Source organism: Myotis daubentonii, chromosome 2, assembly GCF_963259705.1.
Source record: "Myotis daubentonii chromosome 2, mMyoDau2.1, whole genome shotgun sequence".
Classification (NCBI taxonomy): domain Eukaryota; kingdom Metazoa; phylum Chordata; class Mammalia; order Chiroptera; family Vespertilionidae; genus Myotis; species Myotis daubentonii.
Window position 1 is genome coordinate 33,088,094 of NC_081841.1, and position 144,179 is coordinate 33,232,272.

The following is a 144,179-nucleotide window of genomic DNA, read 5'->3' on the forward strand; positions in this document are numbered from 1 at the left end:
ATGAGGAAGGACATACTTTATTCCTGGAATGTACAGGATAATTTTGTTTTGTCCTTCTGGATTGTTTCTCTGCTTTCCCCTGTCAGCAGAGATAATTTCCCTTCTAGTATCTGTGTTGTTATAGGGAAGGAAAGCATACCCTTATAGCACTAGGTGTTGGGCAGAAACGATGAGATTAGAACATGTTTCCCATCCAGGCTGGATGAATTTCTCAACACAGCAATAGAGTGACATATTGTGGAAACTTCATCCCCTACGTTAGACCCCATGGCAGCTCATGTAATCTATCTTCTTCAATGTATTAATAAGAAACCTTTATGCTGCAAAGATTCAACTGGGTTAAGAGGGAAAGAAAGGGGTTCTGAGATCACTGTGATTGACTGAATGTGGCAGCAGCTCTGGGAGTAAGAGGAGATGCTCACCAGCATCACAGATATGTAGCAGTGGCTCCAACCACCCAGCAGCTGCCAGACTCAGATCATGAAAACTCAAATGCATACAGGGGCTAAAGAGAAGAAAAAGGCGATGAATTATAGAAGAGTAATAGGGATTGGTGGGAAGTATAGTAAAATGGAGCTTGTGTATTTACTCTGCCCAGTTGTTATCATGTGAAAATAGGGACTCAATTATAACTGAGCTTCCATTTTTTAAAGAGAAATCAGAAATCCAGATTTTTATGTGAAATAGGCTGGTTTTAAAGGTGGTATCACTAGTGTTGATGATGATAATTTTAATACTATACACTGTACACCAAGCATGTCAAACTCGCGGCCCATGGGCTGCATGTGGCCCACATCGAATATTTTTGTGGCCCAGCCAATATAATGGTATGTAAGAAATGCTTTAATAAAAATTTTGCAACTTAATTTTTACAATATCCTGTTAGCATAATTATTAATAACAAATTACAACATTTGCTAATGCCTGATTATTATAATCGTGTCATATTCATTTTCCTTACTTGTCTTACATGCAGGCACACCATTTCTCTCCACTAATACTAGAAGTGAATATTTTAGCAGCCAACTGCCACGTCATTAGTCTTGTACTGACTTGTTTGGTGTGTGCAACAGGAAATATTTTGCTTTTGGAGAACAAGAAAGATAGGTTTAGTTGCGTTACACTTATTAATTTGTGTAGTTATTCAGTGTCTGGTAAGTTAATGTTCAAGAAAAAATATTAATTTTTATTAAAATGTTCTATTATTTTATGTTAACGATTACTCATTTATTTTAGCCCATTGTATTCAGCATGTCTCTATCAAAATAAACCTACATGTCTATGAATATTGAAGCTTTTGTTTTTTTGCAGCCCACATAAACTTAAACCTTGTTTATTTGGCCCGTGTTAGCCTTTGGATATAATATGCTTGCTGTGCATGTAAAACAAGACATAACTATGGGCTGAATTTGTCTGTGAATGGCCAGTTTGTGGCTTCTGCTGGATCCTCCTTCCCAGAGCAGCTTGGAAGCCCCTAAACCTCAGTCTATGCCTCAATAGGGACAAGTGGCTTGAGGATGGGGCCACATTGCGTTATTTCAAATGTGCTGTTGGTGGCCCAGTATTTGTTGGTTAGTTTGTTTTGCCATTAAACAGCTGCTTTACTGCTTTGTCCTTTCCCAGGTAAATAGCCAGAAAAACAGATGTTATACCTATGAAAATGAAGGCACTAACTCTGTGTATTATTTTTTGATACATCTGGTGCTAATCCTAAAGAGATAAACTAGATCAGTTACTTGAATAGGAGTTTGGAGAATAAAATAGTGTTACCTCTCTTACTCCCAATGTTTTTGGATATGCTGTAGTAAGTATTTCTTTCAAGTCCATGTTTTCCTTCTCTAAATTAAAAAATATGGTCAAGTAATGTTTCATGTCAAACATGTACACTGTGACTGGACATTTTAGCCATGTGGTTTAAATGAGGTTGACTCCCTCCCTGTTCCAGAAGTGACCCCCAATTAGGCTAAGCCAGTTAGAGTGAAAAGTACTGCCTCTGTGGTTCTGGGAAAGGTACTAGATTTGGCAACATATGTTCAGGTTCTAGTAACTGGAAGCCTAATTCAAACAAGCTTACAATTAGGACATTTGTTAGTTTCTATAGCTGAAAGTCCAGAGTGGAAGCGTAGGCTGAAGGCACGAAATGGTCAGGGCCTTCAGGTCTAATTCTGTATCATGCTCCACTCTCCCCATGTGACTTACTTTGGGCTGGCTGCTCTGAGTCACAAGGTGACTGCTAGTAGAAGCAAGAGCACATGTTTCCTTGTTCATGTTCATATATACCTATATATATAAAGGCTAATATGCTAAGTGTCCGACCATCTGATTGGTGGCTATGACATGCACTCACCACCAGGGGGCAGATGCTCAACACAGGAGCTGCTGTGATGCGCACTGGCCATTTACAGAGAAACGGCACCACTGACCTGGCACTGACAAAGCAACACTTGGCTTCCCCCAAGTGGGACACAGGCCCCGGCACCACCCTGAAGCGACAGCCCATCAAATCACAGCCAACGTTGCCGAGACCCATTGGAACAAAATGCGGCCCACAGCCCAGCCCAGCCCCGAAAAGATGTCTGTGGGTACTGGGTAATGACGTCACATAGCAATGCCCGGCTTCCTCTCCCTAGTGACTATCCTCCTTGGAGTTTTTTCAGCTCAAGAACATGACTTGCTTTATAGCCAGGTGGAAACATTTCACCCTTTAACCAAATGTCTGTGAAGCTTTTTCCTGTGCCTCATCTCATTTGATGCTCACAGAAGTCCTGGAGTAAGGAGATAGGAGACTCAGTGGAATCCTATTTTCTCTTTTTATTGGCTGGAAAATGGAGATTTAGAAAGCTTAGAAACTTGACCCAACTGAAAAGAAGTAAGAAATGGTGGAACTTGAAAATGATTTCAGGTTTTCTCACTGCGCAGAATATAGTCAAACACTGCTGCAGTTAAATATTTTACCCTTTGTTCTCCCTGCATGATCTGCAATAATAATCTGCTTCATGTTGATATTTACTGCTGTGTTGCTGACAATTACCTGAAAGAGAAGTAGGGGTGCTTCACTGGGCTGGAAAAAGTTTAGCTAAGTCAGAAGGCAGATCTTATTAGGCAAGTTTATCTATATATATAAAGCTCTCACTGGTGCCAATCGCATGCATGTGTTTTGATCTGTCATTGTTGATTGTGAATTTGGTTGACACTTCTATTATAGAGAAAGGGCGAATAGCGATATTAAAATATTTTTCTAATTAATTTCCTTTCAGTGTGCATGAATTCATACACCAGGCCACTAATATACTAGAGGTCCAGTGCACGAATTTATGCACCAGAGGGGCCCCTTGGCCTGACCTGCGGGTATTGGGCCGAAACCGGCTCTTTGACATCCCCCAAGGGGTCCTGTATTGCGAGAGGGCACAGGCCAGGTCGAGGGACCCCACCGGTGCACAATCAGGGCCAGGGAGGGACCGTGGGAGGACTCCAGGGCATGTCTGGCCCATCTTGCCCAGTCCCGATTGGGCCTGATTGGGGCCAGCTGGCCAGGGAGAGACCGCGGGAGGTTGGCCAGCTGGGGAGGGACTGCAGGAGGGCTCCAGGGCATGTCTGGCCCATCTCACCCAGTTCCGATTGACCAGACCCTAGCAGCAAGTTAACCTACTGGTCAGAGCATCTGCCCAGCAGCAAGTTAACCTATTGGTCAGAGCACCTGCCCACTGGTGGTCAGTGTGCATCATAGCGACTGGTCGAACAGTCGGACGAATGGTTGGACACCTAGCATATTAGGCTTTTACTATATAGGAGAAAGAGAGGGAGGAGAGAGAGAGAGAGAGAGAGAGAGAGAGAGAGAGAGAGAGAGAGAGAGAGAAAGGGAGGACAGGAGGAGAGGAGGAGAGGAAGAGAGGAGAGGAGAGGACAGTGCATCTCACTAGCCCACTGGGATGCTGATGTTTCAGAAGATGCATATGAGCACAAGCAACACTGAGGGTCACAACCCCCTCTTAAGACCTAACACGAGACTTTAGACATAACCCTGAGTTGACTTTTAAGAATTGGGAACCCAAACTCAAAAACAAATGATTATGGAATAATAAAGTTGCATTTTGCACACCTGTGTTTGTGGCCTGCATTTCATATCTTGTATAGAATATTTGTTTTCTTTTTCTTATTGACTGAATTCCCATGGAGTTACAAGAGGACATAACTTCTAGGTGTATAAAGAATCTTTATAGTTATAATGGCAGTCCACAAAGTGTTCATTGTTGAATAAGCAGGCTTCAGCACACCTGGTAATTAAGTAAATCTACAAATCTTGGCCAAGACCAGGTTTTCCAAAACAAGATGTGGAGAGCCTATTTTGTTATTATGAAAGCAATTTGAGTAAAAACAAACCAAATACTCTATCAGCACTAGACCTGCTAATATTTTCGGTTTCTTTATTCAGTGGAAAGTATGGAGATAAAACAGTGTGTTAGTAAAATTTCTGGTCAGAAGTAAATCCTGCCCAATCCAGTCAAAACTGATTTGGGGAGCTGGGAACATATTTTATTTAATAAGTAACTTTTAGGCCCCTTGTTGCTGCCACAAAGGGGAGGGAATTAGAAGTTGAAGATTATCCCACATTGGTGTGTTGCCTACTTGGAACTGGTAGAGATCTTCAACACACACCATTGCTTTACAGTTCAGAGTTTCATTAATACATCTGACTGACATAAACAATATCAGACTATTTTTAGGTGATTATCACAGGAAGTTGGAAAATCCTTCATTCCCTAACCACCAATTACTGATCTGGCTGGTTCTGTGGTTCCCTCTTACACTACTTCTCCAATAATTCTCTAACACCAACTGGGTGTCCAACAAGTCAATTCAGTTTTGACACTACCTACTTGAAGTTAGCATCAGATCCCTAAGTCTTGCAAGACTGTGCTCACTTTAGATGACAGTTGCAAGTCCTGGGCCACCAATAATTTTGAAAACAAATGGCTATAAACAGGGTGTTTGATAATTTGCTAGAACAACTCATAGAAGAAAAGAAGATAATTTTCTTATGTTTTCTGGTTTATTATAAAGGATGCAACTCAGGAACAACCAAATGGAAGAGATGCATAGGGCAATATATTTGAGCTCACCATGCTCTTTCCAGCACATCAATGTATTTAGTAACTCTCCAAATCTCATCATGTAGGGATATTTTGGTCAAGGTTTCAATATGTGGATAAAATTGACTAAATTGATGGCCATTTGTGATTGAACTCAATTCTCTCCTTTCCAGAAGTTGAAGGGGGTGAGAGCAGAGGTGGCGGGGGTTGGGGGAAGGCTGAAAGGTCCAAAGTCTTCATTGATGGCTTGGTTTTTCTGGTGACCAGTCCCCATTCTCAAGCTCTCTAAAGTCCTGCTCAGGAGTCATTTCATTGCCATACAAAATACACTTATATTCAGGAGATTCCAAGGGTTGTAGAATGTTTTGCTGAGAATCAGGGAAGACCAAATCTTTATGTTTTTCTGGTATCACATCAGTTTTATCATCTAGGTTACCATGGCCAGTATGTATCTTTCAACTACCAGGTTGGGGCAAGGGAGATTTGGATCTTGCATTGCTGTTTATTGTTTGGGATTTGTAAACTGTCCTCAGTCTCTAAATGGAGTCTTCTGGGCAGGGTCAACTTGTCTTCTTAATTTAAATCCATGGATCAGATGCAGAGCCACAAGTAGGCTCTGTGTTAACCAGGAAGGTGGATGAACACATTGCCATCTCTCCCCACACTCCTACATGTCTCCTACTTTACTGCTCCTCATCTCCACCTCTCTACCTTCCCCCTAAAGCAGTGGTTCTCAACCTTCCTAATGCTGCGACCCTTTAATACAGTTCCTCATGTTGTGGTGACCCCCAATTTCATTGTTACAAATTGAACATAATTAAAGCATAGTGATTAATCACAAAAACAATATGTAATTATATATGTGTTTTCCGATGGTTTTAGGTGACCCCTGTGAAAGGGTCTTTCGACCCCCAAAGGGGTCACGACCCACAGGTTGAGAACCGCTGCCCTAAAGGCATCAGTGTAATGTGTTTGATATATAAGAGCCTAAGTGACTTAGCCATATATATATATATATATATATATATATATATATATATATAATCTCCTGAAATATACATAGTATTTGGTTTTGTGAATGTTTTAAAATTTACTTAAATGCTATATATCTGGTTCCCTTTCTTACATGTTTCTTTCAACAATATATATTTTTTAATCATCAGTCCATGTTATTGTATACATTTCTAGTTCATTACTTCATAGTATTCACCCACCACATATTACTTACACATAACAGTGGAGATGGGTCCATGAGTGATATTCAAGAACTTCTGTCCACAAAGGGGCTGCATGGAGGATTCTTGTACGTGCAGTGTTGCAGAATGATGCCTGGGTTCCTTAGGGGAGTATATGTATTCAGCAGGGGGCTTGCTGGATCTTAGGCTATGCATACTTAATTTCAGAAAGCACTGCCAAATTTCTTTCCTGAATAACTTCACCAACCTATACTCCCAGCACTGAAAGTTCCCTTTTCCCCACGTGTGTTCACATGTGGCAATTTATGACTTTCTCTCTTTTTAACAATTTGAAGAGTATAAAGTGGGCAATTTCTTTTTTGTTTTATGTATTTCTTCTTCCTAGTAAGTTCAAGCATTCATTTGGTTTCTCTCCTGTGGATTATCAATTCATTTCCTTTGCCTTTTTTTTCTTTGGACTGTTTTATTTTTTTTCTTTTTCTTATTTAGCATTGCTTTTTTATTGCTCTAAATAGTATTTCCTCATTGATTTTGTCATTTTTCATTTTGTCTTCTCTTAATCTGTCACAGTCATTTTGTTGTCTAAAGTGAGCTCTTTTAAACTTAAGTTTAAGTTTTTTATATTTCTAGTGACATTTTAGCATGGTTTTTCAGAGATTATCCCTTGTGTTTAGGTTTTCTTAATTCATTACCACATTGTTGTTAACATTATATTTCTTAAATATCTAGTGTCTGAGTTTCCTCCTTTCATTCTGCATTTTGCTTATTTTCTTCTTTTTTCTAGTTTTATCAGAACTTGACTGATCTTATTAATTTTTTCAAAAGACCAGATTTTTTTTCTATTTTTTTTAATTTTTATTTTTTTATTGCTTAAAGTATTACAAAGGGTATTACATATGTGTCCATTTTATCCCCCCGCCCTAGACAGTCCCCTAGCCTCCCCTATTCCCCAGTGTCTTATGTCCATTGGTTATGCTTATATGCATGCATACAAGTCCTTTAGTTGATCTCTTACCCCCCTACCTCCTGCTCCCCAACCCTCCCCGGCCTTCCCGCTGCAGTTTGACAATCTGTTTGAGGCAGCTCTGCCTCTGTATCTATTATTGTTCAAAAGTTTATAATGGTCTCTACTGTCCATGAATGAGTGAGATCATGTGGTATTTTTCCTTTATTGACTGGCTTATTTCACTTAGCATAATGCTCTCCAGTTCCATCCATGACGTTGCAAATGGTAAGAGTTCCTTCCTTTTTACAGCAGCATAGTATTCCATCGTGTAGATGTACCACAGTTTTCTAATCCATTCATCTACTGATGGGCACTTAGGCTGTTTCCAGATCTTAGCTATGGTGAATTGTGCTGCTATGAACATAAGGGTGCATATATCCTTTCTGATTGGTGTTTCTGGTTTCTTGGGATATATTCCTAGAAGGGGGATCACAGGGTCAAATGGGAGTTCCATTTTCAGTTTTTTAAGGAAACTCCATACTGTCTTCCATAGTGGCTGCACCAGTCTGCATTCCCACCAGCAGTGCACAAGTGTTCCTTTTTCTCCACATCCTCTCCAGCACTTGTCGTTTGATGATTTGTTGATGATAGCCAGTCTGACAGGTGTGAGATGGTACCTCATTGTTGTTTTGATTTGCATCTCTCGGATGATTAGTGACTTTGAGCATGTTTTCATATGAAAAGACCAGCTTTTGATTTATTGAACTTCACTACTTGGTTTTCTAATGACTCATTTCATTGATTTTTTGTCCTTATCTTTATTAATTTCTTTCTACATAACTCTTTGTTTACTTATTGCTCTTTTTTTCTGGTTTTATTTCTATTGGAATGCTTTGCTCACTTGTTTTCATGCTTTCAAAGAAATGTATTAAACATGTAACTTTTCTTTCAAGTACTGCTTTAGTTGTATACCAAACTTTTGATGTTTTATTACTACTTAGTTCTATATATTTCATAATTTTTCCTATAATTTCCTCTTTAATATGATTGTTCAATAGTATGATATTTTGTTTTTCGACTTATGAGGTTTAATAATTTCCTTTCGGTTGATTTTACATCTTATTATATTACTAGAGGCTCGATGCACAAAATTCGTGCAAGAGTAGGCCTTCCTTCCCCTGGCTGCTGGCACCGGCTTCCCTCTGGCACTTGGAACCCGGGCTTTCCTCCGGCACCCAGGACCTGGGCTTTCCTTGCAGCCCCTGCTTCGTCCGGAAAGTCATCTGGAAGGACATCTGGAAGGATGTCCGGTCTAATTGGCATGTTACCATCTTATTATAGATGATTAGATAACATAATCTCCATGATGTTGATTCTGTGGAATTTTTTGAGACTTTATTTGTTACCAAACACATACTTAATTTTGTGAATATTCACATGTGTGTTAAAAAGAATGTGTGTTATTTTGGGGTTATAAAGTTTTATATATTAATACACTGAAAATTAACAATGTGTTACTTAGCTTTTCCATTCAGTTACTTGTTTTGGAGTCTGATCTATCAGTTTCTGAGGGGCTTAAAATAATAAAGTGCAAAGATTGAGATCTACTCAGATTTCTGATTGGTCTACATATTTTGTAGACATATTGTTTGGTTGATATATGTTCATGGTGATTATTTCTCCTGGACCTAATTTTTTTCTCTCAACAGTATATTACTTTGTGTTCATTCTGCAATTAAACATATTTTATCTTAAATGTTATATTTTGCATATCTAGTACATCCATTTGGTTTTTCTTTATGTCTTCTTTTTGTAGCTCCTGGTTTGCATTATCTTTCTTATAGCCCTGAGACTATTTATTAAGGTTATTTAAAATTATTCTTTGGTTTTGTCCATGCATTTTGCTTTCTTTGGAATGGCTTGCTATTTTTGTTGCCTTCCTTTCATGTTATTATTTTAGCTGTTATTCTTCTAAGGTGGAGTCATAATTTTCTTTGGAGCTCATATTTCTTAGAGGTGTTAGCTTCTGATGATCTATGTGTTGGGGCTAGGGCCAATGCCTAATGTTAGCTGTGTCCTGCCTGTGGGTTGGGGCAGAATTTCTTTAAGATCAAGTGCCTGTGACCTGGAATTTCTCTTCTTTTTTAAAAAAAATATGTTTTCCGGAGAGGAAGGGAGAGTGAGAGAGAGAGATAGAAACATGAATGATCAGAGAGAATCATTGACCAGGAATTGAACTGTGACCTCCTGGTTCAGAGAACTATGCTCAACCACTGAGCCATGTTGGACAGGCATGGCATTTCTCTTTCTAAAAGACACCTTGTTCAGTTGCAATCACCTGGCTCTGTGGGAAAGGAAAGCCTCAGAGCTTGGCAAATCCATTCATTTTTTAAAAAAATGATTTACTTTCCCCTACATTCCCTTTTCCTTTTCCCTAATGAGATGGTATTTAACCCTGAATTCTATGCTACCTTGGGGGAGTTACTTATTTTTCCCTGGGGATCTCCCATGTATATATGAGGTATACATGTTAATAAATTCCTGTTTGTTTTTCCCATGTTAATCTGTTTTGTGTTTCAAGGATCTAAGCTAAGAACCCAGAAATATAGAGGAAAAATTCCTCCCTTTCATCACCACAGAGAAAGACTTTCTCAGTCCCTTCAATGATTTTGCACCATTTCCTCTAAGGTGCTTCTTATAGAGACAACCCACTGAAGTGTTTCTCTTTTGCTGCAAATATGTGAGTAGTCTAACTCAGGTCCTGGCACAAGAGTAGGTATGCAGCCTGGCCAGTGTTGCTCAGTGGTTGAACATGGACCCATGAACCAGGAGGTCATGGTTCAATTCCCAGTCAGGGCACATGCCCTGGTTGGGGGCTCAATCCTCAGTAGGGAGGGTGCAGGAGGCAGCTGATTGACATTTCTCTCTCATTTATATTTCTATCTCTCTCCCTTTCTCTCTGTCTAAAATCAATAAAAACATATTTTAGAAAACAAGTAGGCATGCAGTACAATTAATCTGTTATTATTTTAATGTTACTATTTCTTTTTTAAAATATATTTTTATTGATTTCAGAGGGTAAGGGAGAGGGAGAGAGATAAAAACATCAGTGATGAGAGAGAATTATTGATCGGCTGCCTTCTGCATGCCCCCTACTGGGGATTGAGCCCGCAACCAGGGCATGTGTGCCCTGACTGGGAATTGAACCATGACCTCCTGGTTCATGGGTCCACACTCAACCACTAAGCAACACTGGCCAGGCTGCATACCTACTCTTGTGCCAGGAACACCAGGGCATGTGTCCTTGATCAGAATTGAACCTGAGACTGTTCAGTCTGCAGGCCAATGCTCTAGCCACTGAGCCAAACCAGCTAGGGCTAATTTCTTTAAAGCCATCATAAGGTAGTAATTTATAGATACCAATCAATAGATAGTAATTGCAACATTCCTAATTGATTATTTGATTTGAAAGACTATATATATATATATATATATATATATATAAATTTATATTTGTATGTTGACAATTGATTTGTCTTTGTATATGAAAATGAGTCAGCAGGACATGCGATTTGAATATTTTTGTAACATTATTGAGGGGCTTATGTTATTTAAAATGCACCCTGGAGTTTATCAGTGATGGCTGTGTAAGAACATGAGCTCCTCCCTGTGTTAATGGACTCAGCCAAAGACACTGGCTTAGCTGTGGGTAGAAGTCTTAGCTTAGTTCTCAATAATATTGTAGGATGATTTAAGAATATCTTAATGTTGCAGTCTTTGTATGGTTACTTTTTATTATTTAAATGTTTTATTGTCTTTTAAAATGGAAGAAGAGAAGAACATTAATATTCATGGAATGCATACTTGGTGCCTAGTACTCTACTTACTGTTTTCCACATATGCTCTCATTTAATTGTCACAACAAACATATAAGCCAGCTATTACAATTTCCATTTATAAAATGAGGAAATTGGAGCTTCAAGAGGTTACATAATTTGCTCATTCACAAAGTTAAGTGCCAGAGCTAGGATTTCAACATGGATCTGTTTGCTTTTCGTGTTCACGTTCTATTCCAATGGTCCTCAAACTTTAATGTCTAAGTCACCTCCTAAGGACCTTGTTAAAATGTGAATTTTAATTTCATAGTCTGAGGTGGGCACTGGGATTCTACATTTCTATGTGTTCCCAGATATTTCTGATACTGCTGATCATAGACCACATTTTGTTTGTTTGGTTTGCAGTGTTTTATCCTCAAAACGTACTTTAATTTTATTTTTGTATTACAGTTTACATTCAGTATTATCTTGTATTGGTTTTGGTATACGGCATAGTGCTTAGATTTTCAGTACACCTGGCACCATACATAGTTCTATAATATTATTGACTATATTCCCTATGCTATACTTTATATCCCCATGGCTATTTTGTAATTACCAATTTGTACTTTTTAATCCATTCCCCTTTTCTCCCACTCTCTTAACCCTTCTCCCCTCTGGCAACCATCAATCTGTCCTCTATATCTCTGAGTCTGTTTTAACTTTGTTGGTTTTTTCTTCTTTAGATTCCACATATCAGTGAAATCATATGGTATTTGTCTTTCTCTGACTGACTTATTTAACTTAGTATAATACTCTCCAGGTTCATCCATGCTGTTGCAAAAGGTAAGATTTCTTTTTTACAGCTAAGGAGTATTCTATTGTGTAAACGTACCACAGCTTTTTTATCCACTCATCTGTTGATGGGCGCTTGGGCTGCTTCCATATCTTGGCTATTGTAAATAGTGCTGCAATGAAGAGAGGGGCGCATATATTCTTTTGAATCAGTGTTTTGGGTTTCTTTGGTTATATACCCAGAAGTGGAATTGGTGGGTCAAAGGCAGTTCCATATTTCATTGTTTGAGAAACTTGAATACTGTTTTCCAGAGCAGCTGCACCAATCTGCAGTCCCACCAATAGTGCACGAGGGTTCCTTTTTCTCCACATCCTTGCCAGTACTTGTTGTTTGTTGCTATATTGATGATAGCCATTCTGACAGGTGTAATGTGATATCTCATTGTGGTTTTAATTTTCATGTCTCTGATGATTAATGACATCGGGAATCTTTTCATATGTCTATTGGCCATCTGTATATCCTCTTTGGAGAAGTGTCTATTCAGGTATAGACAACACTTTGAATAGCAAGAATCTATACCAGGTAGTGACAAAATCATATTTAGTTTTTAAATTTATCTATGATTCATAGTAGCTATTTATATAGTAGGATAGGGCTGCAATACCAGTGTTGGGCAAAATCCAGTTATATTAACTAGCTTCATATGAAGTTCTACTACATCTCTTGTAGAGTGGTTTGATCTTCTTCTTCTTCTTTTTTTTTTCCAATTTATTTATTTATTTATTTATTTTTTATTATTAGTTAAGGAATTACAAATGTGTCCTCCCCCCCCCCCATTAGCCCCCAACCTCCCCCCCACCCTGCCCAGCACACTCATGCTCCCATTCCCCTGTTGTCCATGTCCATTGGTTTGGCTTATATACATGTATACAAGTCCTTCGGTTGATCTCTTCCCCTTACCCCTGCCCTCCCCTACTTTCCTTCTGGGGATTGATAGCCTGATTGCTGTTTCTTAGTCTTTGGGTCTGTCCCTTTTCATCAGTCTATGTTGTTCTCTATAATCCACAAATGAGTGAGATCATGTGGTATTTACCTTTCTCTGACTGGCTTATTTCACTTAGCATAATGCTCTCCAGTTCCATCCATGCTGTTGCAAAAGGCAAGAGTTCCTTTTTTTTTTTTTTACCGCAGCATAGTATTCCATTGTGTATATGTACCACAGTTTTCTAATCCATTCATCTGCTGATGGGCACTTAGGCTGTTTCCAGATCTTAGCTATGGTGAATTGTGCTGCTATGAACATAGGGGTGCATATATCCTTTCTGATTGGCGTTTCTGGTTTCTTGGGATATATTCCTAGTAGTGGGATCACTGGGTCAAATGGGAGTTCCATTTTTAGTTTTTTGAGGTAGCTCCATACTATTCTCCACAGTGGCTGCACCAGTCTGCATTCCCACCAGCAGTGCAGAAGGGTTCCTTTTTCTCCACATCCTCTCCAACACTTGTTGTTTGTTGATTTGTTGATGATAGCCATTCTGACAGGTGTGAGATGATAACGCATTGTCGTTTTGATTTGCATTGATCTTCTTCTTATTCATCTGAGTTTTAAGTAGCTTTTAATACAAATAAGGCTCAAGAGGCATTTTTGAATAGGCTTTCTTTACTGGCCTCCTGCCCCATTCACCAGCCCCTAAAGTTTTGCTTAAAGAATATTTAGCCCATGAATGGGGCCAGAATACAATCACTCAGTAGGTTTGGCTCTATTTTATGCATTCATTCATTAACAGAAATGGAAGCTTCTTCAACTTGGTATACCTGTTCCACAGAACTTAGCTAGGACAGTAGTGTTATTGGTCTCTAACAGTTTTCATTTTACCAGGTTCATGCCTAATGCTAGGCTTCTTATGTCTCATGTACATTATACTCACATATCAAAAAAGAGCTATTTGTTTGTTGATTTAGTGGCCATTTAGTAGTTTCTATCTATTCATATTTTTCTGCAATTGTAGGGAATGTCATTTTATAAAGAACAGAGTATCTTGAAGTTATGCTGCTTATGACTTGGTACAGCTGCTCAGCTCTTCAATTAACATTTGAAAACATTTAAAGAATCAAAAAGCCTTGTAGGGCCATGCTCACAAATGAAAGTGAAAATGTAGATTTTTCACTGATTCATTTTCTAAGCAGGAGACTGATCAGAGCATGGTCTTCAGTGACGACCACATTTCAGAATGCTGTGATGTGAAAATGAAAGTTGCCATTGGAGCCGTTGAAATGTCTAGAACAGCAATTCTCAACCTGTGGGTTGCGACCCCTTTGGCAGTAGAACGACCCTGTCACAGGGGTCGCCTAAGACCATCCTGCATATCAGATATTTACATTATGATTCATAACAGTAGCAACATTACAGTTATGAAGTATCAATGAAAATAATTTTATGGTTGGGTCACAACATGAGGAACTGTATTTAAAGGGGTAGAAGGTTGAGAACCACTGCTCTAGAAACATCTCAAGTTTTAATTCAAGCATCACTATCTTTCTAAGGAGATGTTGAGTTAGGCTGTAAGTTACTCTAGGAAACAAACAAAAACAAACAAACTAACAAAAATCCCTTTACCAAATTGGGAGAAAAAAATGATTCTTAAGGAAAAATGATATAGCCAGTTCAACTTTTTTGAACACTTAGGAGCCCAATAGTTGATGTTTTCTGTTAATAGTAAAAATATATTCTATTGGGAATTATTTTAAAAACTTTTTAATCTTTACTGAAGTTATTTAAATTTAAAAAGTATATATGTTTATGACAAACAATATTTTTAGGCCCTGGCTGGGTAGCTCAGTTGGTTAGTGTCATTCCCAGTATGCCAAGGTTGCGGGTTCGATCCCTAGTCAGGGCACACACAAGAAGCAACCAGTGAATGCATAAATAAGTGCAACAACAAATCAGCGTTTCTCGCTCTCTTTTTCAAAATCAATAAGTAAATATAAAAAAAAAGAAAATATTTTTCCTATTCTTGTTTTATTCTGCACCTTATTCACTCTGGGGAAAATAATTTAAAAAAAACTTTATTTATATTTTATTTAAAACTAGAGGCCTGGTGCATGAAATTCATGCACTCAGGGGGGTGTCCCTGAGCCTGGCCTGCGCCCTCTCACAGTTCAGGAGCCCTCAAGGGATGTGGGCCTAAGCTGGCAGTCGGACATCCTGCCACGGAGGTCGGAGAGGCTCCCACCACCGCTGCTGCGCTCACCAGCCCAGCTTGTGGCTGAGTGGTGACCCCCCCCCCCCCCCGTGGGAGCACACTGACCACCAGGGGGCAGCTCCTATGTTGAGTGTCTTCCCCCTCGTGGTCAGTGCACATCATAGCGACCTAGATACCCACTTCTCTTCCTGAAGGGCAATAAATGTTGGCATTTTCTTGTGTATTTTACAAATATGTCTTAGTCTTATATAAGTACATATTTGAAATTTCTCCTAACTTTTTACATACATGGTCATATATAGCATTCACTCCTGCACCTTGCTCCTTTCACTATTGACAACAGATCTCAGACTCTGTTTCATCTCTGTATGCAAAGAGCTTCTCATTCCTCCCATGGGCTGTGGTGCTGCATGGCTGAACCATGATTTAGGAACAGTTCCCTACTGATGGACATTTTCATTGATTCACATCTTTTGCTATTAAAAACAATGCTGCAATAAATAACTTTATAAATAGGCCACTTTGTACCCGTGTAAGTAAATCTGAAGGATAAATTCTTAGGAGTGGATTGCTGGGTCAAATGGTACATAAATTGTAAATTTGATAGATGTTGCAAAATTGCCCTCCCTAGGGGGTCGGATGAATTTATGCTCCCACCATCAATACATGAGAGTGATTTTCCTCTGCAACTTTGCCAATACTTTTGGTTAAAATTGACTTTGTCCATTTTTAATTTGCCTTTGTCCATGACTGAGGAGGAGGGTTTGTTTGGAGATTTAAGAGTCATGCTTATTTCCTTTTTCGGTGAATTGTTCGTACATGCAAGATGTAGAGACTAGTAGACTAGGAATCTTTTGAATTATAGAACTGGATTTTTACTGGAAAAATTTCTATAATTTTCCAAGGGAAAAAAGTTTCCTGGGTTCTTCTTGTTTGTATCCTGTATATTTTATTACATCTTTTTTTCTTATCAAAGTGGTTTGGGGTTAGATCATGAGCCTGTGGAGAAGGGATAAATACCTTTATTCTAAGAGTATGGGTGAATACACAAGGGTCTGACATTGTCACTTAGGATGGTGAAGGTTGTGGTGAGAGGTGGTTTGGCATTCACAGGGAAAATGACTAAATTAAACTGCTGCTTCTCTTATTTCAGTGCCTGGGTCACAGGCAGCTTATCAGGCTCACCAAGAGCTAGTCATGAATAGCATGTCAAATGGACAACTCCCACTAACATTATTTTTAGCCAGGCGTGTTAACTGTTTGCTGTGGTTATTTTCATGCTCACCACGAGAATAAAACGGATTGAATCTTGGCTCTGTCACGAACTAACCGTGTGACCTTGAACAATGAGTGTCTTCGAGTTTTTCACCTCACCTATAAAATAGACACACTGAGCAGGGTGTTTGTGAGAAGGAAAGAAGACGATGTATACCCAGCACTTACTGCAGCCTTGGATGCCTAAAGCATGCTATTATGATTCCAGGCGAATGTGCACAGACTCAAAGTTAGGCAGGCCCAGGTTCATACCCGCGCTCTATCCCTTAAGAGCTGTGTGTCCTTGGGCAACCTCTTCAGTCTCTCCATGCCTCAGTTTCCTCCTCACGAAATGGGGATAATAACTATACTTCATCAGGTTGATATGTAAAGTGTGTAGCACAGTGCCAGACACATCAGTGCTCAATAAATGGTAGCTATTTGTTTTTATTATTGTCATTATCATCCTCTTCAGCAATTTTCTTAAGCTTCCTTATCCTGAGCCCTTCTGTTGAAAATTGGCCGCATGCTTCCACTATTATTCTTTCTCTATAGTCATGCTGTGACATTTGAGTCACTGTATGATTGAATCTGCCAGGCACTTCTCTTGCATCCGCATGTGGAGATGCGGGGATTCCTGCTGACAGGAGCCCCCGGGGACACTTCTTGGACCTGGCCCAGTGCCCCTTTCTTCTTTCAAGAGTTACAGGGATTGGTCCACCCACTCTCTTCTGACTGCCACCACATGTTCTCCCCCACATGTTTTTCTTCTCTTAGGCTCTGGAATGGGACAAAATAAACAAATCCCTAGTGGAGGCAGGGAAGAAGGAGAAAGAATGCAGATCATGGGATCAGGAGATGGGAGTTTTAGGCCTGATTCTTACCATGTAGCTTTGCTTCAGAATTCACTTGTGCAAAAGGAGAAATTTCTGTTTAGTTTCACAATTCCTACCAGCGCTAACATTCCTCGATGCTCTCCTGTGTTCAGAACATTATGCTGTGTGTTTGGGAGGCAGCATAGGAATGCAGATGGCATGGTGCTTGGTGCATGCTGCTGAGAGGCAGCGTGGCCTTGTGGAAGGAGCACAGGCTAAGGATAAACTTACTGGTGGTGTTGCGCTAGGCCAGTCATTGAAATCTTCTCAGCTCTAGTTTCACAGTCTGTGAAATGGACATTGGATATAACATAGGTTTCAGTGTCGGACTATCCTAGGTTAAAATCTTGGCTCTACCACTTCCATACCGTGTGATTTGGGCAAGTTACATAACCTCAATAGCTTCAGTTTTTCCATTACAGACAAATAGCACACACAGTAAAAGTTCAGTGGGTACTTAATATCAGCTGTGAGGAGAACGACAGTTGATGATGATGTTGTGCTGATGATTGTAACTTTGGAACTTGCCCTTTCTCTTATAGTTCTGTGTTCTTTATAGCAAATATTTTAGAAATGTGAAAAGAGCCAAAAAGTTATGGAAGGTGATCCAAAACCTAGGGACCGTCTCATGCTCTTAACCACCCTGATCTAGATAGAGCCTGTTAGAAAAGTCTTAGATATAATGGGATTAGTATGTCATTTTTTGTTTTTTTTAAAGAATGTTCTGGAGCATTTAAGATCTTGTTTCCTGGCACATCATCAATTTGGCTCAAATAAATTTAAATAAATTTATACTAGTTCTCTCTCTCTCTCTCTTTCTAAAAAAAGCATGTTCACATGTTCTCTATATAAAACTTTTCTCCTAATCAACCCTTCATCTGCCTGGGGGTGGGTGTGGGTACAGGGTGGGTGGGAGCAAATAGGGTATATGTTACAAGAACAAAAAAAGAGAGTTGAAATTCAGCTTCTGAAACTCAAAACAGGATTTTGCATCAAGATAATGGACTTGAAACTTGGGCTTTGTTGAACAATAATAACAAAAAGAAAGGATTTCTTTTGACTCTGATTGAATATATAAAGAATTTAAGTCAAGTGAGCCAAATTTCAGAATTTTTTTTACCAGAATTTCGGCAAGATAATACTTTCACCTTTAATGCTAAAGACATGAAGATTGCCCTTCTCTGACATAGGAAGTTAAAAAGAAAAGGCAACTACTGGTTTTAGGGGATCCTGAGAATAGAAAGAAAGATAGAAGAAGTAAAAGTACATATCAATTCAAGTAACTCCTCCTAGATTTTGGTCAGGAGGGAGAGATTAAATGAATGGGAGGAGGTTTCAAGGACAGATGCCATGGGACTCATTTCACATGTGGGACTTTTCAGGAGATCACTGTGCACTGTGGAGTTAAGATGGCAGAGTAGCATGATGAAGCAGTTGCATCAAGAAACATGGTGGTGCCCTAGCTGGTTTGGCTCAGTGGATAGAGAGTTGGCCTGCGGACTGACGGGCCCCAGGTTTGGTTCCGTTCAAGGGCACATGCCTGGGTTGCGGGCTCGATCCCCAGTAGGGGGCATGCAGGAGGTAGGCAATCAATGATTCTCTCTCATCACTGATATTTCTTTCTTTCTCTCTCTCTCTCTCTCTCTCTCTCTTCTTTCCTCTCTGAAATCAATAAAAATATATTTTAAAAAAAGAAACATAGTGGTTTGTTCAGCTGAGCCTTCTTTGGTTTCCCAATGACATGGACATCGAGTCAAGGTCCACTGGGCCTCCCCTGGGGCTTGTGGTTGACTAGTGAACTGGAATGGAGGACTTGTCAGAGACTCAGCAGGCTACATAGCCAGCAGGAGCTGAGAGAGACCATTCAGTCTCGATGAAGTTAATTAAGAATGACTTGTAAAACAAATGTATAAGCACAGACAACAGATTGGTGGTTGACATAGAGGAAGACAGTGGAGGAGGGCGAAATGGGTAAAGGGGGTCAAATATCTGATGATGGAGAGAAACTACACTTCTGGTGGTGAGCATGCTATCATATATACAAATATCAAATGATAGTGTTGTACACCTGAAACGTACTTAAATTTATTAACCAGTGTTACCTTAAAAAACAACAGCAATGACTTTTACACTTATTGGCCACAGTAGTCAGCAGACACCTCATCCACAGAACTTGGTCAATAGGCCCCAACACCTGGGTTATGCCAAACCAGCCCAACCCTCCCCCATAAGTGGGACCAAGAAGAGACCAAAGGGACAACTCCCAGATCTGAAGTCTCTTCACTTAGCTGTTAAGATATCATGTGATCGTTCTCCCTAAAACACCTAAATGTTACCCTATACAAGAAAATAATAATAAAAAAATAGGCAGAAATAAATGGATTGTGTAATTATCCCCAAATATTACTTACATAAAAGAACAGTTTAAATGATCAGGTCAGGCTAGTTTTAAAATAACATGACTAGAAGTAGGTTTTTTTTTTTTCTTCTCACTTCCAATCAATCAGAAAACCACAAGGAAGACCATGTTAGTTAAGTACAAAATTAGAGAGCTGTTTCCAGTTTATGTCTGTGTTACAGTGTCAGTAAGTTTTTGATCCCTCTAAAATATAGACAAAACCTAAACATGATCTTTCTTAGTTTCTTGGTCTTGGTTCTTCTCTAGGTTCAAGAATTCCAGTCCAGTTACAGCCAGTTCTCCTATTTTCCTCTCCTGTGGGTTAATGTCCCTGCCCTTCAAATAGTTTCTTCCATACTTTTTCTTGATACTTTGTGAAGAAGCCTCTTTCAAACTTTCTGTCAAGAAACCCCAACAGCAGAGGAATGCAAACCAGTATCCCTGCAGATGTGAGCTCATGGCCCAAAGCAGTACTAAGCAGAACCCATCCTATCAATAAAGAGGGAATATGTTAATTGACCCTCACACCCTCACAAGCTGGCAGCGCCCACAGCCACAAGATGGTGGACCCCAGTCCCCTCAGCCCTGCCTCATCCAGCCTCAGTCCCCCAGTCCCCTCAGCCCCACCTCACCCAGTCCCTGAAGCATCTAGCCTCATCCAGCCAGAGTCCCCCAGTCCCCTCATCCCTGCCTCATCCAGCCAGAGTCCTCCAGTCCCCTCAGCCCCGCAGGGGAGGGCAGTTGGAGGCGATTGGGCCAGCAGGGGAGGGCAGTTGGGGATGATCATGCCAGCAGGGGAGCAGTTAGACGTCAATCAAGCCAGCAGGGGAGCGGTTAGGAGGCTATCAGGCTGGCATGTAGAGTGGTTAGGGGCAATCAGGCAGGCAGGCAAGTGGTTAGGAGCCTGCAGTCCCGGATTGTGAGAGGGATGTCTGTCTGCCGGTTTGGGATTGGGCCTAAACCAGCAGTCGGACATCCCCTGAGGGGTCCCAGATTGGAGAGGGTGCAGGCTGGGCTGAGGGATACCCCTCTCCCCCATGCACAAATTTCATGCACTGGTCCTCTAGTATATCCAGAATAGTCAGACTGCCCATTACATTTGCATAGTTCTTTAAGGTGTTATTATTTATTAATAGTGCTATTTCCTGGTGTGGGTTTTTTAAATCACTTCCTCTATCCCTCGAGGGGTAAAAGGGAATTTTATTTAGTAACACAGCACTTTCAGTACCTGTGTATACAAAGCATCATACAAATGAATGCGCTTTACCTTAATCTTTATATTAAACCATAAAACAGAAACATAGAGAAGAGTTTTACTGAAGCTCAATGATATTTTTTAAACTTATGTGTATACCCATAAAACTACCACTGAAATTAAGATCCACATTTCTATCACTGAATAATATCACCTCATACTCCTTTCCAATCTGTGCCCCATCTCCCAAGGGGTAACCATTATTCTGACACCCATCATCACTGGTTAGTTTTTTGTGTTCTAGGAATTTATATAAATTGAATTACACAGTGTGTTTCTTTGTATCTAGATTATTTTGCAGAGCATAATATCTGTGAGTTTTATCCATATTGTTGCACATGCCAATAGTTCATTTTTGTTTATTGCTGTGTAGTATTCCACTGGATGAGTATATCATAATTTATTTATCCATCCTACTGTTGATGGATATTTGGATTGTTTCTAGTTTGGAGATATTATGATGATTGCTGCTATAAACTTTTTATGGACAGATTTACTCATTTCTTTTAGGAATAAACCTAGGAGTAGAATTGCTGGGTCACCGTGTAGGCATATGTTTACCTTTAGTGAAAATTGCCAAAGAGTTTTTCATAGTTGTTGTACCATTTAAATCCCCACCTGCAATGCACAAAGGTGCCAGTTGTTTTATTCCTCCCTAATATTTAGTATTTCTATCCTTATCATTTTAGCCATTCTGATGTATACATCGGCATTTTGGAGAAAAGTTATCCTTCATTTTCTTCAAAATGGTATGCTCAGTCACAAAACTCGCCTAAGTGTCATAGAAATAAAATGAAACATGAATGTACTCCTCTGAAATTTGTTAGAAACCACAAACAGAAATATCTATCAGGCAAGTTAAAACACACTTCTAGTAGCCCAAGGAGAAAAGGAGATTGAAAAGATTATTAGGCCATGTTTTAGAGTCATATGAATCATTCAGATCTTTAGAACTATATGTACAGTACAGAGATATATGAAGGGATATTTCCTAATGCAGAAAATCCACACAAAGGGATAAATAGTTCTGTTTAAACTATCTTTATTATTGACTTAGAGATATCAAATACATCATCTGTACATAATGGGATTACAGCTTTTAGACTTATAGAATCAGCTTCTACAACTGTATTTACACATGACTCAACAATATCTGTTGAATTTTAAAGGGCCACACCAAAATCATAATGTAAAATTATTTTAACTCAAACTAATCTGAGATGTGGATAAAATAAAACTTAGCTTAATGGTAGTTCATTTCATACTGAGCATTGGGCCTGCCTCCTCAAATTGATTTTGGAAATAGGTGGAATGTATTTTATAAAGATCAATAACGATGCAGTCTGCTAAAAACTGTGTGCTAAACACTTCTATGCATGTTACACGTGCAGCATAATTAGCCTCCACGGTTTGTTTTATGCAGCTCTTGTTTAGGATATTTACTTAACTGAAGCTACTCTACTCTGTACACCATAGTTTGTTTACTTGTTTGTTTGTTGTTTGTTTGAACATTGCTGCCCTTCAGGAATAAAAGTTACTTTTACTTTGAATCAGTGTTCAGAAACAGTGTGGATAAACGCTCTTAGAAAATAAAACATTGGAAAAGTGTGTATTGTTTTTTTTTACAATGCTTTTAATATTGTATACAGGCTGTCAGCTAATGGAAATAATGACCTCAGGGATGTATTTATTTTGCTTTTTGCCCACTGACTTAAAAGACATCTAGTCTTTAGCTTTTCCTTAGGCCCAAACCACATCAAATGGGCCACACACATAGATTCCTGAGGGCATTATCACTTTACGGTGATTTTGAAGAAGAAAAGGAAAGCTAACTGTCTCTTACATTACTTTTTAGGCCTGGAATTCCCACAGGAAGAGTGTTCATTTGTTTCTCTTTTCATTCTGGGTTACCTGGCAGGCCCACTTTTCCTAAAGGTAGATTTTTAAGCCGACACAATGAATCCTTAAAGCCAGTTTGAAGTGTACTTTACTCAAGAAAAGCTTTAGAATCCCATATTATCTCACCGGAAAGCCATATCCTCAGAAAATGCAGAGAATTCCATTGGCTGTCACTCTTTTAACGTTAAGGTTTCAAGTTAGCTCATGAACTTACTTATCTCTGAGAACCTTTTACAAGTCACAGTGTTCTGTAATCATCTCAAACTAAGTACTGTATCTATGCCTCACTTCACATCTCCAACCTCAAATACTAAATATTGGAGCAGTACTTGTGATAGTATACAGAGGCCGGGGAGTAGGGAATGAATAATACAGTGGTTGAACCCAGCAATGATGGATGAGGCAGTAGGATAATTTCCATTTGGACAGCTCAGATGATCAGGGGCTGTTTTCTCTTTACTGAGAAGGTGCATGTGTGTTTGCAAACACCATATGTTGAAACACTCCGTTCTTACTCAGGAAAAGGTGTGCTACCATTTTTCAAAGGCTCCCAACAGCAGCTCCTGGACCAACCTGCTCATTCTCCTGGATATCGCCCATTCAGAATGCATCTTTTGCCTGCCTCTTTTCAAATTTAATGAATTCACAGCCTGAGATGATGAGCTGCAGCCAGAGTCATTTAAATACTGCCAATCCTACATCAGGCATCACAATAGAATCTTAAAAACATTTACTACATTTTTAGTATATGCATGGCATAGAAGCTGCACTGCTAACTAATACAATTTAGAATTTAAAATTTTATTAAGTAATATAAAATACTAGAGGCCTGGTGCATGGAATTCATGCACTGGGGTGGGGGGTGTCCCTCAGCCCAGCCTGCACCCTCTCCAATCTGGGATCCCTCGGACATTCCTCTCACAATCCCGGTCTGCTGGCTCTCAACTGCTCACCTGCCTGCCTGCCTGATTGCCCCTAACCGCTTCTGCCTGCCAGCCTGATTAGCCCAAGTGCCCTCCCCTGCAGGCCTGGTCACCCCCAACTGCCCTCCACTGCCAGCGTGGTCCTCCCAATTGCCCTCCCTTTCCTGCAGGCTGGTCCCCCTCAACTACCCTCCCTTGCAGGCCTGATCACCCACAACTGCCCTGCCCTGCCAGCCATCTTGTGACCACATGGGAGTGGCCATCGTGTGTGAGGGCATGACGGTCAATTTGCATATCACATCTTTATTATATAGCATATTTTACATATAATATAAAATATGATGAACCACATATTTTTTAAAAAGAAAATAATTTTAGAACTAAACAATTTATTTTCTTTATTTTTTTCCATTTGATTTTCTCATTGCCCTTTACCTTGAAGTCAAAATAATTCTTTTTCTAAGGACACTTAGCTTTTTATTCTAATAACATTTTCAGCTTCCTTCCAAATCTATGCCCATACCCTGTTGTTTGACCTAGGTGAGGCAGGATAGTGAGAAGCTAGAAAAGTTCCTTGGCCATTGGAATGGGGAAACTTGAGACAATAGCTAATTCAAAGGGGCCTTATCCAGCATCCTTGCTACTGGTCTCCCCTCCTTTGCATGACCGCTCCCTTAAGCACTAAGTTTTCAGGACAATGAGGTTCTGATCAGCACCAAATAATCTTAGGAACAAAGCCTCGGGTTTGTTGAGCACAGAGACAGAATTTTGGTCAAATTAGAGATAACATCAAGGCCTCAGTTGTGTTTCAGCTCCGGCCCAGGAAAGCAGCAAAACCAGATGAAACAACACTGTTGCTGACATCAGGATGAGCTGCATTGACTAATGACCTCTTCCCCCAGCGCTGACCAATCAGTAGAGACCAGAGCCCTCACCCTATCTGCTCATTTTGATGAATCAGCATATTAAAGGACACACCCGGAGAGTCCGGCCAGTGTAGTTCAGTGATTGCATGCTGACTCAAACACCAGAAGTCACAGGTTCGATTCCTGGTCAGGACACATGCTATGATTTCAGGCTCTATCCCCAGTAAGGGGCATGCAGGAGGTAGCCCATCAAGATTTCTCTCTCTCTCCTTCCTTTCCTCTCTCTGAAATCAATTTAAAAAAATTTTTAAAGGACACTCCTGAAAAGCTAATGAATATTCTATTGAGAATCTCCCCTGAAACCTCTCTTAAAATTCCCGCCTTTAGAAAATAGATAAGAAAACTCATAAGACAGAGGATCCAGTGAGCACGCTCTCAAGCATGTCAAACTCACAGCCCATGGGCCACATGCCTCATTTATTTGGCCCGTGTTAGCCTTTGAGTTTGATATGCTTGCTCTAGAGCAGTGATGGCGAACCTATGACACGCATGTCGGAGGCGACACGCGAACTCTTTTTTGGTTGATTTTTCTTTGTTAAATGGCATTTAAATATATAAAATAAATATCAAAAATATAAGTCTTTGTTTTACAATGGTTGCAAATATCAAAAAATTTCTATATGTGACACGGCACCAGAGTTAAGTTAGGGTTTTTCAAAATGCTGACACGCCGAGCTCAAAAGGTTCGCCATCACTGCTCTAGAGCATGACTTCTTTCTTCAGTGTGTATCTGCTTTCTTTCTCTTAAGCTCTACGGGTCCCCATGAGACTTGCAAATAGACTTACAAATCGTGGGCAATGGCAGCTCACCCTGAGATAACTCTCTGAACCTGACTCTAAGGGCCTTTCCTTTCTCTCCATGACTTGTTTCCTGAGTCTATGCCACCCAGTCGACTCACTTCTTCCTCTCTGGCTCTCTTTCTAAAAGGCCAAGGCTCAGCCTGCTCGATTTCTCTTGTTGAGTGTACTTTTACTTTGCTTGCTAAATAAACTTCGCTTTGCAGTAGAGTTCTTGACTCTGAATTCTTTCTTTGCCTAACTCAAGAATTGAGTCACAGAAGAGGAGTTAAATATCTAACCCAAATTTACTTGAACAGAAGGAAGAGGCTACTCATTGTAATTCTGCTAATAGTTTTCTTCTGTCTGTATTTCAAAGAGAAGTTTAAATGTTTATTGTATAGAAGTACAGGACGTCCAGGAAAGATGATGAGTAAGAGGATACATTTCTTAGTATGAAAACTTTATCACTGGAAAAATTCTTTTTATAACTAAAAATTGAGAAAGCCAAATTTTGATATGCTCTCAAAAAACAAAGACACACTGTTGGAGAGGAATAAAATTATAGCAATTACTAGTTCAAGGGTTTGAATGGATGAAAGTAGGAGGGCATTCCAGTTGGTATTATCAGCAGACATGTGTATACAATGCTTGGAGAGAGCATTTTGAGTAGTAAGAATGTAAATCACATAGTATAAAGCTCACCCATTTACTCTCCACTTGTGAGCGCTATACTTTTGTGCAAATTACTTATCTCTTGTACCTCAGTTACCAGATTTATAAAATGGAATTATTTATTAAACCTGAAGATTAAATGAATTGAAACAAGCAACATGATCTGGCCTGGAGTATGTGTGCAATATATTTTACCTGTTATTATATGAGCAAGGATGATGCAGTGTAGGAGTAAAAAAAAGAGATAATTCACATCTTAGCAAAAAACAAAACAAAAATATTGGACTTATCCAGTAGTTCATTGGAAAAATGGGAAATTTTTGGTAGAGCGGAGGGAGGAAGTAGCTTTCATGCCTTTCTGGCTCTGTTACATCTCAAGTAGTTATCACTAAGCCTCATATGTGGTAGGCACTCAATAAATATTTATTGAATTAATAGAATAATTTAATAGTTGCTTATTAAACATAATGATATTTAAAGGATTTTTGGGATTTTATGACATTTTGAAATGTCAATATGATTTGGTCCTTGTCCTCAACTTAAATCTAGTGAACAAGATAGGTATTTTTCAAATAACTCTATTACTATGCAGAACGTACAAAGTGCTAAGACAGAGATATAAAGAAAGCACCATGGTAACAGGTATGGTGAGGTAGGGAGGAGATGAATTAATTTCAACTGGGGTGATGAGGGAAGACTTGGTATTTTAATTAGACCTTGAAACCCAGGAAGGATTTAAACAGATTCAATCAGATACGGGGGTAGGGGTGGGGTGATGAGAAGAATCTTGTTTCAGAGAAAATAGCCTTAGTAGTGGTGGAAAGAGTTGTAGATGAGCAAAAAGATGAACCTAAAAATACCCCACTCATAATGCTATTCCCTTACAGATTCAGTTCACATTTGTGGCTTCCTACAGCCAGCTCTTTGCTTTGGGGCTTTCTCTGGTCACAGGGATAGAATGACAAAGCTGGGAAATTTATGCATTTCCTTTCTCTTCATGCAACTCTCAGCTAATGAATGGCAGAACCCTTGCTTCTTGGGTGAGAATACTCTGAGGCGTATATTCTAGACCAATTTTAAGATTCCCCATGGGATTAGGCTGTACTGTTCACAGTTGGAATTGCTTAAAAATACACACTTCCTTTTTTTCTTGACGTACATCCCTATTCTGCTCACATATCTTAGGATCACTCCACAGATAAATTACTTGTACTGAATCCTTCTATCAATGTCTGCTTCTGGGGGAACACCAACCAAGACAGTTGAAACTGGGAGTGGGGTTCTATAATTGGATAACTATTGACCAAATGGCATCCATAACTCACATTTCTGTTAGTGTGGTGATGCTAGTGCTTGGTGTGCTGCAAAATCACAATGACCAAGACTCTCACCTATGGTTAATTGTTTTGGGAATAGCTGGAGGAGATGTTCTGTTTGTACAATTTCTCTAGTATTTGAGAGATATGAGGGTGATAGTAATTATAAAAATTGTGAATTTGGTTGCTTGTTGTTAAATGCCAAAAAAAAGAAAATGATTCAGGTCAGCCAGTTATCAACTTAAGATACAGTGTGAGACAGAAGGCCACTAGGGCAGCATTTAAAGAGAATCTCACGTTCTAAAACAAAAGAGCAGCTGGCTGGTGTGGCTCAGTGGTTGCGCATTGATCTATGAACTAGGAGGTCATGGTTTGATTCCCTGTCAGGGCACATGCCTGGGTTGTGGGCTTGATCCTCAGTTGGGGAGGAGGATGCCAGAAGGCAGCTGATCAATGATTCTCTCTCATCATTGATGTTTCTGTCTCTCTCTCCCTCTCTCTTCCTCTCTGAAATCAACAAAAATATATTTAAAAAAATCAAGCAAGAAGGCAGATAATACTGAAAATTAAGCACAGGTCCTACTTGTGAGAGCAGTTAAATTAGAAAAAAGGTGCAGTCATAGCTTCAATAAAGTCTTCTATGGTAAAGGGAAGACCATTAAGGAAGGGGTGAGATGGTAGAGAAGTAAGATAGAGATATTGGGCTTCATGTACTTGAAAACCTTAAACTCTAAGATCCCCCCTTTGGACCAACAGAATAGATTCACTTCAGCATTTCTAGAAGATAGACATTTCTCTTTGCTTAGATATCATGTTCTAAGTAGCAATAGCCTCATAAGATGATACTTGTTCTCCATTTATCTGTCCTTACAGCTCATTATTCTAAACTAATTACTAAGATCAGGCCTTAGCATTGCCCAATTGGAAATTATTGTTCCTGTCATGGGAGGAAAGGGCTCAGTCATCCAAAAATCTGCAGGACCTGGCTAATACATACTGGCAGGAACCAAGGTAAAATACCTTGGAATGGACTTCAAAATGCCAAATCTGAGAGAAAGAATATACAACGGGATAAGTGAGAGTAGATTGAAATGGGGCATCCTTCCATGACTCAGGACTTAATGTTGTGACAAGTATACCTGGAACCAATTCTAATGCATTGCTGGGATGGTTACTTGAAGCTTGGGGAACACAACAGCCTATAATAAATGAAATTGAGATGCTGGAATTATCTTGGCTAAGAATTGAGAAAGAGGTAAAATAAGTGGGTATAATTCAATGGATTAATTATATAAAACCAGAAAACTCATCAGTTGACTGTTTCCCAAGTGGGTCTAGAGGACACTTAGCTAAAGTGAAAAGGAATTAAATAGTTATGGTGTTACACTGGATTTCCTCTGTAGGGAAGGATTGATGCTGGATGCCGTTTTGAGGGTAGAGTTAATAAATAAATGTATATTTTAAGACAAAATATGTCATGAACTCATATTATTTTTTTTCAACTGAACTAGGCTTCATTTTTTTTAACTCTCATGTAGCTTACATCTTTATCTACTTCCCCAGTTATGTACTTACCTAAGAATCCCAGTTCTCAACAACACCACCACAATTGTTTTAATCAATACACATAGAAAGTAGTCTCAGAGCAACAATATCAGTACTACCACCAATAATATGATAACTGACAACAGCTTAATATGTTTTTGTAGTTTTGAATATGATTGAAGAATTTCACACTATGTTTTTGTTTTGTTAATCCTGATCCGAGGATATTTATTCCATTGATTTTTAGAGAGAGAGTGGAAGGGGATGAGAGAGAGAGAGAGAAAGAGAGAGAGAAACATCAATGTGAGAGAGACACATCGATTGGTTGCCTCCCACAGGAGCCCTGACCGGGTCCAAGGATTGAACCTGCAACCCAGGTATGTGCCCTTGATGTTTTACCACTGAGCAACACCAGCCAGGACCACATTAGTTTTTAATTCTTGTGATTAAAATCTGTGTGATTATACCACAAAATCAATATGCAATTAAGTTCATTTGCTTCATTTAGCTTTCTATTTTTTGAGATTGCTTTCAAAATTGTCTTATAATTATGTAAAATATGTATAAGATTCATAAGTCAAAAGCTGAAAAACAAGGTATATTTAGAAAACCCTAGGTTTATCTCAGACCCCCTTCTCCATTACCTTCTTATTCCTATAGGTAAATATTAGAAATAATTTTATAGTTTCTCTTTCCATTTTTAAATATAAGAGAGGCATATTTATATTCATATTTATGCCTCCTTTGGTTAATAAACTTTATATACTTTTTCTTCCTACCTTACTTACTTAGCAACACATACTATAGAGACCATCTCATGGGAGGATATAGAGAGATTCCTCACAACTGTTAACAGCTGCATGACTCTTTGAATGTATCATTTGTTAATTCCCAGGGTTTGTGGACTATTTTAAATTTTTGAAAGAAACACAATAGTGTTTTATATTTGTTAGACTTCACAAACAACTAGCTGGAGGTAAATTTCTGTTTCAACGTTAGATTATGCTATATTCCTTTTGGTGATGTTCTATTTTTGTAAAGTTAGGTTTCTGGTGATTGCTGCAACAGAAAGCAAATACCACGTGAAAGTCAATGAGAAATATGAAATGATGGAAGTAAATTTTAATCTGATTTCAAGGTTTGAGAAGTTGTGCAGTGCCTAATAGGTATACATATCTTCTTGCTAAATAATTATGGTTATTTAAAAATAAAGTAAAAATATTAATTTATTTTTATCTCAACTGATGTGTTATTATTTATTTTCCAATGTCTGTTAAGATGTTAGAGCATATATACTTAAAAGTTGTTTGGTTCTAGCTACTTAAGAAACAGAACCGTTAGGGATTTCTTTTGGTTTCGGCATGCCATAAAAAAAATGACTGAGTCATTAAAGGTGCTGTGAATCAAGAAAGTTTGGATTTCTGGTTTCACATGTGAAGAGCTTGGAAGGTACCATTCCATCTAACAAGTTAAAAGCTGAAGAGACTGAAAAAATCAGCAGCTCTTAGATCTGTAAGAGAAGTGAGGATACAGGTTAAATCACTGCTCCAAAAATTGCAAAGGCAAACAGACAAGTCCAGAAGGCATTGCTCATGAGAGCAGAAACTCACCAGTAGAATCAACTAGAGGAACTAATTCTGAAATAGGACAACTTTATTTTTTTTTTGGTGTTTTTTATTTATTTATTTATTTATTTATTTATTTATTTATTTATTTATTTATTTATTTATTTATTTTTATTGCTTAAAGTATTACAAAGGGTATTACATATGTGTCCATTTTTTCCCCCCCGCCCTAGACAGTCCCCTAGCCTCCCCTATCCCCCAGTGTCTTATGTAGGACAACTTTAATTGTACTTGATGAATTGCTGGGAGTTCAGTGTGGACAAGTCTGAGAGAGAAAAACTTCAGGGAAATCCAGTCTTCAAGGGCCACCCACACTTTTGTGAGTTTATCTCCAAGAGCTCAACCAGGGTCTCACAGTAAATATTGGAGAAAAATCTCCTTGTGCTTCCATCAGGAGGCGGGGAAAAGGAACCATCTAGTAATATGGCTGAGCACTGTTAACAAGGCCTGCCCTTAAGAGAAGCTAATTAACCAGGCCCCAGTCTGCTAGAGTATTATCAGAGTTTTACTGAACTAGGAGAAGGAAAAGACCCAGCAAGCTGAAGCCATCCTGTCCCACCTAAGGTGGGAGAGAAAAATATCGTTCACCGTCCAGAGGCATAAGCTCACTATAAGACTGAGGCCTAATCATAGGACTATAGAATGCTTCCTCTTCTCATGCCTTACCATCACATTACTAACGGTCTATTTATAGCAGTTTCTTTTACCTAGTACATAATGTTCAACTACCAAAATAAAGTTACTATGCATGCTAAAAGGCAAAAAACACAATTTGAAGAGACAAAACAAGCATCAGGACCAGACACAGCAGGGATATTAGAATTATCAGACCAGGAATTTATTTTATATTTTTTATCAGCCCGGGAATTTAAAACAACTTGATTAATATGCTAAGGGTTCTATGGATAAAGTAGACAGCATGTAAGAAGAGATGCACAATGTAAGCAGACATGAAACTTTTTAAAAAAAGAGAGCAATAAAGAAATGCTAGAGATAAAAAACACTGTAATAGAAATGAAAAATGCCTTTGATAAGATCATTAGTAGACTCGGAAATTTTTGATCTTGAGGTTGTATCAATAGAAGCCTCCAAAACTGAAAATCAAAGAGAACAAAGATTTGGGGTGGGAGGGGGGGGGGCGGAACAGAATATCCAAGGACTGGGAGACTACAAAAGGTATAACATACCCATCCAGAAAATTACCAGAATGAGAAAAAAAAGAGAGAAAGGAACAGATAAAATATGTGAAACAATAGTGACTGAGAATTTTCCCCAAATTAATGTCAGAGACCAAACCACAGATCTAAGAAATCTAGAGAACACTAAGAAGAATAAATGCCACCCCACCAAAAGAACCCCACAAACCACACCTAGGCATATCATTTTCCAATAACAAAAAAATCAAAAATAAAGAAAAAATCCTGAAAAAGAAAGCCAACAGCAAAAGTACCTTACTTATAGAAGAACAAAGACAAGGATTGTAGCTTCTCCTAAGAAATTATGCAAGCAAGAAGAGGGTGGAGTAAAATATGTAAAGTGTTGAAAGAAAAAGAATCCCACCAATCTAATTAACTTATGAAATTATCCTTTAAAAGTGACTTTGTATGAATATACCATAAAATAAATGCCAAACTTAATCTCTTTTGCTATCTGTGACATTTTCCATAGTCATTATGTTTGCAAGTGACAGAAACCCCAGGTATGTAAAAGCAGAACTTGAAGTCCATATCCAGCTGGAGCACAGCTGGACAAGGTGGTGAGCTGATATCATTGGGGCATGGCTCTTTCTGTCTCTGCCTTTGTTTTTTTCCAGGTTGGCTTCCTTCTCAGACAGGCTGTCTCCATGCATTGATAAAGATGGTACCTGCATGTCTGGTCTAGGATCACTTGGTCTTTAGTACCTTTTATTTCAGAGAGAGAAAAGAGAGAAGAGAGAGGGGAGAGGGGAGAAGAGAGAAGAAGAGAGAAGAGAGAAGAAGAGAGAAGAAGAGAGAAGGGAATATGTCTCATTCCTAGCATTCCAGTAAAAATCTCTTTGGTTGGCCTTGATGAGTCATATGCCCAACTTTAAGAGTCTCATGCTCTACCAACTGAGCTATATATGCCCAACTTTAAACCAGTCAGGCAACAGGGTGGACCATGGAAACTGACTAAAGCCTGTGGATAGAGAAGGATAGTACTTCAAAGTTTCCACGTGGTATAACAGTATTTATAGTGGAAACTTAATAATAGAATGTGGAAAGAAGAATATTCATTAGTTTCAACAATCTAGCTTGTGTGTGTAAATAGTATTATGGCTTTTCATGCCCCTTTCCTAACCCTACAAAAAGACATTAGAGACTGGCATACTAATGTTTCTTAGATTTAAAACCTTTCAGATTTCTAAAAGGACATTTGGGTTCACTGGTAAAATAAATTAGCTAACTGTATACTGAAGACATGAAATCTGTTTATTTCAGGCAAGACATGTTGCCAACAGCTGTGGTGAGATGTGATGTGATCTCAGTGAACAATCTAAGAGCCATAGAATAAGCTAAGCCTGTAGTTAGTGTGTTGACAAAGAAACAAAAGGGAACTGTAGGGTAAACACAGGGCAAGATTATACGAAGGGATTAGTTAAAAATAATAAAAACACTGTGCAACAAAAGGACTCCTGTAATATAACAGACACTGTTAAGTGCTTTTCCAATTAAATCTCTGTTTTTCCAGATTGGAGACACTGAAATTGGTTAAATCAATTCCAAAGTGCTGAACTCAAATCACCTTGAAAATGTGTCCTACAGTTGTTAATTCAAGATTTTTTTCAAGGTAGCTCCCAAGTTCTGACCCACCCATGGGCCTCCAATGAGCTTTCTTAACACCTTCATTGGAACAGCTTCATGATTGGTATTATTGTATCACTGGAGCAGCTCATTTTTTAAAGAAGCGGTTCAACTTTATACTTGATAAATCTTACAGAGATGCAGCTTTGCCAGGGCTGGCAATGCAAAAAGCTCCCAGGGTGGATGACTGCTGTGTGTGAGTTTTCCAGCAACATTAGACACTGGTAAAAGGAAAACATATGTACTTCCCTGTGTTTTTTATCTGGAACCTGTGCTTGTTGTTAACTTTCTACTATTATTCCATTTAAATAGAAGCTTATTTTGTTATCACCATTTATTTTATCTAGGATCTGAAAGATGTATATGAGTAATAGGAGATAGTCTATGTTTTTACAGGAAATAAATTTGTCTCTAAAAACAGTTAAGCCTTGTCTTCTAATCTTCGGTGCTTCTGTAATTGTAACAGATAGGCATACACCTGGTTGTAAGATAGGCACACAATGGTGGGTGACTTTTAATTTCCTGGGGGAATATTTCCCATGATACCAAAGAGAATGAAGGCATGATTTTAAACAAAGGCAAGAGTTTTTTCGACTAGCCTTTTCATTTTCATGTTTTATTGTTGAAAACCAGACCTCTGTTAACTTGATAATTAGTACAAAGACATCAGTTTTAAGCCTGCAGGCTAGTCCCACATAAATTAAGTAGCAAGGAAGGATGAGAACTTATTGTTTTAAATGGTCTCAGTGATAAGCTATCTTACTTTATATGTATACAGATACATATATATTAATATTAGCCATTTGTCCAAAAGACGATTAGCCTTTACTTGCCTCCCATATACTTCTCCCCACTCCTTTGGCTTCCAACCAGAATCATTTTTTCCCCTTTGTGTTATATTTCTTTCATTTTGAATCTCCCAGAAATGTGGTTGATAGAATTCAGTAGATCTCATTTTACATTTGGTTTTTGGTGATAGAGACACAGTTAAGAGTACTGATCTGGAGGCAGAACAACTACCAATTACAGGTGTGCTGCTCATTGACTCTGTGACAAGTTACTTAATGTATTTTAATCTTAATTTCTTAAGCTATTTAATGCGATTAATACATTTCTCTGCTTAAATCAGTGGGCTGGGCGTGTTGCATAGGAAAGAAGTGGGAGTCAGCATTCAGAAGAGTATAAAGTATTTTATAAATGCAGGGTGGCTGCATTATTATGATGGTGAATATGAGCTATCTCATAGCCTGTAAAAACTGTTGTGACCACTACCTTCAACTTGCAAAGCAGGAGAAGAGAAAGAATATTAAGGACTTAAATCATTCAATAAAAATCTTACTCACTTCAAATTGTTCTCTGCTAGGGTTGTAAAATCAAATTAACTAGTTGCTACCAGTAAAAACAATAATAGAATAGGCTAGAAAATATCAGGGTTTCTTTCTCATAAGTAAGGGCAAGTACCTGTAAGTGAGGATGAGTATTGTTTCATTAGATTTTTGTGTGCATTGTGTAAATGCTGGGTTCTGGTGCAATGTGTATGCTATAGACTGAATGTTTGTGTTCCCTAAAATTCATATATTGAAGCCCTAATAAGTGTTTGTTAAGTCACTCAGTCTCTGGCATTTGTTGTAACAGTCTGAAGTGATTAAGACAATATATGTCTTTCAGTGCATCACAGCCCAAAAGTTTTAAGAAGCCGCTGCTCTAGTATCTGGCTGCTTTGGATCAACTTTAGAATTTTTCGCTCTCTGTAGTCCCCAGTCTTTCACATGCCTTGTACTTTCCTTTGGGTCAGTTGTGGAGGAAGGACATAGGCATAACAAAGGAGATTAAGCTGGTTCCTTTAGGATAACTCATGTTATCCCACGGTAGCTTGGGACTGTGGGAAACTAATTGGTTTAAAAATCAGAAGACTGAGTTCTAGACTGGCTATGTTTATTTTTGCCTCGTAGACCTTAGAAAACTTCTGTAACCATTCTGGATTTCATTGTTTATTTTTTAGATTGGAATTAATTAACCCACTAAACATAGTTATTAAGCATGTACTATGGCCTCCTACTTTGCTAAGAGCCAGGAGTATGCTTCCGGAGACCCCTAAGAGTGTAGGTCTCTAATTTATTAAGTTGCTATGAAAGTCAAATTCAATAAAATACATGAAGTGGCTCAAAAATCTTCATTGTTGGATGTCAGATATGACATCCTGGCTTCTTATCATAGTTATTTTTGGTTTCAAGCTTGGTGTTGTATATGAAATAGGTTTGAACAAATGTATAACAACAGATATCCATCATTATGGGATCAGACAGAATATTTTAAAAATTATCTGTGCTCTGACTTGTCATCTCTTCACAACCACCCCCAGCAACCACTGATCTTTTTATTGTATCCAAGTTGTGCATTTTCTAGAACATCATATAATTTGGAGTGATACAGTATGTAGCCTTCTCAGATTAGTCACCCTTATTTTTGAAGGTTATTTTTGTGACAAAGAATTCTGAAATGACAATTAAGTTTTCCAGATTATCTCCTCACCTACAATTGAGAATGCTCATACCTGTCTATGTTACTTAATAAGGATCAGATAACATATGGGTGGAGATACATTTGTAAAATGATTAGAATTGTAAAATCATAACTGACTATAGGAGAGTCACATCAAGCCTACAAATGACTAGACTCTACGAACTTTATTTAATGCTCACCAAAAAAATGTCTGTTGACATGTATTAAGGTTATAGAGGTTAAGTATTAACAGAGAACAGAATGACGATGCAAGCAAATGAAAGATTTATGAGTCTCTACCTTTTCCTATTTTAAATGCCCAGAGAGCTATGTAGGTTTTTCCTTTTATTCCTTCCATTAATCCAGCATTGAAGTTCCCGCAATTTAGCATGAATAAAGGTTACTGTATAATGTTATATATACAAACATATATATGTATACTCTATAGATAATTTGAGGATTTTGAAGGATAACTTTGACTATGCAATTTTCACTTTACATGCTGAATTTAGAGTTTAACTCCACATAAGTTTGACTCCCCTATGCTCCCATCATCCTGTGCTCTAAAGGTGGCAAAAAGGAGAATATTTATATTATGCAGGAAAATCCCTTGAAGAGAGCAAATATATTTTAAAAAAACGCAGGCTATAGTGGTTTTGTAAGGCTGATACGTTCAAGGAATGCAGCACATTGTCATCACTTACATTTTCGTTTTCTGAGAATAGAGGTATAGTTTTAGGACCCCAGAGAGCATCACTTTTACATAAGCAGCGGATTTCTTTATGTAAGGCCTGAAATTTAACCACACCTCGTAGCTGTGCTTTCCAGGTTAGCTCTCAGAGTGTAGGTCACAAAAGCTTAAACATGCTTCCAAAGGCCAAAGCAAGCGCTCTCCTATTGGCAATGAAACACTCTGTTTTGAATTCTTTCATTTTTTTGAACGGCCCAGCGGGCTGTCATTGTTTTGTGAGAGTGGGTCGTTCACTTTTCTTGTGCTTGGAAATTATGCCACCCATTTCTGTGTTCTCATAGCAGGTTTTGAAACGGGTAAGAAAAGACCAGCCCTGGCTATTTTGGTAGAAAATTGAGAGTAGCCCCGAGGAGGGAAGAAAGGATCAAAGCTGTTAAGGGGCTGGATGTCCCTCCCCTTGCTAAGCCTTGCTTCTTGGTGACTCCACTTCTCTGGAACCCGGAGACGGCTCACTCATGCCTAATTCATAGGTGACAAGACAAAGCCTCCACCCTCTACAGTTGGGATTCCCACTCTTTGCGTGTGTGCCCGGAGTGGTGAATGCAGAAAAGAAATGGTTGGAGTTCATCTGAGAGAGGGGAGAGAGAAAAAACAGAGGGCATGTGCCTTTATACCTGGTAAGGTATCTCCTCCCCACCTTCCTGACTGTGTCGGATGCCCTCGTGCCTCTTTACACGGAAGGTTTGTGAGTCTGGATCTCGCTTCACTCAATATCACTGAGAATAGATCTGGTCACAAAGAAAGCCGTCCATTCTGTCTCAGAATGTCCATTTGAGGGAAGACCGCCCTGCATAGAAAAGTCGTAGGGTCCCCAAGCTGCCCAGAGGGTGGAGTTCCTTTGCTGCCAGTGGCAGTTCCCTATTCAGGGGACTCGGCATCCTGCACTCTGGGCTCCTACAGGCAGAGGTGACCCAGACTCTGAGGAAGAAAGGTGGCACCTGCGCTGCCTTGGGGCCGTTTCCGAGAGCCACAGTTTAACAGTTTGCAAAATTCGGGAAGGAGCCCTCCAGAGTGAGGTCCGAGGACTGTAAGTGAAAGGGTTAAGGACACATTTCTAGATTCTTGCTGTGATCTTTGTCCTAGCAAACCCGAACACATTGGAGTCTTCATTCTCTGCTTAGTGGGGTAAAAATAAACCGTTTAACCTTTTAAATGCGGGTAATGTGGAGGGCTTTGCCATTTTTAGTTCTCTCGAACACACGAGCTTCTGAAAAGCTAAGAGGATAGAAATGGCTAACTGACTAAATTTGGAACCTTAAAAAGGTCAGAGTAAATCTGGTGCTAGCCCGTCTTTTTTTCTCTCTCTTCCACAGAATGCATGTTACATTCCTTAAAATTGTGAAAAAGCTTGTAAAAAGGACAAGTAAAGACAAACTTGAACTGTGAAATATTGTTGTAGGAGGAGATTAAAAAAAGGAGTAAAATATCTCAGGCTGGTGGTTTTTGTAGATCTGGAAACTGGACTTCATGATCCATTGTTTCTAGTTTGAGTTGGTGGTTAGAATGGGCAGTTTCTTAACCTTTTAATATTTTCCCTCTTTTCTGATAATCAAGGAATCATGAATGTTATAATCTTCCAGGCCTCCTTCTGTTTTACAAAAATTGGGTTCCTCTACCTGCCCCTATTTTGGTAACTAGTGATACTACTAAGGATGTTCACTCCTCTCCAGACGCCTTCCCTTGTGCAGAAAAATGCCCGGAAAACCATGGGCTCCGGAGGGGTGAGCCAGTGTAACATAGAATCACTAAGAAGTGGGGACTGCTTTTTGCATACAATGCTTGTTATTATTTGGAGTACACAAAAACACACAAAAGACATTTTACCCCCTTAAGGATTTATAATCGAATAAAAACATACTAAGCATGAAGAGATGAGCTGACTGAAAAATCTTCTCCTGGCAATAGATGTAAGATAAACATTTTTAAAGAGTGAGGGGTATCACAATTGGTGATCAGTGCTGTTAGAGGGCACGAGTCAGCTTTCCAGCCTCCTCGCTGACCGCATTCCACCACCCCTTCCATGCACAACTCGCTTTCATTTCCTTGAATACACGCACTCTATTTGCTTGTGCTCATGTTGTCACAGTTGCTTCGCGTGCCTCCCCTCACATTCTGCCTGTTGAAACTCTACTCCTCAGTCATTTCTCTCTCCATGTCTAGCTCGAACTGATCCGAGTCCAACTTGTGTTGTCACTTGCATCTGTGTCTTTTCTTCACACCACACTCTGAGCCTCTTGAAGGTAGGATTGTTCTTTTATTTAGCTTTACAGCTCATGCACTTATTAGGGTCCGATATATATATTCACTGCAATAGCGGAATTAAATTCTGCATGAGGAAGAGGAGCAGTAGCTCCAAATGATTCTAAGGGTAAAAGCATAAGAACCTGGAGATCTGTTGTGCCCTGATGGGAAAACTGAAGAGGTTACGGATTCAGTGTAAATTCTAGTGCTGAAGAGATATCTCTGTGGCCATATCTCATGGTAAATTGTACACATGGGGCTCAATAAAGAGAGAGTGCGATTGGGGCTGAGACACAATATAGGAACTCATGATTAGGGAATATGATCGTGGTTTTTGATGGACACTTTAAAAGTTTAACTTCACGAAAAATGCTTATATTTGTGATTTGGTGAGTACAGAGGGAAACGGAATATCATTATGCTATTTCCCTCAAGTCAGTATATTTTTTTTCCTAGTCAGGGTGATAGGTTTTTAAATAAAATTACTGAGAGAGATGAAGGCAGCTTTTTCTCATGAGACTTGGGCTATGTCCTTTGGATGCAGTGAAAATGGAGGAACAAGAAAAGGACCGTGTTTGCAATGAGTATAAAATTTAAGTACTAGTACAGGTCTGCTGTATCCCTTCCCAAAGAATTCCTTTCTTGCTTTCTCTGCTTTATCCATTTTCATATTCTATATTGCTGGTTTTGCTAGTCACGAGTGGCCTGATGAGGGAATTGGAGGAGCTACTAAAACACCCATGAAAACTTTTTTTTAGGTCCTTCCTTGATGACTCTATTATTATTACAAGATGAGTGACATTAAATAACTGAAAACTTGCTTTCTCTGGAACTAGTGACGACAACATTACAATTCTTTAAGTTTCTTTTCCTTCTACTATGAAAACCCCCAGTTCTTTTTTTTTTTAAAATATATTTTATTGATTTTTTACAGAGAGGAAGGGAGAGAGATAGTTAGAAACATCGATGAGAGAGAAACATCGATCAGCTGCCTCCTGCACATCTCCTACTGGGGATGTGCCCGCAACCCAGGTACATGCCCTTGACCGGAATCGAACCTGGGACCTTTCAGTCAGCAGGCCGACGCTCTATCCACTGAGCCAAACCGGTTTTGGCATTCCTTTTACTATGAAAACCCCCAGTTCTTGCTGTCACCTGCTTCTTCTTCTATGAGCCAAGGAGTTACTCTCAAAAGACCGTTTTTAGCTAAATAAAAAGGAGGCTAGGAAGACAGGCTATCTCTCAGGTAGAGATGATATTCTCCAAGCGGGGCGGGAGGGGCATGTACCAGACCAGTCTTCGTGTATTGATTGGTTCATTCCCTTACCCTGGGCTTCAAGGAAGCTGAGATAATTCTGACCACTTTTATGTATTTTATCTAATGAACTGGCAAACTGGTTTCATCTTAGTGGGTTTTCCTTGGACTAACTAAAAAAAGGATGATTTAATTACCTTTTTTTTTTTTTTTCAAATGAGAGATCCACATACTTATTCTTGCACATGAGTGCTTTTTAATTTCCAACACAGGTCATTTAAATAACTTCAGTTTCTTATGCATTTGGTGAAAAATCCACTCGGATTCATCTTTTGAAAAAAATGCAATCTTTGGCAGTACTGAGTTTTTCCACATTTGAAATCAAAGTAAGAAAATGCCTTAGGGATTCCTGGCTTCAGAGAACTGCGGGCACATCCATGCGAGAGCCAACATTTCAGTAATGCTAATGAATTTCCCTGACTAGAAATTATTTTCATGGCAGTAAATATAACTCTCTCATACCTTGTTTCAAGGCCTATACCTATTATCAGTTTGGAAGACTTTTTATCAAAGAAAAAGATTTATTTTGTAACAAAATTGAGTCAGGACACAATTGAGGCAATTAAATGACTCCTGGATTATACTGAGCTGTTATCTAAATGTCTCTTATAATTCTCCACAATACACACCATTGGAGACATTGTTTAACAGAACATTAGCTACAGTCTTGCTACTGCCAAGTGTTCTAGATGCATCCAGGTAGTCTATAATTAATGCACCTGCCGAGCTGCACAAAGGACTTCACACGCTGGCCATTTCAGGGAAGAGTGGCTGGAATAGCATCTGCACAACAGGTGCAGCTCAGGGCAAGCACAAAAAGGCCAAGTTCTAACTAGATTACTAGAAAGCTAATCCCTTTCAGCATGGACTGACTAGCTTGAGATTTCTTTAGAAACAGTTATTTTTTATGCTATGAAAGATAAGGAGTGGGACATGGTGAGATTTAAAAAGAAGATAGGGAATCTAGTGACTGAGTATTGGTTCTATTAGTTGGAGAATTAATAGTGATGTGCAGGGGGCACCGAGACAAGAGGATTAAGAAACAGGTAAAGGACACCAGGCCTGGGATGCCAGAGGAGTTTCCTGAAATGATAAGTGACATCTCCATCTTCATTCTATATTCAGATTGAACACATACATGAATTTTCAATGACCATCAGGGAAATTAAACACACACACACACACACGCACACAGAAAACTTAAAGATAATATTAGTTTTAATTTTTATGTCCAGTTTTTGGGTTAATAGGTTACAAATACAGCTACTTCTGAATCTCAAAGCAATTTTGTAACTCGATCTCATGCCCTATTTATATGGCATCTACTATTTGTAGGACCCTTCTTGTGTAATCTTCATGCACATCAGTTCTAAAAAGTTGGCTCAGAGAGTATAAATAACATGCCTGGGTCATGCCACCAGGATAAGGAGAGTCAGCAACTCTAATGTGGGTCTGTCTGACCTCACAGCCAGCACTCTCCAATCATAGCTGTACCGCTCTCCCTTTGCTTACTAGGCTCTGGCCCTATGACCCTCCATTCCCCAATGTGCTGACAACTCATCCTCCTTCAGGCCTTTGTATCTACTGCTCTCTATGCTTTGAGCACCTTCCCCAGCCCTTCCTATGCCTGGGCTTTTCATTCATTAAGACTTTGGCTTACATCTCCTCTCTCTAGACCAGTGATGGTGAACCTTTTGAGCTTGGCGTGTCAGCATTTTGAAAAACCCTAACTTAACTCTGGTGCTGTGTCACATATAGAAATTTTTTGATATTTGCAACCATAGTAAAACAAAGATTTATATTTTTGATATTTATTTTATATATTTAAATGCCATTTAACAAAGAAAAATCAGCCCCAAAAAAATGAGTTCGCGTGTCACCTCTGACACACGTGTCATAGGTTCGCCATCACTGCTCTAGACTGTCTTTTTGAAACTCACATCATTGGTTACCAAATCTTCCTATTTTACATTCTTCACAGAACTTACCACAACCTGAGATTATAATACTTGTATATATACTGTCTGTCTAACTTCCCAAGAATGTAAGGTCTCTGAGGACAGGAATTTTGCTTATCTTGGTCACTGCTGCCTAGCCCATGTGAGACAGAGCTTGCCATGTAGTGGGCACTAAACAATTCTATTTGGAATTAATAAAATGTAACTCTAATTCCTGGGAGGTAGCTTGACATTAAGAGTAGTGATAATATAATAATGAAAGGGTCAGTTTGCTATTAGAGATGAGATAGAATTTGAGTTCTTTATTAAAGACAAAATTAGGTGACAGGAAATAAAGACAAAATTAGGAGACAGTGAGGGAAAGATGGAATAAGAGAGAATGACAAGAGTAATAATGAGAAAGGAGCAAAAATAAATAATAAAAGTGTCACATAAATAATATTTTACATTGAACACATGTTTATTGAGTATCTACTAGGGTAGGATGAACACACATCCTTTTTACATCTGTTGGTCTATAACATAATTATTTTCAAAAGTACCCTTTCACTCTTGGAAGTGTTCCTGCTTGGATGATAAAGCATATGGTTTTCTTAACTGTGGGCTCAACACAGTCCCTGATATCATGGAACGTACAGCACAGTAGAAGAGACATACATGAGTTCAATAACCAACCCATAGCAAGTTCCAAAAGTGAGAAGCACCTTGCTTTTCAGTTTTCAAAGTAACTTCATGTGCATAATCTCCTGATCCGCCCATCGATTGCACGATGGAAAATAATAATATACACTTTCAAGGAAGAGGAAAATGTTGCCCAGAGGTGACATGACTTGATCAAGTCAAATTAGCAGAGCTGGGACAAGTAATCAAGAAAATGCCTGCATTCTAGGGAGACTCCACTTTGTTTTAAAGAGTAAGGAAGTGATAATCTAAGGAAAAAGAAAAATGGGAATTTTTATCTTACCTAATGAGGCTTAGAACCTTTCCATGAATTTTTTGGAATTCCTCTCACTGATATCATCTTGAGGCAGCACGTTGCCATCTCTGCAGATTTCTCTGGTAGAAGAAGACAATGATTTTGGAAAGGATTTCCCATGTGCTCATATTCAGTAGCATTGTTTCTCCTCCTTCAAACTGGACCCAAATCTCTGGCTCTGCAGTTTACAATATAAGCAACAAATCATTGTAAGTAGGAGCGATAATACTGGTCTCCAAAGGTGGGGCTCCCATGGATATCTACACTGCGGTGTAATCCCCTCGTTTGAATGTGGTGGGCCCTGGGCCCTGAGACTTGCTTTTGACCAATAGGATGTGGAAGAGTGATGCTGCATGACCTTCAGGGCTAGGTCAAGAGAAAATCTCCAGCTACTTCTTGGGTCTCTTGGATTGCTCACACAGGGGAAAGCTAGATGTGACTGTCATCTTGAGACCATGAAGCTGTGAGGAAGCACAAGCTACCCACACTGATAGACAGTGGAGACAAAGAGAGAGAGGACAGCTAGCCCCCAGCAATTCTAGCCATGCCTGCTGAGGTGCCAATTGTCTGAGTAAAAAACCATTTTACCTGTCCAGCCCAGTTATGTCTTCTTTTGACTCCAGCACCAATTGTTGTCTCTTTGTAGCTGCTTGTGAGACCCCCCAGTGAGAGCACTTCCTGAGCCCAGTTGTCCCACAGAATTGAGAGAAATAATATTAAATTGTTGGGGTCAGCCACTAATTTTTGAGGGCAGCAATAGATACCAGAGCAATAGCATAAACTCAAGAGACAGTTGTCATGGGTTAAGTCCTGCCTTAGCTACTTGCTAGCATTGTGGTCTCAGGCAGGTTACTTACATTTGGGCCTTCGTTTCCTCATTTGCAAATGGGTGTTAAACCTTATGGGTTTGTTGCAAGATTCAATATAATTTATTATGTGAATATCAGAGTTTGGCAATAAAAGATATTCAGTAAATGTTAGCTATTATTACTGTTATCTATATGTCTAGATAAATCATAACCTCTTGTTTTTTAAAAGAATCTATGTTTTTTTTTTTAATGCTTCATGGATAAACGAAAGAAACTCAGAATCACATTTGCACACTTCGGATTCACATGGGAACAAAAACAAGCATTGGATCTTGAGAGATCAAAAATTAAAAACCAACATCAAGAAAAACATTTACATCCCAGGGATTTCTCCTGCGAAATTCTTCATCTGCAAAATGTGGATAATAATAATACCACACCACCTGACCTGTGGGGATTGAATAAATTAGTGAATGTAAAAATCTTAAAGCAGTGTCTGGCTGTGAGCAAGCACTCTGTGTATTTTGTCTGCTAGTACTATTATTATCCTCTATCTTATACGTTTCACCCCAAGAACTGCCTCAGGATTTTCCCACCACTCATTAGCGACCAAATGGTCTAATCAAATGCTCAGGCTACTGACTCCTGGTTTTATATGGACTGCAAAGCGGCTCCTCATGCTGTTTTTAAGTTCCTTGACCTCCGTAAGCTCTTTTTAGTGATGCTCAGAAGCTGGAACAGTTGAGTTTCGGATATAGATTGGAGAGCTTCCTTACTAACTCCAATAAAATAGCTCAGAGTTTGGCTCTCACTTTTAAATACTATGCAGATGGCGCTGAACCCCAGCCAAACTGGCGGCAACTTGATTTCCTCTGGTGAGTGCTGGTGGGGTGTCTACAGGATGGCATTCATTCTCATTCCTTGTCCCCTTTCTCTTCTCTCTCCCTTTCTCATTCACACACACACACACACACACACACACACACACACACACACACACACACATTCTGTATTTTTCCTTTTGGCCTGAGTATTTTTGTATAATGACACGACCAGCAATAATTAATAAAATCATTGGTTTCCTGCCTGAACTTGTACTTATGTTAGCTATCTCATCGTGTGGAAGTTTTTGCTTCAGCGCCAGATCAATAGCTTCCCCTTTGTGACTCCCCACTGCCAGGAGAGAAAATGTTCGCCAAAGGAGATCTAAGGAGCTTCCTACCGATTTAGAAGAGACAGAAGAAAGGGCACTCTATGCCCAGCTGTGAGAGAAGCTCTTCTCTGCTGACGGGAATGTTATGAAATTTCTGTAAATTTGGAGCTTGTTTTTAAGAGCTGTAAAACCTCACCACATTGAGTGGATTTTTGAACACTCTTAAAATAAACATAAACTAAGCTTCGATAAAGGGGCTTTTTTAAAAAAAAATTTTTGGTTTGATTTACTGTTATGCTGCAACAGTGTAATATTTTTATATGCAGAAATGTAGGTTCAGGAAAATGTTAATGGAATAAAATGTGTATAATGTGATACAGACACACCCGGTGTAGGAAGAGCCTGCAAGGGTAAATCCGTGCCCCCGTGCTAGATAACTAACTTTGTGGGCCCTACACACACACACCCTGGAGATAAAAACTTACCTAGTTATCCACATTCTTTGGATGCCTGCATGGATATTTAGGTTGACATGGGAAATTGCGTAGACGTTGGTTTTGTTCTGCTTGTGGAATCAGAGACTGTTAGACTTGATATATACCGAGAGGGAGGCTCTAACATGACCTCTTTCATTATGTTTTTAAATTTTATTTTGGCTTTGGAGTTGGTTTGGCTATACCATTCAATCCCTTTGTTTCCTTGGACCAGTTACTTAAATTCCCTGAAGCTCAGTTTTTACATCTGTGAAATGAACATTATGATTTCTCCCTTCTGATCTTTGGAAACAAGCAACTCAGCATCCTGTCTTGCACAGAGGAGGTGCTCAGGACATAGTAGGTGTGATCACATTCTCTAGCAGATGGACCAGTCCAGAATTATATTGTCTTGACTGTTCCTTTTTTATAGCTAAGTGAGATTTTAATCATTTTAAATTTGGAAAAAAAAAGAGTTTTAGCAAATTAACATATGAACATTGCAACAAATAGTACAGGGGACATACCATTCAAAGCGACAGTCATAGCCATTCCCAGGTCCAATCCACAGAGCCAAAGTCAACCATGTGCATTTTTAGATTTTCTATTGATTATTATCTTTGTATTCCTGGATAATATTTCTTGATTTATCAACTTTATTTCATATCCATTGAACACCTCCTGATAAAGCCACATATTTAGATCACTGCATGTTGACTGCTTTTCTCTCATTCCTATTCTCAATTAAGTATTAAGTATCTATTATTATACATTTATATAATTTTACTGGTTACATATATAACATTAATGACACACTAAAACGTATTTTTTTGTTCTACCAACTTTTTACAATATTTTCTCATTCCCAATACTGAAAGATAAGGGTAATTATCTTGTCCTGTCTGCCATGTGCAATGGCCTATCAGCTACATTTTTACTTTTACACTGTCAGGGTTGTTAATGTTTACCTTTTATCCTGCAATCATAATCAAGAATTCTGGGCTTTTTCTATATTCACCTAAAACTTTAGAACCAATAATTATATATATATATATATATATATATATATATATATATATATATATATATATATACATACATACATAAAACAATTATGTATATACTAGAGGCCCGGTGCACGACATTTGTGCACTGGGCGGGTGGAGGACGGAGTCCCTCAGTCCGCCTGCACCCTGTCGCAGTCTGGGACCCCTTGGGGGATGTCCCCCTGCCAGCCTAGGCTTGATCCCCTGGAGGATGGTGCCTAAGTTGGCAGACAGACATCCCTTTTCTCAGTCTAGGGCTCTCGCAGTCCAGGACCCCCTGATCCTTACTGCCCAACTGCAGCAGAGGTAGGAGAGGCTCCTGCCACTGCAGCTGTGCTTGCCAGCCATGAGCCTGGCTTCTGGCTGAGTGGTGCTCGCCCTGTGGGAGCGCACTGACCACCAGGGGGCAGCTCCTGCATTGAGTGTCTGCCCCCTGGTGGTCAGTGTGCATCATAGTGACAGGTCGTTCCATTGTTTGGTTGATTTGTGTATTAGGGTTTTATTATATAGGATTATTGTGATTTTGTATATATTGTTTTCCACTGGGCCAGTTAGCTCAGGTTACATTTACATCTCTTCAGGTCCAGTGTCCCAAGCCAATAGAACAACATTGCTTAGCATCAAGATAAAGTGAATTTTCTTTTTATATATCTAATTAATGACCACATTTTGGTTTGTTTAATAATTAGTATGAGGGTTCCTTATAAAATTTTTTTTACCATATGTTCAATGAAGTTTTTGACTTACCTCTTCGACAGCATTTACTTTTATCAAATCCTAAAGGTTATCTATGCTGTTAATTATTTTTATCCTAGAGCTGTTCTTCACAATTTACGAAGCCCACCCTCCCTCCTCTACTCTGGGCGGTTCCTCTCTAAGGCCAGCTGTATTGCCATTTTCCAGGACTGCGGTACTCTTCCAGCTAGATCCATAGTTTACTTCCTCATTTTTAAGATTTTTTAAAAATTGTTTAAAGTATTACATGAGTCTCCTCCCCCCCCCATTGACCTCTCTCCTACCACCCCCTCCCCCTAGCTTATGCCCTCACCTGCCTTTACTTCCTCATTTTACTGGTGTGTATCTTCAGCTAACTTTCTAAGAAATATAAGGGGGGTTGTATTTTCTGAGCTCTTCCATTTATGCAAGGCTTAATTTTCCACCCTCATATTTGATTAATTATTGAGCAGGGCATGGAATTCTAGGTTGGAAATAATTTTCCTTTGGACTTTTAAGGCATTGTTCTATTGCCTTTTAGCCTCCAGTGTTGCAGATAAAAAGTCTAAATTTTATCTGATTTTTCTTCTTTTATAGTTACTTATTATTGTCTCAGAGAGCTTTTAGGATTTTATTTTTCATTGAGGTGTGCGGATTTCTCAATAATGTTTTTAGGTATAGGCCTTTTATCATTTTATGTTCTGAACACTTAGTATACAAGTTAAAACTGCAGACTTATGACTATATTTAAGTCTGGAAAAGACTGTTCTATTATTTCTTTGATAATTTTCTTCCCTCTACCTTCTTCATTCTTTCTAGGATGCCTATATTGGTATGTATGTATATGTGTGTGTGTATTATATTTTCACTAGAGGCCCAGTGCATGAAATCTGTGCATGGGTAGGGTCCCTAGCGGCTGCCGGCTGCTGGCCGGGGCCTCCCTTCCCCAGCTGCTGGCTTCCAGCCAGGGCCTTCCTTCCCTGGCTTGCTGGCTGCCGGCAGGGGACTTCCTTCATTCCACACCACCCCCTGGTGGTCAGCGCACATCATAGCGAGAGATCAAACTCCTGAGGGTACACTTTGCACATTAGGCTTTTATATATATAGATTATTTTTCTCCTTTAGCTTTTCCTTTCATTTCTCTGCTCCATATTCTGTAATATTTCCTTGACATTCTTATTTAGTTTCCTTATTGAATTTTAAAAATTTCCAATGCATTTTCATTTTTGAGAGTTCTTTCTTGGTCTTGAGAGTTCTGGATTGAGCCTTTTTCATTGTAACCCATTTTTGATTCATAGATATAATATCTGTCTAAATCTCTGAATATTTATTAGATTTTATAAATGTTCTTCTATTTCCTGAATGATCTCTATGGAGGTTTCCTGTTCATCTTTATCTTTTTCTTCTATGCTACTGATTCTCTTAATATACCTTATTTTGCCCTCTCATATTTTAAGAAGAAAAACTATATATGGAACAGTATAGGTTTTCTCTTCAGTTATATAAGATAGTTTTTCTCATGGAGTTTCTCCTATAACTGGCAATCTTATGCGGAGTGGAGTGGAGTGGGATGAGCTATGTCCTTTAAAAGGCTTCACTTTAGAATAAGTGGGTAAAATGTTTTTTGGGTTTTTAATACATTTCTTTATTGATTTCAGAGAGGAAGGAAGAAGAGGGAGAGAGAGATAGAAACATCAATGATAAGAGAGAATCATTGATTGGCTGCCTCCTCCACACCCCCTACTGGGGATCGAGCCCAGAGCCCAGAATCGAGCCTGGGACCCTTCAGTCCGCAGGCTGACACTCTATCCACTGAGCCAAACCAGCTAGGGCTGGGCAAAATGTTTTATTGGTAGGATGAGGGCTTTCCAAATCCAGAAGAAATGCAAATACTCTGTGGGACCAGTATCCTCATTTGAATCCTGAGCTTTTTTCCAATATCTTCTGTCACTTATTTATAGGAAACATCCCCATCTCTCACCTTTTTTTTTTTTTTTTTTTTTTTTGCCTGGAGGTAAATGCTGGCTGCCTAATGCATAAAGAGACCTTCAGCCCTAACCAGTTTGGCTCAGTGGATAGAGCATTGGCCTGTGGACTGAAAGGTCCCAGGTTCGATTCCGGCCAAGGGCATGTACCTTGGTTGTGGGCACATCCCCAGTGGGAGGTGTGCAAGAGGCAGCTGATCGATGTTTCTAACTCTCTATCCCATCTCCCTTCCTCTCTGTAAAAAAATCAATAAAATATATTAAAAAATAAAAAGAGACCTTCAGTTAATTTTCTGGTTTCAGTCATATTTAGAATTCCTTTCCTCCAAAGGATATCTCAGTTCTGAACCTGAAGCCTGCCCAGTGGAACACTGGGCAGATCAGCATTCACTTCCTCTGCAGCTCTGAAGATAGCATATTTTCAACTGTAATTGTCCCTATTATTTCATTAAAAAATTATTTCTGTGTTATATTAACATTGTTTTCTCTGGGAATATGGTTTTCTACAGTGTCTTCAATGTATCTCCTTGAACTAGAACTAGACATAGGGGTTTAAAGTTTTAACACTTATTTGATTTTTTTTTAAAGGATGGATCAATAGTCACCTAAATAATCTTTTTTTACTGGTTAAACAACTTTAATTTCTTTGCTATATTATTTACAAGACATATGATCTAAGCTTAATTTTTTATTTTCTCTCACTTTTTGAAGAATTATTTAAAAAGCACAATGTACCAATATGGAGCTTTAAAACAAGTTGAACTCTTTACAAGGAAAAAAATGATTACATTTCTAACACTATGTGTAAATAATTAAGGACATGAGCACTTATCTGAATCTATATCTAAATAGTTTATTTTCATAAGAATACTCAAATAAAAATTGTACTGTTTGACAAAATTACCGCCAACCAGTAAAGTCATAATGGTAGGTTATAGTGAATTTAAAACTGCATAAGTACTGAAAGAAAAAAAAAATACTTTATTAACTAAATCCATATGTCTGAATCAGGCAAAATACCTATTAAACAGATGTATGGAAGAATATAAAAACCAATATAAGTTTGTCATCTCCCACTTATTGTTCCCATTACTGATAGAAGCAAATTTTAAAATTGACTTATGACAGTGTTAGATTTAAGCATTCTTTGGAAATCTCAGTATTTCATGAGATAAAATTTTTCTGATATCTGAATTAACTTTTCCTAGCAATAGAGGTTCTGAAAACTATCTGACTTAACTGTGTACTCCTTCATGATGATAGGAGATAAAAGGGACAAAAGCAAAAGTGTTATAAAATTTTTTTAATTAGCATGATGCTTTAGATTTTAATCACTTAGGTAATTAATTAAAACTCTCCAAACCTGAACTATTGGTGACTCTGTTTTCCACAGAAAGTTTTCATGGATAAGAGTTTTCCGAAAACGGCACCTAAGATTACCTGGATCTAGTTCATGCTGCTCATTTTACGGATAGCCAAGGGAGAAATTCAGTGCAACTTATTGCCCCTCTGTTACACAATAATTCAGCAAGCCTGGAAATCTGTTATTTAGGAAATAATTTTTGTTTGCCGCTGAGGTTACAGAGCAATAAATGGCTCCTTTCTGTATCCTTAATGTTTACCCAGCGCATTTATGTGGCCATTTTTTTTTGCCCTGTGTACTTATGTATGAGTTAAATCATCATGACTGTATCACATTTACATTAAACTTCTTTTCTTATTTCCTTATCTGTAAAAGTACTTTTTCTTCCTCTCTTTTATGATCTCTGTTTCTGTTTTCATTTCTCTGTGTCTCCTATTTCCCTTTAGCTGCCACCTATGTTGGAGACAGCTTAAATCTTTCTGTGTAAGTTTTTTCAGTAAGAAAGGCAAAAAAATAAAAAAATAAAAATTTCAGGGTCAAATCTTTGCTTTTATTTTCAATTAAAAAAAACATACAACAGCTTCCTTTGAGATTGGTACTTTGTAAATGATAAAGTAGCATGAGAATGTCACATATTTGTGTTAAGGCTTAAACAATATAGTCCATTCAAGTTGGTATCAGAAAATATTTTTATGTTTAGCCTTAGAGTCTTGAAAATTATGTAGCTTTTAATTAGTTTACTCAAAAAAAATTAACAAGCATACCTTAATATCTTTAGTTTGATTTTATGATTTAAATATTACTATAGATTTCAAATATCTCTAAAGGATAAAAAATCTAAGTACAAGGAACATAATAGTTATGCTAGATACAACACCCAACAGTTCTAACATCTATAAAAATAAAAGCTTAATATGCTAATTAGACCGGACAGCCGAACGACCTTCCAGATGTCCTTCTGGTTGAAGCTGGGGCTGTGTGGGCCAAGGCAAGCTGCCACAGCTGCGGGGGCTGAAGCAAGCCGCTGTAGCTGCGAGGGCTGAGCCCCTTGCATGAATTTTGTGCATGGGGCCTCTAGTATATAATAACATGCTAGATAAGAAATACTACATACTTTAATTCCATGTTATTATGTATGTTAGAACTGTTGAGCAGTTCTACATGTGTAAACAAAAATGTTCTTAACAAAAATATATTTTTTCTTTTTCAGTGTGGAAAGGTTTTAATCTTTTAATCCAATTTATTTGATAATTTAGACTATACTTTGGCCATTTTGGCTTAATATTTTGATGACCTATAAAAACCATTGGTTTTATGGAAAGAATAATATTTTTAGAATTAAATGTTAAGGGCATTTTATAAATTTTTTTTATTTTTCACATATTAATTTAAAAAATAACACACTAAAATGAATTATAGTATGTAGTTTCCAAATATATTTTTAGGTATTTTTTCAGATTTCCATTTTGTAAATCTTTTCTACAGTAATGAAGATGGAGAGTTCATTCTTTTCATATATTTATTTTATCTTTCAGACTTGTTGACCTATTCAGGTTCCAGAAAAATCATAAAATATTGAAGTGAAAATACATTATTCTCTCATAGTTTACATTTTAAATTTGACATGTCACAAATGTGTTTCTCTTTTTTTTTTTTACAAAAGTCTCCATACTGAGCATTCCAAATACAACTTATTTATAAAAGAGTGGAGAAACAGATTGTAATAAATACATATAGATAGTAAAAACAAACAAAACCAGAACCAATGTATATGAAAACATCCTCCATAGACAACACCCATAGGCAAACATTGCCTAGCTCTGTTACATGAAGCAGTGCTAAGGCTATGTTAAGGGAAAGCACCAGAAAGCAGAGGAGAAGCTTGGTGTAGGAGAAAAAGCTGAGATCTAGCCTGAATGTGGGCCCCGTGACCACTGTTCCCCCTATAGGTATGGCGAAATCACTAAAACCTGTTTGGTAAATGACCTATCTTACAGCTCTGTGTGTATTCCAAAATTGTTTGGATAACTATACAGGACAAAATATATTGAAAGTATTATTAGAAAAACATATTAATTATACTAATGGAGTTAGAGACAAAGGTAAATAAAAATTGTAATTAAAAAATGAAATTAGAGCCAGGCTGGTGTGGCTCAGTGGCTGAGTGTTGACCTATGAACCAGCAGGCCATGGTTCAATTCCCAGTCAGGATACATGCCAGAGTTATGGGCTCAATCCCCAGTAGAGGGTATGCAGGAGGCGCCGATCAATGATTCTCTCTCATCATTGATGTTTCTATCTCTCTCTCCCCCTTCCTTCCTCTCTGAAATCAATAAAAATATATTTAAAAAAAGAAATTAAAGAAGGTAAAATCTTTTAACATTAAAGTAATTTTAAAAGTAATTTTGGTCTGTAGATAAAAGTATGTGTGGATTTAGTTTTGCTGTTCTGGAATCAGTATAGTAGTACAGTTTATTATGGATTTTGATTCATAGTTTGACTTAATAAATTGGCTTGAGTAAAGTCATCAAAATATTTTTTGCAGATAAAAGGAACTTTCTGAAAATATTTTGCCACTTTTTTGTAAAGGTTTAAAGAGTTAGACCAGTGTTTTCAACTGGTGTGCTGTAAGAATTTTTTAAAACATGCAATACCCGACTATTTAGTCAGGGGCACTGACCTCTTTTCACTTAGATTGTCAAATAAAAAAATGACCAATAGCCAATACAATAATAGCCATCTGGTGTGAATGAATCAAAATTATACCTATGTTTTTTTGTCAGATGGGCAAAAAATATAAACGATTTGTTGGTGTGCTGCAGAATTTTGGTAATTAGGTTATGTGTGCCGTGAGATGAAAAAGGTTCAAAATCACTGAGTTAGATGAACACAGTAATAGAGATGTGATTACCAAGATACTGTGTTTTGAATAGTAACTTTTTTTTTTTCAATTTCACTTGAGAATTCCTAAACTAAATGCCACTCATTTGCTGTGCTGAGATAATCTAACCATGCCCTTTAACTGGTTTTTGGCTGTTGTGGCCCAGCTTGCTTGGACATGAAGAAGTCCAACAAAATTTGGTGGCATGAAATGATTTAGTTGTTCCACCTTCAGAATGACAATGCCTCACTTTATCTTGCTCTTGTGCTGTGGTTCAGGACACAGTGCAGGTTCTGTTCTACCCAGAAGTTTTATTTCATCTTTCTCCATGATTACGAGGTAGACATGGCCAGTTAAGCAAAGAAGAAGGCATCATGTAAGGAAAAGGTTACAATTTTCACTCCTATGACAGAATGGAGCTGCTACACTGTCTAAAATTGTATACTGTGGTGTTGCTGATGAAATAGTGTGTTGAGGGCAGCATCTACTTTGAGAGGACTGGCTATTTCTCCTCTCCTTGCTGCATGGCCCATTTCTACTATACAGCGCTGTGCCATGTGGACCACATTTGTTGACATGGCTGGCCAGACGCCTGCTGTTGAAGCGTGTCCAGCCATGTGGCTCATCTTCACCCACCACTTTATTTTTGTTGCACTTTCAACCAGATTTTTGTGGCTAATGATGATATAAACACTATGGCAGGGGAGATGCCAGTGGACTACTGTGCTTTTCCCAGTTGGAATAAAAAAAAAGTCAGTGTGTTTTACATAGTTTTCTATCTATGCTGAAGCTTCATGATATTTAGAATAAACCTAAGAGGAAGTATAAGAAAATAATAAACATAAACATAAAATATTAGGTAAATAATAACATAAGGAATTAGAAGGAAAGACATCAGGAAGGAGAATGACAGGAGATATAAAGTAAAGGCATGAAATTTGTTGATATTGATTCTTATGGCTCTTTGCAGATTTTTAATTTTCCTTTCAACCATCCTTTCCTCAGTCCCAGTACCTGTAGTTATACATTAATGGACTCAGCACATTTCCTATTCTCGACACTCAATTTCACATGAGTCTATTAAGCTCCCTTTATAAGCTGTAACTACCTTTTAAAAATCAACTGTGTTTTTCATATAAATTAACTCTGTAATACTTGTATTGTCCAACAAATATATTCACACAAATAGACTAGACTAGAATAGAAGTCCATTTAGTGAACAGGTAACTGATAACATCTTTATTAATTTGATAGAAGGCTGGAAAAGAATAAACATTCAATAAATATTTGGTGAATTGAGTTGAATTGAATTGGTAGCATCTCAGATACTAAGAAAGGTACAATGCAGGATGAGTAGAATAGTCTGGGAAGCTGAAGAAACAGGCAGGATTAGAAACATGAGCAAAAATATAATCAAACCTTAAGAGAAGAAATGGCCTAGCTGGTGTTACTCAGTGGTTGACCGTTGACCCATGAACCAGGAGGTCATGATTTGATTCCAAGTCAGGGCACATGGTCGGGTTGTGGGCTTGATCCCTGGGAAAAAGCATGCATGAGGCAGCCGATCAGTGATTATCTCTCATCATTGATGTTTCTATCTCTCTATTCATCTCCCTTCCTCTCTGAAATCAATAAAAACATATATCAAAAATAAAGCAGAGAGATCTTTTATCTCATTAAAAAGAGAGAGAGAAGAAATGGTAGCTGTGACAGTTTGCTGCCATATCAATTCTCTCTTCCTACTTTACAACCCACACCAAAATGAAGTAGCTTAAACAATGACCATTTTATGTGCTCACAAATCTATGGATCAAATAACTTTGGCTGAGTTCAGTTGGGTAGTTTTTCTGTAACTCTTGCTGGAGTCACTCATGTGACTGCAATCATCTGGCAGCTCAACTGGGTTTGGAAGGTCCAAGATGTCATCACTCCCATGCCAAGCAATTGTTGCTGCCTGATGGCTAACCCATGTGTCTTTTTAAAAAAATATATATTTTATTGATTTTTTACAGAGAGGAAGGGACAGGGATAGAGAGTTAGAAACATCGATGAGAGAGAAACATCAATCAGCTACCTCCTGCACACCTCCTACTGGGGATGTGCCCACAACCAAGGTACATGCCCTTGACCAGAATCGAACCTGGGACCTTTCAGTCCTCAGGCCGATGCTCTATCCACTGAGCCAAACCGGTTAGGGCCCATGTGTCTTTAGGAGACTAATTCAGACTTTTTTTTACATGGCAGTTGCATTCCAAGAGAATAAGTAAGGCCTGAAGCACAAGCACTTTTCAAGTTCTTGTTAAGTCATTGGCCAATGTTCCATTGACCAAAGTAAGTCACATGGCCAAGCTCAGAATCAGTGTGGGAGGGAACAATACAAAGATTGTAATAAAGGAGGAATGACTTATTAAGGCATATTACTATACCCATTTTCCACAGCTCTTGTATTGTATGATAAAGTAGTGTTTGTTGTTGCTCCTACTTTCCATAAAGAGAGTGACTAGAACTTGGGATTGATATAACTAAAATTCGAGTCCAAGAAATTACCCCTTATTTAGTAGTACCTTAAACTTTCTTCCCAGTAAAGGTTCTGAAAGTTCAATTTTACCAGTCATAAAATTGACTATGAACCTGAAATTACAGTGGCAGCTTTCCTTTATGATATATATTTTATTAAATTGGGTTCACTATATTATAGTGCATTATAGATAGGGAAAAAACAGTGGTGGCAGTGTTTGAAAGACTTAAATTGGCTGCCCACACTTGTTGGTGTACACTGTTCCAAGCATGTACTGGGATGATAACTAATAAATGAACAAATAAATGAAGAACAAATATTTAAAGAGCACCATTTTATGGAGGTAAAAGAGTATCTTGTCAGGGGAAGGCAGAAAGTACTCACATATCAGCGTCAGACTCCAGCCCCATGATAGAGGGGTAAATAATTCTGTCCATCAGTCAAAAGTGGTTGAATATATACAGTTTGTGCAGAGTTAATGGATCCCCTAAATGCCACCAACTGAGGGAGCCTGGATGCCATGGATAGTCTATCCTGGCCCATAGTGTTTGGCAAACATGTTCACAAGCTGCACTAAGTCATGGTCACCTCCGAGCTTGTTCAGCATACACACTTAAAAAGGGTCACCAGATCTTTTCAGGGAGCTGTAATTTGTTGGAGCTAGAAAGAGCTGGATTTGAAAAGTACGGCTTCCCTGCTGTAGAGATCAAATCCATTGTCCAGGCTGTGTTTTGTTAACTTTGTACATAGGATCTCCTTTAGCTACTCAGGAGACACAGCTGCTCTTCACATCTAGCAGTGAAAGAAATGAGTCTGAATGGAATATGTGGGCTCTGCTGAAAATGAAACATTTGCTTTACTGAGGGACTTGGGGCTGCACCCGGCATGTGAAACTTCTGCCGCAGCTCAAAGTGGAGGGACAAAAAAGGCCGGAAGCTATATAATTTGTTTGAAGTCATCAAGCTACACAAAAACCGACCAACAGATGTGAGAAACACGAAAAAATGATATTTAATTTCTCTATCTAGATGATTAGTTAGTTGACTGAAACAAAAGAATATGAAAGAGGAGATTGCCAGTGCTCTCCAAATCACCCCTATTTTTGGTCGCTGTTAGGGTGTTGTAGTTGCTTCTGTGTTGCCATCAAGGAAAGATGAGGAAATCGGGGTGTTTGATCTGCATGTGCTTCTTTTTGGCCCATAGGGAAACTATTGTTCTAATAGATTTAGAACCTGTATTTGATATTTTCGCATCCTTTGGGGAAGCATAAACAAAAGGGCAGGAATCACAGAGCACTGCCTAAGGAAAGGATTCTCTTTGTGTTACATGTAGTGCCTCTTAATTCTGTCTGCACACGAGTCTGTGAACTCTCTGTGAACATGCTGGTTTGTCTCTAAGAGCAACTGAAAAGAAGAGAGACATGAAAACAAGGGAACAATTTCATAAAAAATAATCAGCCAAACGAATCCATTGGCTTGACCTTTTTCCTTCTTTGCCTCCCATGTTTTCACTTTATTCTTACTTTGATGACATGTTTGACTCAATACTGACCAAATGTGAAATGCTGGCTGTTATTATTATGAAAGTCTAGCTTGGGACATAATTTTTGTACCTAATTACTCATATGTTAGGATCAAAGGTAAATGATCATAATTTTATTTTATAAATAAAAATAAACACGAGACTACTTGGCTGAGAAGCTTTTCCAGACATTTTAAAAAGCTATCTGCACACAAGAAATGATTTTAGTAAGGATATTGCATTAATAAATGGGAAATTTTACCAAAAGGGTAGCTTCAGAATGTTTTCTTCATTTATTAGTGAACTGAAACCAATATTTAGAAATAATTCCTATTTTACAAAAAAAACTTGTGTATTCTCCTTGAGCCATTACTTATGCTACCATTCTCCCAGTCATCACCCCTCCCCTCTCCTAATGTCTTATCTTTACTGACCTTCTTCTGCCACCACTGTTTTTTTTTAAAAAACATTTGTTTTATTTCAGGAGAAAATGTTTCATTTTTAAGATACTTGGTTAGTTACTTACACTAGAGTAAAGGGTATATAATAATATGCAGGACACAAATAGAATTTTTTTTGGGGGTGGGGAAGAATGTTTCCAGGTTTTCCTCCCAATTAAATGCAAAGCCATCAGCACCACTCATTGCAAATATGAAATCTAATCACTTAGCACATTATAAGAGCAAAAACAAGCTTCCCCATATTTCATAATTTGACTCACACTCTTCATATTTTATCCTCAATAATGTATGCATTTTCCAGCTGGCTGAGGCTGCAATCTTCTTGCATTTTGGACATTTGTCACTCTATTCAGCCAGGCAGGAGAAGCCCCTGTGAGGCAAGCTCTTCGCACTGCAGGCAGAGCATCTGTGAAGGAGTCACTGACATCTGATGATGCAAATGGCAGAAATGATCCAGGACAAATTATGAGCGTCTGGGTAGTGCCCAGAGATTTTGAGCTGAAATGACTTTGCCCTTGGAGCCTTGCGGATTTGGTGAACTCTTGGGGCCACACGCTTTCCCGGGCGCAGCCTCCACAGGACTTTGCCTCACAGGTTCTATCCTCCGTGTCAGTGATCATCCTGGCCAGCAGAGTGCCAATTTAGCCTTCCTGGGTCTGCAATGAAAAGGAAGTGGCTTGAGTTTTAGCCTACAAACCCGCAAGGCAATCGGAGCTCCCTTTGAAATGTAAAGCAACCCTCTCTCAAGCACTGCTTAAGGCATCATCCGACTATCAAAGTCAAAGATGATTTGATAGACCCTTACAAATCCCCTTAATCTACGGTAAGTAGTAGTAGCTAGGGCTTTGGCTCCGTGTTTGCACGTAGGGCAGAAGCAGGAGGATAACTTATCCAACTTTAGGGTAATGAAGTGTTAACAAAAACCACATGAAGCTATTATTACAACCACAGGCCACAGACTGCTAAGAGGGTGAACTCTCTAGGGATGTACCTCTTTTCAAGGAATCTTGCATCTCCACTTACCTGAAGGCATTTGCTAAACACAAGGTGATGCGGCTGAAGGGCCATGATTCATTAGCCCTAATGAACAATGCTGAGAGTATTGTCTCTAAAATATAACCCGCTGACATTGACACATATGTACTTTAACTCATTCGTCCCAACTTTATTAGGTACATATGTCTGCAGCAGACACAAATGAAACATTCCACAACTAGGCTCCAAGCCAAAAACTAATTTATTCTTTAATGTGCTAGTGATTACTTGGTGGTTCCTTGAGCAGAGATGACAGGTCTGAGCTAATGGAGTTGTGCTGTAAGTTAATATAAATCATGACAGAGCAATTAATTACAGAAACCACTGCAAATCCCTTTGTTAGTTTTCCCCATCACCAGAAGGATTTAATAATATTCATTTTGCTAAGTTCCAGTGACATTTACAAGTCCTAAACCAGTTTTAATCAAATCAATATCACTGGCTGCTAAATTTAGTTGTGCTTTGCTTGCAAGTCCTGGAATACATCGATACTAATGTTTCCTATCTCCTGTTCCAATGAGTCAAGCTGAATACCCATACTTGCTCTTCATTTGTTTACATTGAATAATTGGGATGGGAAAAAAAAGTTAAGACCCAGAGAACACTGGCTACCAGCAAGAATGAATTAGCAGGTAGAGGAGGAAATCCATAAATCAGTGATTACACATGCATCCTTGTATCTAATGTCCTTCATCAGTTTCCCCTAACTAGTCTTAAAAAAAAACACAAAAAACAAACCCCCCAAAACACCACACTACTTTGCGATCACGGAATTAGATTCACATTTCTGTAGACTTTTTCAAGTGTGGCAGGTTAAAAAAAGCAAGATGAGACTTAGGCACTGAAGCAATATGCTTTTCATATCTAAAGAGCATAACACCCTTTCAAACACCAGCTCGGCGTAATCTCTGTGTGTTCTTTGTTCTTTGACATCTATAGTTGCCATTGCCTTTTAAAATTGAATAAGTGGAAATTAGTTGGCCGTACGGATGCACAGACGCGAAATCATCTCTGTAAAGAATAATAAACAATTCTTAATCAGGAATTGATTGCATTATAGATTTTTGGAACAAAACAACCTGCTGTTCCTGATGGCAGTGTTGCTAGATCAATATCAAGCCCTTTTTTGTTTCCACTCCCCCCCTGGAAAAGCCCTATCTCTGGAAAGAGTACAGCTCCCGCAGCAATGTGCCTTGCACATATTCAGTGGACTTTCTGGGCGCGTTTTACCTTTTACATTTGCCATGCTCCAGCGGTACTCAGCACTTGGGACTTTCTGCTGTGATCATTTCTGTTCCTCTTTATTTTCTTAGCAGATTGTAAGTGCCCGTAGGACAGGGACCTTGCTTTATCCATTTTCCCTCTCTACCTTAGATACCTAGCAAAGATATTTTCACATGGTATTGCTCAATAAATGTTCAGTAGCCAGATGAACATATGCTACCCAGATGGGAGAGTGAGGAGGGTGTAAAACTCAAATTAGTTCATCAAATAACTTGCAAGAGCTGTGGAAGAATAGGTTGGATGCAGGAAAATGTTGTTAACCTCGGAGGGGTATTTTAGGCCTAAAGTTTATGATGAAAATCAACTTACCGAAGGCTAGCAAGGAAACCAGCACTTGGGGGTAGCTTGATGACCGGGGCGTAAGAGCTGGTGGTATCCGAACTTTTGTTCATCCTTGTCTTATGCTTCTAGCCCTGGTAACTTTGAGGTGGTGCAAAGAAGCCTAAATTGAGAGTCAGGGTTTGAACCCCATGGGACTTTTGAACTTTGTGACTTTACTAGGGGTGGGGAACATTCTGGGTGCCCTTGTCATCATTTGGTCTGGCCCTGCCAAGGCATTAGGGGTGAATATAGCAGGCTAGTTTTTAAGTTGATACTTTTGTATGGCCCGTGAATAATGTTATAAATATCTAAATGGCCCTTCGCAGAAAAAAGTTTCCCCACCCCTGCTTTAGATGAACCCAGTTATGGCTTTTGACCTTGGGAAAGGCACTAAAGCCTTTCTCAGACCCAATTTCCTCAACTTTATAGTAGGATAAGCAATGCCTATGTTCCACAGTTGTGAGGATTAACAGTTAGCATGGCCCGGGCAGCATGGCACAGTAGTTGAGTGTCGACCCTATGAACTAGGAGGTCACAGTTCAATTCCCTGTCAGGGCACATGCCTGGGTTGCAGGCTTGATCCCCAGTGTGGGGCGTGCAGGAGGCAGCTGATTGATGATTCTCTCTCATCACTGATGTTTCTACCTCTCTCTCCCTCTCTCTTCCTCTCTGAAATCAATAAAAATATTTTAAAAAAAGAGTTCGCATATATGAAACTGGCTGGCTGAACCCCCCTCCCAGAAGGCCTGTGAAATGGCAGCCATGGCAAGGAGGAGATTGTTTAAACCTTTTTAAGCTGCAGGACACGAATGGAAGGGATGGACGAGTAACAGCTTCCTCTTCCTGTTATTTCCTGTTGTGGGAGTCTGACCCAGTGTGAGCCTTTCATTAGCTGTAGGCTTGGTTTCCAACAAGGGGACCAAATTCCCCCTTTCTTTTTAAGGGGGAAATTAGTATAAATGGTATTACTTTCCATGTGTGTCAAGATCAAGAATTAGGAACATCATCTCATTCAGGAAAGCAGGATGGGAAGTTATTTTTCATATAACCAAGCCCTGGAGCCACTCAAGTCCCCTTTCAAGATAGAATTTTTCAAAAATATATCTTAATGATTTTTTAGAGAGAGGAAGGGAGAGGGATAGAGAGATAGAAACACTGATGAGAGAGAAACATCAGTCGCTGCCTCCTGCACGCCTCACACTGGGGATTGAGCCCGCAACCTGGGCATGTGCCCTGATGGGAAATCGAACTGTGACCTCCTAATTCATGGTCTGATGTTCAACCTCTGAGCCACACTGGCTGGGGTACGCTAGAAATTTTAGAAGACTCTTTTCTTTGTTTACTTGAGACTGTATTCTGATATAATGGCTAAGGAGCTTACCTATACCTTTAATTTTAGAAGGGAAATGAACTGTTATTAAAAATTATAATGTGTCTCTAATAAGCTTAAGTATATACTGTTCCCATGTAGAAGGAGCCATAATCAAGTTTGTAAATTTTATTTTCCAGCAAAATACAAGGCTTGGGGCAAAATGATTTCTACTAATATTACTACTACCACCATTTCTGCTACTATTACTATTATTATTATTACTACTAGTACTGCTGCTGATAATACCTACATTTATTGAGTACTTACTATGACTGTTGTAAAATTGTCTCATATATTAACCTATTTATCCTCACATCCACCCTCTGACATAGGAATCATTAGGGAAGCTGAGACATGTTTTGTAAGTAGCAGGGCTGTGATTTGAACGTAAGTAGTTTGACTCCAGAGTCTGTGCTCTTAGTGAAAAAGGGTCCAAGGTCATGAGTTTGGAGATCCAGGTTCCAAATGGAAACCTTTGCTTAAGTAGCGGGATAGCCCTACAAATTCTTCCATTTCTTAGTGCCTCAGTGATTTCAATTGAAAACTGAGAATAAGAACTACTAACTTGAAAAGCTTTGCTTCTCTCATGTCACAGTGAAAATACAAGTAGAATTAGACTCCACTTGTTTCTTGCATCTCTGGAATCGTGCTAAGGAGAATCCAAGCCATAACCAGGGTGGTATTTTTAAACCTCATCTTCATTTTCTCCTCCACACCTTTGCCATCCTGGCTGTGTCCCAGAGCATGGCTAGCTCATCCCTCCACTCATTTTGTTTTAAAGGCAGATAAAGTTTTGTTTCATGGAAGGACTAACCTATGTTACTGCCAAGGCCTCTATGTAAAGACAGGAGAGGGAGAACTTTGATTCTCAGTCTCTCCCTTCTTGGACAGAGTCTTGATGATTTCCCCCTTCTTGGCTGGAGGGGTCTTCATAGCGCCTGTGTGCTTCCTTGATGTTAGAACTGTGGGCCTCAGCTGGTCATTGGGGAGCTTTTTGTGAGCCTTGTCTGCCTTCAGCTTGTGGATGTGTTCCATGAGAATCTGCTTGTTTTTGAAAACGTTCTCCTTCATTTTCATGTACAGGCTGTGATCCACAGTGTGTCCTGTGAAGCCAGCACCGAATTCTCATCCTCCCCATCCAGGCTGCCTCGTCGGGCATGTGGGCACTGGCAGCACTCCTTCACTTACCCATGCCAACCTGCCTGCCCTTTGGCAGGCCCAGGCGTTTTGCCAGCATCCAGCCTGGACAGTCACAGGCTCCTGGATGATCGACCTGTTTTGATCAGTTTCTGGAGCTGCTAACAGGAGCTGGCATTGCCTATTTCATTGGTCTCATTGGGGTCCAGCCAGACCTTCTTTTTGCCACAGTGAAGGGCACTGAAGGCGAGCCTCTTGGGAAGCCTGAGCATGCTCGTGGCTGCGGCTGCAGCGGTGAAAGAAAAGCTCGTAACATGGCTCTGGAATCTGCCCCCAAACTCATCCTTTAACTTGGGGGGAGGGCACTATCTTTGTTCTTCTCTCCGTCACTCTTTCCTTGACTACCCTTTGCCCCAATCGCTTTCTACACATCCTCCTAGTTCTTTTTCACAAAAGTACCTGAACAAGCCCTGGCCAGTGTAACTCAGTGGTTAGAGTGTCGGCCCACACATTGAAGGGTCACGGGTTCCATTCCTGGTCAAGGGCATGTACCTGGGTTGCAGGTTCAATCCTGGGCTCCAGTTGGGGTGCGTGTGGGAAACAACAAATAGATGTGTCACTCTCACAGCTCTCTCATTCTCTTTCTCCCTCCCTCCTTTTTCCCCTCCCTCCTTCCTTCTCTCTCTTCTTTCCTTCCACTCTCTCTAAATATCAATGGAAATAATATCCTTGGGTGAGGATTAACAAGAAAACAAAAAGAATACGTGAACAAGAAACCTGACCTATACCTTGGGTGGGAGAGAGGGAGAAGCTAAGTGCACAAGTGAAAGCTTCCTGAACATGTGGTAGTGGGAGGTGGGCAGTGGACATTGATTGGGGGGCTGATTTTACCTCCTGGTCCCATGGAGGATAAAGAAAGTGGTTGATGAAGAAACAGCAGAACGTATTAAAAGTTAAGGCTCAGGACTTATTATGTGTTTTTGATAAGCATGATTTCTTCTTTGCTCTGTGACACACTGCAGTTAAAGTGACAAGGATGTGGTCGGCAGTGATACCCGACTGGATTGTCATCTTCTTGAGGGCAGGATCTGTTCCTCCTTGTTTCTGTATCTATAAGGCCAAGTACAGTGTTGGCAGATAGCATTTGAAAGAATAAGTGAAGAAATATAGAAACTCGGAGACGGGCCTGCTGAATTTGAATTTTCATTCTAACAACTGACCTTTCCATTCCATGAAGTGAGCTATTTAGCAATTCGCTAGCATATGGATTATCTCTGTCTATGGCATCTATTCTTCCTCCATCTGTTGAGGAATTTCATCCCTTTTCAAAGTCACAGAGGCCTTTGGTATATTCTACACATGGTACAAACGGGACTTTATTTTATTTTTTTTAAAGGATGTAACAATATCACCTAGATTTGGCAAACATAATAAAAAACTTAATTTGGAAATTGCTTCCTGTTTTTTTTATTTTCCCTTTTGACAAATACATTTAATAGACAATATCAATCCGGTTTCCTAATGCACATAAAACCTAGCGGTATTCAATTTCTGGCTTGTTTGCTTTTATTCTTAAAGAATCTGAAGGGAGTTGACATTTTGTTTCATTCATTCACAGTCTCTTTTTTCATATCTAATGAACACACTCCACAACAATGGTCCTCAGATCTCCACCATCTGCAGGGGACAGCACACAGGTCATAGGCTAAGAACAACACCACATCAGTATTGAATAAAAAAGTGGAACTTCAAAGGCAGCGCTGGCCATGAGGTCTCTGCTTTCAAGACCTTGGAGCTCGCTCCTCCTGTTTATTTTTTTTGTTTGATTGGATGATAATGTAGTATGTCATTCCATGGTCCATGACCTGTGGTCAGTTCCCTATGGAGGAGCCAGAGTGGGAAGTATTTTTGTGAGCATATCTGTCCTAGTCAGGAAATACTAAAAACAAGAAGGGTGGGCACAAAAGATGTCTGAGGAGAGGAAACAAAATCCTTTATTATTGAGGGAGACGATCTTGGGGGCTCAGCCAAGAGTCTTTTTATCTGGATGGTGATAATGATAATGATTCTCTCTATAAATAACGTAGGCGAGGGGGAGATTTTTGTTAGTTTGCTTCTCTCTCCCTCGTCAATTGCCCTCTATTTTCCCTCACCGTTGTGGCAGACACGTCAGAATCATCTTTACACTGTGTTGATTAGAGAACATCTTTACCTCTGAATCACCCAGGCATCAACTTTTTAAAGTGTTGAGCTGGTGCATTAAGTCTTAATGGAAAATTTTCCTCCCAATATAGGACGTCTCTGGGCTATGAATAATTAATGACAATTTATAGCTCAAGGGATGTGGCAGAGGAATCAATATAGTAAATTAACATCCACCTCCCGGCCACGCAACACCAATATCTTTTTTAGGTATAATTAAGTCTCAAGAAGTCCTATACGTGTTTTTTTTTTTTTTTTAAACAAAATCGTACATATAATTAACATTAGCTTTGTTTTTATTGTATTCACATTTTATTAAATATTAGTCTTAAAAGCTAGGAGGTACCCAGGAGTGGTCCATGCTCGGATGGACCTATAAATTAAATGATTAGGAAGATACAGTTCTTACTACCACGCTTGAGACTCTGGCAAGGCAGAGAGAATAAAATGAAAAGATGCCAGGATACATGTATTCGGAAACAATCCTCCTCTTGCCTTCCCTTCACCCAGTTCTTAAGAAGGTGTGAAGAAAGGCTTCTTGAAGCATATGTCTGCATGTCAAAAGCAAGCCCAAGCTTTGGGTGATGGCGGTGACAATACTGTGATACCAAATGCCATTGTTAGGAGAGTCTCATCTTTATATCTCAAATTTTAAGTCCTTCCTGAACAGGGCTCTGGTCTGTTCTCACAATATATTGGCTAGGAATGGGGATGACCTTGACAATCCCTGTTCGGACATCCCCAAATTTTCTGTTTGCCCTGGTCTCTCCACATCAGCCCAAGCATTGCCAGCTCTGTCTGTGTCTTCTTTTCAAGTAATCTCATCCATCATGGGAACTGTCAATTGGGTGCCTTTGAGTCCTGGGGCTTGCAGAAGATGTTCTGAGGACAATGTCCATCTGTCACATGTTATTAGCAGTTTTCCTAAACCCTAGAGTTAGGGAGGAGCAATCCTAGCCGAGGGGAAAGTGCAGAGAATCAGAAAAGGCTCTAAGATTTCTGACAAGTCCGGTTCCTTCGCTGGAGCTTACACTAACTTTTCATTGTCCTCCATTCTGTTGTTCCCTGGACTGAAGCAGAAGTGAATAATACAGGGTTCCTGACCTTAAAGAATTTCTATTTAGTGTGGAAAGATAGACTTGGGAACAAAGTACTATGCTCCATGGTTATAAGACGTCCATGGGCTGGGGGAGAGTGGGCCCCAAGGAGAGTGTTGGGAAAGGCTTTCCCAGGGAGGTGCTTGATTGTGGGTCTTGCAAAATGAGTCTAAGACCTGGTGGGTGACACAGTGAGTGGCCTGGGGCATCCCCGGCCAAGAGCTGGAGCAGGCGGGCAGGCCCAGGGCAATGGAACTGGAACTCAGTCCCCAGTCTTGGCAGTGCTTAATTACTTGTTTCCTCCTTGAGCCTGAAGTTGGGACTTGGAGTTGGAAAAAACTCTCATGTCAGAGGCAGCTTTCTTTGCAGGCCTCAAAGTAATTGAAGTCCCCTAAACCTTCACATCTCTCTGGGAGGTCGTTACTCCTGTGGTTCAAAAGATCCCTTTCAGGGAAGGAGCTTTTGATGACACCATCCCGCCTTGAGTTCAGACACGGTTAGGAGCCTGCTTTCCTCTGTCAGCTGTGCTTGAACATTCTCTCTGGTAACTGTTTCTGCCAGCGCTCCTTGCGGCAAGTATACCTGAGATTATTACATTTGCACGTCTGCTTTCGGGGACATTGATAAATGACTGAATTAAAATTGCAAACACATTTTAAAACCGTAACATGGTTTCCGAAAGTGTAATCCCTAATAGACCCCATTCTATGGGTAAGGCCTTCTGCTCGAATCGACACTTGCCCGGTTTTTCTGGTGCCCAGAGAGCTGTGTTGGAGAGTACACATCTGCATAATAGTAGGGTGTCCTCCCTCTTTCTTTAGAGCACCCACTCCTTATTCCTGGGAGTTTCCCCAAGGGGGCTCCACATGTTCTCATACAACATACAACTGGCAGCCAACTTCAGTGCTGTGGGTGGCTAATCCCCTCTACCCCACCCTCCTTTCCCTGGGAGCATTGGTTCTAGAAGCACATCGACCGCACCAAATTCTCGCTCCAACACATACCAGCTGTGTGGCCTAAGCAAGTTTCTTAACCTTGTGCTTTCACAATACATTCATTTGGAAGGTGCAATGAAATAATATTTATAAGATACCTAGCCAAGACCTAATATACAACAGAGCTTAATAAATGGTAGCTATTCTTTTTATCAGTGTTAGCACAATTGTTGTGACAACCCATGTCCACTGCCTGCAAAGTTACTTGGTGAAGTCCCTTTCTCACTGGGTAGAGCAATATGCATGTCCAGGGAGCAGCCTCTGAAAACTCCCCGTGTTCCATGCTCAGGGTCCCCCAGTTATTGTTTTCATGGTTGACAGTGCCCTGGAGCTGAAGAAGCCTGACTTATACTTGGAGTTGCAGAGAGTCCCTCCCCCATAGCTTCTGGCCTTCATTCCTGTAACCAAAAGTGCTTAACCCCAGTTCATAAACGTTTACCTTTCCTTTTCCTTTTCAACTTTCCTGGTCCTTTTCTACAGCAAAATCTCCTCTTTCCTTCTTCTCTTAGGAAACCAGAATTCCCATGAGAGAGAGAGAGAGAGAGAGAGAGAGAGAGAGAGAGAGAGAGAGAACGAGAGAGAGAGAGAGAGAAGAAAGGGAATGAGAATTAGGATGTGTGGGGGGATGTAGAGGGAGAGGAGTATGCTTTACACTGGCAGCTGCCAGCCAAAAATGTTGTAATGCTGATTGTTCTATGAATAGAATATCCAGGTGGCACCACTGGATTTTTTGCCCTCTTAGATGAGAGATTTTTAACCTTTTGGAATTGAGATGACCAGTTCTTTTGAATAATACTGTGTGCTTTCAGTGTGAATTTGTCTTGAGACTGATTTGAGAATTCTTCTCCATCCAGTTGTGAGTTGAATTTTGGGCAGTTGCATGGCATCCTCATAGGTGAAGTCTGCAGGTAACTCTGAGAACAAGAATATGGAGCAGTGCCTCTGACGTGGCACTGTGTCATGACTCTTCAGTCTGAGAGGGCGACAGTGACCTAGGGGATGGGCTGGAAGGCCATGGGAGGAGGGTGGATAGGTGATTTGTTCAGCATATGCTGGACTGTTCGATCCAGGCCTTCCCTATTGAATCTTGAAAGAGACAGTGCGAATTTAAACAAGTAAATGCCTTACCCAATAGTTGTCATGATGCCTGCTTTTATTATTTGATTTAAGTTTGTAGGCTTGCATTTTTAAAAGTTTATTCCCCCAGTGGAACAAAACAATTCAGTTATGTTTCCAAGGCAGGGCAGAACTTAGGACCCAGCAATATTAGATCCACATAGAGACAAAAATCAAACCTGTTTCATATTCTTATAAAAATAATTCAGAAGATAAGTCTTTGACATTTAAGTATATAAATGGTACAGCCATTTTGGAAAAGAGTGTGGTTGTTTCTTAAAAAGTTAAGCCTACATTTATCATATGATTTAGCCATTTTAGTCATAGATATTTACTCAAGAGAAAGGAAAGTCAAGGTCTATACATAGATTTATATGTGAATGTTCACTGCTGCTTTATTTGTAATAGCTCCAAACTGTGGAAACAACCCAAATGTCCATGAGCCAATGAATGGATAAACCAATCATGCTATATAATGGAATACTACTCAGCAATGAACAGGAATGAGCTATTGACCCAAAAAACACTATAGATTAATTTCAAAATAATTTCACTGAGTCAGTGATGCCAGACACCCCCCAACCATCAAAGAATACTGTGATTCCTTATATAAATTCCAGAAACATGTCAATTAATCTATTGTGACAGAAAGCAGATCAGTGGTTGCCTGAGGATGATAAGGGGGTAGGGCAGGGAGGAGTGAGAGGGAGCGATTACAAAGGGATAGGAGGAAACTTTTGGGGTTGATGGATATGCTCATTATCTTAATTGTGGTAATGGCTCTGTGAGTGTATGCATATGTCAAAACTCATCAAATTGTAGACTTTCAATATGCAGTTTATTATGTGCCAGTTATGCCTCAATAAAGCTGGAAGAATAATTCTATAGGCAAATAACTAAACTTTTAATATCTTTCCATTTCAGAGATATCTATCATCACATGTTAATTCTGCTGGCTCCTTTAGTTTTCATTCGGGGATCCTAAAACCTTAACTTCTATTCACACGACCCATGCTAGTCACACTAAACACTATCACCTTCACTATAATAATAATGACAGCAGAAAACTTCCTGTTGAACAGGGCTATACCAGTGCCTTGCCTGTATTATCTCATTTAACGCCTGGAAAACCTTCCTAGTGTAGGTACTATTAACTCCATTTTACATAAGAAAAAATCAAGGCAGAGGGGTTAGGTAATTAGTCCAACACAAATGTGAAGAGTCCTAATTCAAACCCACAAACAGTCCTATCTAGGGCTCCTACTTTGTCACTAATAGGACATAACTACAAATTTATTTGACAGCAGCAAAGAATTATTACAGAAACAAGGGCATGATGCTGTAACTGGTAGCTGTTTCCTAGGCCCTTTGTTTGGCTTCCTGGCCTTCTATGACACTCATTTACTGTTTCAGCTTTTAATTCCTGAGAGCAGTCTTCCTGCCTGTTTCCTTGATTTCTATTGCCCTGTTCATCTTCGTAGAATCTGCGTTTGTTGCCTTTATGGTCTTAAATGCCTGCCCCATGCAGAGAGCTTTGCCTGATGACTTTGCTTCTTTTTCTTCTAATTTTTTATTTTAAAATTACAATTGACATTCAATATTATACTGGTTTCAGGTATACAGCATAGTGGTTTGACATTTATATAACTTACAAAGTGATTTCCCCCATCCTGCAATAAGTCTAGTACTTACCTGGCACCGTACATAGTTATTACAATATTATTGACTACATTTCCAGTGCTGTTGCGGGTCTGGGACCCATAGTTCCTCACGGAAGGTCTCTGCAGCCTAGATATCCCTCCTGATTAAAAACACGCCACATGTGGGTGTCAGACCAGCCTGTTCCGCGCCTACACCCCTCCTACCAGTCTCAATGTGCTTTCTTTTTTACTTCTGTAGGACTTCCATTCAGCCAGTGTTCGGGCAATCCTGAATGATGGTTCTGTATTTTAGTTGTAATTTTGGTGTGGTTGTGGGAGGAGGTGAGTACTGGTGTTTACCTACACTGCTATCTTCCTGTATGAGTTCTTTATAAATGTTGGATATTAACCTCTTATGGGGTTTATTGTTGGCTAATATGCTCTGCCATTTGGTAGGTTGTCTTTTTGTTTTGTTGATGGTTTCCTTTGCTATGCAAAAAATGTCTGCTTTGAGTAGATACACCGGCTAGATTTTCCAGGTAGAACAAAACTGTGCACAAGGAAGGGATGGATCCTGTTCAGATCAGGATATGTGTCAAAGTCTCTGCAAGGAATACCGAGCAAAAGGACAAGGCAGGCAGACAAAATATGAGGAATCAGGCCAGGAGATTGGCAGGGACTCAGGCAGAATCCCGTGTAAGTGGTAGCAGAGTAGAAATATGAAGATTTGTTGGAAAGTCCACAGAGTACAAGGGCATCAGCGGGCCCTGCTGAGTGCTGGGCAGGTAGAACTGGCAGGAAGAGAGAGCAGAGTTGACAGAGAGGCCTGGGAAGAGCCCCTGAAGCATGTCCTCAAGAGGCAAGCTGTCCACCGGTGCATGCAGGAGCTGATGGCCCCGGGCCTGGGGCCAGCATTGCCTGGATTGACAAGGATTGCCAGAAGGCCCTGGAAAAGATGGCTTCGCAGTCTTTTCACACTTCTGCCAGTCTCCCAGATTATTTTGGACTCTCTCTTTTTTATTTTTAATCAGTAGGAGAAAAAAGAAAGATTACAATAAAAACCATATGGGGACCTCTTCTCAGGCTGAAATCTTTTGATCTTTTCTTTAAAACAGCAATTTTTAACCTTTGTAAGCTCATGGCACACATAATCTAATTATTAAAATTCTGAGCACGCCAAAACAGAGTTTATATATTTTGCCAATCAGACACAAAAAGGTATAATTTTGCTTCATTCACATGGGGTGACTGTTGTTGTTGGCTGTTGTCATTTTTTTTAAATTTGACAATCTAAAGTAAAAGAGGTCAGTGCTCCTGACTAAATAGTCAAGTATTGCACGTTTTAAAAATTTCTGTGGCATACCAGTTGAAATTTAAATAGCAGAAAGTAACCTTCCCACTCTTCAAGAATTCCAAATGTTTTCCAGCCTCTAGCTGAACAAATATCTCAGGTAAATATACTATCACTAGTGGCCTAGTGCACCAATTCGTGCACATTGAAAGAAAATTAATTAGAAGAAATATTTTAATATTGCTATTTGCCCTTTCTCTATAATAGAAGTGTCAACCAAATTCATGATAGACAATGACAGATCGAAACACACGTGTGCAGTTGGCGCCAGCGAGAGCTTTATATGTATTGCACATGCTTGAGTCAACTTATCTTTTTATATATATAGAATAAACTTGCTTAATTAAACCTGCTTTCTGATTTAGCTAAACTTTTTCCATCCCAGTGAAGCACCCCAACTTCTCTTTCAGGCAATTGTCAGCAACACAGCAGTAAATATCAACATGAAGTAGATTATTATTGTAGATCACGCAGGGAGAACAAAGGGTGAAATATTTAACTGCAGCAGTGTTTGACTATATTCTTCACAGTGAGAAAACCTGAAGTCATTTTCAAGGTCCACCATTTCTTACTTCTTTTTAGTCGTGTCAAGTTTCTAAGCTTTCTAAATCTCCATTTTCTGGCTAATGAAAAGAAAATAGGATTCCACTGAGTCTCCTATCTACCTACTCCAGGACTTCTGTGAGGATCAAATGAGATGAGGCATGGGAAAATGCTTCACAGACATTTGGTTAAAGTGTAAAATATTTGCACCTGGCTATAAAGCAAGTTGTGTTCCTGGGCTGAAGAAACTGCAAGGAGGCTAGTTGTTGCTAGGGAGAGGAAGCCGGGTGTTTCTATGTGATGTCATTATCCGGCGCCCACAGCCACCATTTTGGGGTTGGGCTGTACTGTGGGCCACATTGTGTGCCATGGCAGCATTGGCTGTGATTTGGTGGGGTGTCACTCCAGGGTGGTGCCAGGGCCTGTGTCCCACTTGGGGGAAGCCGAGTTGCTTTGTCGGCGCTAGGTCCATGGTGCCATTTCTCTGTAAATGGCCAGTGCGCATCATGGCAGCTCCTGCATTGAGTGTCTGCCCCCTGGTGGTCAGTGCGCATCATAGCAACCGGTTGGATGGGTGGAGGGACACTTAGCATATTAGCCATTTATATATATAGATGGCTCACTCCTTCATTTATTTGTCCAGACACTAATTGAGTACCTACTAAGTACCAGTATCTGTGCCAGAAACAGATGGTACCAAGAAAGTTTCTCTGCTATTGCCTGCACCGATTCCGCAGTCCAGGTAGGAAGACAATGAAAATGCAGTAATGCACAGGAATTTTGGGAGCCTCGAGAAGAGGGGTGGGGGGGGTGGGTGGAGGTACAAGAGAAAGGGAAGTAAGGTTCAAAGAAGCTTCGTGAAGGAAGTGACACTAAAGTTGAGAAGAGAGTCATTCCTAGATATCTTAGCAACTCAAAGCTTTCTTTTATGGAGATTCTAATATCTTAAAATCCGCCAGGACTGTTTTCTGGAAGCCCTTATGTGAATCCATTTTTTTAAAACCACAGAATAATATAACTTAACCAGAGTGAAAACTCAGCATACCGACAGAAGGACCTTGGCACGTAGACATCTGTTTCCTAAATGTTTGTGAAGAAGCAGTAGAAATAAATATGATATGATGAACAAAGGGCATATTTGCAAATGCTGCTGCTTGATAACTTTATGTAATGAAAGATTACCATGTATCTATTTTTTGTATAAAGTAATGATCCCACTTAAGAAGAATTTTAAACTAATTTCTCTAAATCGTCTTATAAAAATAGGTATCTATTCTGAAAATCTATTTTACTTTTCAGTATGGAAGGGTCTATCCATTCCACAGTTCACCTTAGGACGCTGTGCTGCCAGTTTTATGAGATTGTGGTCTTAGTGCTCTATGCTAATCTCCTATACATCAGGCTAGAAGCTTATCTTGACAGGAAAAGTTGGAGCAGGCCTTGTGGAGTGGTTTTGGCACTCCGCACGGGAGTGGAAAATATGCAGAGGCTGCAACAGAGTCTGGCGTGGACTGCTGAGGGGAGGCAGCGCTGTCTGGGAGACAATTAGTGCAGGAAAGTCCTGGGCGCCTCTGCCGGGTGGTACTGCACCCGGCATGGCAGGGTCATGGAATGGTGTGTTTCCACAGGAACTGAGATGAACGGCAGCCCTACAAGCCAAGTTAGAAAAAGAACGCTACCGCTGAGCACCACCATAAGCGCCTGTCTGCTCCAAAACTCTTCATGTGCAGAAGGAAGGTGCCAAGTGAAGAAATAATACTTATTTCAGAGGTTTTCAATCTGAAGCCTCGAAAAGCCCTGAGACACAGGTGCTGTGTGAGTATGTCAAACCAAAACAGGGCATGAAACGACCCTCCAATTGTCTTGGAAAGGTTTTGAATCTAATCTATGGCAATTTTGGTAAAAATACAAGTGCCTTTTTTTTCTATTTATGAGCCTGTTGGGTGAGAAAAATTGCCCCCCCTTTTTTTGTGGGAGGCTTGGTTTTGCTTTTAGTATATGTAAAGCTCTGAGCTTTGTCACTGAGAAATATTTAGCAATTCTTATTTCTAGGAATAAAGATAATGTAGTATACATAGTTTGACTTCAAGTTAAAAAAAATGCCAGGGACTTTGTGATGGCCTCTTGTGTTGCTGAACCCTGGAAGCTGTGTGGCTTTCTTGGAAACACGAGAACTTGTGAATGTTTGCTCCACTGGACCCAGAATGCTAGGGTAAAAATAAAATTTGATTAAGGCAAAGTGGATAATACAATTTTATACTTCTTCCCTCTGCCAAATAGACACTTTTATAAAAAAAAATGTCCACACAATGAGGCCCGTTAGAACCCACAGATGATGGCAGGTTGAATCATGGACTGTGCACAATTGAGGGAAGTGGAGCAGCTCTCCAGCCACGTGACAGTAAGGGAGGGTGAACTTTCTCTATGCAAGAGTGTGGGGAGAGGATCTGTCTTTACCTTGCCCTTCCAGTTATGGGAGAGAGGGTGCATGATAGAGAAAGACATGAAATGTCATCAATGGTCAATTCCTTACAGTAAAGAGCATGATCTTCTCATGCCTAGCATGGTTTTCAGCACATGTAAGTGTTTATTGTTATGTTGAACTGGGTTAACATTCTGGGTTCCATTGGGAGTATCAAATGTTGAAATGAGCTCCACACTTTGATTGAAACCAAAAAGATACAGAAAATGTATAAGGAGTGTGGAATCTTTGCAAGGAGATAAAGAAATGGGCCTGGTAAATGACAGTAGCTAGAGGACACTTGTGGGGATATTGGTGGTGCATTATGGTCCACGGGAACAATGGTTTCTAGGGAGGGCACTTCCAGTACAGCATAAGTGAGAGGAGCTGAAGTTTAGGTGTTTCCTGAACAGATAGCTCAGGAATGCTCAGCAGTGCCGGGCGCTGTGGCTCAAAGAGTTGGGCATCAAACTATGAACCAGGAGGTTATGGTTCAATCCCTGGTCAGGGCACATGCCCAGGTTGCAGGCTTGATCCCCAGTAGGGGCCATGCAGGAGGCAGCTGGTCAGTGATTCTCATTGTTAAGGTTTTAACTCTTTCCCCCTCTCCCTTTCTCTCTGAAATCAATAAAAATATATTAAAAAAAAGAATGCTTAACAGCATGTGCAGAAAATGCGTATTAGTGCATTCAAACTAACAGCTCAGCACTGGGCTAATTCTACCATTCAGAGGCAGCCCTGGCCAGCTCTAAGTTCTTCCCTTAAGTCCTCAGGTTTTCCCCTCCAACATTCTTCTCAAATCACCTCACCACCGTCTGGAGTTCTGTCCCAGTGTCAGGTCTGCACTCTCCCTATACACTTAGTCCTTTCGGGTTGAGAGCTAGATAGACCACATCAAGTGGATTGGATTTGTATCTAGAACTTTTCACCTCATGCCTGAGAGCCATACAAATAGTACTCCCATGTGCATACCCCAATATATGTTTCCTGGCTAAACCTGTTTCTACCCTCATATCAAGACACCTTCTGCAGGGAGAAAATGATCAGAATACTTGGTTAGAGTCCCAGCCTAAACTAGTTACTAAGAAAAGCAGACAGGTGGGTGGGGGAGGGGGGGGAGGGGAGAGGAATTAAGGAGTTTGACTTTTTTTTTCTACCATGGTACAGATATATTCTCCCAGCCTCTCCTCCCCCCACCCCACACACACACACACTTATTTGCCTCTTATAGCCCATCGTGATTCTTGAAAAGTGGTTTTGTTTTTCGGGCTTGATCCCCAGTAGGTGCCATGCAGGAGGCACAGAGTCCCTAGCATTTTTTTCTAACTTTGAGTCAAAATATGTGTACTATATTGTCTTGATTACTAGAAATAAGCATTGCTAAATATTTGTTTAATTTTAAAAGCTTCAGAGGTGCCGAAACCGGTTTGGCTCAGTGGATAGAGCGTCAGCTTGCGGACTGAAAGGTCCCAGGTTCGATTCCGGTCAAGGGCATGTACCTGGGTTGGGGGAACATCCCCAGTAGGAGATGTGCAGGAGGCAGCTGATCGATGTCTCTCTCATCGATGTTTCTGGCTCTCTATCTCTCTCCCTTCCTCTCTGTAAAATATCAATAAAATACATTTAAAAAAAAAAAGCTTCAGAGGTGTTTTTTCTTCTTTTTTTACTACTTAGGGCAGCTCCCTCTCTTTCCCCGTTAACTCCCTCCCCTTCTCCTACTTTTCTGAAAGCAATTCTGCCTCTTACTGAGAAAGAGCAAGTATAAGAAGAGGAATTTCTTTCAGTCCAGTGTTGCTGAAGAATACACATTAGAAGTAGCAAGCAATCTAAGCTAAAATTCACCAAAGGTGTTTTCTATTAATGCTGTGCTAAATCATTAGGAATGTGGTGGGTTAAAACAACACACATTTATTTTCTTACATTTATGGAGGTCAGAAGCCTCAAAATCAAGGTGTCAATAGGGCTGCATTTCTCCTAGAAGAAGGCTGTAGGGGAAAACACACTTCCCTGAATTTTCTAGCTTCTAGGCTGCCTGCATTTCTTGGGTTATGGCCCCTTCCTCTATCCTGAAAGCCAGCCATATAGCATCTTCTCTCTCTCTCTCTCTCTCTCTCTCTCTCTCTCTCTCTCTCTCTCTCTCTCTCTCTCCACCTCTCCCTCTCCCTCTCCCTCTCCCTCTCCCTCTCCCTCTCCCTCTCCCTCTCCCTCTCCCTCTCCCTCTCCCTCTCCCTCTCCCTCTCCCTCTCCCTCTCCCTCTCCCTCTCCCTCTCCCTCTCTCCCTCTCTTCTCCTCTGCTTCCCTAATCACATCTCCTCTGACTCTCCCTCCTCCCTCTTTTCCTTATAAAGACCCTTGCGATTACGATGAGCACACCCAGATAATCCAAGATACTTGCCTCATATAAAGATCTTTAACTTCATCACATCTGCAAAATCACTTTTGCCATGTAGAGTGACAGACATATCCACAAGTTTTTGGGACTAGGATTGGGACATATTTGGGCGGCACCATTTATGAGGCTCTTCTTGCTATTTACTCCCTTGCTATTGGACTTCTGTTATGCCATCAATTCATGTTACAATGGATCCTGGAATTCTGAACTTTAGTTAAATATTTTTATCAGATTTTAGCCAATTAGATTCACTTCATATTTTACTGAGCCCATACACAAAACAAGGTGTTAGATGCCAAATAATTATAACACTGAAACAACCATGTATGAGTGGCATCTTGATTTTTCCTTACGCCAAATGCTGACAATCATTTCCTTAACTGTCAGAATTAATGCATCAATCCTGCTAAGAGTCTGAAAAATATTAGAGACTGTCAGTTAATTGTTAAGAATCTAATAAGTTGAGGTCTGAAATTTAAAAATGCAAGATGCTTTATGTAAATTAATATGTTGCACTATCTTACAGATAAATGTCAAGAACTATTAAGACTTTAAGATGTTTCTATACTTGCAATTAAACATATTAACCTGCTGTAGTTGCATTGGTGCTATTAGAAGGCATGAGACCCCCGGGTAAGAGACAATGGATGGTTTATTATAGCAATAGCAGTAGCCAGAGTGTCTGCCTTCCTTGCACGGATTCCCTAAACCCCAGTTCCCACAGGACGATGCAAAGAGGGCTACGTAACACCTGCACACTTAGTGAGTTATATTATGTGAGAGGAATATTGAATTTAGGGAACCTGAATCTTTTATAACAAGCAGTAAACATGCCTTCCCTTGGCTCTGGAGGGAGACACTCTATCTTCTGAGGTTGATTGTTATGCAAAAATCCTTTAAAATATAGACTGGAACAAAGGGCAGTAACCTTGCTCACAGTATACAGAGAAACATCATTATTCTTATAAACAAATCCTTTTAGGTATCTATACCTAAATGTTTCTTAGAGACCTCAAACTCATTATGTTTTGAGTTAAAGTCTTATTCTACTTCTTCTAAACTTTTTCTCCTTTATTTTCTGTTTTAATTGATGGAGCCACTGTCAACTCAGTGTCAAACTTCAAACCTAGTATTTATTCTACATTCTTCTCTATCCTCCCATATATAACTGTAAAGAGTCTTTTTTTTTTTTTTTTTTTTTTTTTTTTAGTAATCTGTAGCTTTTTTTCCCCCTCTTTGTCTTCACTTTCACTAACAAAATTAAGGTTTTCAATTCCTATTCCTATTGGCCCTCTGAGACCAACTGCTAAAAACTAGTGGATTTTTCTAAAAAAACAACTTGAATTTTACCATTCTCATCCTCAAATTATTCAGTGGATTTCCATTTTTTTAAAGGAAGAAAAGGGCATAGTGCAATAGGACTTAAGAGCCCCAGAAACTCAGTGTAAAATCCCTGTCCTGAGTGCTCCAGTTGTTAAGACAGGGTGCTGCGGAGGTCCTGGTGCTGTGGAGAGACCACCTTGTCATGGTCTCCATGCTGGCAGGGATGCAGAAAGGGCCCTAGGACTCTACAGAGCCTGGCTGACCCTGTCCCCTCTTCCTACGCTACCCTCAGAGCCTAATCATCATTAGTCTTGAAACTATCAGGACTAATCTCATTTTATCTTTTTTTAAAAAAAATATTTTTATTAATTTCAGAGAGGAAGGGAAAGGGAGAGAGATAGAAACATCAATGATGAGAGGGGATCATTGATTGGCTGCCTCCTGCACACCCCTACTGGAGATTGAGCCATAACCCGGGCATGTGCCCTTGACTGGAATCGAACCCAGGACCCTTTAGTCCATAGGCCAATGCTCTATCCACGGAGCCAAACTGGCTGGAGCTCATTTTATCTTTTAACCCGATTTATTTCAGTACCCCAAGAAGCTTAATATGGCCAGGTAACCCCACAACTCCACACACATAGCTCTGTATATCTCCTTTCAACACCCCATGCCCCATTTCTCTCCAATACCTCCAGTCTGTCTCCTGGGCTTCATAATCAGCACTCAGCAAAAATCCCTTATATCCTCACCCTCTTCTGTGAACATTCCCTTGACTTCCAAATGCCCACCAGTTTATTTCACTAGATGAAAACCTGGTTCTCTCATGAAGATCCTGCTTCCTCTTTCAGCTGAAACCCGTTTTCTCCCTCTTAGTGTGGTGGGAGGAGGTTACTGGATGCTTTCCTTGCTCCTCATTGCTACTTCCAGGCGGCCTTCTTGCTGATGATAAACTCCAGCTTTGAGTCTGAAGTCATCAAACCATCAAACAACCTACTACTTTCTCCTTGCTGTTGTCACTGTCCCTAATTTCTGAAACACTTGAGTGCCTGGTTCACTGTGACTGACTCCAACGTTGTCTGTCATACTCTCAGTGTTTTCATTATTCTTGAGGACAGTCCCCCCACTTCCTTGATTCTCTTAGCTTCCATTGCTTCAGTGACCTTGTCCTCCGATTCACCTCAGCTATTGACTCTCTTGTCATATCCATCCCTTCATTATGACTAATAAATACAAGCTGTCTATAGTCTCAATTCCAGTTTCTATTCTCTGATCACCCCTTCTTAATGTCCACTCCAACATTTCTCCCACCCCATAGATACTGCTTGCCTAGTCATTGATCTTAACATCTTATCACCGGGATTTACCCTTTCCTGGCTTCATTTTTCTTCTTTCCTAGTATATATTCTATGGTCTGATGTTGGCGTAGTATAAGAAAATGGGACCAGGGCGTGTTTGCATAGATTTATTTAAGATTAACTTAGAGAAGAGAAGAAATCTATCATTGTCTGGAGATAGGCAGAGGAGAAACACTCAAGTCTTCCCCCAGCCTGTCCCCTATTGTCCAAGAATCCCATTTTGGCTTTAAACTGGTACATTTCACAGAGGAGAATCAAAGCTTGCCAAGGAGCTGGAGATAATTATCCTTAGGAGATAATTTAGTGCTCCCTGATACTCATATATACTGCTTCAGGAAGGGGCATAGTTTATCTCCTCCCCCAAGTGGCTCAAGTGTTTTTGTTTGTTTGTTTGTTTGTTTGTTTGTTTTAACTACATGCAGTTCTCTTTCTGAGGGAACTTTGGTAAAGACTCTTCTCCAGAATTTACTAAAATCCCAGGGATATTTCAATACTCTTTATGGATTTAAGTCACTATTGAAGTTGCCTACTCTTGAATTTGGCTTTGGGAATTAGGGGAAGCTTCACACAGAAGAGGTGACATTTGAACCTGGCTTTGAAGAATTAATAGGTATTTGCCAAAAGTGAGGGGAGATTTTTTACTGCCAAGAAAGATAATTACAGGCAACACTTTTTTTCTGCTTCATAATATTTAGGAAAATTTAGACCTTTACTCCTATATATTCATACATCGTATAAATATTTACAGCTCAAAGTAAATAGGATTAAGTAGATAAAAACCCAACTTTATAAATCCTCTTTTTTATGTGCAAAGTAAAGGTTTGATTTATTTACATTTTTAATTAAATGAAAATTACAGATAAAAGATGCTATACCACTCATCTTCCTAGGAAAAGAAAATATGGCAATGTAATTAAAAGGACGCCTCAAATTATAATTAGATTTGAAATTTAATTATGGCTAGAATACTTCATCCTTATGCACACTGACACCTTGTTGATACATAACCTTTAAAATATTTTTATTATATTTACTCTAAGATCTTAATCTGTGGACTAAATAAAATCCTTAGGTTCCCACGAAGTATTAGAAATTTGCACAGAATACAAATGCTGTTGTTTTTTTTTTTTTATGGAAAAAAGTATTGTGTTTTAGAATTCCTGTTTTGACCATTGCTGAATCTTAGTACAACTTTTAGCTGAAAAACATTCTAAGAATCTCTAGCACATATGGGTTAGTATAACAACAGTTTTTATAGCTAGAGAGAGCATCGTTTGGTTCATACCTGATAGAGTTACGGTAGGCTACAGGAATTTCACTACATATTCAGCAACCACATTTCCAGAAACAGTCTTCTTATGGAATGTTGACTACATATACATAAATGTATTGCAGCTATTTAAAGGCATCTCTTCTGCAGGGAGCTCTGGTTAAGTACATTTGCTATAATTAAGTTCCCGTGGCACAATGTGACACTTCTTGCAGCTTAGAAAACAATAACTTTCACAATAAAAATGATTTAGTTACAGCATAATGTGCCCTGATAGAAATGTCTTGAGATAAAGATATCCAATATGCAATTATTATTAGCTTGATTTAGAAAATACTATGTGGCAAACACTATTTGAAGAAGAGCCACTTTAGCTTATTTGGTGGCAAGGAATGCACTTAATATAAATTGGCAGTCTTTATTCATGAGTCAAAGTCTGAATGGATAACCTTTGTGGAAATCTTTAGTTTAAAATACTTGTTTGTTAAATAATAATAATACTGCTAATAATATATCCATGTGCTAAGCATTTCCTAAATTTTGTATACTATATGGAGGCTCTAATTTAACCACAGTTATTAAATTATCTTTATGGCAGTAAAAATAAACACTTGCTTTTAAAAACTCATGAGTAAACATACAAAATTGAAGTCTGATCATCTAAAATAGAGTTATTTTCATTGTAGTGAGTTTGAACTTACATGCCTCACTTAGCCCCTCCTTACTGAACCAATTTTCATCAGACAACTTCTGCTCCTAGATGAACTGAATTTCTACAAATGGCCTACCTCTGTTGTCCTCTGTGTATAGACAAACCTCTCATTGAAGTCCTTATCTCTTTTGAAAGGACTTCAAAGGCTCATTGAAATCCAAAACTTTCCTTGAAGTTAAGTCAAGTTTTGCCTGTGTTCGGGCTGTGGGATTTCATCCAGAAAAGCCTGGGTGGTTAACAAGGAAAGAGCATGTTAACCTGGTTGGATTTCATCACACGTGGAATTTGGTCTGACAATTTTGGCTCCGTTAGGGGGTTTAAAGCAAATTCAGCTCTGGAAATGATAAAAGGATCCCCCTACCTGGTTTTATCGCACAATAGCTGAAAGACCAGCAGGTATTTCCAAGCATCTTTTAGTGTACATCCCAAACTGCTACACCAGCTGGATCTTCCGTGAATGAAATAACCCTGCTGTTAAAGCATTTGAATCCCAGTCAAAGTCGTTGACAGTAAAATCCAGGTGGCTATGCAAATTGGTCATTTCCTTAAATAGTAATTTGAGTTTCAGTAGGTGAGCCCTGCTAATAACGACAACCAGTGTTTGGGCAGCATTTTTCAATTCACAGAACAGTTTTTATGTATCATATCTCAATTAGTCTAAAACCCTGTGAGATGAAGTGATAGACGTTCAGAGAGATGAAGTTATTTGCCCAGTGTTTCACAGGTAGTAAGTAGTGAGTCTGGATTTGAACCCAGACATTCGAAGCCCAGACACGGTGGGCTTTCCATTACACTAAGCGTGACTGCTACAGCGGATGGTTATTGATTCATACATCTTGATTCAAAGAAACAAGAGCTGCTTTGTCTTCTTTGGGGAGTCCTATTTCTATAGGTCCCTTTGTGAAATGGGATAAATTATATTTTGAGCTTTGGGCTCATTACTAAATCTTCTTATTTTTTCAAGAAAACCTGGAACTTCAGATTTATGTGGACACCACAATATTTAAATGATGACAACTGCATTAGTTTGGGTCATTGCTCTCAACTCTTGATCTCTTCCTTAAGGTAGAATTACATATTCATTGCCTTTGCCATGTCATCTTTTAGGGCTTCCCAATAGAACAGAAAAGCCCTTGTTGCTTTTGGTTTTGGTTATGTGATATGGATTGCCCAGTGAAATGTGGGAAAATATGAATTGTGCTTTAAGAAGCAGGTTTTATCTCCCACCCAACTGGTCCTCCTGCATTTACCTTAAGAAAGGCTCTTTCTGCAGTCCTACATAGAGGAGATATGTAGAGCATCTGGAACCATCTTTCTTGCAGATTGTAACCAAGTAAATCCTATCAGATGCCAGTGGATTCCCCTGGAACCCAGCAGAGCCCCAGCCAATAACAGGCCCATGAGCAAGAAATAAATATTTGTGGTTGAAGCCATTGAGATTTGGGGATGTTCGTTCTGCAAATCCCAACTGGTTTAAACATTTCATTGTCAGGAGAGATCTATAAACTAAGACATCTAATTGAAGATGTGGGAGTGAAATGAGAGACTTGGCATTTACTTGGATTAACAGGAGCAACCTACATTTTCTTCTGTCAGCATTATTTTATACATATAAGCCTAATCTGTAGAGAAGGAATTTGTTTTTATCATCCATATTTGCTATAGGCAAAGATGTTTTAGAGTCCCTGAGAACAGTTAGACAATTTGGACCTACATTTATCATTCCATTCTTCTTCACTCTGAAAGAGGAATCTTCATTATTGAGAGAAATAGCCCATGCTTTCTAGATCTTGGGGAATGCAGTAATTTATTTTACAGAGCAAACATAACCTGGGGAATTAAATAAGATTTACTTCTCTGCAGGATCCAGGAGGAACTCAACACAGGCAGACACACAGCAGAGGATGGCAATCATCTCCAATCGCAGATACCAGCCTGGAGATACCCCAGCTGTAGATGATAAGACAGAGGGAGCTACACCAAATCCGCTGGAATCAGTTGCTTCCCTTTAAGCAAAGCCTATCTAGCGTGGGCATGACCAGGATCTTTCAACTGAGCCATCTCATTTTTATAAATGTTTGATATATTGGCAGAGGCAGTAGTGAGAACACACTTGAGCATGAATATATAGGCCTTATTGATTCCTCTCAGTTTCCCCAGGCTAATGTAGCCCAATCTTCCCATTTTCCTAATCTTAGAGCAATGGAACTAGCAGAGAAATCATTTACCCAGACTTTCATGTGAGCCATGCCAGCAGGACCTCAGTCAAGTTAGTAGGTCTGTCCTATTACCCAAATAATTATTTTATTTTCCTTGTAAATGTCATGAAGGTGAAATGAAGGATGGTGAGGCTGTTTTTATCGGTTCCAAACAGACTGTTACATCAAGGGAAGGTCACTGAATAAATGATATTTAAACGGACACTTGAAAAAAGGGTGAGTGGTATTTATCCTGAGAAAGGGATGGGGTTATGGGGTTATGTGGAAGGTGGAGAGAAAGAGGAGAGAGAGAGAGGGAGGGTGGGAGGGAGGGAGGGAGAGAGAGAGAGAGAGAGAGAGAGAGGGAGAGAGAGAGAGAGAGGATATTTAGAATTCTGTGCATTTTAAAGGGATTTACTAGATTCAAAAAGTACCCCATGTAATGATTCTGCTGTCTTCCTTATATCTAATTTAGAAACAGTGTTCTATGACATGAATAGAAAAGAACATTGAAGAGGTTAAATATTGTTGGACAAAGTGCAAATAAAAATCAATAAGCATTATGGTTAAGAGCCTGGGAGTGAATATCAAACAGACATGGTTTAAATCACAGTTCCCTACTTCCTAGCTTTGTGACCTCAGGCAAGTTACTTGTTTAACCTTTCTAAACCTCATTTTTTTCATCTTCCAAATAGGGAACATAATGGATATCTTAGAGTCCTGTTGTAAGGACTGAGTGAAACAATAGATGAATACTGTTCATCACTGTGACTATCAGATGGCGAGCATTCAGACATTGGTAGTGGAAGGGTGAGAAAATTCTGTAGATGGTTGGACCTCGGGGCACAGTAAATGGGCACTTTAGTTGGTTATAATATTATATTTATAAAGGTCTAATCTATGTATATAATCAACTCATCTATTAAGAATTCAAATCTGCCCTATGAGATTTTTTTTTCTTTTTCTTTTAGGCAGGTGTTTTAGTTTTCTAGGGCTACTGTACCAAAACACCACAGACTGTGTAGCTTAAAACAACAGGTATGTATTCTCACAGTTCTGGAGGCTAGAAGTCCACAATCAAGGTGTTAGCAGGGCCATGCTCTCTCTGAGACTCTGGATAGAATCCTTCTTTGCCTTGGTTTCTGGTGGTGGCATCAATCTTGGTGTACATTGGCTAACAGCTTCATCATGCCAATCTCTGCCTCTATCCTACATGATGCTCTCCCAGTGGGTCTGTCTCTTTTAAAGAAGATATATTTTTATTGATTTCAGAGAGGAAGAGAGAGAGAGAGAAACATCAATGATGAGAGAGAATCATTGATCAGCTATCTCCTGCACACCCTCCACTGGGGATCAAGCCCACAACCTGGGCATGTGCCCTGATCAGGAATCGAACTGTGACCTCTTGGTTTATAGGTTGACACACAACCACCGAGCCACACCAGCTGGGCTCTTTTTGTCTTCTTATAAGGACACCTGACATATCGGATTAGAGTCCAGACTAATAGCCTCATTTTAACTTGATTACATTTGCAAAACCCTTATTTCCAACTAAGGTTACATTGAGAAATACTGAGAGTTAAGAATTCAACATATCCTTTAAGGGACACAACTCAACCCATGACAATAGGTAAGTGAGTGCTTACAGGGAAGAAAGAGCCCGTTCACTACGAGGAGAGGACGGATTTGTTGGAAGTTGAGGTTTCTAATCATAAATGATTGAGGTGTCCCATTCTTTTAGTTCCTTGAATTCTGAACAGTATTAAGATTCTGAGTCTTTTATTTTATTTTTACTTTTTTTAATTGAATTCAGAGAGGAAGGGAGTGGGAGAGAGAGATAGAAACATCAATGATGAAAGAGAACCATTGATCAGCTGCCTCCTGCACGCCCCCTATTGGGGATCGAGCCCACAAGTGGGGCACCTTCCCTTGCCTGGAATCGAACCTGGGATTCTTCAGTCCGCAGGCTGACACTCTAGTCACTGAGCTAAACCAGCTAGGGCCTGAGTCTTTTAAATGTATTTTTTCTAAAAATCTTCTAGCCATAAGCGGTTTGGCTCAGTGGATAGAGCGTCGGCCTGCGGACTGAAGGGTCCCAGGTTTGATTCCGGTCAAGGGCATGTACCTTGGTTGCGGGCACATCCCCAGTAGGAGGTGTGCAGGAGGCAGCTGATAGATGTTTCTCTCTCATTGATGTTTCTAACTCTCTATCTATCTCCCTTCCTCTCTGTAAAAAATCAATAAAATATATTTAAAAAATAAAAGTCTTCTTGAGGATTATCTTAGGCCTTGTCAAAAATTTCTTACCTCATATACTAAAGAAAGGGGGATGAGGAGAAATATATGGTATACTAGGAGAAGTTATTTTTAAAAGTAATTATGCTGGAGGCAGGATGATATAAAACAACCCATTACCTTGAATGTAGACTCTTAATGTAACTCATTTTAATGGATATTATTGGGAGATCCATGATCTTGTGGTTGTTTTTAAAGTTAAACCTAAGTTATAGCACTGTATGTTCCTGCTTTGATGGGAGCTCTTGCTGTCCAGCATCCTTCATTTCATCAATGTATTGGGGTTCACGTGTAGAGTTTATAGTGATGAGGTCATATATACTTTCATAAAGAGATGAAAATTGATTTAGGATTATTAAAATTAAGGAATTATCCTCCTCTGGGCCAGATAATATGTAGAATGTGTTAATCATATGTAGAGAACAATTCCATACCCACTGGGGGAAAAACAGTCAAGGGGTTTAAAATACTCTTTTTTTAAAAAAATGTATTTTTATTGATTTCAGAGAGGAAGGGAGAAGGAGAGAGAGATAGAAACATTAATGATGAGAAAGAATCATTGGATTGGTTGCCTCCTGCATGCCCCCTAGTGGGGATTGAGCCCGGGACCCTTCAGTCTGCAGACCAATGCTCTATCCACTGAGCCAAACCAGATAGGGCTACTCTTTTACTCAATGTATGCATTGCCTATATAATATTTCCCATCAATGTGTTTATGTCCTGTTGTCTGATGATAGGAACCACCCTGTCTGCCTGACATGGCTCAGCCATAAGTAAGCATGGATGAAGACAGAGTGATGCTTTCAGTCTACTAAGCCTGGGCAAGGCAATTTGGGGCTGCCGTTCAGTGAGAAAAATGGGTAACCTGACTTCAGTCCTTCCCACTCCACCATACTTGGTCCATTAAAAATAAAATGTCCCCTTTAAATTCTATTCTTAGCAAAGTCTCATTTGACCTCAAATGAAAAGGACAAGACCTTTCTCAATAGATTAGAAAGACTTATACTTAAGCTGGGGATTTTCACATGTTATTTATTCTCCCTCAGTGCAGATATTTTACTGCAGTGGACAGAGTGACTTCAGTTGAAAAAATGGTCACAATCTGTGCTTCCTTAGGAAGGAAAAATCATTGCATGTCAGGAGCTTGGAGGTTTAGTCCCAGGGCAGAGATTTTCCCAGGGATTCCCCTATAAACATAATATGAGAAGACAATACCTTTCCAGCTGCTCAGCTGCACTGCCACTGGGGGAAGATTTGTTATCCTGGAGACGTCACCTGTGGGTCTACTAGTTTACTTAGCTTGAACGTTTTAAAGTCAGAAGTTGAACTCTAGGAGGAATGGTAATGGGGTGGGGGGCTTCAAACTTCACTGTCGATTTAACTAGAAAAAAGAAATCCAACCTTCTTCCCTAGGACTTGAGTTATCTTAGTAGTTGTCCTTTATCCCAGTCACAAGTACTCACTGTTGTTTTTAAAGAGCTAGGTGAATAAAAACAATGCTAAATAAAGACAATTAAACTTTTTTGGGTGAAATTTGGAGATTAAAAGTAAGTGAGATAAGGCAATATAAAAATTAAAAGTGAAAAAGAACAAACTGGAAGAATTTCAGTTTAAATAAACAATGGAATGCATAAGAAATTAAAAGAAATAATGATAAACATGGCTAATATGTTAAACTATGAATAAAAGTTATTTTGTTTTTTCATAAAATTACATTAAACCATTAAGCTAGGGGGAAAAAATTAGAGGAAAGGAACAGAAGATATGTAAGAGAATTTTAAATGCTGATAGATTTAGAAGCATCTTTAAGAGTTTTTAAAATGCTGAAAGTTAATAAAATTTAGATATTTAGGTGTTTTATCACTGGTATTATTAATCATATATGTTATGATTTTTATTGTTATTAGTAATAGCTGTGTTGTTACTTTATTTTATAGATGAGACACTAAAGTTGAATGGGGTTAAGTAACTGTCGTAAATAATAGAGTAAATTAGTGGCAGGGCAGAGTCCTTGTACCACGAACTCTGGACGCCCAGAGTAGGTGTCACCCTCTACTCTTGTCTTCATCAGTATCATACTGCAACAGGGACAACTCTTAAGGAAGAATGAGAAAACCAGTTGAAATTAGCTTGTTTCAAAGTACGTATCCTACTACTATGTGTGTGTAAGTCACTGAGTTAGGCATTGGGGCTGCAGAGAATAAAGTGATGCACACAGCCTAGTTATGTGGGTTTGACAGACAAGAAAATTTCTAACTAAAAGAATTATTCATGTGTTGTCATAAAGGTATATAAGAGGATGGAGAGAGATGCAGATAACATTCTGGAGATGTGTCATTTGACCAATATTTTTAAGAATGACTAGGATATATTCAGGTAGAAAAGAGGGAGAAGACTTTGGGAGCAAATCATATACATGATGGCTCAACAGCTCAGCAGGATGAAGGACTACAGAGGAGAGGGAATGTTTGTCCATGATGTTGACATGGTATCTGTGCATGGTACATAGAGTGGCATGGCTATGGAACAACTCTGCAGGGCTCTGCAGAGAATTAACCCTGCCCTGTGGGCCACAGGAGTCCCTGGAATCCTGTAGCAGAAGGACGATGCTGTGATTTGCTTAAGGTAAGAGCACTCTGGCAGTAGTGTGGACTGTGGGAGGAAGGAGAGCAGCACTAGACCGCACCAGCATCTTAGTTGATGGGGGAGCATTAACGTCTTGGCACCCATCTTCTGGCTTCCTTGTCCTCCTCTTTTCTTCTTACTTTTGCTGCTCTCCTGAGCTCATCCTTTGTTGCCTGTTTCCTTCCCAATCTTCATCTTTGTTTTCTTCTATCTCTGTTGGCCTTCCTGTGTTCTTTCTCTCCTATCATATTTCAACTTTCTTTTCCACTCTTGCAGGGAGCCGGTCCATCCTTGCTGTTTCAAGGGACCTGGCATATATGGCATACGGTTCTTAATATGTTTGCTCACCTTCTTGGCACTATGTGTTTTAACCAAGGTCTCCTCTCTGAGAAAGGTTGTTTCCCCAGGTAGGGATTTTCCCCTGAAGTTAGGGAGGGAATAAAACCCCTCAACTAAGTGCCAGGCGGGTAATTAATCACTTTAACTACGAACAATCATGCTTAAGCTACATAATCTTTACTCCCTGGAATGGAGATAAGAAACGCCCTAACCTTTGTAATAGAGATTGATAGGATTGAATCAACTGGTATAAATACAGATGTAACAAGACAGAAAAAGACAGAATCAAGAAGACAGAACCTACACAGAACGTTCTCTAGAGACAGAAGAACTTCGCTGGAGAGAACATGGCAAAAGATCATGGACAGAAACTGGCCTCAGAACCTAGAGACAGAACCTAGCAAGAGAACATGGCAAAAGATCCTGGACTGATCCTAACCAGAACTTCACTGGAGATCCTGGCTAGAGATCCTGGCAAGGCTGCTGATCAACTGAACTCTGCCTCCATGTCCTTCCTTCTTCGCCGACTCCGTCCACGCCTTTGGGAACCCCTGGACCCGCTGGGGTTGGACCCCGGCACACTCTTCCACATCTCCTTTATCCAGTATTAGACTGATGTATTCTAAAAATTTCTTACAAAATACATTGCCTGGGTGCCATTTCCTATTTCCAGAGGAAAGAGGTACTACCTAGAACTAAGAAGACATTAATTGCCTTTGACCAGTTTTCTAAGTTGATTTTGTTTTGACTCAATTTTTGGGGGCGAAACCTTTGCCAACAAGAGAAAGGAATTTTCTAAATTCTAAAAGAACTTTTCTTAAAATATTGAGAACCAAAATTAAAGGACTGACACAGAATAAATCACGTATGAAAGAACTCAGGTTCTAATCAATGGCAACCCTTTCACTCAAACACTCTTTCTACTAGGGGAAGGGGAAGACAGGAAAACAGTAGAGAAAGATGGGAGATGAGACCCTGGCAAGTAACTAAATTACCTTCCATTGCCAAATTTAAGGACCCTCTCCTTTCACTTCACCCTACCATTAGCTGGAGTGAGGTGATTGAAAGAAAACACAGATAATTATGATCCTCCCACTCCATATCTATACTTACCTACAAGGGGAAGAATTAGAGGAGGGTGACCAGGATATATTGATAACAATCTCATCAGATTCACATTTCTGCTTGACTTATGGGACACAGCTTCTGAAAAACCCTTTCATCTCAATAAAACAATGGAAATACTCAAGTCTTGCAAAGAAAATTAAATTTTATACTTGTCAATCAAAATTAGAATTTTAGTGAGATTCACTGCAAAACTAAAACTGTTGATAGTTTAGATAGGAATTAATTACTTCATCTCCAACTGATTTGACTATAAAATTGGAAAATCATAAGGTAACTGATGAGATAATTTTAATCGGCTGATTGAATATCAGCCACTAAAGTGGTACTTGACTGTGTTAATGACTGAGCAATAATCTGTAGGTTTTTATCTCCTTTATCAAATTCAAAACAGAAAAATATGAAAATTATTAGTGGGCCTCAAATACATTTTGATTATTATTTTGAAGGTGATATCTGGAATTTTTGGAAGCCCGTTTCTGTTTTTTATGTGCCCATTGAGCAAATAAGTTCAAAGTAACACAGCTAATCATGGCAGAATCTGTTGTGTAAAGTCTTTTAAATAACTCCCTGTGTCATTCAAAGTAAAATTTGCACTCCTTAGTTTTAGCACCTGGCAACTTGTCATAATCTGCCTCTTCATTCCTTTCAGCTTCATCTCTGCCAAACTTCCACAAGTAATCTTTGCTCTAATGATACAAACTTACTGTCACCCAAATTTCTGATGTGTTGTGTTTTGAATATGTAATTGATTCCCTGAAAGAACACATCTCTTTCCTGGTTTGTCTAGCTAACCACCATTCTCTCTCTCTCTCCTGGGAAACTTTCCCTGACTCACAAGATGGACGTCCATGGCCCACCCCATCTTTTCTGTGGCAGTTCTACATACTTCTATCATATTCTTATCAGACTCTCTTTTAAATGCCTCGCTAGATCACAGCTCCTTCAGTACAGGAATTACAAGCTATTTGAACTGGTATAACCATAACAACAATAATGATGATCACAATCATAGCTAACAGTTTATTCAATGCTTACAATGAGTAGGCATTGTTGTGATTGTTTTATCGGTATTAACTCATTCATAAATACAATTTGTGGCAGAGAAAAACTCCCTAGGTAGTAGTTGGTTGATTGCATACAGGAGCGAGTGCTGGAATGCTGGCCCCAGTAAGTCCCACTCCAGAGGTCTGGTCGATTCTACTGCTGGTTATCTAACATGCAGGTGGGTAGAAGCTGACATGAAGGGCTCTTTGGCTGTCCTCCTGTGGATGTTTGAATCTATAAGTTAGAGAAAGTAGACCATACCTGAACCTTACTGACGTGGCTGCGATTTGGCTTAGAAATGACATATACTGAAGAAGAAGGTAGTGATGTTGGGTACTGTTGTGAAAGGCGGCCACTATCGCTAGAGGCAACCAGCATCCTGAGAGGCAGATGCTATTGCAAGAGGCAGACACAAAATATAGCTACAGGCAGGCACTATCCCGACAGGCAGGCACTATTCCGAGAGGTGGCAGCTACCCTGGCTGGCACTCTCACTGGAGGCAGCTACAGGGGCTGGACTATGTCTGGACAGGCATCTACATGGCCATTTCTGCAATAGGTAACAATCCTATCTAATAAAAGAGAAACATGGTAATTAGCCATACGTCCAATACCCTTCCCATTGGCTAATCAGCAAGATATGCAAATTAACTGCCAGCCAAGATGGCGGCCGGCAGCCAGGCAGCTTGAAACTAACATGAGGCTTGCTTGCTTCAGTGACGGAGGACTCCAACGTTCCCCGCCTGCCGCTGCCGGCCTCTGAGCTTGCAGTTTGAAACATTGTTACAAATATAGAAGCTAAACAAAGCCCCAGAAACCTGCTTTCAGCCAGCTGGGATCTCAGAGCTGGAGTTGAAACAGTGTTTCGATTATAGAACCCAAACAAACCTGATACCTGCTTTCAGCAGTGGAGGCCTAAGAGCTGGAGCCCAGCCTCAGAGCTAAAGCTGGCCCAGAATAAAAAAAAAGAAAAAAAAGACAGGTTGGGAGCTTCAGTCACCCACCAGCCTGAAAACAGCCCTCAGCCCCTCACCCAGACTGGCCAGGCACCCCAGTGGAGACCCCCATCCTGAAGGGTGTGTGACCAGCTGCAAATAGCCATCATCCCCTCATACAGGCTGGCCAGGCACCCAAGCGGGACCCCCACCCTGATCCGGGATACCCTTCAGGGCAAACCAGCCGGCCCCCACCCGTTCACCAGGCCTCTATCCTATATAGTGAAAGGGTAATATGCCTCCCAGCACCAGAATCAGCGGAGCCGCAAGGCCTCCTGGCACCGGGATCAGCTTGAAAGGGGGCAATACCCAAACCCCCTGATTGCCCTGTGGCTCTGTGTGTGACAGGGGGCGGGGCCACAACCTCCCTATCCACCCTGCTCTGTTCGTGACAGGGAAAGGTGCCCCAACCCCCTGATCAGCCCTGCTCTGTGCCTGATAGGGGGGAGCTCCCCAACCCCCTGATCGCCCTGCGGCTCTGTGTGTGACAGGGTGCGGCGCCCCATCACACACAGAGCAGGGCCCGTGGGGGGGGGGGGGAGGGTGGCATCGCAACCTTCCGATCCGCCCTGCTCTGTGCATGACAGGGGGTGGCGCTCTAACTCCCCAATCAGCCCTGCTCTGAGCCCTACCAGGGGCTGCACCTAGGGATTGGGCCTGCCCTCTGCCACCCGGGAGGAGGCCTAAGCCAGCAGGTCGTTATCTCCCGAGGGGTCCCAGACTGCAAGAGGGCACAGGCGGGGCTGAGGGATCCCCCTCCCCCTAGTGCACAAATTTTTGTGCAACGGGTCTCTAGTAATAATAATAATAAGGGAGAGAATGCAATATGGTCTCAGGGAGGAAAAAAGAAGGTAGTGATGCAATCATTTACTGTAGAAATTTTCTGGATAAATAGAAAGCATTTCTTGCCTGGCCAGACTAATATAGATAGGTAGCAATTTTAATTCCAGGATTTATTCCAGCCTAGGCCGGTTTGGCTCAGTGGATAAAGCATAGGCCCACAGACTAAAGGGTCCCAGGTTCGATTCTGGTTAAGGGCATGTACCTCGGTTGCAGGGGGGATTCCCGGTCTTGGTCAGGCGCGCGAAGGAGGCATCCAATGGATGTGAGGCACATTGATGTTTCTCTCCCCCCCCGCCCCTTCCTTCCACTCTCTCTAGAAATCAATGGAAAAATATCCTCAGTTGAGGATTAACAAAATTTACTCCAATTTCTTCATGTTTGTAAGACCTTCTATATGAATTATCAAAATTCTTCTTCCCTTCTGTCCTTGATTCTCTATATTTCAGAGAAATTAAGTATTTCCAGTGCGAGGGAAATTATATAAAGAAGGCTTACATCTATAAAATGAGTCTTAAGCATCTTTGTACATAGATCCTTGATCAAAGCATATGGTGTCATTATTTCCTTACATGTCTAGTGACTGAAACTGTATTGATGAAAACCAGCACACATTTAAAATGCTGTTCAAATGCCAGGGTAGTTAAAATAATGTGCTAATTTTCAGTTTAAAATTTTCCCCCCAATTTTGCTGACTTAGCCTAGAGTAAGAATCAGTGCATGGGGTTCGGCAGGGTGGCCCATGACCCTTGCAATAGTGTGTAAAAATCTGTATTTGTGTGCTTATTTTTAGGAAAGAGGCTTTTATCAGGTCGTCAAAGGGATCTGTGTCTCTCAAGTGATTAAGAACCTGTGCTCTCAAGTAATTTTAGCCATCTAGCTTGTAAAACTCCGCTATACAGGTTAGAGAGCCCACATTATAGAAGTATTAGTTTCAAAGGCCATATTCAGCATGTTAAATAAACTGGATGCTCAGGTGGTCCCACTCAGATCAGGGGTTAGTCAATCATGTGCTAGAGCATCGTGTTTGTTTTCTACATAGTAACAGAATCACCTATTTCTCTTTCTGTCCTTGACTCATATTTAGATTTTGGAGGTTAGAATTAAATAGTTGTAATGAAATTTTTTTTCTTTTTTTTTAAATGAGCTCTACTGAAAACTATCAATAATTCAGAAGCTATCAGGTGGCCTTGAGAACTGACTGTAGAGACACAAAAGGAATAATCCTAGCTTCTGTGACGGTGAATAAAGCCATGCCACAAACTGGACTTGTAACACTTAACTGTGGTCATCATTTGCATGGTCATTCAGGTTCATGACATTTATAAAACTTCCCTTGTGATTCCTTAGATAAATAAACATATCTGTTCTTGCTGTAAAGCTCTGTAAATTTTTTTTGTATTTAGAGATGGTTAGGGATATGAATTTTCTAAAACTATACCAATGTGGACATTGTGCTTGGCTTCCAAGATAAAAAAGTTCAGAAATTCATGTTTGTATGTGTATTAAACAAAATGATGATTTATAAAGGCTAAATATTATTTTAAGAGCTCAAATCAAAACAACCTATAAACCATTTTATCAGGTAAGAAGTTATTGTTTATCATTTATTGCCAAAATACAAGGCAAATTATTCACATTTCTTATTCTAGATAAAAAGGCAGACCTCACAACTGAGAGATACAGCTTAACTTGCCTGTGGCCCTTTTCTAAGAGTTTAACATTCAGATTCCTGATCAACCTTAAATTCAACCTTTATTTCTTACAATGAGGTTTACCTGCTTTATGATTTATTTATTTTGCATACAGTGACTTTGGTGGTTTAGAAAAAATGTTTAAATATAGAGTGAAATTTCCAAATATAGTTCGTATTGAAATGTTTAAAAAGTACTTAGAGAAACTTACTCATGGAACAGTCAGTACAAAAAGCATTTTATTTTATTACTAGAGACCCAGTGCATGAATTCGTGTACTTTGAAAGGAACTGTGGGCTATGAGGCTGTGGTGGGCACAGGGGTGGATCTCGGCCCATCCTCTGCAACCTGCCTGGCCCCTCCTGCTGTGGCCCCAGTCCCCTGTCTGCAGGCAGCCCTGCTCCTGCCGCTGCCCCCACTCACCACCGCTGGCCGCCACTCCCACATGCTGACAGCACTGGCCTATTCACACCTGCTGATGGCATGGAGCGATTGGGGCCGGCACCAGCAGTGGGTACGATCAGGGCTGGTGCCATCAGCGGGTGTGAGAGGTGGCTCTGACACTGGCTGCGGGTGCAAGCGGGGCTGGTGCCGACAGTAGGTATGAGTGTCGGCTCTGGTGGTGGCAGCAGGAGTGAGCGGAGCCGTTGCCAGTAGCGGGTGCGAGAGGTGGCTGCCGGCCCGATCACCCCTCAGGAGCAGCAGGAGGTGGAGAAGCCCTGAGGGACAATGAATTGCTGACAGTGCCAAGCAATTGGGGTTGGCACCAGGTGCTGGCAGCGGGTGCACGTGGTGGCTCCAGCGCTGGCAGCGGGTGCGAGTGCTCGGCAGGACTGTGGCGTGCGGGAGCAAAGAATTTTCAGTAACCACCAGAGGCTCGCCCCGATGACAGTGACTGATGCCCCACCTTGGTATGGCGCCCCCATTCACCTGCTCCACCATCCCACTGCAGCCGTGCCCGCCATGTTCTGCGCGCACCCCCTGGTGGTCAGTGCATGTCATAGTGACCAGTTGTTCAGTTGTTCTGCTATTTGGTCTATTTGCATATTAGGGTTTTATATCTAAATACATTTTTAAAAAGTTTTTATTGAATTTATTGGGGTGACATTGGTTAATAAAATTATATAGGTTTCAAGTGCACAATTCTATAATACATCATCTGTATATTGTATTTTGTGTTCACCACCCTGAGTCAAGTTTCCTTCCATCAGCATTTATACTCCCTTTGCCCTCTTCTACCCCCCTTTCCCGCTGGTAATCCCCATACTGTTGTCTGTGTCTATGAGTTATTTGTTGTTGTTTGCTTATTCCGTTCATCTTTTTCACCCAGTCCCCAACCTTCTCCCATTTGACAGCTGTCAGTCTGTTCTCTGTATCTGTGAGTCTGTTTATATTTTGTTTGTTAGTTTATTTGGTACAAAAAGCATTTTAATTCTGTAATATGTTGAGAAAAGGGTACTATAAAAGAAGGAAATGTCTGATGGTGGGCTGGAGCAAAGTATTTCAAAGGCAGCTTCTAGCTGTATGATTTTAGACTTCTATCATTGGAAAAATTATGACTGTTTCCCACCATTCGTCTAAAGTACTAATTGAAGTTTATATCAGTGCAACACTTTTAATCTGAATTAGCAATGCATTGCTTATAGATAATTTGCTACTGCATTCTTTATGTTAGCAAATAATTCAAAGAGCCACTTGAGTAATTTAGGTAAATGTTATACTCTCCTCCAGGGATTGAGTTTGGTTCAAAGATAAATAATCAAATAGAGTTAAAATAAGGAGAGAATTAGATACTTCCCATTCTTCTTTTCCTTTGTCTGCCACTTGACTAATAGTTTGCTTCTGTGTCTCAAGACTTTTAAAATAAATATGAATTGACTCACTGATTTGGTGTACTGGGTTTCTATTCCTCCTTAAAATTTGCTTTTATAACTGTCATGTTAATGTCTTAACCTATTGTTAGTGGGCCTATGACATCTCAGGTTACTTATCATATTAAGAGACAGACTCTTACAGTATACCTTGATAAATTCCTTATTTCCCCAACGGTTACTTATTTGCCTTTTCTTTTTCTGTTTTTTTTTTTCTATACCTGCTAAAAAAATTAATGAGCTTTCCATTCAAGGCTGATATGTTGACCCTATTTTTAGTGATGGTTTTAAACCACTTCTTTACTGTCCTCAAGGTAACCTTGGTGATATTGTTACATTTGTTCATTATCATTTTTTATGCAGCCACTATCTCTATTGATTTGTCTGTGGCCTTTGATTCGATGAATCACAACATATTGCTATATGAGTGTCCCTCAATTTGGCAAAGCTTAACGATAGTGGAATGGTTCTCAGGCTACATTAGTGAATAAACCCCAGTCATTTTGTTTAATGGTGTTGAATCTGAGGTGAAAATGTTACATTCAAAGTTACCTCAGGAGCTAATTATGGGGCTTTTTACTTTTTCAGTTTTTATTAATGACCTGCAGACATCATATAGTTCATGAAATGCTCTGAATGTGTACATGCTGATGATACGACCTCAGACCTAACAAGAACTCAGGCAGTAAGAAGGCATTGTGTTTTTAAATTAGAGGTCTATTGAGCAATATTAACAATGCGGATATAAATCTACATAGAATATACAGGTTCACAATCATTTAAACTACACAGAGTAATCCTTGAGATTTTACTCTCATCTCCTTTAAAAATGGAAATAAGAACACAAGTAGTGCCCTGACCGGTTTGGCTCAGTGGATAGAGTGTCAGCCTGTGGACTGAAGAGTCCCAGGTTCGATTCCGGTCAAGGGCATGTACCTGGGTTGCGGGCACATCCCCAGTAGGGGGTGTGCAGGAGGCAGCTGATCAATGTTTCTCTCTCATCGATGTTTCTAGCTCTCTATCCCTCTCCCTTCCTCTCTGTAAAAAAATCAATAAAATATATTTTTTAAAAAAGAGCACAAGTAGCTGAAACCGTTGATAAAATACATATCTGGGCCTTTAGATACAATTCCATTCCCATATCAAATAGAATATAATATTAGTTGGGAAAAACTTCATGTTTCAGAAGTCTGCTATTTCCCTCTAAACAATTAGCTTCTTTATACCCATGTCTTTGAATGTAAAAGTGGAGGTATGCTTTCTCCAGAATTTTCTTAAGTTCAGTTAATTATAAAGTGGCAGTTTTCCCACAGTAACAAAGAATTCTTTGAGACTAGTTTGCCAAATACAATTTTGTATTCGTCCCCTTGCTAAAACATACACAGTCCTGCATCACACAGCAATGTTTCAGTCAGTGACGCTCTCATAAGAAGGTACAATGGTGGTCCCATAAGATTATAACAGAGCTAAGAAATCCCTACCACTTAGTGACGTGCTGCCATCTTAACGTTATAGTGCCATGCGTTACTCGCCTGTTTGTGGTGATGCCGACGTAAACAAACCTACTGCACTGCTAGTCACATAAAAAGTATAGCACATAAAATTATGTACAGTACACAATACTTTCTAATGATAATGAATGACTTACTGGTATGTATTTACTATATTATACTTTTTGTCATTATTTTAGAGTTTACTCTTCATACTTATAAAAAAAGTATGCCATGTTATGCCAGCAGCAGCCTCATACATCTCGTGTTGACGGTGTCTCTTGATTGCATCATTTTCTTGTGCTTGATTTAATATCATATTGGTTTGTAGAGTGATGTGCTGTACAGGCTTATAGCTTAGGAGGTATAGGCTGCACCATGTAGCCTAGGTGTGTAGTAGGCTAGACGACCCAGGTTTGCGTAAGTGCACGCTATGATGTCCACAAAATGATAAAATTTCCTAAGGATGCAGTTCTCAGAACGTACCCCTATTGTTAAGCTGTGCATGACTGGGTAAAGCTGGAATCTACACTGGGTCCATATGTTTTGGAGTAACTTCACAACACATAGGAATCCTTTTGGGTGGTAGACCACATGTAATGTCCCCATACTTTCCTTGGATTAAAGTGGAGGAATTTATTCTGTAGAGAGAAAGAGAATAGGTCTGAATAGATGGCTTGTGTGCCTGGATTTTCAGTGCATCCTGGGTTCCGGAGGAGAACAGACCTTGGGTTCCAGGAGTCTCTTCAGAAGCTCATCAAAACCTTCCTTGTTTATAGAAGCTGTGCATGTGCTGATGACATACAGATGTGAGGGATAGGATTTCTGTACCCAAGGAGATTATATTACAGTGTGCTATGCAGTGGTTAACAGAATGTGTTCTGAGCAAGGTTACGTGGTTTCAAGTCCTGGTTCTGTTAATGCCCAGCTGAGTAACATTGGGCAAGTTGCTTATCCTCTCTGGCTTCAATTTTCTCATCACTGATATGGGATAATCATACCCATCTCATAGCATTGCCAAGGGTGAAATGAGATCGTACTTAGAGGCTTACAAAAGTGACACACATAGAAAGTGCTGAATGGTTAACTATGATTATTATTAAAGAAATAAGCATCCTATTATCAACTAAGTGCTATAGAAGCAGAAACAAAATATTCTAAGAGCACAGGAGGAGAATCAGTGGTGACTTGATTAAAGAGAATCTCAATGAAGAGATGACATTTAAAAAGAATAGTCACTACTGCACAGCCATTATGGTACAGGCACTGAACTGAGCACTTTAGAGATGTGATCTCATTTGCTCCTCACAACGCCCTGTAAAATGACTCTCCTTTGCAGAGGACACTGAGACTTAGGAAGGCTGAGTAATTTGTCCCAAGTCCCGGAGCCGGGAGGTGGTAGAGCTGGGATGTAGCTAGAAACAGAGCTAGATTCACACTGAGGTTTAAGCACACTAACGCCCATGCTCTTAATCATCATATTAGTATATCTTTCCCCTTGAGCTCATCTTGAAAGGATGTATGTGAGTTTGCTGGTTGAAGAAGGGAGCTAGGCAGAAAAGAATATCAGGGAAAAATATGTAAAAATACAGAGGTGAGGCAATACATGAAAAGGTTCTGGGACCACATGTAAAGGGCCATTTGGGCCATGCTAAAAGGTTTGGATGTGGGCTTGTGAATAGTGGGAAGCCGCTGAAGGATTTTAAAGCTATTGAGAGCGGTTGCATAGAGTAGTCCTCCTTTATTTGCAGGGATATGTTCTAAGATTCCCAGTAGATGCCTGAAACAACAGATAGTGCCAAAACCTATATGTACTCTGTCTTCCCCTATACACACATACCAAGGATAAAGTTTAATTTATAAATTAGGCTCAGTAAGAGGTTAACAACAATCACAAGCATAGATCGATTATAACAATATCTATAATAATAATAAGCGTGATATGCTAATTAGACTAGACGTCCTTCCAGATGTCCTTCCAGGCAACCTTCCAGATGAAGCCAGGGCTGTGAGGAAAATCCGGGTCCCGAGTGCCGGCAGCCGGAGGGAAACACGGGTCCTGGGTGCCAAAGGGAAGCCGGTGCCAGCAGCCAGGGGGAAGAAAGGCCTGCTCTTGTATGAATTTCATGCATTGTCCTCTAGTACTGTAATAAAAGCTGTGTAACTGCTCACTGTAATAAAAGCTGTGTAACTGCTCACTCATTTCAGGTGCTCACTTGCTGAAGTCTTTGTATGGATTCAACACTTTCTGGTCCAACATTTTGTCATTAATCAGAACATGTTTTCTGTTCATGTTTTCCACCCACAAATTTAATGCTTTTTCCAACTTAACTAAGCATTTATCACACACTGTAGTTGTAACTTTTGCAGTTTAAGATGCAACAGCAAAACTAGCACGGATTTCTTTTTCCTTCTTCACAATTTCACAAATAGAAGACTTTTACTTACAGTAGATCTTAGCACTTCAGCATTCAATATTTTTTTGTTTTCCTTATTAAACTGAGAACGTCTACTTTTCACTTAAAGGAACCACTTTACGGCTTCTCTTTGGCATATCTGAATTGCTAGCATCACTACTCTCATGCTTTGGGGCTATTCCTAAGCAAAATAAGGATTACTTGAACACAAGTACTGCGACTGTGGCAGTGAATCTGATAACTGAAATGGCTATTAAGAGACTCACAGTCAGGGAGCATATATACTGTGGGCACACTGGTAAAAGGGATGATTCGTGTCCCAGGAGGCCAGAGTGGGATGGTGTGAGATTTCATCATGATACTCAGAACAATGCAAAATTTCAAACTTCTGAATTGTTTAATTCTGAAATTTTCCATTTAACATTTTCGGACTGTGGTAGACTGTGGGTAACAATGAAAAGCAAAACGGAGGATAAGGAGGGGAGGCTACCGTAATCAGATTTGCATCTGAGAGAATGACCACATAGACAGTGGTTCTGGATGGATTGGAGGATGAAGACATTAGAGGAGGGAAACCTCTGGGAAGATCTGGGCAAGAAATCGCGAGAGCTTGAGGTTGGAGAATGGCAGAGGGATAGAGCGGAAACAACAGATTTGAGAGGAGTTTCAGTGGTAGATTAAACAGGGCCTGATACCTGACTGCCTGCGAGAGGAAGAGAGAATCTAAGGCTATCTCAGCCTCTGTCTCAGTGGCTGGTAATTGAAATTAATGGAGATGGTGAATACAAGAAATTTACTTAATTTTCATGTAAGAATTTGCTAGGTAAGACTTAGCAAAACTTCAGAATTAAAACAGAAGAAGGAATGAGTCATAGCAAAACCTCTAAAGGAGGTATTTAGGATATGAGGGCACATTTTCAGAGATTTAAACTTGACAATGTAAACTTCTATTGTCTGTAAGAAGAGTAAAGGAGAAATTAAAGGTACCAGACCTTGGAAACTTTCCAATTGCTATTACAGGCTCTTAGAGGGTCAGTGGAAATGGTAAGTATGCACAACTTTCAATTACTGTAAAAGCTTACTGATTTGGATTAATTGGGGTAAAGGGCAACCTGACTAAATAAAAGTCTGATTTATAGAAAAAAAATTTAAATAAACTCAGTTTGATTACTTTTAAAAGTATTTTACGTTAACTCTCTTTACTATTAAAAATGATAAATTACTAAGAATGAGTTGTAAATGATATAAAAAGGACCCACTCTGAAGGGCAATTATATTTATTAATTTATTCATACATTTCATAAGCAGTTAGTGCCTACCACATGCCAAGCAATATTGAACATAAATGATGCTTCTAATTGTCACAATCACTTTATGCTTTAAAAAGAACCACTTCCTTTTTCTTATAAGTCCAAATCTTGAAAAGACTTAGCTATCTGAAAATTGGGCCTCAAGGTGTGTTGCCTTGTAAGCCTTTGCTTGCTTTGTAGAAAGCAACAATTACAATGAGTGAGGTGGAAACTTAAGGAGGTTTTTCTGTAGCAGAGGCTCCCATTGGTCTAATTGCTTCTGTCTCACAACCCTTTCATCCATCTTTCTCTTTGCCGTGGGCATAGTTTATAAAATGTAAATCTGACCCTGTTGGTTCCATCTTGGACATCATCTATAGCAGTGATGGCGAACCTTTTGAGCTCGGTGTGTCAGCATTTTGAAAAACCCTAACTTAACTCTGGTGCCGTGTCACATATAGAAATTTTTTGATATTTGCAACCATAGTAAGACAAAGACTTATATTTTTTTATATTTATTTTATATATTTAAATGCCATTTAACAAAGAAAAATCAACCAAAAAAATGAGTTCGGCGTGTCACCTCTGACACGCGTGTCATAGGTTCGCCATCAAGCAAGTTCTTTGGGTTGGAACTTCAGACTCTGGTCATGTCTTGAACCTTCTCTCTCTCTCCACATAACTCACTCAGAATTTGCCCCCAGCTTGCTTCACATAACCTGCTGCTCCCTGGTTTTGTATTTTTGCATTTATCATTCCATCTGCCTTGAAGTGCCTTCCTGTTTTATCCTTGAACTTTTATTCATCCTTCAAAATTTGGACAGAAGGCATTTACTTCTTGTTCTCACCCTCTGGGACCAAATGACTCATTCCTTCTTCTGTTTTAATTCTGTAATTCTGATTTTGCATGTGTCATGAATATTTGTTTAAATGTTTCTCTCCCTCTCTACACAATACGTTTCTTAAGGTCAGGGGCCTTGTTGCATTCATCCTTGTGTGTATGGTACGAAGTACAGCACCATAGACAATGAAAACACTAATAAGGACTTACTGAACTGAATTGAGTGGCGTGTTCTTAACCAGTGTGGATTCAGTCAAAGCTTCTTGCTTTGCCTTTTTTCCTGGCTTATTCAATTTACTCTCACTTACAACAAAATACTGGTCATCATACCAGAAAGAGGGGGTGCCTGGTAAAATACAAAATCGGGTAATGTTGTTTCTTGTTATAAACTTGTGTTGAAAGGGTGCTTTACAAGTGTTGTATATGTGTTTTCCTACCTCTAGATGTAGTTTTCCTGTGCATTCCCCTCTCATTCCAATCTCATTTCACTCCCACATCTTTCTTCTATCACTGTGTGTACAGATTCAAGTCAGCTCTATAATTAAACTAGAACTTTCCCCTTAAGCCTCAGTTTAGTAATGTGTCCTCAGAAGCTCAGAACTTTTCATGTTTGAGGGTTAGGCATATTTAAGCGTGATAGTTCACTTCCATAAATTCTTGCTGCATTTGATCTTCTGACTATTAGCTTTCTCTGCTGTCCAATTCTCCCAGCAATTCTGTCTTAGGGCACCTAACAATAAATGATCACTATGACAAGAAGAGAAGCAATTAATTAGATGGATGTTCAAAGAGTCCCCTAGAAGTTGTCAATACCCATATTTATATCATAATGTTGCATTTTGGCAGAGTTATTTGCTTTTTATGAAAATCCAATGAGGCAATTTTCAGATTTTCTAACATGAATCAAAAATTTGAAAAACACACAGATACATATCCATACTTCTGTTAACTTCTTTCGATTTTAAGTATTTCATATTTTGGGAATTGGGCTGGATAAAAAAAAATAACCAAATATTTTAATAATAGGTTTTCAAACACACTTTCCAGTCCAGTTTTGAAAAGGCCAGGCATTCTGATATGACTTCATCATTAAAACAGGTTAGTAATAGAGTTTACTTAAGCATTTTTTATCTTTGTGACGGATGTCAAAGTACAAAGATACTCCCTTCCTCCCTCCCTGCCACTCCCTCTAAAAAAATAAAAAAATCAATGGAAGAAATATCTTCTGGTGAGGATTAACAACGATAAAAAACACCCATCCTCAAAGCAACTTTGATTCCATTTTTTAAAAAATCCCTACCTGAGGATGTGCTTACTGATTTTAGAGAGAGGAAAGGAGAGATATGAGAGTGAAACATGGATTGGTTGTCTGTCATACCTGCCCCAACCCAGGACTTGAACCCACAACCTAGGTATATGCTCTGGTCAGGAATTGAACCCACGACCTTTTGATGCATGGGATGATGCTCCAACCAACTGAACCACACCAGCCAGGGCTCTTTGACTCCACTTTATATTACTGAAAAAGACATATGACATTAATGAAAAGCTTTTGTGAAAGGCTTTCCCTCATCCTCGACTATTGTGTGGAGGAAGTTTGTCGTGTGTGTTTCCTTCCACGTCCTGCTTGAATTAGGGTTTGGGATCTGAAAAGAGGAGCCGCACACAAATGAGAGAAAATTGACACGAGATAATTTTGAAATATTGGGGGACTTCCACCGATGCTCAGGCCGCTCCAATCTTTTATTGAGCTGGAGTAGCCCTTAGGTAAGGAGATTTCAATGACACACAGATTAGCTCATCAGCAGACAATTTCCAGAAATAGGCAGAATATCTAATCAACAATATTCAACAAGGATTTACATAAGTAAGGAATTAAGTGAACTAAGGTGGGGATGATGCTTCAGCTACCATTATCTAAATTAACTGGGTGGTGCACAGCCCTAATCTTTGTTAGGGCTTCAAAGGTTACTAGCTTTTGGGGGTCTCTGTCTATACTCAGCTAGTGAAGACAATGAATGGACTCTGGCAGAAGTTGATCAATTGAGCCCATTTGGAAGGATCATAAGTTCTACAACTGGTGATGCCAGGACTACAGTTGGCTTTACTCTTTGTATTACTTCTCATCAAAGTTGCATGATTGCTAACTACACAGAACAGCAGGAGCAGGGAGCCCCTCCCTGGTCTTTGTTTAAGGGAACCTCCATTTGGCGTGCTCTACAATGGTAGTCTGGAAAATCCCAATCAACGCACAGACCCCGTTCTATATTTCAATTTTATTGATGCATAGTATTTTAGCTTTTGTAAGTGCTAAATGCATGAAATAATATATATATATATATATATATATATATATATATATATATATATATATCTAGGAAATAGACTTCAAGGAAAATTACTCTGTACCACCTGGTAAATGTCCATTTAAAAATAGGCAACAAGCCCTGGCTAGTGTGGCTCAGTTGGTTGGGGCTACTGAAAGGTCTTGGGTTTGATTCCTGATCAGGGCGCATACAGGAGGCAACTGATCAATGTTTTTCTCTTACATTGATGCCTCTCTCTCTCTCTCTCTCTCTCTCTCTCTCTCTCTCTCTCTCTCTCTCCCCCTTCCTCTTTCTCTAAAGTCAATAAAAGCATATTGTCAGGTGAGGATTTAAAAAATAAAAATAGGCAACAAGTTCAGTGTTGTTGGCCTCCACTCTTGGAGCAGGGCCTTCTGATAATTTTGGGGGATAATTTTGGTGCTGGGCTTTGATAAAGACAAACCCGAAGGAAGCCTGTGTGTAGCATCCCTGATCCACTCTGATTTTATGCCCAGATCCCAGTGCAGTTGCACATGAATGCATTAAGTATCAAGAAAGTGCACTTGCTTGAGAAAGGGGATGGGAGTGGAGATCATTTTGAGTAATTCCCACTTGGTCATAATAACTAACACCTAAAAAAACCCCCAAACATTTATTCATTATGCCTTCTAATACAATTCAATAAACATTATTAAATGCCTATTATGTGAAAGAGCCAGAGATTCAAAATCAGTTTTATGAAATAAACAATCATAAAATTTCTAATTATGGAAGTTCACAATCTGAAAACTCTGTTTTATGAATTATTCTTCTGGACCAGCCTTTTCCTATGTCTCTAAATGCCAGAGCTTGGCTGACCTGGCTGTAAATCAGATGTTTAGATATTCATTCATTCATTCCATACATTTGTTGAGCGCCTAGGATGTGTAGGCACTGTACTGTCACTGAGACCGAATATGAGGGTTAGCGGAATAGCAAACAAACAAAACAAATAAACAAACCTTTTGTTGTTATGGAGACTGCAATCTAGTATAATAAAGTAATGTGTTCTGTTGACCAATTCTAATTCTTAATCAGCCAGTATTCAGACATCTGTATATGAAAAGGCAGACCTTCCACTAGCTGCCTCATTGTATTTGTTTTCTCCTAGGGTTCTTTCCTATACTGCCTTCTTTAGACTGATCCTTCTTACTGACTTTCAAGATGGGGAGAATCGTTTTTATTTTATTTTTATATTTTTATTGAGTTCAGAGAGGAAGAGAGAGGGGGAGAGAGATAGAAATATCAATGATGAGAGAGAATCATCGATTGGCTGCCTCCTGCATGCCCCCTATTGGAGATCAAGGCTGCAATCTGGGCATGTGTCCTGACTGGGCATCCAACAGTGATCTCCTGGTTCCTAGGTTGATGCTCAGGAACTCTGACTCTTTCTCTGTTGATTCCAAGTGTTACAGTTCTTTACTGCATTAGCTAATTGATTCACTCTGCCTGGCCTTCTGTTGGTGGCTCCTGCCTTCAACTCTTGGCCTAGGAACCAATACCTCGCTTTACCTGTGTATTAGTGGTCTCTGTCCCAGGATCTAGTTGTGAGTTCTTGGGCTCATCTCTGGTCTTTATAAGGCTGTTGCTACTGGGATTCTGCTCTAGCACTAAGACAATTTAGGGGGTTATACTAATGTGAGTATGTTTCTATGGATAGCTCCAGGTCAGCATAGTCTCAAAGTGAATGAGGGTATCTGTTATCTCCTGCCACAATATATAGTACTACAACCAACCACACCGCACTGCTCAGCTCAGTGACTCAGCTGTATGAAACAATAAGCATTTACTTAGCTCATGCGTCTGTGAGTGGGTAGAGCAGTTCTATTCTTGGCTGGTAAGTCATTGCCAAAGTAGGTTTATTGATTTTTGCTAGGCTTTCTCACATGTCTGGGCCCTAGGCCTGGACAACTGGGCTGGCTCAGCCTTACTCTCATCTTCCAGAAGGCCAGCCTGGGCTTATTTTCTTGGAAGTGGCAGGGTTCTGACAGAGAGAGAAAGCATGCAAGGCCACTTGAGACTTAAGTTTGGAACCGAGATAGTGTCAGTTTTACTGACTGTTTTCAGCTAAAAGAAGTCACAAGGACAGTCCAAATTCAAGGGGTGGGAAAATCAATTGTGATCTGTTGAAGGGAGTAGTTGCAAAATTATAATTGCAAGGAGTCTGGAAAATTGGGGCTGGTTTTTGCAATTAGTTTTCCACAGTGAATTAGTTTCCAAATATTAAAAGACTCCATTTCTCTACAGTCTTGGACTTGAACTTGGGTAGGAGTGGGGATGTGGGCCTGCAGTGTGGTGGAGAGAAGATCAACATAGTGATTTTTTTCCATCACTCAGTAAAGCAGCATTGAGAGCTGTGCACAGTGCCACTGGGGGAAGTGAGGATGAGTGACTAAGCATGGAAGAGGGGTGAGAAGAGGAGTCTAGGGGGCCTTCTCCTGGATATTTAGCTGAATCATCCTGCTTGCTCCCATTTGCTTCCTGGATTCTAAGAACAAGAGAAACTATAAGGAATATTCTGGATGGCTTATCTCCAGTTCTGTAGTAGACACATATTCAAGAAAAGAATATTAGTTACCGAAAGTAGTTTCTCATCATATATCTCTGAAGGCGAACAGCTGGTTCCAAACTTACAAAAATACATAGTATGGGGAGTGTTTCAGATAAAGTATATTTTATACATTTAAAGATACTATAGCTTTGTCTACCAAGCACGCCTTCAGAATAAAAAGTATTTTTTTGTTCCTGTTTTTTTTTTATCCTTCAGTTTACATTCACTGATTTGAAAACATAGTGGGCCAAACAATATTTTCTATTTTTCTGATTTTTTTAGAGAGGCACGATTCATCCCCAGGGAAAGATTAATACAGAATGGTTTTGCTGAGAAGGAAAGTATATTTGCTCAGAATCTTGAAATATTATTGCTGAGTGATTTGTACGTGTACCACATGGTTTTTAGGATAAAGGGCTTTGGACATCGTGGTTTAGCAATATTCTCTGGGGTCATTGATAGGGAGTTTACTATACTTAAAGCACTCTATTAACATACAGTTCATTTGTGTTGCTTTGTAGTTTATTTACATCTGAAAACCTACTTTAGCATTTGGTTAGTGTTTTATTTACTCCTGAATGTATTAACTACAAAGGACAATTTCTTCCTTATTATCAGACAAATACATTTGATTATCTGTCTATGAATAAGATGTATAGAATGATTGTATCTCAAAGTCAACAGAGGCCACATTAATTATTTCACAGCTATGTCAACGCATAAAGGTGACAGTTTATTTTCCAATTTTATATCTCTTCCTCCCCTAAACTGGATAATCCTCAGAAACACCTGTGACTTTTATTCAACTACTTTTCCTAACAGTGTCATAGTGTCTAAGACTTTTCAGGCATTGTTTGACAAAGCAATTCCTAGCACTGACTTGGCAGGAGGTGTTTTTTCACTCTCTTGGCTCATCCTCCCACCTCCAACACAGTACTGCCACCAGATGGGGGACGGAAGGTGAAGCTTAGAAAAAGATACCACCTTTTGCGACCCCGCAGAACTTGTCATATTTCTGGCTAAGGAAGCTGAAGATGAAAGATGCAAAGGCATGAAAGTGCATGCCATAGTCCAGAGGAAAAGCAAGCAGTTCTGTTTGGCTGAAAATACAGAATAATGGAGATAAACCAGTGCAGGTAGATTTGGTCTAGAGGCTAATCCTCTAGGAAGTGGGGAGCCTTTGAAGATTTTTTAGCAGAACGTTTTATCTAGTGGCACTGAGGAAGAAAAAGTTGAGAGCTTTCAAGATGGGGAGAATCGTTTTTATTTTATTTTTATATTTTTATTGAGTTCAGAGAGGAAGAAAGAGAGAGAGAGAGAGAGAGAGAGAGAGAGAGAGAGAGAGAGAGAGAGAGAGAGGTGATGAGAGAGAATCATTGATTGGCTGCCTCCTGCATGCCTCCTACTGGAGATCAAGGCCACAATCTGGGCATGTGCCCTGACTGGGCATCCAACAGTGACCTCCTAGTTCCTAGGTTGATGCTCAACTACTGAGCAACACCAGCTGGATGAGTTTTAAAAAACCTGTGGCCATATACTAGACAAGACGGGACTAAAGCAGTTGCAAAGGTGGGGTTTGTTTTGTTGGTTTGGTTTTTCTTGTGGACATTTTTCTTGTGACAAAATTGGATATAAATAGAGGATGAGAGAAAGAAAGAGAATTAAATAATGACTTTAAGGCTTCACCCTTGGGTGTGATAGTATTATTAATGGAGCTGGCAGAAATAGGAAAAGGGTTGGGTGGAAATTGAATTCAGTGTTAGATGTGCTAAAAATATGAGGTAGAAAATCAAAGTTGAGATAGCACACTGACAGATAGGTGTTGTGTCTGGAGTTTAGGAGAGGAATTGCGGGTGTGAGCTGTAGGTTTGGGAGTCACTGGCATATATGGGAGGTGCTGAAACCATTGAATGAGCCAGATTGCCCAGGAGGAGATGTGTACTGAAAAAATGAGTATGACAATATGGAAACAGATACCAAGGGGGCAGGGGCAAAGGAAGAAAGGTCAACAGAAAGAGGTAGTAAAGGCAGAGCAGGATTTTAAGACAAGACAAGACAGTTTCTGATTGAAACTTATTTTCAGGTACTTATTTGGATATATGTTCTTGCATGTACAGAAGGATGGAAGCTAGGGATGGAAAAGCCATCATTTAGCATTCTCCTATTTAAAGATATATACTCTTCTTATAATATGAGCAAAATCATTTCATCTCTCTGAGACGCCAATTCAGCTAGTTTCAAGACTCAGTGGTATACTTCTTTGGGTTACTTATCTCAATTTTTTGGTCTATGGCACAGAGTTAGTCTCAATCAACTCTTATAATTATAGTTTTTAAAATGTATGAAACAAACTATGTGTCTGTCAACAGATGAATGGATCAAGCATTGTATACATACAATCAAATATTATTCAACCTTAAAAAAATAAAAAGGAAATCCTATCATTTGCAAAAACATGGAGGACATAATGCTAAGAGAAATAAGCCAGACAGAGAAAAACAAATACTCCGTACATCATGGTATCACTCATATGTGGAACCTAAGAAAAGAAAAAAAGAAAAGTTGAACTAATAGAAACACTAAAAAAGTGGATGCTGGGGGCTGGAGGAAATAGGGAGAGGTTCATAAAAGGAAACATTTCATTTATGAGCAGAATAAGATTCAAGCATCTAATCTAATGTGTAACATGGTGACTATGGCTGATAACACTGTATTGTATAATTGAAATTTGCAAAGAGAATAGAACTTAAATGTTCTCACACACAAAAAAGGTAGCCCGATGGAGGGAATCTTTTCACAATGGATACATATATTAAATCATCACATTGTATACTTTACACATCTTACAATTTTATTTGTCAACTAGAGGCCCGGTGCACAAAAATTTGTGCACTCGGGGGGGGGGTGTCCCTCAGCCTGGCCTGTGCCCTCTTGCAGTCTGGAACCCCTCGGGAGATAACGACCTGCTGGCTTAGGCCTGCTCCCGGGTGGCAGAGGACAGGCCTAATCCCTAGGTGCAGCCCCTGGTCAGGCTCAGAGCAGGGCCGATTGGGGGGTTGGGGCACCGCCCCCTGTCATGCACAGAGCAGGGCCAATCAGGGGGTTGGGGCACTGCCCCCTGTCACACACAGAGCAGGGCGGATCAGGGGGTTAGGGCGCCGCCCTCTATCACCCACAGAGCAGGGTCGATCAGGGGATTGGGGCGCCGCCACTGTCACACTCAGGGCAGGGCTGATGGGGAGGTTATGGCTCTACCCCATCACACACAGAGCAGGGCCCATGGGGTGGGGGGGTTGGGGCCCTGCACCCTGTCACACACAGAGTCGCAGGGCGATCAGGAGGTTGGGGAGCTCCCCCCATCAGGCACAGAGCAGGGCCGATCAGGGGGTTGGGGCGCCTTTCCCTGTCACGAACAGAGCAGGGCCGATAGGGAGGTTGTGGCCCCGCCCCCTGTCACACACAGAGCCGCAAGGCGATCAGGGGGTTTGGGCGCTGCCCCCTGTCATGCTGATCCCGGTGCCGGGAGACCTCGCGGCTCCGCTGATCCCGGTGCTGGGAGGCATATTACCCTTTTACTATATAGAATACAGGCCTGGTGCATGGGTGGGGGCTGGCTGGTTTGCCCTGAAGGGTGTCCTGGATCAGGGTGGGGGTCCCCACTGGGGTGCCTGGCCAGCCTGAATGAGGGGATGATGGCTGTTTGCAGCTGGTCACACACCCTTCAGGGTGGGTGTCCCACTGGGGTGCCTGGCCAGTCTGGGTGAGGGGCTGAGGGCTGTTTTCAGGCTGGGACTGAAGCTCCCAACTGCTCCTTTCTTTCTTTTTTTTCTTTTTATTCTGAGCCAGCTTTAGCTCTGAGGCTCTAGCTCTTAGGCCTCTGCTCCTGAAAGAAGGTATCTGGTTTGTTTAGGTTCTACAATCGAAACTCTGTATCAACTCCAGGTCTGAGATCCCGGCTAGCTGAAAGCTGGTTTCTGGGGTTTTGTTTAGCTTCTATTTTTGTAACTATGTTTCAAACTGCCAGCTCAGAGGCCTGCAGCGGCAGGCAGGGAACGTTGGAGTCCTCCGTCACTGAAGCAAGCAAGCCTCATGTTAGTTTCAAGCTGCCTGGTTGCCGGCCGCCATCTTGGCTGGCAGTTTATTTGCATATCTCGCTGATTAGCCAATGGGAAGGGTAGCGGTCGTACGCCAATTACCATGTTTCTCTTTTATTAGATAGGATTGTACACCAATAAAGCTGAAAATGTATACATATAATGTGCTTATTAAAATTCAAATAGTACAGAAATATTTTTATAAGTAAGTGTTTAGCTCTCTTCAACACAGTTGCTTATTTTCACTTCCCAAGGGGCCTACTATTACATTTCTTGTGAGTGTTCCTAGCAAATTGCTATATCTTTATATTTTACAAATACAGTCTATCCATATATACAGGAACATACAGTAAGTTCTCAAAGATCTGCACAATACTTCAATAAGCTTAATATTGGCTTTTTTTTCAAGTGTGTGCAAACCATACTAATCTGATCCTAAAATATGGAAGAGCTGGAAAATCCCTTTTCATGATCTATGGTTGCCAGAAGGACCTTTCTGTAGATCATCTTTGGCAAAATCCCAGTGTTTCTATGCTCAATCTACTTATTTCTAAATTAATTTCTCTAAGGCCCATATTTTTATTTTATTTAACTCTCCTTTTTTTGCATAGTCCATGGATGTATACTACTTGTCAGTGGGTGGTTCATCCACTCCACCCTGTGCTTATCAGGACAAAAAGGCCACAGACTCTGGCAGTCCAATCTTCTTCCTCTCCTCACCCACCACTTTCTGGAAGGGAAATGCAGAGCATACAGATTTTTTTCAACAATGATATAAAATATGATACTCTCAGTAGATAGCAGGAGAGTAGATCAATGGTTTAGTTTTAATTGTACTTGTTTTCACTCTTGAGGAATCCTCAAAAATGCTCTCAGTGGTGCCTAAGACTCTTGATACAACCATGTAGTGATTTTTTCTTCTTATTGGAGTAGATGTAACTAACAATTGAGTGTGATTGTCGGTCGTCACTGCCCTTTCTGTGTCTGTCCTGGGGAAAAATAAATGACATCTGCAAATCCCTTTAAAAATATTGTGCTTGCTTGCTTGTCTTCTTTTTGATACATATAGATTATAGATAGCTTGTTCTTCTATATCCAAAGCAGGGCAAAAGGACGTTGAATTTTGATTCTATCATGGACCCCAAATTTCCGTTCTTAGTAATAAAAAGCCAAAATGCTAACTTGCTTTGCAAAATTGAGTTCTGTAGTTATGAACAAGGGTCTTCTCCTAGCGAGAGGTGAGCAGAACTAGCTCAGGGTTAGAACCACTTACTATGGACTAAAGAGTCTCACCGTCAGGAAAATGTGCTTGAGGCAGTTCAGGTAATACATGCATAGTCCTTGGGGATAGCAGTTGGTAGAGATTACTATTATGGAAAACAGAGAGATTGACAAAAAAAGAGAGAGAGAAGTGTTTCCTTGTTGCACATCTGATTGGAGTCCCCCAATCTTGTTACCATGCAGAAATCCAGAAAAGCAGACAAGGCTTTATTCGCCTTTATGTCCTACTCCATATCTAGCACAGTGGCTAATGCTGAGTGGGCTCGCTAGGTGTTGCAATAGGGAATTAAAAGTTGATTGCTTTCTTGGTCAATGTAGGATCCAGCAGATGAGTTGCATTGCTGTTTTGTCCTCAGCTTCTCATTTGTGATGTAGGAGGAATAGTATTTCCCCTTACAGAGTCATGATTGATATTGGAGAAATTCGCATGAAATGTTGCTAAACCCATGCAACAAGTAATTCCTTAGTTTCATTTTGGTGTTTTTCCAAGAGAATGTAGTTGCCCATTGTTTGTTTTAAAAGTGATTTGAAAATAATAGTGACTACCCTAAACCAACGTGTCCTTGGATGTCTTCATAGCAGAAATGTTTACTTGCTATGCTTCTACTTTCCACTATGGTAAATGTGTTAGCTTCCAGAAACTGCTTTGCTTTGGAAATTTAAGTGACATGATGAGTTATTTGTGGAATAGTAATTTCAGTCACTAACATCATTACTTCTCATTTTCTTCATGCTTTTGGACACCATCGGAGGGGGAAAAGAGCACATTATTATAATGTGGGGTCATATAATATAGAATAACTGTGTTTATAACTCTTCTACTTACTTGGCAGAAAAATCAATGGGCTGCATTTTATCATTGCACCTACGGACAGTTATGTAGGGTTCCTTAGAGTATAAACATTTAATAGGGCCCCAGGAAATGCGAGGTAAAGAGGAATTTCTAGATACAAATTAAGTTAGAAATTTAATGACAAATATACCTAGGATATCCAGAAGAGTAAGAAAAAATAAGAATTTATTTTTTTTTAGTGGCCAAGCAACTTCACTCTTCATGTCATACGTTTTCACTTGTTTTCATTAGTGCAGACTATGGTCTTTACAGCAGAAGCCGAATCACATTTTACACAATGTAAATACTATTGTTTACAGTCTCCTTTGAATTGAGAACAAATGGGGCAACCTTAAAAATTATACACTCATTGGGGTTTAATTCACTTAATTTTGATATTGACATATTTTCCATGACCTCATGCATTTTTATCATGGCACTTATAGAACTGCTTTATGGCACGCAAGTTTATGTATCTGTCATCTCTTGAGGAAAGGACTGCATTATTCATCTTTGTATACAGGTGCCCTGCGCTGTGCCTTGCTCATTACAGATGATCAGCATTTGCTGAATAAATGCCTGAATGGACTACAATGTAGTGTCTTGAAACAATTCATCCTCAAAGAGTGTTTGACTTTTTCCTCAGAGCTTATTAACGCATTCATCCCATTTCACATTATGTTTATTTTGCAGATAGGTAAATTGAGATTCATTAGTAACTTGCCAAAGTACTTGTCACTACGCCAGGAATCAATGTTTCTAGCTCAATTCATAAATTAAAGACAAAATACTGTGCACACACATTTATGGGCTGCAATGAAAAGAGACGGGAATGCCATCAGCCCTTTCTGATCCTAACAGGGAGGTTAGGTGTGACCTTTAGCGCTAAGTTTATTTTCCCAGTTATTTGTTATTCACTGAAAGAAGTTACTTGCGAGTTATGATATTAGTGAGTTGTGAAGAATTTAGATCATGGACTTATTCTCTCTCTAACAAAAAAGAGCCTTGTCTCTCTTTACATTTGTAATGTACACATTCGTAAGGCATAAAGCTTTCCCTATGTGCTGGCACACTGAAGCACATTTTACTGAGCTGACTTACAGCGTGGGCTGGTCTCTAAGAGACTGCTGCAACAAACGAAGACATAAGTAAAAAGGGAGAGTTCTGTACTGTGCACGGTCCATCAGCAGTAATGAGAGTTATAAATGTTCTACGAGAGTGAAGTAGAGAACAGACTTGCGAAGCTGTTTTTATTGGTATTTATTCATGAGATGATCAGTGTCTGTGGCACCTATAAACACATAACAAATAAGCTTCCTGCCCTGAGAAGCTTACAGTCTAACTCAAAGAAATGACAGCTACTAGAATGTGTTGTAGTCATCTGGGCTTCTCTCCTAAGCATCATCATGCCCATAGGAGAGTGGAATACGGTCCCGGTCATTGACGAGATGGATTCATCGCTTTGAGTCAACTAATATTTCAGAACAACCCCAGCCCAGACACTACTGCTCTCACCAATGGGGGTGATTATGTGGGTGCTGATCACTCACATTAAAGGAGAAGATAAAGAACTCAGACAGAATTTTGGAAAAATGGAAACAAGGAAATAAAAAAAAAGCACATGGGGAACTTCCAGTTGCTATGCTGACTATACAAAAGCATCCAATCTGGAATTAATCATTTCAGTCATTTATAAGTAGGTTTGTGTCTCTCTTTTCATAAGCGTCTCGCCCTGCTATAAATGACATTCTGTTTTATGAAAGCATAATGTGAAAATCTACTGATAAGCCAAATAATAAAAACTTTATAGCATGTCAGGGCTTTTTTATTATTATTATTTAACCTCAATCAAGTTATAATACTGAACACATGTATCCTTGGCCTAAATCACCTTGTCAAGTTTAACTGTATATTCAGCTTCATTTACATGACATATGATCTAATGCTGGAGAACAACAATACCATTGTAGCGTTAATTGAAAACTCCAAACCGAGAGCCAGGAGAAACCACTGGTCTGATTGCTGAGGGTCCCAGGGAAGGGGATCTATTCCCACACCTGCAGTTGGTCCATAACACTAACATTGTTACCAACATCTGGGTTTAATCAGTCCAGAGGCCTTGATATGCTGCTCCTGGGGCACATAAATTTAGCATTACATTCATTTTAAAAGCCCCCTCTTTCAGTTTTTTAAGGACAAGATAGATTCATGGCTCCACAGAGTCTAACAAAGTAGAAACCACAAACAGAGTAAGTTACTGCCACAGGCCTCGCGGACTTGACTTACCAACTCTTTGCCACTTAAATAATGGAATTTTATGTTCAGCCCTGGCTATCAAAAATGTGTTTCCACCAGAAGTGAAGTTTGACTGAAAAGCCGTATTTAAAATAAAAGCAAATCCTCAGAAAGTGAGCCAATTTGTATAAATCAGACTTTATGTAGGGATATGAGATAATATCTAAAGGAGAAATCTAAGCTTAGGAGTCATAATTTGCCACGTTCACTTCATAACTGGAAGGCCTTTTAGAAAGGACCCTTCGCAGTGTGCTTTCAGGAGGTTTGAATCCAAAGGGGCCTTTTTTTAGGAGAAAAGTTAAAGATTTTTAGGTCTTTCCATGGGAATTTGGATAGATGGCTACTGAGGATAAAGGGTCTGCTTGACCCGGCGATTAGTTCCTGCCACGGCTCTGCACAGTGCAGCTTTTACCCAAAGTTCTGCTGCTGTTCAACATGAGTGGAAACTGAATGCCCTCTTGTGTTTTGTGCAGATGCCCTGGGTAACCAAAGACTTCTGAAGTGGGAAAAAGTGTCCACAATTTTTGCAGGGACATTTATTAAAGATATAAATACAAAACAAAACAAAACAAAACCATGGGTAAGTTTTGCAAACAACACACTTATGTACTTGGGGCCAATTTGTTGTAGAGCAGAGTTTTTAATTAGTTTTAATCTGGGGTGCTCTCTCTCTATTTCTGTCTTTTCTCCTTTTATGTAACTAAAAATAAAATATCCTGTGTAGGGCATGGGACGGAGGAGTTGGTGAAGTTTGGTGCTTGCTGGCTGCATTGTTTTATTTCTTTCTTGCCTCAAATATGGTACGTAGTCTTCAAAGACTTCATTTGAACTGGCTAAATGATTTTTTCAATGAATGTTCCTTAATGGTTTGATATTGGAAATTAGTAAATGAGTGAGGTTAGTGATGACCAAATAAAAGTAGGAAGCAGGAAAATATTTGTGGTGGTTCTCATGGCTAAGGTCTCCCTTCTCTTCTAAACTAGCTACTAGCTAGTTTGATTTCCCCATATAGTTGTTTTGTCGAAATATGTGTGCTTTCAGTCGGATTTGGCTTCTAGAAACTGAAGGTGTTTTCACTTTCAATGTGTTGTGATTAATATATTGTACATGAGTTCTACTTTTTGTGATTAATGTTTTGAAGATAAAGCTAGCTAGTACAGTTATGTCTATTTAAAGTATAATGTGCATTAGTAAAGGTATAGAACTTATTTCATTTGTTTAATGATAAGTGATAGGCACGGGATGATGTTGGAGGAGTTCCCACAAGACAGACTAAAAAGTGTTGACATATAATGCATGTGGTAAAACCCCATACTATAACTGTTTAAAAGCTCTTCAATATTCCCTCTCAATGTTTTTAATGCCTTGTTCCAGGAAGCTTAGTTTTGCATCTGAAACACTTTCAGGAATTGAGTATGTGAGTTGCTAAGAGGACATTTAATCTAGACTAAAACATACCTAGGACCATTATCAAATTTTAATTTGTTACCTTGAGAAGCTATGAAATAGCTAGAGTTGTCCACAGGTCTGGGTTTGTACCCATTTCCCTGTGCTCCATGGTAAGTAGGTGTACAAAGGGAGCGTTGATGCAGTTACCAAATGTCTTAATATCTATGCAATCTATATTTCCTCAAGCAAAAACAATGAACAAAAGGCATTTCTCTAGATCAGCCAAACCCTGACTAATTGCACTTCTCAAATATTAATAGGTATTATTGATTGAGCCATTAAAGACCAAATTCATGTCAGGTGGTTTCCATGCATTATCTTATTCAATGATTATGGCAAAACAACAAAATGAATAAGGAAATTGTGGCTCATAGAAATTAAGTAACATGCTCAAAGACACACAACTAACAGAACTGTTTGACACCTTATCACAATTTATATTTATGTATTGGCATAATTATTGATCAGTGGCTCTCTTCTGCTTTGTGAGGGCAGGGGATGTGTCTGTTTTGCACCCAGAGCCTGGAATAGTGCCTTGCACATTATGTGTGCTTATTAATCTCCTGTCCTTATCCTTCACTTGTAGCTGCCTCCAGTCCAAGTGGCTATGATGATATGTTTTGTGCTCCTATGATCCTATACTAATAAAAGAGAAAAATGGTAATTGGCGTACAACCGATACCTTTTTCATTGGCTAATCAGCGAGATATGCAAATTAACTGTCAGCCAAGATGGCGGCTGGCAGCCAGGCAGCTGAGAATAGGAGGCTTGGTTGCCCCAGCGATGGAGAAAGTCAAGGATCCCCCCAGCTGCGGGGCTCTGAGCTCCTGAAGCAACAACTCCAAAAGATACAATGTTTCAATTATAGAAGCTAAAAGATGGCGGTTAATTTGCATACTCAGGCTCCAAGCAGAGCGAAGCCAAACAGCCCTGAAGCAGCAGGGCAGAGAGGCCTCAGGGCCTGGGATCAGCGGAGCCGAGAGGCCTCCCAGCCCCGGTGATCAGCGGAGTCGAGAGGCCTCCCGGCCCCGGTGATCAGCGGAGCCAAGAGGCCTCCCGGCCCCGGTGATCAGTGGAGTCGAGAGGCCTCCCGGCCCCGGTGATCAGCGGAGCCGAGAGGCCTCCCGGCCCCGGTGATCAACGGAGCCGAGAGGCCTCCCGGCCCCAGTGATCAGCGGAGTCAGAGGCCCCGCGATCAGCGGAGCCGAGAGGCCTCCCGGCCCCGGTGATCAGCGGAGCCGAGAGGCCTCCCGGCCCCGGTGATCAGCAGAGTCCAGAGGCCTCCCGGCCCGGTGATCAGCCGAGAGGCCTCCCAGCCCCGGTGATCAGCCGAGAGGCCTCCCAGCCCCGGTGATCAGCGGAGTCCAGAGGCCTCCCGGCCCGGTGATCAGCAGAGTCCATAGGCCTCCCAGCCCCGGTGATCAGAGGAGTCGAGAGGCCTCCCGGCCCCGGTGATCAGCGGAGCCGAGAGGCCTCCCGGCCCCGGTGATCAGCGGAGTCCAGAGGCCTCCCGGCCCGGTGATCAGCCGAGAGGCCTCCCAGCCCCGGTGATCAGCGGAGTCCAGAGGCCTCCCGGCCCGGTGATCAGCAGAGTCCATAGGCCTCCCAGCCCCGGTGATCAGCGGAGTCCAGAGGCCTCCCGGCCCGGTGATCAGCTGAGAGGCCTCCCAGCCCCGGTGATCAGCCGAGAGGCCTCCCAGCCCCGGTGATCAGCGGAGACCAGAGGCCTCACGGCCCCGTGATCAGCGGAGTCGGAGGCCCCGCGATCAGCGGAGCAGAGAGGCCTCCCGCCCCGGTGATCAGCGGAGCCGAGAGGCCTCCGGGCCAGGGATCAGGGGAGCCGAGAGGCGTCCTGGCCCTGGGATCAGCAGAGCAGCGAGGCTTCCCAGCACCGGGATCAGTGTGACAGGGTGCGGAGCCCCAACCCTCTGATCGGCCCTGCTCTGTGCATGACAGGAGTGGCGCTGCAACCTCCCTATGGACCCTGCCTTGAGTGTGACAGGGGGTGGTGCCCCAACCCCCCAATCGGCCCTACCCTGAGCATGACTGAGGGTGGCATGGCAACCTCCCAATCCGCCCTGCTCTGTGCATGACAGGAGGCGGGGCCCCAACTCCCCAATGGGCCCTGCTCTGAGCCCGACCAGGGGTTACACCTAGGATTAGGCCTGCCCTCTGCCACCGGGGAGCAGGCCTAAACCAGCAGGTCCTTATCTCCTGATGGGTCCCAGACTGTGAGAGGGCACAGGCCAGGCTGAGGGACCTCCTCTCCCAACCCCGAGTGCACAAATTTTTGTGCACCGGGCCTCTAGTCTTCAATAACAAAGAAGGAGATGGGGCCTCTACCTTTTCTCATTCAGACCTTAAATAGATTTTGTTGTCCAGCTCTGCTATTTTAATCATCTTCCTTCCCAGGTCTCCCCCAAGGCATGGTCTCCAGTGAAAACAGACACGAGGACAATGTTACTAGGACCTTCTTTGCTATACTTCACCATTGCCTTTCCCTTATGACTTCCAGGGGCCAAACTTGTGTTCCTCAATTTTTTTCTACCTTAGTAAGGAAGGTCGTTCTTAAGTCTCTCAGTCTCTCATGCAAATTAGATCCCTAATATTGGACTTACAGGCAGCCCAGAATTTATGAGCCTGAGGGTATTCGAGACTAGGCCGTCCATATGGGGCTTCTGCTATGCTTGAGCTTGCGTTGTCCCAGGAGGGAGTGGTAAGCGTTGCATCCTGGGACAAGACAGAATTTGTGGACCTGTGTCCTGACTCACAAATGTTTTGCTTCCAAATGCTTCCAAGTAAGAGATGACCTGTTATCAAGGAATTTACAGAAAGTAAGAAATTGGAGGAATTGGCATTAAATTAGAAGAGTGAGATATATTACCTTGCGGAACACCTTTTTTTGGTGTGTGTGCCAGAGAAACTGAAGCCACTCCGGTCTTCTTTCAGGATTTTTTTTTTTCTGAACTGCCCAGTACACCCCCATTTCTACATTCCACACTGTACTTCATCCACTGGATTTCAGCTCAAGTATAATTTCGTCATAGACTTGACAAGGAACCTTGATTAAGAAGCATTCCTTTGGTCCCTGTCACTTCCTCTCTTAGCACCCTGCTTATTTGCTTCATGGCACTTGTCACAGTTGGTAACTTTATGTTGTTTTGCTTACTTAGTTGTTTAATGTCTGTCTCCTCTGCTCCAACTTACTCGAGGGCAGGCCCATATCTGCTTCAATCAAAGCCTCTTTGAGCACTAAGAAGTGTTGGTGAGTTTTAGAAAAGGTGTCTCCTCGTGTTTCTTTACTGGGCATATTTTGCAGGGCACAATCCAGTTCCCCAGCTTTTACAACGGATCTTGAAACCTAAGGTCTCAAAAACATTTTTACTGAATGAACTTATAAAACATAATTTCCTTTGCTTCTGAAGTATTTAATTTTCTCAGTCCAGGTTCCATAGCTCCACCAAAACGTAAGGCATCAGGGTATTTTTTTTTCCCTTATGGAACTCAGAAATGACAGTTGGGGATTATTTGAATATTACTTACCTATGTTGTTCTTCTGTGGTATGTCCTTTAACAGCTTTGAATCATTCCTCCCAAGTTATGTGAATATTGCTATGCCTTAAATTCAGTTGAGCTTGGGATAATCTTGGTGGGAAATGGAAACTTATAAGCATGTAAGTATCAAAAGAGTTGAAAAAATACTGAAAAAATGATAAAGAGTAGAGAAACACTTGAACCTTCACAAAGATTTCTATGCAATTATGAGATTAAAAGATAATAGAAACTATGTAAATAAAAGTGGATAAGACTGGGTTCATTAATGACAAAGCCCCCAATAAATTTGGTACATAATCATTCAATAAAAACACATCTACAATGATCTACTTTAAGTTAGAAATAAATGTAAATCATACAAATACTGTGGAAGGCAGAGTCATTGAGCTAGTAGAGTTTTTAAACGTGTAAAAATCTGTTTTAGAATTTTTTTTACAATACAGGGTGGCAAAGAATTAAAGTACATTCAACAGATAATCAAATAAAAGCACAATGGACACAGTGCCAGAGAATAGTTTGGATTCAATTCCTTTTTCAGTGGATTTATTTCTTTAAGTATTAACTTATTTAACCTTTGGAAATAAAATATTTCTCTTGTAATGAAAAAGCAGCATTTCATTGTAAAACTAGAACTTGTCCTTGGCTGCTTTATTCTTCATTAAAGCATTCTCTTTCTAAGCTTTGTATGTTTAACATTTAACATATAAAAAGAAACAATATCAAAAAAGTCTAGAATAGAAGCATATTTATGCACGGGTTCCAATCACAGTTCTTGGCACTGAGACAAAATTTTATCAATGGTCTCAAAGCCAGTGACTAGGTTTTGTTTGGACTTATTTGGTCTAAGCTTGTCAGTTAGGCCTCCCTTCAGCCTCAGCTCAGATTCTCTGTCTCAGCCTGAGTAATTCCAACCCACACATCTGATCTCACAAATAATGATTTTCAAGGACATTCAGTAACCCCCTACACAGACTTTTAGACACCACCCCCTGTGAAGCTTATTCTTCTTAGGTACCTTGCCCAGCAAATTCCAATGACTGGGATAACCCAGAATTCAATTATGCTCCTCAGCAAAGCGATACTGCTGTTCTACTTAAGTTGCGCATGCCTGTTCTGTGGTAGGAAAGTGCCCATAGGAAAAGGTAGGAGCACTCAAAACCATTCATGGGGCTCACCTCACATGCTTTATTTCTCTTAAGAATCACAATCTGGAACTATCTGTTTTTCAGTTCCTAACTATTTACCATAGTTATGTTGCTTGGTGTTATAACTTTTGGTAGGGGGCAAGTTCAGTACCAGCTAATCTCTTAAGACTAGAAGTAGAAGATGTCAAGACATAATTCTTTAAGATATAGATAATTGATTCATTACTATATATGATCCTATTAGCTATACATGTCTATTAATCAATGCTTCAGCAAATATATAGAAAACTGGTAACTGAAATGACAGATAGAAGGTAGAGGCCTCTTGTTAACTTAATAAAAGTGCACTTCAATTGTGCTGCTATGAACATAGGGGTGCATATGTCCTTTCTGATTGGTGTTTCTGTTTTCTTGGGATGTATTCCTACAAGTGGTATTACTGGGTTAAATGGCAGTTCCATTTTTAATTTTTTGAGGGAACATCATACTGTTTTCCACAGTGGCTGCACCAGTCTGCATTCCCACCAGCAGTGCACAAGGGTTCCTTTTTCTCCGTATCCTCTCCTTGTCCTTTGTTGAATTTTTGATGATAGACATTCTGACAGGTGCGAGTTGGTACCTCATTGTTGTTTTTATTTGCATCTCTCTGATGATTAGTGACTTTGAGCATGTTTTCATATGTCTCTTGGCCTTCTGTATGTCCTCTTTCAAAAAGTGTCTACTTAGGTCCTTTGCCCATTTTTTTATTGGAGTGGATTAGAAAACTGTGGTACAACTACACAATGGAATACTACGCTGCTGTAAAAAAGAAGGAATTCTTACCAGTTGCAACAGCATGGATGGAACTGGAGAGCATTATGCTAAGTGAAATAACAGTGAGAGAAAGATAAATATCACATGATCTCACTTATTTGTAGAATATAAAGAACATCATAAACTGATGAACAAAAATAGATACAGAAACAAAGAAGCATTGAACAAACTGTCAAACTTCAGTGGGAAAGCAGAGGAGGGTTTGGGGGCGGGTAAGAGATCAACCAAAGTACTTGTATGCATGCATATAAGCATAACCAATGGACACAGACACTGGGGGAGGTGAGGGCATGTGCTGAGTGCTATGGGAGGTCGTGAGGAGGTCAATGGAGGAAAAAGGAGACATATGTACTACTATTTGTAATACTTTAAACAATAAAAAAATTTAAATTAAAAAAGTACTATTCAATCCACAGAAATTTAAAATTAAAACATTTGGAGAAAAAAATACAATTAAAAATTTATATATATATATATATATATATATATATATATATATATATATATATATACATATACATACACACACACACATCCGGAACATAGAGTTTTATGCCAGGAAGGATAACTTATAAGAGTTGGCCCACAGCAACTCTAATTTCATTTGTATTAAAACCAAAACTAAATTCTAGGATATAGCTCAGTATATTTCTATACAGATATAAGAACACTGTCCCCGCATATGTGAGCTTAAAGTTAATCAGAGGAATAATAAACAACCCTCCAAACAAGGAAAGTATACTTCCTTTTGTTTAGTTTAATTGAGGACAAGGCTTTTGAGAAAGTCAGACAACTTTACATGTTCTTTACACCAAAATTTCAGATTGTTTTCTCCATGAAAAAAAGAAACGACAAAAATATCATTTAAAAAAATTCTTCTAGAAGTATAGTGAAAGCTAGACACTCTATGATATCCTATATAATAAAGAGATAATATGCAAATTGACCATCACACCCTTGTACAAGATGGCCACCCTATGTGGTCAAAGATGGCCGCCCCCATGTGGTCACAAGATGGCCTGTAGGGGAGGGCAGTTGGGGGGGACCGGGCCGGCAGGAGGGCAGTTGGGGGTGATTGGGCTGGTGGGGGAGCAGTTAGGCATCGATTGGGCTGGCAAGGGAGTGGTTAGGGGGTGGTCAGGCTGGCAGGCAGAAGCGGTTAGGGGCAATCAGGCAGGCAGGCAGGCAGGTGAGTGGTTGGGAGCCAGCAGTCCCGGATTGTGAGAGGGATGACCGACTGCTGGTTTAGGCCTGATCCCTGTGGGACATCCCCTGAGGGGTCCCAGATTGGAGAGGGTGCAGGATGGGCTGAGGGACACCCCCCCCACAGTGCATGGATTTCGTGCACCGGACCTCTAGTTTTACTATAAGCATTATTAGAGGTCCAAATAAACAAAAAAGATATAACAAGGGGATATTAAAAAAAATAGAATGCCAATCAATTTTTGAGTAAGAAAATATCCTTAGAAAAGGGTAAATGATGATTATAAAGAAAATTGCTGAGTTTTAAGGGGATAGCTATTTGAGCATCACAGGGGAATGAAGAAAAGGAGGAAAAGAAGGGCTTCACTATCTTTAGTTTCTGCATAATAACTACTGTTGTAAGTCTTTACATGGATTCATTTATTTAACCCTCACTGCAACTCTAAAAATTAGGCGTTGGCAAAGAGGAGAGCTGACCACCAAGGAATCCTGCTCCCCTTCCTCAGTGGAGAGTTATTGATTGGAACAGCTGCCAACCAGCACCACATTTTCCTGCCCATTATATTTAGGAATGGGGTGTGTGACTAGTCCTTACCAGTAAGGCATGAGTAGGAATATATTCAAATAGCCAGTAAGCACATAAAATTATTTCTAATCACCAAGGTAATGCAAACTAAAAAGTCAATAAGATACCCCTATTCAACCCTAGAATGATTAATGTTGAAAATACTTTTATTACCAAATGTGGGCTAGAATGTGGAGCAACTAGAATTCTCATACATTGCTGATAGGCATAAAAAATGGTGCAACCACTTTTGGAAGAACTTTTGTCAATTTTTTTATAAAGTTGATAATACATTTACCATATGATCTACCATTCCACTTCTAGGCATGAAATAAAAAGAAATGAAAAGCATATGTTCACAAAAATACTTGTTCAAAATGACTCACAACAGCTTCGTCTTTAATATCTTCAAAAATAACTCAATGTCAATCAAAAGGAGAATGGATACAAATATTGTGGGACATTCATGTAATAGAATAGTGTTCATCTATAAAAACGGAAAATATATCAATATGATATATCTCAAAGACATTAGGCCAAGAGAAAGAAGCCAGACACAAAAGAGAATACACTATAAGTCCATTCATACAAAGTTCCAGAATAGTCAAAACTAATCTACGATGAAAAAAAGAAAAATGGTTGCCTCTGTGGTGGATGAAATTGACTGGGTAGGGGCATGAAGGAACATTCTAGGCAATGGAAATATTTTTTATCTTGACAGTGGTGTGGGTTATTCAGCTGTATTCACTTGTCAAGTTCATCTTATTGAGGCAAATTTTACTATAATATGAACTGTAAAAAATAACTTTCTGATATAAGCTTAATACTACTAGCTTCCTTAATCAGTATAAAGAAGTATGCCTGTATAGATCACACTCTATAAATAGAGAAGGTATCTTTTATATGATTAATAGATGGATGACAGATAAATTATGGGTGAATGAATGTATGGATAGATGGGTCGCTGATACAATCACAATGAAGCATAATCTTCACATAATTTTTTATTACTGATAGCACCTGTGTTTCTATGCATTTAACAAACACGTTTATAAGATAGTTCAATAAATTTAAGAGCATATTTTTGTGACAATGAATTGTGAATCATACAGCACAGTGGGAAGTGCGGTCATTGATATCAGATAGACCTGGTTTCTAATCCTGGTTCTGAAATTTATTAGTTAGGTGACCTTGTGCAAGTAACTTAACCTCTCTGAGAATCTGTTTCTTCAGCCATAAACTGGGGTAATTTATGCTCTAACAGTTTATTCATTCAACTATTCAACAAGGAACATTAACTTCCTATTGTTTGCCAGGAACTGGCTGTACATTGTGAAAAGGATACTTTTATCCAGAACATACAAAGAACTCCTAAAACTCAATCATAAAAAGACAAATGATTCTACTTAAAAATAGGCAAACTTGGACAGACACCAGGGTGGAGAGTGGATAAGAGGAACCCAACAGTAAATGCAAGAAAACTAGTTATGAGGTTCTTTCAGTGGTTTGGCTTAGAGATTATTTAAGTTTAAATGCAAGAATGGAAGTGAAGGAAGAGAGAAGTGAACTGACTAGATAACACTTAGAAGGTAAAATTATAGAACTTGGCATGAATTGAGAATAAAGGTTGTGAGAGAAGAGATAGACATATGTTTCTTGCTAGCCAAATGGATAGATGGGAGTGCCTTTCACAGAAAGAGGAAATACAGCTGGGGAACCAGATTTGGTAATTTTTGAGATAAATGTAGAAAGGGCATGCCATGAATACTGGCTGAGAGTAGGCACTCATTAAGTGGAAGCTTCTGTGGAATGAAGCAAAACTAATGAATTCTTCTGGGATCAGACATGTAAACTTGATTTTACTCACTGTTGTAAAATAAACTTGGAAAGACAAAGAAAAGCAAGCATTAGTCAGGCATACAAATATGTATCCAAAGGTATATGCACAAATTTTGTTCAGATATTGCTTGCTGTTCTATATTCAGGAGATAATGACCCTAGTTATTATATATCTGTTTTGAGGATAGTGCAGGACTCCTGAAATTTCCTCTCCTCTCATCTATGCATGTACTTAGAAAGATTTCAAAATCCCAAAGAACTGTATAGTAATTCGACTGAAAGAAGGGAACATTTTTAGTAACGTAGCTAGTGAGTGTTTCAACAAGGGAAGAGGTTAACCTTATATTGAAGAAAAGAGGTATAAAACAATATATATGGTATTCAATATTGCTGTGCAAGGAATTGATGTTAAAATATTATAACAGGATACATGGTAATACTACTGAGCTTAAAAATAAATTTTAATGCTGTCGTGTGATCAGGTTACATATGAAAGAAACTTGTAGACCTTAACAACAAAACCAGGCTTTGGAAACAATGACTAAAGCACACTTATTTTTATTTTATGCTTTGAAACATGAATTGAGATATTTCACTACTTTTAAAACATGATGAAATCATGGAAGGCATCATAGCAAGAGCTCACACCCTGGGGAGGCTATTAACAATTTTGCCTTTACATTTCCTATATGGTTGTGGAAATGTGGATTCCACTTACCCATGAGACTCTTATTGCTGCTGGATTTGGTACAACTGCTGCTGTATCAACAGAAAGGATTAGACCTTCCAGTAGGCCCTTTGCAGATCCTGCCTTAGAAAGTTTAATGTCTGGGTCAAATATGCTAAAGGAATGCCTTCAGTTAGAGAAAAATTGACTTCCTATAGGGAAAGGAGGCATCATACAACAACGGAATATATAATGGACCTAGAAAACAGATGATAATTTTCATTCACAAGAGAGGCATAACAAGATGCAGGTTTTATAAATGTAGTGATCAGCTTTGGTCAGGGAACACCAAGTTATTGTAGTCTAAGTGAGACTTTAGTGGGCACAGATGGTAAGAGAAGACATTTGATTGCAAGGAATAACACGAAAAAGAGCACAAGATTGCCTGGATAAGTGGTTCCTGTGAGTGGGGGCAAAGAGAATGAAAAGAAATCACTGCCAAGATATGAAAAAGGTAGAATCTATAATCTTTGGCAAGTTGTACGTGAATAGAGGGAAACAAAGATGAATGGCAATGTCAGAGCATAACCATTGAAGCCATAAAAATGAGTGACCAGAGAGAGCAAGAATGAATTGGTGGAGCCTAAGTAGAAAATGGCTGATGTTAGAGCCTCATGGCTCAGTTTATTGTCATGGCATGATAATTAGTTTCAGATTATGTTTGTGAGATTGTTTGTTGCCTAATACTGGATTTAGAGTATTATTCTTAAAAGTTTTGAATCACATAAAAGGTACTTGATGTAGAGACAAAAACACTAGAAAGCTGCTTTATAAGTAAGCCACAAAGGAATTTTTGAGCCATGAAAACATAAACAAAACATTAGAACAATTTAGCTTAATGAAATGCAGCCAAATTGGGGATAGTCCAGATTCCAGGACAAATTGTAATGTAAGTTCCTGGAGTCAGGGACCCAGCTTCTTGTATATGCTCTGGCTTAAGTCAATCCTGTCCATAGGGTTAAAAAAAAAGTAGGAAATTTATTTTTATAACCTATTAAACTGCAAAAAGTATTGAACTTAATATAGGGCTGTATCCCTACCAGAAGCCATTAAATCAGGGTTGGGAAGATAATTCTACTGTTTTTCCAACATCATAGCAATTGAGAATAGAAAGGAAGATTTTACTTTTGAACATTCTCATAAATCCCTGTGGATTAGAAATTGACCAGTAGGGATGCTGCCTATGACTACGGGAGCTGGTGAGTAGTTTGTAGCCTGTAGCCACCTCATTCTAAGTGTGTTTATAGCAAGTCTTTGGCTCAATTTTTGGAGTAAGAGTTATTCTCACTGGACCTATTATCACCAGGCCACTCCACAGTCATGGCATCTGACCAGTGATGCAGTTATTTGGAGACATGTTAGGTTGAAGATCTGCTAAATTAGGAATTAGAATTCTAAGAGTTTAATAAAGAAGGATCTTCTGGGTATAAGGGGAATTTAAGGGATCTTGGTGGATAATAATTTTTTCCCATCCTAGGTGTGACTTTACTGGAATAAGAGACTTTGAAATGAAAGTCACCTGACTGCAACTGTGTGTAGAAGGGGAACTTTCCAGTTGTCTTAGGAATCCCTAAAGGCCCTACATGGACATTCCAATGGGTCAGAAAAATCTTAACACCCTAGTTATACACATAGCGAGTAAGTTGTTCTAACCTCAGCCTTGCTAGGCTGTCCTACTTAGCAAGAATAACTTGGTGAGTCAGCCTCTTTCCTTGGGTTTCATTTTCTTCCTTTAGAAAGGAACTGAGACAGCTTCCATTTAGAATCTTTGCTCTTAGAGTCACATATTCATAGTCTCATGATTTTCCAACTGGCACTGTTCTTCACTCCCATCTGTACTCATGCCATTTGCATTGTCACTTTGCATCTCCTCCATCAAGGGTGAGTCTGCTCTCTCATCCCTCGAATGTGCATTGACCTGTGTCTTATTTGGGCCAATAAAATAGAGCAGAAGTAAAAATGGGTCAATTCTGAGTCTAGGCCTCAAAAGACCTGTGTGCTCTTGCTTATTTTTTTGGATCCCTGCCACCACTATGTGAACAAGCCTAGGCTAGCCTGATGAATGATAAGAGACATGTGGCCCAATCACCCCTGTCACTCCAGCTGGCACTCAGCAAAACACCAGCTGTATGTAAAGCCATCATAGACCAGCCAGCTTGCTACTAACCTGCCAGCTGATGACAGGTGCATGAACAAGCCAAGCTGAGATCAGCTAGACCTGGCTCAGATCAGCAGAACCACCCATCTGACCTATAGAATTGTGAGCAATAATCAATGCTTATATTTTTAAAAAGAGGGGTTGACAAACTATGGTCACGGGCCAGCCACTAGTTTTGGTCAAATTTTAGTGGAACACAGCCATGTCCATTTGTTTATGTGTTGTCTATGGCTTCTATCACACTACAATGGCAGAGTTGAATAGTTGCGAGAGAGACTGTATGGTCCACACATTCTCAAATATTTATGATCTTGACCATTTTAAAAAGTTTGATGATTCCCTGTTTTTAATCACCAAGTTTTAAGTGTAATTTGTTACATGGTAATATCTAACTGGTGTGCTATCACATTAAGAAATCAATAGATCATTTTGGTTATTTATTCTTACTAAATAAACTACTTAAAAAACTTGAATGGCTTAAGCAACAACCAATTTGTTATCTTTTACAATTCTGTGGGTTGACTGGGCTCTGCTGGCCTGTTCTTCTGCTCCACAGGATGTTTGATGTTGATGTTATCTAGGAGTAAGACTGGCCTGGAATTTCTGGGCTGGCTCATTCAGGTGGCTGGTAGTTGATGCTGGATGTAATGTGGGAGATCACTGGGAACCCTTGAGTTGGGCACTTACTGGGGCTATGCACCTGTCTTGATGGCTGGGTTCTGGGAGGAGACATCTGAAAGGTGAGTTTTGAGCAACCCATGACTTCTTATGACTTAGCCTTAGAAGCTCACTTCTGCCATGTGCTATTAGTCAAAAGTGAGTCACAGAACCAGTCCAGATTTAAGGGGAGGGACTATACAAAGGAGTAAATACTCAGAGTTTAGGTTCATAGTTCATAGATGGGGGTGGTGGTGGTGGTGGTGGTGGTGGTAGGAGGATGTTTTTGAAAACAATTTATCTCAACTAGAATATATAGTCTTTCCTCTCCCTTCTTCCTTCTCATTCAGTATCTTTCTTTTTTTGGTCTATTTTGTTAATCCTTGCCTGAGGATATTTTTTCATTGATTTTTAGGGAGAATGGAAGAGAAAGGGAAAGACAGAGATAAACATTGATGTGAGAGAAACACATCGATTGGTTGCCTCCTCCATGAGCCCCGACCAGAGCCTGGGCCAGGGATCAGGCCTGAGCCTGCAATCAAGGTACGTGCCCTTGACAGGAATTGAACCTGGGACCCTTTGGTCCGCAGGTTCGATGCTCTATCCACTGAACCAAACTGACTAGAACTGCAGTATCTTTATTTTTGTTTTCATTTTATGGTATAGGAATTACTAAAACTCACCAGCATGCATGTATATATATATACTCAATTAAAGGTCCTAGATTAAAGTCTTAGGTTGGCTTGGTTGGCTAGCAGAGTGATGTTTATACATGGAAAAGGCCACTTCACATCTGCTTCAATTAAAATGTGTGATGACTCTTTAACCTTAGTAGTTTTAAAGCTTTTAATCACATCATATCATTTTCCATCTTTGGCAAGCTGATGATTTAGATTGGAAGGAAACCAAAATGAAATATATGAAATAATGTAACAACTTTCTATGATACTTCACTCTCCCTTTGGCAGCCATTGCCTCCCATACACCTGTGGGCTCGGCAGGACTCAACACACAGTTTACAAGCAGTCAGTGCAGATTATCTAGGTGTTGTTGTACTGTTCATTTTGAGATTCTTCTGTCAGTGATCATCTAGAGTTCCAGTACTATGTACTTTGAGCTCTGGGTTGATTCTGACTCAACTGAAAGGTCAGTTGGTTTGAACTACAAACCACCTGTCATCTGTTTTGTACTCCTGATTTTCAGAACACTTGCTTGCTTTCTAGCACTTTTGAGATCTTTAACTTTCAAAGTAGTGCTCTCCAGTCCTTATCACCTCCTTTTTCTCTCTTTCACATTCCATGGCAACCATGCCTATATGGACACTCCCCCAACAGACACACACACACACACACACACACACACACACACACACACACACACACACACACACACACCTGTATAGTATAGTAAAAACAAGGCTGGAAGACACAAAAATTGATTCTTTTTATATTGTGCTAGAAATTGAATTCAGTGAGTTTGGAAGGCGGTATCCATTTCTTTCTTTTGCTCACTCCTTCCCTGTAGATTTAGAAGAAATGTAGTAAATTATTTTTCTAAACATTATTTTTTTCTATTCATGACATTCACATGCTAAAGTAAAAATCCTGCACTTAATTCTTCTTTCTCTATAAATATTTCCAAACTTTATGACTTTCTTACATGATTATGTTGACTATTTCCACCTACTTGCCATCCTTTTTCATCATAATCTTTGGGATACATCCTTTCTTGTTGCTGGTTTCTTTAGAAAACCCATGTTAGCATTGGACTCATTTAAATGCTCTTGCTCTTTTTCTCCCGGCCATTCTGCTATTTCTTATTCTTTGTTCAGTTCTATTCCTACTCCCCCTTAACTATTCCTCTGACCTCTGCTAAACCACGAAATAATCAGATAGTGGCAGGTAAGAGATCACACCTACCCAATCTGGGGCAAGCCTTAGAGGAGTATGGCAGGCCATGTGACAAGGAAACTCCTCACCTGTTTTCCTGTATAAACACAAAAGAGAAAGACCAGAATCCTGTTCAGGAGATAAAGACTCTGCCACAGAAAAAAAGCCCATTGAAACTATTTAAAGCCAGTGTGTGATCCAAAGGATTAGGGAGGGAGGGAAGGAGAGAGAGAGAGAGAGAGAGAGAGAGAGAGAGAAAGAGAGAGAGAGAGAGAGAGAGAGAGAGAGAGAGAGAGAGAGAGAGAGAGAAAGAGAGAGAGAGAAAGAAGAAGGAGGAGGAGGAGGAGGAGGAGGAGGAGGAGGAGGAGAAGGGAGAGAGAGGGAGAGAGAGGGAGAGGGAGGGGGAGAGAGGGAGCGAGGGAGAACAAATGCCAGCAATTCCGTTAATGGAGTATGGACCACAGTGCCATTTTTTCATTCGATCATGATGTTCATTTAAATTGATGGAGTAAAACTCATCTGCTGTTGCCTATGGGTATTCCTCCTATATTTGTAGTATTCTTGTATAGTCTGCTTTGTGATTTTTTTCTTCTGTTCTTTATTTATGGATGTCTGTGAAAGTCAGTCATGGTTCTAGACTCTATACTCACTACTTTAAGTCACTTAACTACATTTTTGTAGAATTACAGAGTTACAATTTAAATACAGTGAAATGCACAAATATGAAATATATAGCTTAATATTTTGCGACATTTTGCATGGTTCTCTTAAATACACACATCAAACTATAGAAAACTCTCATGTCCCTTTTGAGAAACAATTACCCCAAAGATTAATTTGCCAATTTAAAAAATTTATAGATTTATAGCTTTTAAGAGATATCATTGATGGACAATAAGTGGAATAATCCAAAGTGCACAATTTGATAATTTTGATATATAAATCTGTGAAAACATCAATCAAGATGATAAACATTCTATCACTCTCATTTCCTCATGCCTCTTTGTAATACCTCCTTCCCATGCTTCCTTGTGTTCCAACCCCCCAGCAACCACTGATTGCATTTTACTACATTTTATATAAATGGAATCACACATATGTAAATTTTTAGCCTTGCTTAATTTATTCAGCATAATTATTTTGTGATCTACCTATGATAGAGCACGTATCAATATTTCACTTTTGTTTTACTGCTGAATATAGTTCTAGTGTATGGATATACCACAATTTGTTAAATTCGTTGATAGATATATGAGTTGTTTCTAGTTTTGGGCTATTAAAAATAAAGTTGCAGTGAGCATGGTATACGCTTCTCATTTTTTTAGGGTAATTATCAAGCAAATGGTTTAATCAGATGATATATTTATGTTTAATTTTTTAAAGAAAACTAAAGGCCCGGTGCATGGATTCATGCACTGGTGGGGTCCCTTGGCCTGGCCCATGGGGATGGGGCTGAAACTGGCTCTCCAACACCCCCCAAAGGGTCCCGGATTGCAAGAGGGTGGTTCTCGGGTGACACACCCTGGAATCAGGCTCCTTCCTCTCTTCTCCCAATAGTATGTCACTTTCTGTATCTGTATCTGTATCTTTCTTTCACCTCACTTTAAGTTTGGCGGTAACTGATGACTGTGGGCATTTAGCTGCAAAATGCAATTAATTAGCAAACTGGATTTACTTAGCCTGGAATCTAGTTGGCCTCGGGCAGGACCCTGTTCAATGTCAGGCTCCTGCCCAGGCCCTTCCACCCAGGTGGAGTCCTGTGGTGGTGGGAACCTCCTTCTTCCCACCTGAGCTGCTCCTTCGCCTCCTTCCCTCCCCGGAGGTTGCCCACTGGTGCTACTGTCTGCCTGGAAGGAAGGAAGCTACGGCTGGTTTCCCAGCTGAGAGTGGTAGCAGGAAAATTCACTGCCTCCACTGGAAATCAATATTAAGTGAATGGGCTGGCGGGGGTGCCAGACATTGGCCTGCAGTCAGTAGGTCCTGCATATCTCATCATTTAGCTTATCATTACGAAAAGTTTCTGTAATGGCCAGACCCACGACCTTTGCAATGGGCTAGAGGCCCGGCAGGGAGCCAGACCCGAAGTGGGGAGCCAATGGGCTAGAGGCCCGGTGCATGGATTTGTGCACTGGTGGGGTCCCTCGACCTGGCCTGCGGGGATTGGGCCAAAACCAGCTCTCCAACATCTCCGGAGGGGTCCCGGATTGCAAAAGGGTGGTTCTCGGGTGATGCACCCTGGAATCAGGCTTCCTCCTCTCTGGTTCTGGGTGTGTCACTCAAAAATCACAGCTGCCAAGTCACCACAGCACAGCAGCTCCTGCATGGAGCATCTGCCCCCTGGTGGTCAGTGCACATCATAGCTACCGGTCGGACAGTTGAATGGTCGCTTAGCTTTTATATATATAGATGCCAAACTGTTTTCCAAAGTGGTTGTGCCATTCCATTTCTACTAACATTATATGAATATTTCAGTTTCTCCACAGCCTTATCAACACTTAGCATGGTCAGTCTTTTTAATTTTAGTCATTCTAATAGGAGTGACATAACATCTCATTCTGGTTTTATTTATTTTTATTTTTTTGATTTTTCATAAGAATAATATTATAGTCATGTACTTATTTGCCATTCATATATCTTCTTTAGTTAAGTGTCTATTCAAATACTTTGCTATTTTCTTATTGAATTGTTTGTTTTCTTACTGAGTGTTGAGAGTTTTTTTAATTTATTCTGGGTACAAGTACTTCATCAGATATATATATATATATATATATATATATATATATATATATATATATATATATATAATCAGATATATGGTCTATAAATATTTTCTTCCAGTCTGTGGCTTGTCTTTTATTCTCTTAAAAGTGTCTGTTGAAAGCAAAAACTTTGATGAATTGTGCTTTTGGTGTCATATCTAAGAAATACTTACCTAATCCAAGATCACATAGTTTATTCTGTTTCCTTCTAGAAGTTTTATAGTTTTCAGCTTTACATTTATGTCTATTATTTCTTTTGAGTTAATTTTAATATAGTTTGAGGTATAGATCCAAGTTTTGTTGTTTGTTTTATTTGCATATGGACCTTGAATCATTCTTGCACTAATTGTTGAAAGACTAGTTTTACTCTTTTTGAACGTTATATAAATGGATCATGAAAGATGTTTTTATTTAATCTGGGTTTTTTTTGCTTAAAATTTATATCTTTAAAATAAATTGATTTTTGTTTTGTGTACCAGTACTTTATTTTATTCTCTTTCTGTATAGTTTTTCACTGTATGAGCATATTACCATCTATTCATTCCTTCTATTGATGATAAACATTTCCATTCCATTATTGACTAACAGTTGGTTATTTCATATTCCTTCTTTTTGTGAATAATATTGTTATAAACATTCTTATCTTCAGTGATATAAGCAATAATTTCAGTTGGGTGTAGTTCTAGGAGTGGAATTTCTGGGTCATCAGTATGAAAATATTCAAGTTTAGTAGATACTGCCAAAAAGTTTTTAACGTGATTATATCTATTTAGTCTTTTACCAGCAATGCATGAGAGCTTAAATTACCAATACTTGACAGTGTCAGTCCTTCTTAATTTTAGCAATGTTAGAGGGCATGAGATGGCATGTGATTTTGGTTTAATTTGAATTTTTCCAAGGAAGAACAGTGACAAGCGCATTGCATGCTATGTATATAGTCAACTTGGGCATCCTGTTTTTTGAGTTGGCTATTCTTTATCCATTTAAAAAAAATGGTTTGCAGTTTATTTTTATTTGTATATGTTCTTTATAGGTATTGGATATAATTTTTTGTTGGATATAAAGAAGTTCTTAATTTGAAAACTTAATTTTAGAACAAATATTTTTAATTTTTTCATATTAGGCTTGTGCTCTAATGTTCCATTTAAAAAACCTTAAAAATAATTTCATAAAGATTATCTCTTATGTCTTCTTTTAGAACCTTTTGTTTTTCCTTTGAAATTAGATCTGTAATGCATATTGAATTAATTTTTGTGTGTGATTTGAAAGAAAGTAGCTTATTTTTTTAAATGTAGATATCCAGTTAATGCAACACCACTTATTAAAAAGAGTATCCTTTCCCCCACTGAATTAAAGTGGTACCTTTGTCATATATCAGTTGATTTTACATGTTAAGGTCTGTTCCCAGACCTTCTAGTCTATTCCATCATTCCAGTTTTGTACATGTTCTAAGTACTTTCAATGTATAAAAGTTTTGAGATCTGGTAGGGCAATGTTTGTTTTCCTTGCTTAAAATTGCTGTGATTTTCTAGGTTCTTTTTATTTCTATGTAATTGTCGAACCATTTTAGCAGTTTTTGCAAAAAAACCCACTGGGTTTTGATTATAGTTACATTAAATATACAAATCAATATGTGAATAATTGTCATATCCAAAACATTGAATCCCCCAATCTACGAATATGGTATAGTTCTACATTTTTAGTTCTCTATCAATGCATTGTTCTATAGTTTTCAGTACAAAGGTCTTGAATATTGAGTACTATATTTATTCTCAGGTATTTGATGCATTTTATTGCAATGATAAATAATCTTGCTATTTTAATTTTTATTTCCCAGTTTTTCTAGAGGCATAAAAGCATACATTAATATGACATTTAATAAAGTAACTTTGCTAAATTGACTTACTAATTTAAAATTTTTGTATGTAGAATCTTCTGGTATAATGTATATGCAGATTCATCTGTGAATGATGACAGTTCTCTTTTTTCTTTCTAATCTTTAAGTTTTTATTTATTTTATTTTCACAGAATAGAAATTCATACAATGTTGGCTAAAAATGATGATAGTAAACTCCTTTTTATTTTTTTCTACTATTTCTTTTATTTTATTCCACTACCTGTTATATTTTATTTAAGCTATAATCTCTAGATTATTCTTTCTCCTGACTTGTTATTTAAGTAAAATCCCCTGCTCCAGGCATTATCCCAGTTTTCTTCCCTGAATTCACATAGTCATCTGGGCTGTGGGCATCTCCTTTTGGCTTATAATGAATAATGTTGATTCTATATTCTATATTTCTGATTACAAGCTGCTTATAAGCAGCTAAGTAACTATTTCTTACACTAGAGAAAACTTTCTGGAGTTCATGACTATTATCTCTTTATTCCTGGTATCAAGTACAGTGCCTGGCTCATAAGAGGATTTGACAAATGCTCACTGAATAAAAATGTAATCCTCCAACCTCGACCTTTCACCATTCTTCCATGTCTATTTATTAACTAGATGTTTTCCCTTAGCTGTACTTCTGGTTGGTGGGGCACTTATGCCTTGAATTCAATAAAATAAACATTCTCTCTCTTTCTGTGTTCCTCTCCCAATGACTCAACTGTCCAGTTAATTCTCTGGGACATTCATCTGGTAGTTAATTTTTACTACTTCCTTTTTAAAAATCTCATTTGGCTTCATATATCAAGTCAGCTTTTATATGCTATTAATTCTTTCTTACTTAGTTTCTTTGGATTTGGGCCTTCTTTTCTATTTCCAAAGTCATTATCCTAGTCCAGAATTTTTTTAAATATATTTTTATTGATTTCAGAGAGGAAGGAAGAGGTAGAGAGAGATAGAAACATCAATGATGAGAGAGAATCATTGATTGGCTGCCTCCTGCATGCTCCCTACTGGGGATTGAGCCCACAACCCAGACATGTGCCCTTGACTGGAATCAAACCTGGGACCTTTCAGTCTGGAGGTTGATGCTCTATCCATTGAGCAAAACCAGCTAGGGCCTGAGTTTTCTTTAACTTCATTTGTTGACTATGTTAACTAAATCTTGGTTGTATTATTTGTTTCTAATACCTCTGTTCTTCAGCCTACTCATCACACAGCTAAAAATATTATCTTCCTTAGACATGACTTTAATTATGCATTTCCACAGGAAGCCAGGTAAAGTCCATTTATGTATGCTAATGGCATCCAAACCCTCATTTATTATATACCATGTCATACAAACCCCACTTATCTCTAACAGAGTCATCCACTCCATCTCCCAAAATCCAGTCTCTTCACCATGCCCACTTCTTTGTTATTGTTTTTATGGTCCCACAGAATCGCCTCTTCCTCTCTTGCATGAAACCATGCCTATACCTTTCTCCAAGACCTGGCTCTAGATTTATCTCTTTCAAAAATATTTCAATCAATTATATCATCTCAAATGAAATGTTCTCCTCATTTTACATCCTTCTAGTAAATATTACTCTAAAGACCAATTGTCAAGGAAGCACAATTTGGTGGTTCAGAAATAACATTTCAGATAAAAGGCTTTATGTTAACATGTGCTTTTTACCCTGAGTACAAATATTTTCCTAATAAAGAGTGGGTGGGTTTGAGCTGTCTTGTGAGGAATGCAACCATTGTGGCATTCAGATGTGTGAAAGATGTGTTGTGCATAAGCAAGATAAAGTACTCTTGTTCTTTGGAATGATAAACAGAGACTCACTTACTGTTTTCAGACATTAGCTGGAATATAGTAATAAACCATGGCACATGGACTCAGCTAAGAACTTGTGTGATATATGATTTATCAGGATTATGGCATTTGTGAGAACTGGAAGGGTCTAGGGCAGTGATGGCGAACCTATGACACGCGTGTCAGAGGTGACAGGCAAACTCATTTTTTGGTTGATTTTTCTTTGTTAAATGGCATTTAAATATATAAAATAAATACCAAAAATATAAATCTTTGTTTTACTATGGTTGAAAATATCAAAAACTTTCTATATGTGACACGGCACCAGAGTTAAGTTAGGGTTTTTCAAAATGCTGACAGGCCGAGCTCAAAAGGTTCGCCATCACTGGTCTAGGTGTTATCTAACCCAGTTTCTTTAGTTCATAACTGAGAGAAATAGGACAATTATGACTTAAGATCTCACACCTAATTAGTAGCATAATTGTGATTATATGTTAGGCCTCCTAATGTGAAGTCCAGTATTATTGTTTTTTTAATATTACATAAGGTCATCTGTGTTGCTTTTAAACTGCCATGTAGGGGTCCAGCTGCATGTAAGCGTCCAGAGTTCAGGAACCATGCTGTTGTTTTCTTTTGCTTTTCTCACTGGAGCAGGTCTCAGTTTTAGCGTTTATTAGGTATCCTTTGTCCCTAGTATACTTTCTATCTGGAAGACCCTTAACAATACTTTGAGAATCGAATAAAGAGGAGATTTTCTCCCCTAAATCACTTTTGGGGCATTTATCAACACTAATAAAAGAGAAAAATGGTAATTGGCGTACGAGCTACCCTTTTCATTGGCTAATCAGGGCTATATGCAAATTAACTGCCAACTAAGATTGGCAGTTAACTGCCAACTAAGATTGGCAGTTAACTGCCAACAAGATGGCGGTTAATTTGCATATGCAGGCACAATGCAGGGAGGCGAAAGGGAAAGCAGGAAGAAGCCCCCTGCCACTGACAGTGATCGGAAACCCAGGGGGGAGCTAAGAGCTGGGGGGCAGGGCAAAGGCGGCCCTGGGGCCGCCTTTGCCCTGCCCCCCAGCCATGATCAGAGAATCAGGTGCCTTTTCCGCCCTGGCCAGTGATAGCAGGAAGTAGGGGTGGAGCCAGCGATGGGAGCTGGGCACGGTCGAAGCTGGCAGTCCCAGGAGCTAGGGGTCCCTTGCCTGGGCCTAAAGTGAAGCCCACGATCGTAGGGCTGCTGCAGCTGCGGGTCCCCACTGCCCGGGCCGGATGCCTAGGCCAGAGGCATCATGCCTGGGCAAGGGGCCGATCCTGCGATTGGAGGGTGATGGGGGTCAACGCCCGAGGGCTCCCAGTATGTGAGAGGGGGCAGGCTGGGCTGAGGGACACTCTCCCCCACACACACCCAGTGCACGAATTTCGTGCACCGGGCCCCTAGTCTTAATATAAGGTTCAAGACTTTTGAATGATCAAGGACTCATCAAATTTGTCTGAGCTGAGTTAAGGATTTTCTAAGCAAGATCACCTACTACTTTATTTACCAATCTCTATCAGGATCTGGTGAGAACTGAAAAAAAAAAAAGGATTGGAGAAGCTCAAGCTCCTCATAGGCTACCCATTACCTCTGACACACACAGCATCTTGTTTAGTCTCAGTTACTGATCTTGGACAAGCCATAGCTTCATGTGTTTTCACAGGGATGTCGCTTCCATAACTTCTTCCCAGTGGGACTGAGCCAGATGTTGGGCCTAGGATGGTTCCTCTATTTGGGCATTGAAAGAAGAACGAGGATATTAAACTCTTGACCTCCAGTAGGAGCCAACAAGTCTCAAATACAGATTTCAATCAAGGAGCCACCATTTTCCTCAAAATGTAGGCAGGCTGTTGCTCGGCTCCTGAGGTGAGAATCTCGTTCAGTTACTAGCCAGAGGGCACATTATTCATTTTTTATTTTTTATCTTTAGACCAGAGTTTCCCAGCCCAGGAGAATGTCAAATAAAGCCAGCTATTTATGAGAGAGAAAACTCTTGCTTATTTACATAATGAGGCCCAAGAAAACAGCCTAAGACCTGACAGCTGTTAAAAGTATGATCCACTGAATGGTTTGGGGCAAGCCTTTAACTTCAATGTGAAGTCTTAAGGTAACCATTTGAACTGAGAAAGAAAGCATGTTTTTATGCAGTGGTGTTCTTAAAATGTTATGCGTAAGCTCACAAAGTTCATTCGTCATGGGAGTTTCAACACTGTTAATTTGTTTTAAGCAACTTCTATTATATCACCGAAGTCCTCCTATTACATAACAGCAGCACTTGAGTCATCTGTTTATTTAGTTACTTCATTCAATTATGGGTACTATAACTTTCAAACTTTATAGTCTTTCCCCATCTCTCTCTCTTACTTAAAGAAAATCAACAAAACAGGAATTGTTCCCATGGTTTTCCTCGGTAAGGAAGGTCCCATCTGAGCAACATTATTCCAGCCACTGCAGTTCAGTTTTTCTCCTTAGCAAGAGCACAGAAGTGGTCTTTTTTTCCCCCCCTTGACTGTGCATATTCCTGATGGAGCTTAAAAACTTCCATAAATCAATAAAGTAATTGCTACATAATGACCTATTGTTAGTGTTCGTGCCCAGAATGATGTCACAAGGGGGTAATGGAGCTACTGAATCAAAAAATGGCAGCTGTTTCCAATTTATTTGAGAGTCAGTTGGACAGAAAATTAAATAAACACATAGACAAGAAGGACAAGGGCAAGTCCTTGTATTATTCTTATGATAGTTTTAATTCAATTGCAGAAGTCAGCAGGCAGCTGATACAGAGTCCCAGAGTTTCATTAATTGCCTGTCTCGCATGTCAGTGATACAGCACATGTTCACTTCATCATTTTCAGCTTTTGTTATTTGCATTTTAAAATACACACACCAGTGAAGCATGGCTCAAACTTTTCTTGCATGTGTGTGGTTTTTGTGGTTAGTACAGCACTCCACCTCTCAGAAATGTGTGATTGGGAGGAGTGGCTTTATCCTCTACCTGCAAAGATGGTGTCTCTTGCCTCCCTCAGGGCAGGCAGCTGAGAATTAAAAATTATTCTCTCCTCCCTGGGGGAAGGCCTACAGCTTGTATGTGTTGAGGAGCCTGAAGAAAAAAGTTGTCACCGGGTTTGCAGGGCTTCTCTCCACTGTGATGGGGAGCTTTGATGTGCCCTTTTGATGTTTCTGCCTTGAGGAGGCTACAGAGGATTATCAAAAGTAGCCTTAACAGCCCAGGTTGGAGGGGGTGGGTGGCAGCACCAGTTGGACTTCACCCCCCTGAAGTCAACACTTTCACTGAGCTGGGTTGCTGGGTGCAGATGAGATTTCCAAGGTTCTGCAAGCCTAGCAGGCATGGCAGAGCTTTACTTTTTGGAAGGTCCTTCGGCAGAACTCTATTGTCTAGTAATTGAGTGATTTGCTACCTGGGATAAAAGCATGGGATCTAACTGAAAATGACTTCAATTCAACATACCAAGGGACTGCAGTTTTCATCTGTTTTGTTGATTTTCTTTCCACCATACAGCTCAATTTTTACAAGGTTCTCTGGTGGCAAAAGGACCGTTGGAAGTTAAGCCCCTTTCATTTTAGGGATGGGGGAACAGAGGCCTGGTGTGCCAGTTAGAGATTCTTAGTACAGGCTGACGTAGGATAAACTGTAACTACTGAAGAAGAAAGGGATTTTCTAGAAGGATATCCTGGGGCTACCAGAGGCTTGGTAACAGAAATAAAGGAGTCCCAGAGGGTCAAGAAGCAGGAAGCAGGAAGGAGCAGTCTGGGAGTGAATGGAGAGTTGAAAGAGACTATAAGCCAGTAATTAAGTAAGTACAGTATTTTAAATGGTGATAAGTATCATGAAGAACAATGAAGTGAGGAAAGGAGATAGGAAGGCTCAGTATTGGGAGCCTTCTTTTGACATAAGGGTCAAAAAAGGCCTCCCTGATAAAATGTTAACAGCAGACACTTACTAGGATGAAAAAAATGGGCCAAGAAGGTAGATACCAGGGGGAGGAGAGAGAGTACTCCAGGACAAGGGAATCGTAAGGGCAGAGTTCTTGCTTCAGGACGGACTTTCTGTGTTCAGTGAGATGACCAGGATGGCTGTAGAGGAACAAGAAAGTAGGGTAGTTTGACATGGGGCCAGAAAGTTGGGTGGGGTGGAAAGGAGCAGACCATATAGGGATGTGTAGGCCATTTAAGAGGTTTGGATTTTTACTTTAATTGCATCAGTGGTTCCCAGGAATGAGTAGAGAATATGGCATGCATGACCAAATGCTGATGCTGGGAGGTTGGCAAGACTGAGTTATGAGTTAGGCAAAACAGCCTGCAGTGATTGAAATGCATGCCTCAACAAAAAGCACAAATGATTACATATTATGAGACCTTTGAGAATACTCATGGCTGCTCAGAATCATGGATGGAAAATCTCCACATGGAAGGATCTTCTGCATTTCAGATTTTTACTTCTGGGGGATTCCACTGGAAAGTTATGCTCCAGAAGAGCTGTTAGCCTTCACGTATGTCAGATTCCTAAAAGCCAATTGCACATCTTGAAAACTCACCTTCATGATAGTTCTTTTGAAAGGAATTAATAACTTTCACCAGCACTAAATAGTCAGGCTCCTGAAAGTAGGTAGATCTTGTGCCTTTTTAGAGTCATTTTGAATGGTCTTCAGGAGAAAAATTTAAGTTCTACAGATATAAAACCAGTTAAAAACATGTTGAATTTAAGTTCAAAGTTTTAATCTTATTTCTTTTTAAATGCCTTCAAATCGTAGTGAAAAACACTTCTAAAACAAAACAATGAATAAGTCATGTGTGTTAGTAATTGCAGAGGGAAAGGATCACTTCGCTCCATTCTTGGAGGTTGGGGAATAAACCTCCTTAATTGGGCAGATATACTATAAGGAGATGGTAACTGTGGTGAAGAAACATTCAAATAAAGAGTTGGTGTAGCCAGAACCGGTTTGGCTCAGTGGATAGAGCGTCGGCCTGCGGACTGAAAGGTCCCAGGTTCGATTCCGGTCAGGGGCATGTACCTTGGTTGCGGGCACATCCCCAGTAGGGGGCGTGCAGGAGGCAGCTGATCTATGTTTCTCTCTCATTGATGTTTCTGGCTCTCTATCCCTCTCCCTTCCTCTCTGTAAAAAATCAATAAAATGTATAAAAAAAAAAGAGAGAGTTGGTGCCTTGGGAAGCAAAAGACTGATTTCCTTTTTCTTTCCTTCTATCTTCTTCATGAAGAGCTGAGTGCCTCCTCACAGAGATGGTGGGGAAGGCGTAGCCACTATTGCCACAGAGAGAAAGCCAGACAGGTAAACACACATTTTCTCCTTGATCAGTTCTGAAACTCTAAGGGACCAGATTATTGCTAGGGAGACATCTGGTTTTTGAGAGTTGAGGACAAGCTGCTGAGAGGTTTCTGACATTAAGTTAATTCTATATAATAAAAGAGAAACATGCAAATTAACCATCACTCGGTCACTCCGCTACTCTGCCACACCCACCAGCCAATCAGAGTGACTATGCAAATTAACCCAACAAAGGTGGCGGTTTATTTGCATACGCAGGTGCAGAGCGAAGACTGAAGATGACTGAAGATGGTGGCGGTCACAGAGCTGGAG